This window comes from Chenopodium quinoa, unplaced genomic scaffold (genome assembly GCF_001683475.1).
Source record: "Chenopodium quinoa cultivar QQ74 unplaced genomic scaffold, ASM168347v1, whole genome shotgun sequence".
Taxonomy (NCBI): domain Eukaryota; kingdom Viridiplantae; phylum Streptophyta; class Magnoliopsida; order Caryophyllales; family Amaranthaceae; genus Chenopodium; species Chenopodium quinoa.
In genome coordinates this window covers 1,011,049-1,143,552 of record NW_018743373.1, presented here as the reverse complement: position 1 = coordinate 1,143,552, position 132,504 = coordinate 1,011,049, and the positions used below count along the sequence as shown (strand labels likewise).

At 35.4% G+C, this 132,504-nt stretch overlaps 8 protein-coding genes, 1 long non-coding RNA gene and 1 other non-coding gene across 10 annotated transcripts; 4 read left to right on the top strand and 6 right to left on the bottom strand.

Annotated features, from left to right (window-relative positions):
* The first annotated feature begins 11,289 nt into the window (after positions 1-11,289).
* LOC110738125 (nucleobase-ascorbate transporter 12-like) lies at positions 11,290-22,382 on the top strand. Its single transcript, XM_021918490.1, has 10 exons — positions 11,290-11,848; positions 12,102-12,199; positions 12,312-12,482; positions 14,043-14,143; positions 18,321-18,456; positions 18,576-18,626; positions 18,957-19,244; positions 19,810-20,044; positions 20,360-20,646; positions 21,702-22,382. Exons 1-10 carry the CDS (start codon positions 11,290-11,292, stop codon positions 21,921-21,923), a joined length of 2,148 nt encoding a protein of 715 aa, XP_021774182.1. The 3' UTR covers positions 21,924-22,382.
* A 34,904-nt stretch (positions 22,383-57,286) lies between these two features.
* On the top strand, positions 57,287-61,363 carry LOC110738124. The gene is made up of 6 exons (XM_021918489.1): positions 57,287-59,643; positions 59,714-60,222; positions 60,312-60,489; positions 60,558-60,689; positions 60,767-61,180; positions 61,278-61,363. Exons 1-5 carry the CDS (start codon positions 59,200-59,202, stop codon positions 60,923-60,925), a joined length of 1,422 nt encoding a protein of 473 aa, XP_021774181.1. The 5' UTR covers positions 57,287-59,199; the 3' UTR covers positions 60,926-61,180; positions 61,278-61,363.
* Positions 61,364-62,341: 978 nt separating this feature from the next.
* On the bottom strand, positions 62,342-64,819 carry LOC110738168 (protein FAR1-RELATED SEQUENCE 5-like). Its single transcript, XM_021918542.1, has 4 exons — positions 63,867-64,819; positions 63,205-63,472; positions 62,941-63,084; positions 62,342-62,545 (listed from the first exon to the last, which is right to left on the bottom strand). The coding sequence occupies exons 1-4, from the start codon at positions 64,817-64,819 to the stop codon at positions 62,342-62,344; spliced, it is 1,569 nt and encodes a 522-aa protein (XP_021774234.1).
* A 16,187-nt stretch (positions 64,820-81,006) lies between these two features.
* LOC110738122 lies at positions 81,007-85,250 on the top strand. Its single transcript, XR_002514563.1, has 3 exons — positions 81,007-81,130; positions 81,322-81,376; positions 84,898-85,250. It is a non-coding gene; the product is annotated as an uncharacterized LOC110738122 (long non-coding RNA).
* Positions 85,251-88,350: 3,100 nt separating this feature from the next.
* Positions 88,351-91,514, top strand: LOC110738121 (arogenate dehydratase/prephenate dehydratase 6, chloroplastic-like). The gene is made up of 2 exons (XM_021918487.1): positions 88,351-89,420; positions 90,631-91,514. Exons 1-2 carry the CDS (start codon positions 88,536-88,538, stop codon positions 91,066-91,068), a joined length of 1,323 nt encoding a protein of 440 aa, XP_021774179.1. The 5' UTR covers positions 88,351-88,535; the 3' UTR covers positions 91,069-91,514.
* Positions 91,515-95,513: 3,999 nt separating this feature from the next.
* TRNAL-AAG lies at positions 95,514-95,594 on the bottom strand. Its single transcript has one exon. It is a non-coding gene; the product is annotated as a tRNA-Leu (tRNA).
* Positions 95,595-104,693: 9,099 nt separating this feature from the next.
* Positions 104,694-107,042, bottom strand: LOC110738087. The gene is made up of 2 exons (XM_021918458.1): positions 106,282-107,042; positions 104,694-105,546 (listed from the first exon to the last, which is right to left on the bottom strand). The coding sequence occupies exons 1-2, from the start codon at positions 106,846-106,848 to the stop codon at positions 104,902-104,904; spliced, it is 1,212 nt and encodes a 403-aa protein (XP_021774150.1). The 5' UTR covers positions 106,849-107,042; the 3' UTR covers positions 104,694-104,901.
* Positions 107,043-118,425: 11,383 nt separating this feature from the next.
* Positions 118,426-120,104, bottom strand: LOC110738120. Its single transcript, XM_021918486.1, has 2 exons — positions 119,344-120,104; positions 118,426-119,082 (listed from the first exon to the last, which is right to left on the bottom strand). The coding sequence occupies exons 1-2, from the start codon at positions 119,908-119,910 to the stop codon at positions 118,453-118,455; spliced, it is 1,197 nt and encodes a 398-aa protein (XP_021774178.1). The 5' UTR covers positions 119,911-120,104; the 3' UTR covers positions 118,426-118,452.
* Positions 120,105-128,662: 8,558 nt separating this feature from the next.
* LOC110738167 lies at positions 128,663-129,552 on the bottom strand. The gene is made up of 2 exons (XM_021918541.1): positions 129,256-129,552; positions 128,663-128,869 (listed from the first exon to the last, which is right to left on the bottom strand). Exons 1-2 carry the CDS (start codon positions 129,550-129,552, stop codon positions 128,663-128,665), a joined length of 504 nt encoding a protein of 167 aa, XP_021774233.1.
* Positions 129,553-131,532: 1,980 nt separating this feature from the next.
* LOC110738166 lies at positions 131,533-132,042 on the bottom strand. Its single transcript, XM_021918540.1, has one exon. The coding sequence runs from the start codon at positions 132,040-132,042 to the stop codon at positions 131,533-131,535; it is 510 nt and encodes a 169-aa protein (XP_021774232.1).
* Between the last annotated feature and the right edge of the window lie 462 nt (positions 132,043-132,504).

Sequence of the window (132,504 nt, the reverse complement as noted above, 5' to 3'; positions counted from 1 at the left end):
AGGTACTACGCAGCGGAAATAACATTAATCATATTCAATCAAGTACCAATCCCAAGAATCACATGCATAACACACAAGACACATAATCATACCTTTGACGCGTGAATTCCACGAAGCTATTCGACAGGCAAATCAGGGAGAGAATAGAGCCCCAAGCGTTGCTCCTCTACTTAGTCCACGAGATTCGAACGAGCCGTCCACCAATACTAGATTGGTCTAGTGATTGAGGAAAACCGCGATCACCACCTTTATGGACAACCGACCACCGCACGAACCACCACCACCACGAGACACCACTGGTGTCAATGAGGAGGAGAGAGCCGTGAGAGAGAGGACTATGAGAGGGGTTGAGTTTCGTGTTTGCTAATTAGGGTTTGATCACACTGATCAGTTAATTCCATTTATCCTTGCAAACCTAGGCACCTAGTCTATTTATAATCTCATTATAATTAGACTAGGGCACGAAGCCCAAAACTCCTTCTAATCCTCTACATGGCCGGCCACCTAGAGTGATGAGGCCCATGATGGGCCTCGTCCTCTAATGCTCGATTTAGCCCCTTTGTGTGACCTTATAGATCCGTCTAATTGGGCTTTGGGCTATTTTATTAGTTCAAAGATTGTTAGTACCTCTAGCTATGGAAAAACGACGACCTAAATGTACGAACTTAATTATCTCCATAATTTGATCCAATTATATATCTAGTAATTGCACACGACGAAGACATAACTCCTTCAGTTTGGGCTCTTTGGTCGGTGGTGGTGGAGTTATGGTGGTGGTGGACTCACGTGAAACAGACTAACACAAAACCTTCTATTTAAAATTTCCACCACTTTTACACATGACGTCATCATGGGACCTACATTTGCGTTTTCTCTCTCTTTCCCTCTCTCTTCCCTCGATTTCCCCTTCTTTCTATTTCATCTCTTAAATTTGATTTCAATTACACAAATTTCGCAAATTAGGTTATAATTTCTACAAATGTAACCTTCAATGAATTGAATTGATTATTGTAATTAGGGTTTGGGTAATCAATTTGGGGGTTTTGCTAAAATCGAAAAAATAGGGTTTGTGAAATGAAAATTAGAGTTTATATCAGGTATGAATTGCATGATTTGTAGCTTATATTGTTCCAGCAGCAGCAAAATAACCCCAATTGCATGATTTAATTGTGTTTTTGTCCCAATTACTTGTTTAATTGTCCAATTTTCATTTCATAAACCTGAATTTTTCAATTTTAGCAAAACCCCCAAATTGATTACCCAAACCCTAATTACACTATTCAATTCAATTCGAAATAGGTAAGATTGCAGAAATGTAAACCTGATTTGAGTAATTGAAATCGAATTTCAAAGAAGAATTCGAAAAAGGGGAGGAAGGCAAGAAAACAGGAGAATTTGAGGGAGGAGAGAGGGAAAACGCGAAACTGGGCCCCATGATGACGTCATTCGTCAAACTGGTGGGAGTTTAAAAACTTTTGGTAAAAACTAGGTGGTAATATTATAATAAAAATATAAAAAAAATAATAAATAAATAAAAAAAAACCTTGAGGTGGTAATTTCAATTTTGCCTACTATACATGGTGGTAATTATCAAATTTTCCTATTTTAAATAAAAATATCGGTTCGGTCCAAGACTGGTTTTTATAGGGTTTTGAATCGGATTGGACCAAAGACTGGGAAAATAAATTTCTAGACCCAAAGACCATTCGGTCCGGTCCGGTCCGAATCGATTTGTGAACACCCCTAATGACCATGTTTGTTTATAGAGTAAGACATTGTTCTCTTCACCTAATTTACAATACATATTACGCAGTACATGATATCGAATAAAAATTGCAGCTCAATATAAATAAGTTAAATTCAACAAAATAAGTTTTAATTAGGTTAAATACTTAAGTTTAATATAATTTTTTCAATCCAGTAAAAATAATTTCATTTCAACAAAAATATAAGGTGAGGAGAACATGGTTTCTTGTTCATACATATCAATAACCTCATTTATTAAAAAATTAAACTTTATTTTGTGCATAAAAAATTCCTAATTCATTATACAAATAATATCGATCAATTTATAAAAAATTGATCTCATTTGTCTATTTAAGTAACTTCTTTTATTTTGTTTTAACTATCTATAACTAATACTAAAATAGCAATCGTTGACATTACCCTATCTTAACATCACCCTATCTTAAAAATAGACACATGTCATGCTATTATTAAAAATCTATAACTAATACTAAAAAAAGCAACCGCTGACATCATTATATCCTAAAAATAGACACATGTCATGCTGTTATTAAAATTTTTCTCTCCAAAGCTATAAATAAATGATGTCATCATTTTATGATTTTTATCTTTTTAATTGAAATTCTAATCAGCTAGATTATTATTAATATCGATTTTCGGAAAAAAATCTATTTCCTCTAACAATAATATATTAAAATTTTCTTCCACATGGACCTCAGGTACCCCCTTTAGGCTTTCATTATTCAATTTTTCTATGAGCTTAAATTTTTTTTTTTTATAATTTTTGATGTATTATTTGTTTTGGGTTTTTTTTTTTTTTTTTTTGAATTTTGGTATTAAAAAATAAACAAATTTAGAAAATTTTATCTGTTCAAATCAATCTAGTTATTTATAAGAGAATAACTTTACCTTTTTTTTTTAACAAGACTGCCCTAGTAATAGATTTTTTTTTTTTAATTGAAGTAACCCCCATATATTTACAATTAAGTTACCCTCATTTGATCATCCACCATAGTTTCCATTACTTGATTACTTGCTTAATATATGTGAAGTAATTAGGCTATCATTATTCTAGCTTCTAATTCTAAATCTATAAATTTTGTTAACTCTTTAAAATCAAATAAAAAAATGAAGAAGAACAACAATAACTATTCCAAGTAGCTTCAAATAACTTTCACCAATATTTTTGCTTTGGGAATTTGATATATCTTGTGTAATAATAATTGAGTTGGCCTAGGTTACTAGTTCAAGTTGTTACTCAAATGGCAATATGGTAAATATTTGTCTTGAAAGTTGTGAATAATAATATTCTAAAATGTTAACGTTTTTTTAACGGAATAATAATATTTGTCTCATGCGGCACAATAAATCAAAAGTTGTGTTGCACTATTACTAATTGAATTTGAATTGTAGCTCACAATAAATCAATAGTTGCAATTGCAATTGCTTACCAACACACTTATTCGCCGGTTTGCAAGAGCAAGACCAATCATTGACTGAATATCCCCGCTTCTTTAATGGACACGGTAGTTCACAATTTGAAGAGTATCGCTTCTCAATAGTGGAGTTGAATTCATCGTCGTTAATTGAATAAAAACGCTCTGCTGAAATCAACATCGAAGTCATTTGCCGTCATGCTCAGCCGAAATCAACATCGGAGCCGAAATTAACATCGGAGTTCACCGAGGAAACTAACTTCGCACGCTAACAGTCTTTTCCAAGACGTTTCACACTGTATAAGTTGAGAAAAACATGACATCCAAATTTTGCCCTTACTTTTCAGCGAAAATGGACAAGCGTACCCTTTGAGTTACAAGTATTAGTTACTCAAATTGAGTAACTTGAATTTACTCATTTATAATTCTTGTTGGGAACCACTTCATTGATGAGATATGCAAATCCATCAAAACATCTATGATGAACTTTATATCAAGCTTTTTATCCTTGAAGCCATCTATAAGACCATCTCCAATGGTGACAGTCAAGTTTGAGTATTGAAATACAAAATGAGCTATTTTTTTACCTCCTATGGTGATACCATACTCACTTTTCAATTTAGCAACTCATGTAAATAAGCTAAAATACGGTCCCTGAACGATGGCATTAGTTGCATATTTGGTCCTTCATCTTTCAAATGAGGCAAATTGGTCCCTCTACCACTCTTACCTCACCATTTCTAGTGGAGGAACTTTTGAGTCAACAAAGTTTGGGGATGTGTGCTGCCACTAAGCAAAAGTTAAGGGACTTATCCTAGTTAGCATTTGTTTAGGGATAATAAATCATTTTTTTTTGTCAGCTACTAATATTTATTATTTATTGTGTACAAACTTTGATTAAAATGAAAGAAAACATACCCAAATTTTTTGATTTTTTTAAAAAATTAAATGACTTTTTTAAAAAATATGTCTTAAAGAATTAAAGAAGAAAATTAAATATGACTTAAAAAATTAAATACTTCGACTTTCTTTCAAAAAAAATTAAATACTTTGAATTAAAGAAATAAAAAAAAGGAAAAATAAAGAAAGTAGGGAATAGGAAAAAAAATTAAAAAAGGGTCAGCCCTCTTTTCTTCTTTTTTGGTTTAGCTGCTCTAATGGGAGGAAACAATCCCCTACTTTGCACCTCATTAACGATCATCAGCAATCACCATCTTTTAATTCCAGCCTTTGATTTATTTTGTGATTTAATCTTGGCCTCCTAATTTTATTAATTCTATACAAGCTCATGGCGCAATAAGTTCGGTCGAACTGGAGGTTTGGGTTGCATGGGTTATTAATGACGATGGTGACTGGCGGAGATGGGGTTGTATGTTTGTGGCACGTTGTTGGTGAAGTGGGGTGAGAAAAGGTGGAAAATCCTATAGTTTCTTTTTCGAAAATTCTGTAATTTTATTAATGCAAATCATAACCAAAATATTAATGTTGATGAAAAAAAATTAATGTCAGTTAAAAGATTCCTTTTTAAATAAAAACTGACAAAAAAAAATGAATCATGGTTCCTAAACTTTCGCTAACTAGGATAGGTCCCTAAACTTTTTTTATAAAATATTATTGTCACATGGGCACTTTGGTCCTTAAATTTTGGTGACTCATCTTTTTTCCACCGGAAAAATAAGTTATGGGTGATTGAGGGACCAATTTGCTTCGGTTGAAAGATGAGGGACCAAAATGCTACAAATACTAAAGTTGAGGGATCGTATTTTAGCTTAACTCGCAACTCGTGTGAAGTCTAATTTTTCAATGGTGAAATTCTCTAATATATACAAATGTTACTTTCAATTTATGATCCACCAAATCCATTTATTTTTTAATATCAAATATTGCAAGATTAAAAAATAATAAAAAAAAGTAAAACTTAAATAAATTACAAAATATATTAGAATATTGACAAGAGACTCACACTTTTTGTCAAATGTCAAATGAGACTCAAAGTTGAGTATCTAAACTTAACAACTTTCTTTTGGAGTTGCTAAGTTTAGATACCAACTTATTGATATACATTGCAAAAAAATACTCTCTCTCCTAAAAATACTCACTTGAGTCTCACCATTGGAGAGGGTTTAAAATAGAGAGTCAACCTCCTTCAGACAACAGTATGTACTTTCTTAAGGATAAAGAAAATAAAATTTAAAAGTCCTTTATACTTTGTTTGGATAGAAGGAAAATTAAATAAGAGAAGAGAAAAGGAGGAGGAAAAAATTTCTTGTTTGGGTAAAGGTTATGGGGGGTAAGGAACGGAAGGAAGGGGAATGAGGGATCGCTGAGGAGGTTCGAGGTTAAAGTGGAGCTCACCTTTCCCTTTCCCCTTCCCCTTCCTGTTTCTCTTCTCTACCCGTCCTCGTCTTTCCCTTCCCTTTATTTCCTTCCTTCTTTGTTCGTTATCCAAAAAAAAAACATTTTTAAGATAAACTAATATGTTAAAGAAAGAAAAATACTATCTCGATACTTTTATAATGTCATTCTACTCATTTATTATACACACGTGACTAAAAAAGAGTGAATAAATGAATATGAGTGGGTGTAGAATAGAGTAGGAGAGATAAGTGTAAGAAAAAGGTGAATAAAATGAAAATAGTATGATAATTGATATTATGTGGAGTTGAAATGGTAAGATGGTAAAAGGGGTATGCCAAATAGAATAATAAAGCAAAGAGAGCAAAACATAATAGATCAACCAAAAATAAAAATAAAAAATTGAATGGAACCAAAAAGAACATAGGGAGTGCATGAAAGAAATGGAAAGGAAAAAAAAAAAGAAGATAGAACTAGATTAAACAAAATAAAAGAAGTATTAATAAAATATCATATTGTTTTCAAAAAAAAAAAAAACATATCATATTAATGCTAAAATTTACTGTCTTGCAAAGTATAATAATACATTAATATGTAGGACAATGGCCCTTTATTTATTGTAGCACTAGATCTAAATGTGCATGCTAAAACCAATAGAAAATAAAGCATAGGTGATAATCATCTCTACAAAAAACGCATATTCAGCTTTCAGGTAGACATCAATCTGCTCAAATTTGATTCCAAGACATCCCATAGTTCGAATTCTTCAAGGCTCAAACTTTCCCACGAGAAATCCTTCGTCACAGCCAATAACAATCCTAACACATTGAACCCAAAATTATGATTAGTAATTTGATATATATATACATATATATATATATATATACATATATATATATATATATATATATATATATATATATATATATATATATATATATATAGTTATAGAAATTGAAGTTTTTCAAATAAAGGATAAGCTTGATGGTCTTACTGGCTGGAAATGTTGTCATATTTAAGTATCCACACTCGTCCAAGACTCTGATCAAGGGTCTTCTCCAGCCTAAATTTACAGGAATTTGATTATATCATTAAGAGCAATATACAAAAATGAAATTGTGTGAATTATAGGTAGGGGTGGTAAAACCTACAGTTTTGTAAAATATGGATGGTTATTTTTAATTTCAACAAAAATGGGTGGTTATTTCAACACATGTTACATTTTAAGGTGGTAATTTACAAAAAAATCCTAAATTTAATGGATTTCTTTAGATAAGTATTCATATTACAAATTTTTATTTATTTATTTATTTATTACACCATTCACATAAGAGATGCATTGTTATCATCTCTTTTGGTCAATACATACTTTAAAAAAAAAAGTCTAATTTTTACTATCTCCGTTACATACTATGTGCAACGATTAGACATTTTTCCTCTCCACTTTATGTCAAATCATTGCAAATAATATGTAACGGAAGTAGTATTAAAAATGATACTACTTCAGTTATAAATAATACAGTCAAAATTGATATCAATCTTACCCTAAATATAAATAATTAAATACTGGTACTCGGCATTGAAAAAAATTACTACGTATAAAATGCCAGTAATTACTACGTATAAAATTTTATAATTATGAGAAGGTATTGTGTGAATTTGGTTTCATTGATACATTACTGCGCATTATATTCATGCACTTAGTGTTTTTCAACCTTTCCATACTTTGTTAACGTAGCAAGTCTTCAATGACAAAGACAATCCACCATTTCTACTACAAAGTAGACCTCTCTCCTCTCACAAGTCACAAGTAATGAAACTATCAATTGTGATTCTCGGCAAACAGATCGGCGGCAAGTTATAATCCGAGTGCTCTGAATCTGCTACTCATTTGATCACTACCTCCGTTTTATATTACTTAAAATAAATGAATATTTTATATCTCATAAATAATAATACTCATTTGTTGGGAGTAAATGAAGGTAGTATTTGAATGACAACTTGTGTCTAAATCGGTTATCTATATCAGACAATGCTAAATTAAAGATTAAAAATTAAAAGAAATATTTTTTAGAAAAAAAACCTTTTAAAGCAACTTATTTGTCAAATAAAGACTTATATTTTTTATTAGCTAGTTAAAACCCGATTGTATTCCTTTTTTTTTAAAAGACAACCAAACTTCATTTTCTGACGCTGACTTGCCTCTTCCCAATGTGAAAATAGTATAGTGCACCCGGGTGCACCATGCGCATGGTGCACCCGGAAAGAACATTAGACATATTTTAAAGAACATGGGTAAAAAAAAAAGAACATGCTAGTGTTTGAAAAAGAACATGCATACTAGTGTTTGAAAAAGAACATGTTTGTGTTTGACAAAGATTGACAAAGAACATACTTATACTCCGTATTGATAATATGTTCGCATATACTTATGTTCTTTAACATATGTTGATTAAACATGTTTTTTGGGTCTCAATAATGCAATATATGTTCTTTTAATTTTGGATGGTATGTTCTTTGAATTTGGCTTTTTTCTTTTTTTTTTTTTTTTTTGAAAGATGGCTCAGCTCGTATGTTTTTTAAGGTAATGAGTTCTTTAACTTATGTTCTTTTAACATATGTTATTTTGAATTTTGAAAAAGAAACCTTGTATTTTTTTTTAGTTGAAAATAATTTTAGAGAGAGAAAAACAAAATTATTATGTAAAGTTGAATTTTTGGAGAGAGAGAAAACTATTTTTGGGGAAATGAAATTTTTGGTAAAGAGTTTTTCGTTAATGTGTAATTTTTCATGAAATTTTAATAAAGTTTTTATCATGTTCTTTTTGTAATGTCTTTATGTTCTTTAACCGGGTGCACCATGTACATGGTGCACCCGGGTGCACCAACCATACATTATTCCCAATGTTTACCCCCATGTACAACAGTACAAGTCCCATTTTTTTTTTTATTACTATACCCACTCCCTTTATTCTAATTTCCCTCTTTTTCTCTCTCACTAGACCAATAAAGATAAAAATTAGTAAAAAAAACTTATGTAGGAGACTCTAAAGTATGAGTGGTTTTGAGATGTAAAGTAGTAATAAACTTACCCTAAATTCATAATACTCCCTCCCTTTTTTACTCTATAATATTTAATTTACATCACTTTAATTGATTGGCATATTTGTTCAAAGATAACTTTGACCATTAATATCTTTACTTGTTTATTATTAATAAAATTATTAAAAAATAAATAAATTATGAAAATAGACGTTGTAATTATCTAATGATATATTACACATTACAAAGTAATATTTAATCATTTTATAAAATTAAAAATTTAAATCAAACAAAGCATGTAAATAGTGAATAAGTAAAAAAGTGATGCAAATATTTAAAAAAGGAGGAAAATATTTTGTAATACTTTGGTGTTATAGGCCTTGTTTGATAATTATCTAGTAACATTGATATAGTTGTTTATATTAACTAGTTCAACTAGCTTATTATATTAATTGGTTTGATTAGGTAGATGTGTAAAAGTATTTGGTAAATAACTACTTCGTATGAAATATTAATTATTACTGTAGCTATTTTAGTGTATGTAATACAAAGTAATAATTTAAAAATTAAATGTTCAATAAGCTAATTATCAATCTAAAATAGCTCTAGTTGTGAACCTTTTTTTTAAAAAATAAAATAAAATTATACTTATTATGTTTTTTTAAATGCAACATTTCTCATTATAACCAAAGAGTTTGTTATGTACAGCCGGGGTTATTTGTCCATTCAACCAACAAATGAGTAAAAATATTATTTATTCATTTGTTAATTAAAAATGACTCTGGGTGTACGTATATAACAATTTCTATTACTAGTATAACCCTATGATATTGACTTTTCCAAGCTGTGCCGCCTCCTTTTAAATGCAACATTTCTCATTACAACTTAAATTAACAAGTGTTATACATATATATAAAAAAAATGTAAAGTCAAAGTATTGCATTTAAAATAGAACTAGAATTTGTTATATAAACCTGGTTTATTTTCTCACAACAAATGAGCAAATAACCCCATTTATACGGTACACTTGGTTTACATAATACTGTAACACAAAGTATTGGGTGCGGCAAGCCGCACCCAACATTTCGTCAATCGGAAGAGATGACGATGACGATAAAGACGACAATGACGATGATGGTGGATCTCCTTCTCCTTCCGTAGGCGACGATGACGATGACAATGACGACATCAATGGCGAAGGAGAGAAGCGAGGTCATTCATGGTGGAAGAGAGAGAGAGTGTTTAATTTTGATTTTTTTTCGAAAAATGCCCAAAAACCGAATTGGGGCTTTCTTATGTGTTTAATTATTGAAATTGATTGTCCCATATGATTGTGTGTTAAATTGTGAGCATTTTGATAACATATGCATGTATTTTAGTTGAGAAATGAGCAAGTTATGTTATACCTCATCCAACAAATAGAGGACATCATTCAGGTAGTAGAAATATCATCCAACCAATAAATGATATCATATAGCTAATAAAGAATATCATTCAGTAACTAGAGGATATCATCCAGTCATCTAGTCGGATATCATCCAATTAGTAGAGGATATTATCTAACTAATATAGTATATCATCTAGCCAATAGAGGATGTCAAAAAGTCGCATTTTGTCAGTTTGGGCTGACACAATACCTACTGATTACTCTAATATAATGTATGGTTCCTAGAGGCGTTGGTACCTTGCATCGTACAACTGTTTCGCGAAAAGAACATATTACACACATGTAAAGAACATAATGTTGTGATGAAAATAACATACTATTAAAAAGTAATGAACACATATCTAAAGTAAAAAGAACATGTTTATATTAAAAAGAGTAAAAAGAACATATGTTCATGTTCGTTAATTGTCATTGTAATGTACTTATTTGTGATATAATGTTAATTACTTATTGTGAAATGTTCTTTGATTTTTTTTTTAAATTATGGTGAATATACATAAATCATGTTCATTACATAATATTTTCATGTTCTTTATAAATATTAGGGATGTTTTTTAGATGTATAAAAAAACATAAAATTGGATGTTCTTTACAAAACAGTTATATGTTCTTTACAAAACAGCTTTATGTTCTTTAAAAAACTGCTACATGTTATTTTCGTGTTTTTTGCCTGTACCTTAAAATTTTCCACTCTAATAGGCTCTTAGAGAGAAGAAGTACGCATATAGCTAATAAACGTTTTATTTTTATTTTTTAAGAATATTTGTTTATAGCATTTTGTTAAATACAAAAATTTACTCAATTAATTTGAACTTTAATCCAATAATCCCCCCTCAAAATCTTAGAAAGCAAGACAAAAACAATAAACAGTATGGATAAATTGCAGACCACTGCATGCATCATATCCATATCTTCTTCTTCCTTATGACATCATCACCTTCATTGTATCAATAAAAAATCAAAATTATTTACTCTATAATTTCGAAATTAAAGAAAAATAAAAACAATTTGAATGATACTACTAGTGTAGTACTTGCTTACAGTACTTTCTTCTACTAGAAGAGTGAGAAAAGAGGAGAGAGAAAATTTAAAAACCGCGTTTCTTTCCATTTTTTGTCACTTCTGCTGCTACTGCTCTTCTTGCATTTCTTGGATCTCATAGAAATTTCAGATCTATCCATTTTTTGATTTTATTTTTGATTTTATTACTTGGGTATTTTGTAATGGATTCATAGCTTTCGATTTGACCCGGAAATATACAAAAATGGCGAGTTCTGACCCGAATAAGAAGCCCAAACCCGGACCATGGCCGCCGGTGCCGGAATCCAAGCCAATGCCGCCGACTTCATGGGCTAAGAAAACTGGGTTTCGGCCCAAGTTTTCCGGTGAGACTAATGCTAGTGATTCTGGCCCAATTGGGTCTGCCCCCAAATCACGGGCCTCAGATTCTGCTGTTGATCTTGAGTTGGGCCGGGCCAGGCCCTTACCGACGGCAAATGGGCCGCCGGCTGTTCCTGCAGCAGCTACTCCGGCGGTTGTTCCGGCAGTTTCTCCGGCGGCAGGTGGGGAGAAGGAGGTGGCCGTGAAGAGGAGGAGGGATTCTGACGGTGGGAGTGGTGGGGGTGCGGCAAAGGGACCGACACCGATGGCGAATGGGAACGGGAATTGGCCGGGACCGGGGCAGCTGGTCGAAGGCGGTTCCCGAAGGGGGCAGGGGAGGAGTGAGGAGGGTGTAGAGGCAGTGGCTCACATTGTGGAGGATGATGGGTTTGTTGGGAGGCAATCTCATATGAAGTATGAACTTAGGGATGCTCCTGGTCTTGGTGAGTTTATTATATCAATGATGTTTTTCTTAGAATTTTGTTTATGTTTTGTTTAATTGAAATATTATGTAAGCAATGTGGTATGTTTGAATTTAATTATACAATGTGGCAATATAATTGGTTTATGGAAAGTTGGGATCTTTATGCAGTAATCATGATGAGGTTGAATTTGTTAGTGGATATGTATTGAAAAGTTTTGATCTTTGTTTATGTGTTGATAGGAAGTTACTTTTTGGTTGGTTGAATTTTGCAGTACCCATTGGTTTTTATGGTCTTCAACATTATATTTCGATTTTGGGCTCAATAATTCTGATACCTCTCGTGATAGTACCGGCAATGGGCGGATCTTATGTAAGCATAACACTGAAGCTCTAATAACCTGTTGCTTATGTTGTGTAAGTACAAATTCAGACATAAGTTTTGATGTTTACTGTGTTGTTCTAATGTGATTTAGTGAATGTAGGAGGATACAGCCAACGTAGTGTCTACGGTTCTCTTCATGACGGGGGTTACAACGCTATTGCATTCGTTCTTTGGAACTAGGTTGCCTTTGATTCAAGGGCCTTCATTTGTTTATCTGGCTCCAACACTGGCAATAATTAATTCCACGGAGTTTCAAAAGCTGCATGGAAATGTATGTAACCTTGGCATATTCTAAATGTTTTCTCTGAGAATCATCTTTTTCTTGTGCTACTTTTGTTTTTCCCACTATTGCTTTATAGAGTTGGTCCGACTATCTTTGGAGATTTTAAACATTACTTCGTAAGTGGTTTGAGAATGATCTAGATGCTTCCTGGTACGAGTAATTATAATACTGGTTTAGCTGTTCATGCAACCTTATTCCTACCCCAGAATTATTTGGGCCATCAAAATCCTGTCAACAGTTTATATATCTATCTAACTCTTAAGTTCCAACAATTGGAGAGAAAACCATGAAAGGTTTTTTTAAAAAAATTTCGTCTTTGTGATCTCCATAAAATATGTGCTAGCCCCTAAGTCCTGCCTGCAGTAGCCTGAATCCTTTGAGGGTTTGTATCCTGGAACAAACAAGTTTTTTGGTGGGGAAAGCTCTTGAGAGAGAAGAAGAGGGGGGGGGGGATCTTCTGGGGGAAAAGTATTAATAATTTTATACTCCATAGTACATTTTTGTCTACTTTAGACTGTATTAAGCAAAGTGATCTAACAATAGTCGTAGCATAATGTAACCAAAGACACTCCTAGACATTCTTTCCTTGCAAAATTTAAAGGTCTCGAGGTGGGATCTTCTGGAAAAAAACTTAATTAAAATCTTGTAGTACATTGGTATCTACTTCAGTGCATATTAAGCAAAGTGATCCAAATATAGTAGTAGCATACATGCAACAAAAGACACTCCTAGACAGTTCTTTACTTGCACAATTTAAAGTTATGCACTAGTTTCTAGAACAGTTTAATCTGGATTCTCTATGTGGCTTTGAACTGAGGGAGGATCTAGATGCATGTGGTCTGTCCCTGCAAACAATTGTTTTTTTTTTTTTTTTTTTTTTTGTTTTGTTTTGTGTGTGTGTGTGTGTGTGTGTTTTTCCCCCTTCCCTGACCTTACATGGAGAGGCAATCGGGTTGGCTCATTCATCCACATAAATGAAGGGGCAGAAAATCAAAGCTGTTCACTTTTAGAATTGCTGTACAATCTTGTATACTGATACTTTTAAGTTTTTTATGATGTTTCATTGAGACATCTTGAGCATCTACCTTAGGAAGGTTCCTTACCATCTTGGTCTTAGAAAATTCTGATGCATCCATTGACATTGCTTAAAGCTTTAAACCTGTGTCTCCACACATCTTTGAGTTGGGCTCTTGCATGGCCCCGAATTGTCCAACTTGTTTCCTAAAGATAGTTGAATACCTAACTTCTCTGGATGTGTATCACCCCTTTGAACTACTGTACATCTTTGTCTGTCTTATTCCTGTTCTTCATTACTAATCTAGACTCTAGTTTATAAGCAGGAGGTTATTTGTTATATGGTTGATTTGAGGTTTGGTTTGGTTTGCTTTGCTTGTAAATTTATTTTTATGGGGTATATGTTACTGATAGTCTTCTATGAATAACTTCATATATAGACTGATACAGTGATACTAGACAAGCAACCCTAGCTTATGTCCATTATATCTTAAGTGTCTTTCAAGTTTGTTCATATATTTGTAACCACTGCAGAACTTCAAGCATATAATGAAGGAGATTCAAGGGGCCATCATTATAGCCTCAGCATTTCAGACATTCTTAGGCTACAGTGGATTGATGTCTTTGTTAGTCAGGTATGATATCTGTGACTATGCATATTTTTTGCAGGTTGAATCCTTTGATGTGTGAAGTAGTTTTGTGGAGCACTAGTGGATAATGATTGTTTGAAAGATATAATAGATTTTGTTTCCTTGTGCCACTTCAATGTTAAAGAGTTTAGGATTTCTTACCAATAAGTTCTTGGTCTAGTTATTTAGACAATTAGAATCAGGTATTGGAATATTAGGCTCCAACTGTATACTCTCTTTGTTTCTAAATAATGGACACACTTCTCTCTTTTGGGTATTTATTATTCCTTATTTAGACATGATCCGCCATCATCAAAATGTTTTAATCTCACCTACCATGGCTCGCGTACTTTTCCCACTCTCACATGTCCCGTCTTCTTCATATAGAATGATTCCACTTACTTAACACCTCACTTTATGGTCCCCACTCAACATTTTTTTAAACTTTGTGCTCAACTGAGCGTGTGAATTATTCCGAAACAAAGTAGTACATAAATTGCATTGGACTTGTGCTTCTCGTGAACATAAAAGGTGCAGTTGTCTTGCGTAGCCCTCTTCATCTAATACTTTTTCTGGCCATTGTGACATTTATTTTGAGTGCATGATATAAGGGTCAGGTTGTGGGGAGGGTGGCTTAGGTGTGGAGATTGGGAAATGTAATGTTGAGACCCCAGTACCCCACTATACTTTGTTTAGCTAGTTGCTCATGATGGTTTATTTGGTGTCCACTTGGCTTGCTGAGACTTAGAGGTGGGGGTACAAGACTGCAAGGTGCAACTCTGGGGTGAGCGTGTGTGTTTTTTTTTTTTTTTTTTTTTTTTTTTTTTTTTTTTTTTTTTTGTTTTTTTGGGGGGGGGGGGGTGGGGCATAGGTGTGGAGATTGGGGAATGTAATTTTGAGAACCCAGCACCCCACTTACTTTGTTAAGCTAGTTGCTCATGATGGTTTCTTTAGTGGGTGCAACTCTTCAATTATAATACTATTTTCCTATCCAATATCGAGTCTCTTTAGATCATCCCTTTCATTTAATGGACCGGTGGTGTATTTATAGTTTTGGCTTTGCATATGTTGCCCCATTTGCTGAACCAAGCTTACAAGAGCAGAAGTTTCTTAGATTTTTGACCTGTGTCCAATCATCATGCGTAAATTGTGTTGGGGATGGAGCAACATATAAACACAATATCTGGAAGAATAGTAAAATACGGAATGATGAAACAACACATAAGATTTTTACGTGGAAAACCCCTCCTCAACAAGGAGACTAACTACGATCCTGTTCTCCAAGGAAGAAAATAACTTCACTAGCAATAATTTTGGGTGTACAATGACCACCGCCACTATTTTAATATTGGATAAAATGTATTTTTAGGATAGCCTACGCTAACCCTCAACAATAGTACTTGTACTAATCCTAAAAGATGTGAGAATATACTCTAGATTGTAGCTTATTTACAAGAGGCCTATTTGAAATCAGGAGGATTGTTGCATTATATAGCTGTTGGGATTAAGAAGCCACCTTGCAACAATGAATTCAGGGTTTTCCTTTTTGTTTCTTCCTCTTCCCCATTTTGTTTTTTAAGGATGAAATTGCGACTTCGTATTTTTAGTAAAATGGCTCAATATACTGTTTTTTGCTCCATGTTGTGGTGAAATAGCTGGTTATTGTGTATGCGATAAGGGACAAGAAGAAACAATCCCACTTTTATTGCAAGGGTGAGGCTGTTTATATTATACCCTCTTTTACTTCACTCAAGGCTGGAGTCATTTAGAGGCATTAGGGATTTTGGTGTAATGCTGATGTCCTTAACAATTTGTTGGTTTGTGAAGAAGACTACTTGCAAATATTTAGAATTTGGTATTGGCACTCTTTGATGAGCTAATAGTCTACATTAAGGTAGGTCTACTCTTATTTAAACCTTTCTTCTAAACAACTATTGCTACTTTGTGTGTGTGTGTGTGTGTGTTGGGGGGGGGGGGGATCTTGTCTAACTGGCTTAGGGGAAGTGGGTGGCATAAAACATAAATGCTAATATCATAGCAATAGTTGCGCTGTTGCGGGTGTTATGATGTGCTTTGTGGCTGGTCAAAGTATTTTGATATTGGATCTGTGCGGTGTGCTCTCGTCTATGGGCGACGAAGGTGCAAGCCAAGGGTTTGAATGGCTTGTGGCACTGAGCAACACAAGTAAGATAGGCGTATGAGGGACACTCTTGTCTATTAGAAACAAGAGTAGCGACAAAGGTCGATTGAGGCTTGGGATGGCTGAGGGAGTTGATGTGGGCACAAGCGGATCCGATTACAAGTTGTATTTGTTCGGAGGGTTGGGGGTGGTGCTGCTTTGATATTTGTGAAGCACTAGCATGAAGAGTATAAAACAACACGCAAGATTAAGTGTAATTGGTAGGAGCCTTGAATTTCATTAATCACTTGCTACTTAAGGAGCTTTAATTTGCATTTACAATATTCCCTCAGTGAACGTTGGGCTGATATTAACACAATAATTCTATCTAGAGCCTAGATTACTTATAGAAAAGTCCTAGAAATCATTACATAAGCTAAATACAAGCAAAATGAAGGAGAATACATAAAGAAGAGAGGTGGATTCTAACACCATGGCAAAGTGGTTGAACTAATTTTACAAGATGTGTAAATATTCTCCAGATTGTAGCTTATTTACATTTTTATAACCTAATCTTGTTATAATGTCTTGCAAATTAGAAGATTCTTAACATTTATAATAAGATTTTGATACTGTAGTATGATTCAATGTTCAGAAATTAATAGTCAAATTTTGATTTCAGAAAACATTGGTGCCATTTTTGAGATGAAGGTTCTATATTTTTCATCTAAGTTTAAGTAATTTAAAGAAACACATTTAGTTATTTTCAGCTAGTTTGATTTTATTTTTGATTCGTTATATTTTTGCATCAATTTAGGGTCTTAGCCTTTGGGTTTGCCAAAATTGCCATTATTTGTAAGATTTGAGAGATTTCTTAATTGTAACATGAACGGATGGTTGTCTGCTCCGTATGAAGAATTTTTGGGAAGTTACTTTACCTGAGCCTGGGGTTAGACAATTTTGCCATGATGGGAATGGAATTGCTATAAGTTCTCGAGTCTTTTATGACTAGACCTCCCTAATGCTGTTTAGTTCTTCAATTTCTTCTGAAAGGATAATTCATGTTAGAGCATCTTTAACAAATTCCACCTAGTTTCTTTCCTAACCAATAAATGTTGGAGCGTTGATGAAGCATGTCTTTCATAGAACAATAAGCATAGTTTCCTTTTTCTGCCCTTATTATACCTAGGTCCAGTAAATGACGTCCCTTTTTTTCCCTCTATATAACCTATTGAAAGCGGTTATAATTACTCTACCGCTTCTCCTTGATCCTCTCTTCTGAATTTCTTGCAACACCCCTTTTTGTGCTGCAGTGTATAACTTTCTTATTGTCTAAGCCTCCTCTTACGCATCTAAATCTGTGGGTCAATCTCTACTATCTCTGACCACCTCCAAATTCTTTTTTTTAGTCCTACATCCACCTAAGTTTATCATCGCTCCATCTCCAAACTTGATCCTCTTTCATTAGCTTATTCATTGGTCCAGGACAATATATTCGTCTGTGACCCCTCTAATATACCAGATACTGAAAGGAAGCATATAATCACAAAGTGTGCTACTCTGAGTCAGTGAGTCACCTCCCTTTAACGTGTGCTATATATCTGGATGTGTTTCCATTTACTTGATCTGTAGCAAGTGACTTCCATACTACGCTGCTTGTGCTATACTCTTGTGCTTACGTACGTATGTGCATTGGTTTTTTCATATGAGGACTAACTTTTGTCATCTTCGGGGGTTTGTCAAAGCCAAGTAGGAGGCTGCTTGAAATTGAACGTAGCCTCTGTTGTCAAGATTTGTAAATTTCTTCTTCTATGATTCTGGGAACTATTTATGGTTCTTTGTGTGTCTATATGTCTAAACAGAGTTATCTTAATGAGTTGATAGTCTCGTTGGATGTAGGGCTGTAGGCTACATAGGATATTATCACGTTAATATCCACTGCAGATTTATTCGCTCACTATTCACTATCTGGTTTGACTTGTTTTTGCTTTGCCATTTTTCTATATGTTTGTTGCAACGTCATATCCTATTGACAATCTTGTCTATTTTCATTTCCACTCCTAGGGTTATCAATCCAGTGGTTGTTGCTCCAACTATTGCTGCTGTAGGACTTTCTTTTTATAGTTATGGTTTCCCACAAGTTGGTACCTGCCTAGAGATTGGTGCTGTGCAGATATTGCTTGTGATTATCTTCTCTCTTGTAAGAATTGCTCACTAGCTGCTCAGCTTGTGATATTTTATGCTTAGTTTTGTTAAAGCTGTTTCTTTTACATTATGGCTTACTGTAACACTGATATCGTTCACCATTTTTCCTTGCAGTACCTAAGAAAAATATCTATTCTTGGTCATCGTGTATTTCTTATATATGCGGTATGTCTTGCTTCTTTGCTATACTATCACTACAGTATCTTTTCTGTTTGTACCATAATTTTTTTTACTGCACTTTTGGTTCTTCCTTTAAATATTGGTTGTAGACTTGTATATCTGTAAAGGATGGTTAAGATCATTCTGCTAAGTGCTAACTGTTAGATTGGAAGTTTTAGAAAATTATAAGACAATGCCACGTAACAAATGAAATTGGTTTGTCATGCCAAAAGCCAAAAACAGTTAATTGTGTGTGTGTGTGTATTGTACTTGGTGTGTAGTTTGCATTTCCGTGTTACTGCAAGTTTGATCTCATACCAAGTTGTTGCCTGCCAGGTACCCTTGGCTCTGGCAATCACATGGGCTGCCGCATTTCTTCTAACTGCAGCAGGGGCATACAGCTACAAAGGCTGTGATCCAAATGTACCTACATCTAATATTATATCTGAGCACTGTAAAAAGCATGTTATGAGAATGAAACAATGCCGAGTAGATACTTCTCATGCACTAAGAATGGCGCCGTGGTTTAGATTTCCCTATCCTTTGCAATGGGGTACTCCTGTATTCAGCTGGAAAATGGCCCTTGTTATGTGCTTTGTCTCCATAATTGCGTCAGTGGATTCTGTAAGTTCTCTCTGTTGATTAACTTGATTTATGGTTTAAGATTCTTATAATGCTATTATAACTTCAATGTTCTGTAGCTTGGTGTTCATACTTCCTAGTATCACAAACTTTCTGTTTATGGAGCCTCTCATTCTTTTTTTGTTCGTGTTCTCCCTTCTGCAATCAAACATCAGTTTCAGTTGTATATATATTGTCATTCTGTCAGCTAACACACATTGTCTGCCAGTGTTGATTTTGACGTCATAGCAGTAGGTTCTGTACAATCTTGTACTCAGGTTGAAATTCATCATTATCTTCTTGGCTAACATGTATTAGATAAGTAATTGTAATTGTCACTCCTTGTGAAGACTCCTAACATATTTATCATACAATTACTGATAATTAGCCCTCTATGGCTCTATGCAATTCTATGTTTTTTAATAAGCTAAAGCATTTTACATGTACCCAAATTTTCTGTAAAGGTTCTGGATTTGCTCTTATCCTTGAAATTTAACATCGCATAACTAAGCAAGGACATTAAGTTTGGTAATTCTAATTTTTATTCACTTTTCTTTTAATTTCTTAGGTTGGTTCGTACCATGCGTCATCCTTATTGGTGGCCTCCAGACCTCCAACACGAGGTGTTCTTAGTCGAGGGATTGGTCTGGAAGGCTTTTGCAGTGTTTTAGCTGGTCTTTGGGGTACAGGGACTGGATCCACAACACTCACTGAAAATGTGCACACTATTGCCGTGACTAAAATGGGAAGCCGGAGAGCAGTTGAGTTAGGTGCATGTATTTTGATCGTCTTATCTCTTATAGGTGAGTCCTGTTCTTAGCTACAAGCTGTTTGGAAAACTGTGCATGATTATTAAGTATGAAAGAGTCTAAAGAACCTTCTTTAACGACATTGCATAGCTGTTGTACTTGCATTATGCTCATCATGAGATCACTCTGGAGCATAGCATAATGTTCATTGAGAAGAATAATTGAAAATGATGTGACTTGAAAAATTATTGTTGCTCATGCATTTCATCATGCTGTCACATTTCTTAACCCTTAATTAACCTACTAAGTCTGGATCACTAACAGTCGTGCATTACCTACCATATTGAATTTCTGTTGCCATGCCCACAGGTAAAGTTGGAGGGTTTATAGCATCAATACCTCAAGTCATGGTTGCTGCTCTCCTATGCTTCATGTGGGGGATGCTTACTGCACTAGGTTTATCAAATCTGCGGTACAGTGAGGCTGGAAGTTCCAGAAACATTATCATTGTTGGACTCTCCCTGTTTTTCTCACTCTCCATACCAGCTTACTTCCAGCAATATGGCATCTCTCCAAAGTCTAATGTGTCCGTGCATAGTTATTTTCTTCCTTACACTGTTGCCTCTCATGGACCTGTCAATACCAAATTTGGAGGGGTAAGCATCTCCTTTGCATCGAAGTTGTGCTGTATGCTCCTTTGCTTGCCTGTGAATTCTGTGCATTCCAATGTATGGCCTGTTGGTAATAGGTTTGATAAGGATCATCAAACAAAAATCTCTTTTATTTAACTGAGTTTTCAATCACAAATCACTTAATGTGAAAGTTAATTAAAACCACTCCTAAGTCTCATTTGCATCCAAATAACAACTGCTCACCAATTTCTTTGATTTGAATTTAGTGGTTAGTATTTGACTGCAAAATGGGTTTGATTTAATGTTGGTTATTTAAAATGGTAATTACACAAGGGTAGTCATTTTCTACTGTTCTGAATGTGTAGCATCAGCATCGAGTGGTGGTTGTTTGAATTCGAATTTTTGTATAGATTTGTGCAGTTTAACTGTTTAAGGTCATGATTTATAATTAGGGGAATGGAGTTTTTTTTTTTTTTTTTGGTAATTTTGCATTTTGATGTGTATGTATACGTCTTAGATGGGGCATCTGTGCTGTCAATTATTAGTTCGTATCTTTCCTTTGCTCACAACTTTTGTAGATGTTAACTGGTGGATAGTTTTAAAATGTAAGGAAAACAAATTTTTGCTAATGCAAAAACATTATCTTTAGCTTTCTTATAGGAAATGGCGATATTACTCTATCTAGATACAAAATTGTCTGGTCGGTAAGGGCCCTTTGTTTTTGAGATGCCCTGCTTCCCTATATCTTTTCTGGTTTTCCTCCTCCCCCCACTTCCATGATCCTAGCTCGCTAAGGCTGGATTGGAAGATTAGTGAAGGGTCAGGTCCTGAAGTTCATTTATCTTACCTAACCCTAAATAACACTTCGTAAAACATACACAAACTAGATTACTATTTCCTCTTGCAGAATAAATTATTAGCAAAAGAGACCGCTCTAGTGAGTGGTTTCATATTATGTGTCCCTTCAGAGGTGATTATTGTTTTACTAATGTTACTTATAATCTTACTATACGCTTGGAATTCATTAGACTTGGCATTAGAGACTTATGGTCAATTTTTGACGTGGCATCTTTGTGCAGCTTAACTATGTTCTGAATACATTGCTATCATTCCACATGGTGATTGCATTCCTTGTGGCTGTAATCTTGGACAATACCGTACCAGGCAGTCGACAAGAACGTGGTGTATACGTCTGGTCAGAAGCTGAGGCTGCCAGGAGGGAACCTGCAGTCACCAAAGACTATGGTTTGCCATTTAGAGTTGGTCGGCTTTTCAAGTGGGTCAAATGGGTTGGTCTTTAAAGAGGTTGTACTTGGATCATTTCCAAATTTACTTGTCAAAAGCCATTGAATAGAATCGATTGGAGATAACTGGTCAAAAGACAGAAAAAGGGATAGCTTGCTGCTCGAGATTCAAATTAATGCCCCATTTTGGTCTATACAATGAAGCAGCATTCCTGGAAAACTGACTTTTCTGGCTTAGAGTCACGAAAAAGGTGAGTTATGTACATCGTAGGAGGCTATCTGCTTACCATGTAATAGTAAATTATAAGTACAAGGATTTTGTATGTATGTAGGCTTTTTTACTTTCTTATGAGCAATTATTCAAATGATGCACACTTCATGGTTGGGTGTTCCCATTGGTTTTCTTGGCCATTCCTTTGTTGTAACCCGGGTTTTGCATCTGCTATTATGGTGTTGTACTCTGTTTTCTGTTCATTTTTCAAATATAAGTAAATATGTATCAGATCCTGAGTATTAGTATTGTTTTTGCCAATGATTCAGTTCAAGGGTTGGCTTCTTGTTTAGATAAAAGTTCAAGTTTGATGATAACTAATTTTCGAGTTGTTTTCAGGTTAAGCTATTTAAGGATTTTCTATGACTTCAGCTAACTCATGTAATAATGCAATCTATTACCTTATACTCAACACTCTCAAGTTGGAGCGTGAAGATTTACAACTTTAAACTTGTTTAGCAAAAACTCGAATTGCTTCCCTAAAGCCTTGGTAAATGTGTCAGCAACTAGAAGGTACAACAACATGTCCGTTTGTGATTAGAGGTGTCAAAAGCACACCCGACCCTACCCGATCCGAAAAATATCCGATTTAGATTTAGACTCGTGTGGACATAACAACTTAATATGACTCAACTTTAAAAATTGATCTGACCCGGCCCGACTATATCAGACTCGATCCGATCATCCGAATTGACACCCCTATTTGTGACATCTTTCTCTAATAAAATTACAATTCGCTTCAATGTGTTTAGTTCTCTCATACAAATAAGACTGGATTTCGATCTATGCATAGTGCAAATTGACTGCTTCAATGAACTCCCATTCCCTTCTCATGCTTCACACCTAAGTCACCAAGCAATTGTTTCAACCATTTTATTTTAAAGGTGATAGTTTTATGGAAAAAATCATAAAGAAATGATAGTACCCTAGTTTGCTTAGCTTAATCAAACAGGAAATCTATATTTGAGGATCAATCGTAAAACTAGATCAGAGTTGTGAGCTTTGCCAACTAACAATTTTATCCTAAAATTCTATCCAAATTTGATTAAAAGTAGAATTCTAAACTAATTTTTTATCCTAAAAAGTTTATCTAAAATTAATAATACGTGGCGCGACACTTTGGCGAAAAGTTGGAACGCCAAGTATCGCTGTCGTGGCCTGTCTAAAAGTTTAGCTTTATATATTAGTTACTAGTTTTGTGCTCGTGCGATGCCCGGGTTGTTTATTGAATTTTAAGATAAATTTATAATCTATATATCAAATTTAAATATATCATTGATACAAAACGATTTGTTATCTAGTAGGCATGTAATGACTAATAATAATGTTGATGTAAATGTTCGATTTAATACATTAAGAAAATAAAAAAATTAGCAAAAAAATACATAAAATAAAATAAATGTTCAAAACCCGTTGGGTTGACCCAAATCCAAAACTTTGGGCAAGGGTTGAACATTTCTTGACTCGTAACCTAAAGTGATCCAACCGAGATGACTCATGACCAGACCCTAATTGACAGGTCTACATAGTGATAAAATTCTATTAGATTGTGAAGTATATTATTTTAATTGATTAGTATGTATTATAAAGGTATGTTTTACACTTTTTTTTGAATAGGTATCTTTTACACTTTAAACTACTTCCTTCGCTCCAAAAAATATTATGATATAAAAAATAAATTTATTTGATAATTTTCTAATAATTTTTGTAAATAAAATTATAATTCAATTGGTACATCTGAAACATTGGTATTTTATCGAAAATAAAACTCTAAACTAACAATTTTACCTTAAAATTTATCCAAATAGAATTCTAAACTAATTTTTTTTTATATAATAATGTCTATTTAAATATATCCAATGTGGCATGACACTTGGCGAAAAATTGGAACGCCAAGTGTCGCTGCCTCGTGACCTGGCTAAAAGTTTAGCTTTATATATTAGTTATATGATATGATATGATTAGATTAGATTATACAGAATTTTATCAATGTCTGCAAAGATAAAATTTTATCTTAGAAGACATCTGATAAAATTCTGTATAATATTTATGTGCATCACACAAACGATCACTTAATAATTAATGTTTTAGGATTAAAATGTTTAATCTTACATACGATAACCATTATTATATTTTGTCGATAATCTACATTCTACAAGTAAAACCTAAGTAACACATTTGTTAGGGGAAAATACAAGTTAATCTGCCTGATAAACAAATTTTTGTTAATCTGATGGCATTTTTGTAAATATATTGAAAAAATAGGGTCATTTATTCAGTACTTTTGGAGAGTTGTGTTTGCCTTTTGCTTTTACTGTTTGGTGAGGAAATTACACATGTATCCCTCAAGTAGTACATGAAAAGACGCAAAAACGCCTTCACTGATACTTAAAAAGACAATTATACCCCCAGATAAATTAACTGGGTATCCCTCATTTGTTAGAGGGAACATCATTATTAATAAGAAGATGTAATGCTCAATTAGAGTTGAACACAGGCTGGGCTATACAAACATTATTAAAAAAAAGTTGAACCAAGTCAAGCAAAGAAAGGGAGCATCTAAAAAAAAAAAACTGAAAGATGTTATGAAATATTTGTGGATATCCATTATCCTCCTTTATATCATCCGGAACAATCTAGATCTAAGGTTTATATTCTTATCCAATCAAACCCTAATATATTGTATGTATATATACGCCTTATCATATGGAATAATATTCACAGATTAATTCTCTTTCAATCTCTCATCTTTCCCAATAATATTCACAGATTAATTCTCTTTCAATCTCTCATCTTTCCCCTTATTTTACAACACGTTATCAGCACCAACCCTAACCGACTGAGCAATACCATTTCCTATCAATCCATATGAATATCCCGTTAGATTATGATGTGGAAGCTAGTACACAGAGGAACTACCATTGAAATTCTAACATCAATCTTGATACATTTTAAAAAAACATGTGCGTATCAATCTTGATCAAACAAGCATAAAAGCATGCATCAAAAGGTATATTTACGCTTATTATTATTAAAATTCATTTTTAAAAACATGTGTGTGACAATAATGTTTGGTTTTTCCGCAAACTATTGAATTTTTCAAAACTATGTGTCCTTGACTCCTTGTACCAAGAGTCTTTTACGTTTGATCTCAACTTTTTCCAGGCTAATCATTTTATTGACTATGGTATTTGGATGAATTAAATTACTATTACTGGGTATTAATTTATTTTAGATAAGCAGATTGTTTGTTATGGGATCCCTTACATTTCCAAGCCTATAAAAAAAAATTAAAAATAAAAAAAAAAGATCAATTTCATGTTTAATTTCATTAAAATGAGTTTAGTTATTTTTTGTTTTGGGGGCTTGTTTACTTTATTCACCCAATATTATGTCGGCATGATGCTTTGCACATCTTCTTGTTTTCATTTTAACTTAATGATAATTTTTACGATAATTTTGCCGATTTCATTTGAACGATTAAAGCACTATGTATTACGAGATTATTTCCTCAACTCGCTCCATCTAGGTGGATACATTGTTTCCTTGGTTTGATTGACTTTAAAAAATAATCCTAATTTTATCTTGGTTGAGTTTACTTGCTTTTTAGTGTTTACTCCTTATTTTGTTTTATATAAGGTATACTAATGAATTATGCCATTTGTTAAGATATATTTTGTAAATAAGATATCCCTTATAAGTGTATAATTGGTTACTGAAATTGTAGCCTAGAATAGCTTGGTCTAGTTGTATATATAGTTACTTTATTTGTAGCTAAATATTAGGGGCTTTTGTTAAGTCTTGTATACAACTGTATATATTGCTAAGTTATTGAAAGCCATGATAATCCTCTCGAATAATATTTCTATTATGGTATCACACATGATTAGACTTATGGCATGATTTCGTTATGTGTATGTGTTAGGTTTACTATTAATAATTTGTGATTATAGATTAATCATGATAGTATTTGTTTAACAATTTTTTTTTTTTTTTTTGAGAAAAATCATTTATTTTTGTTAATTAGATCTGAAAGAAATTTATTTTAATATGTATGTATGGTTAGGGGTGAGCAAAGACCCAGGGTACCCGGTACCGGACCCGGAATCGGTTAGGATCCGCCGGGTCCGGACCCGGAACTGGTCCCACCGGTTCCGGGACCGGGTCCAAAATGTCGGACCCGGTTGTAACCGGTTCCGGGACCGGGTCCTAAAATTTTGGACCCGGTACCCACCGGGTACCCGGTTTAAACCAATTCCAGTTCCGGGTACCCGGTCTCGGATCCAGACAATCCGGGTACCCGGAACCGGTACTGATTTAGTTATAAAAAATTAATTTTTTTTTTTTAAAAAACCCAACAATCCACAGTCCAATACAACATTAGGCCCATTTCATCCAATTCATTTCTGCTAGGGTTTCTGTCAGCCACTAAGCCTCCTCATTTCATTGAATTCATTTTTGCTAGGGTTTTGTTCTTCTTTGTTCATTCTTGATCTTCTCTGTTCTCCTCTGAAAATCTCATCTTGTCTTTTATTCTCCTCAAAATCTCATCCTCTCTTTCGTTCTCATCAATTCACTGATTCTCGGTCTTCTCCAGTACCGAACGACTGTCTCTTTCGTAAGTATTTTTCTCACTTTGTTTGCTTTTTGTTTCATCTTGCATATGTAGATCTCTGGTACTGTTTTTTGCTTCTTGCATTTTCTTTGGAGATAGTTAGTGTGTACTATGTATTTGTGTAATGCCTAATTGAAGAATCAACTCCCTGATATTGCATATAATCACTCTCACTTTGTTTATTTTAATGTACTAATTTACTCTCGTGCAGTGTTTGACCCAATTTGAAATTAAATTCGAGCAAATAAGTCTCAACAAAATTATGTTTGATAATTTATTTTATAGTGTATCAATTAATATACTCTCTACACTTTAGCTTTGTTCCGTATATTGTTTGATTTAACTATGACTCTCGTTAAAGGAAGGAAATATGAGCAATTTCTAGATCCTAATTAGCATCCTCTGGGGTGGAGTTTGCGTACACACAAACAACATATAAGAACTTTTAATAATTACTCAAATTTACATAAGAATTTAGTTTTGAAAAGTCAATAAAAACCACAAACATTCTAATGCAGGACGAGCATTATAGCCTTGAGGACCTTGAACATTTATATGAACATGAGAGTGATTAACTGATTATAGCATTATGAAGTGATTTTTAATTTGATATAGTATGATGCAGCAACTTGCTAACTATAGTCCAAAAGATTATAGCTTTAAACTCACAGTATGTAGAAGTGTCTGATTTGCATTCATACTCATTACTGAATATTCTATCTCACTAAGTCACTATGTCTCAAAAGCTGATTTGGTTAGATTTATGTATGGTAACTTGGTAATTGATATTAGATATTAGATGTGGTGCAATTTGTAACAAAAAACAAGAAAATCTAAACTATATCAGACATATTTTTCATAGATTGTAAGATTTGTAACTATGTAGTTTATATTTTTTTTTGTTAAAATTTCAATTCAGAGATTTTAATGTTTCTGTCTTATTAAAGTTTAATTTGTTCCTATTTCAGAACTATGAGCAATACCGACAATTCGTCAGTCCCTATGGATGATGAAAGTGAGGTTGGAAACGAGAATGCAACAACCAAATCAACCAAGGTTGGTGACAAGAGGAAGCCTGAATACTGGAACCATTTTTGGGATTTTAGAGATCCAGTAACCAAAAAAGTTGTTCAAGTCAAATGCAAATATTGTGAGAAAATGCTAACAGGTAATACTAATAATGGAACTTCTTCATTAAAGAAACACCTTGATGCATGTTCAAAATACCCTCCAAATGTAGACAAAAAGCAAAAACTCATTTCTGTTTACAAGTCTCCTGAATCTGATGCTACTATAGTCTCTAATTGGAAATTTGATGAAACTTCTTGTAGACTTGGTTTGGCAAGAATGTTTATTGTTGATGAACAACCATTTTCTATTGTTGAGCGTGAAGGTTTTAGGTATTTTTGTAGTGTTGATGTACCTCAATTTCATATACCTTCACGTTTTACAGTTGCAAGAGATGTGAAGAATATATTTGTTTGTGAAAGTGGAAAATTAAAGAAATTAATTGGGTGTTTGAAATCGAGAGTGTCACTAACAACTGATTGTTGGACCTCCATTCAAAATTTTAATTATCTTTGTTTGACTGCTCATTTTATTGATGATAATTGGAAGTTGCATAAAAGAATTTTAAATTTTCAATTAATGGATAGTCATAAAGGTAAGGAAATTGGAAAAGTTGTGGAGGCATGTATTCTTAAATGGGAGATTGAGGATCGATTGTTTTCTTTAACTGTTGATAATGCTAGTTCAAATGATGTGGCGGTCGGATATTTGAAAACACATTTTCATGACAAACTTGTTTTGGAGGGTTCATTTTTTCATATGAGATGTGCTTGTCATGTTCTAAATTTGATTGTGAAAGATGGTTTATCTAGTGTGAAGTCTTCGATTGCTCGAATTCGTGCTGCTGTTAGATATGTGAGGGGTTCACCTTCTAGAGCTAAATTGTTTGCACACTCTTCTATGTTGGTTAAAGTTTCTTGTAAAGGTTCAGTTTGTCTTGATGTGGCAACTAGATGGAATTCTACCTTTCTCATGCTTGAAACCGCATTGAAATTTGAAAAAGCTTTTAATAGGTTTGCGGAAGATGATCCTGATTTTAGTAGGGAACTCAAGGATGGAGTACCTACAAAAGAAGATTGGGTAAATGCTAAAGTGTTGTCTTTGTGTTTGAAATTATTTTATGAGTCTACAAGGAAAATGTCGTGTAGTTTATATGTTACTACAAACTTGTATTTTCACGAGGTTTTGGAGGTGTTAAGTTGTTTGATAGAATGGGAAAACTCTTCAAATATGGATATTCGTATTATGGGTAGACAAATGAGGGAAAAGTTTGATAAGTATTATGGGGATCTCGGTAAAACTAATATCATGATGTTAGTTGCGGTTGTTTTAGATCCTCGATATAAGCTTAGGTTTTTGAAGTATTCTTTTAAAAAACTTTATCCTAACGACTTTGCCAAAGTCGATGTTATTTGTGACAATTTGTATGACAATGTTCAGAAGTTATTTAACCATTATGATGCTATTATTGCTTCTTCCTCTTCCAAGAATGATCGTAATATTAATGTTGCCAATGTGGATAATGGTTCTGAAAACTTGAGCTCTTCAAATAGTGAGCAAATGAAAAAGTTTTATGATGATTTTGATGAGGAAGAAAGTGATTTTATTGTTGAAAAAAGTGAATTGGATTATTATCTTGAAGAAGCTCGGGAGAGAAGGGTTGAAGGGGAAATGTTGATATTTTGGGTTGGTGGAAAGAAAAAAAGTGACAAATACAAAGTATTGTCAACATTGGCTAAGGACATTTTGGCTATACCAATTTCTACGGTTTCTAGTGAATCCGCATTTAGTACATCGGGTCGCATACTTGATCATTTTGTAGTAGTTTGGGGCCAAATATGGTGGAAGCTTTAGTTTGTACTCAAGATTGGTTAAGGGCGTCAAATGTATGCATTGATATTGAGCGCTTCCTTGAGGATGTTGAAAAATATGAAGAAGGTAATACACTAATACTTCTATAATTTTGTATATTTATCTATTTTATTTCTCTAAGTTTATTACTTATATTGTTTACTGTTTTTTTTAGAATTGGATGGTAGTGACACTGGCATCACACAAGTTAATGAATTTGTTGGAAATAATTGATGTGACAAAGGTTTGTATAATTGTATTCTTAATTATATTGTATGTTGATGGTGTGCTCAGCTGCTGCCTGTTGCTGCCCTTCCTTTCTTCCCTTTTTTTGTCTGAACTTTTATTTAAGTAGTTGTTTTGGTTATGTTTGGCTGTTTGGACTTTGCAGCATTGTTGAAGTTTGTTGTACTGATATTTTAGGTTGTTGAATTGGTACTTTTTGGCTTATTAGTTTGTAATATTTGTATTTTGAAATATTTGTATTTTGCTAGCCTCCAAAACTAATTTAGGGATATTATTATGTTAATATAACTAGCCTGCAAAATTCCATTATATATAATAATATATTATATAACAATTATAAAGAAAAAAACAGTATTTTACTACTTTGAATAATACCGGGTACACGGTTTTGGAACCGGTTCCTACCGGGTCCGGGACCAGTTCCAAAAAATTTGGATCCGGTATTGACCGGTTCCGGGACCAGTTCCAATTCTTGGGAACCGGTTATAACCGGTCCCGGATCCGGGTATTACAAATATGACCGGGTACCCGGTCTTGCTCACCCCTATGTATGGTTTCCTATTAACAAGGGAAGACAAATAGTGTACTACTAGTAATTTGCAAGACTATACTCTATAATTGCATATTCATCTCCACTTCTGAGCTAGGCGGTTTTAGATGCATGGTAGTGAGGGGGTTCGGTGGTGGGTGAGTTGGTTCGGTGGTGAGGGGTTCGGTGGTGGGTGAAGGGGTTTGGTGGTGAGGGGGAGATAAGAAGGAGATGGCAGGGGAATTGGCATTGGACTGTTGGAGAAGGAGACACCATTGAAGGAAGCAGGAAGTTTTGGAGGAGAGAAAAGAGAGGAAAATGATAATGAGAAGCAAGAGGAAAATCTTTAATATTTTTTGCCATTTTGTGATACAGAGTAGTTGTTGGCTAATGTCTTTAAAATCTTGACTGATATGAATGTGCCCATGATTTTAATTATATTGTATATTTTAATTATATTAACCAACAAAGGACGCATATCAGCCATTAAAATGAGCATATTTGCCAATTGATGTATGATATCAGTCGACATTAATAAAAACGTATCAACCAACAAAAAGAATATATTAGCCAACAAAAAATACATATCAGCCAACAAGACGAATATGTCAACTAGCAAGAGAAACTTATCAGCCAACAGAAGGAACATATCAGCCAACAAAGGAAGCATACCAGCCAACAAAAGGATGAAAATAACAAACAAAAGCAACAAGTAAGCCAACAAAATAAACATATCAGCCAAAAAAATGAAACTTATAAGCCACACAATTAAAATAAACATATCAGCCAACAAAATAAATATATCAGTCAACTAAAGAAACATTTAAACCAAATGATGTCTGATATTAGCCAACAAAAAGAAAAAAAAATATATCAGCTAGTAAAAGGAATATATTAGCCAACCCCCAAAAACATACCAGCCAACAAAAATTAAATGAAATATGTAACACCCCGTATTTTCTAACCACTAATTTATGTACATTAAAATCTATTAAAACTAATTTCTCATTTAAATCCCAATTTTGAAAGTGAAATCTTTATTTAATTATTAAAATCGTTATTTTGATTTAAGGTCATTATAAATTTTTGGAACCTTAATTATAATATTTTGATAAAGCAATTGAAATTATTATTTAAAAAGGTTTATACTTGAGTTTTAATCATTTCAACTATATTTAACATGTCTGAATTGATATTAGCTTTAAAGGGTGATTCCTTAAGCTTAAGCGTCAATTCAGTAAGTGTTTCTAAATTATATGTAATTTCAATATTTAACTTATCACAATTGATACGGGTCATCATCGGTGATTCCTTGACTGAAGTGTCAATTTGATAGGTATAAAATAATTCTATGAATTTAAAGACGTTTTACGTTCAATAGTATCAATATCGATGTATAAAGTGGTATTGGGTGATTCCGTCAACTTGATTATCAAATTGATATTGTTTACAAACTATTCTTTAATTTATATTTATAAAACTCATTATAATGTCCTTTTATTAATAAGGTCATTATAAATGAATAATATTATTGGTTTCGCATATCGCCTCTTTATATTGTTTTTCAGTAAAATATGAACTTTATATATATTTTGTTTCGTGATTTAAATTATTGTTTTCATTATTATTATTGTAATTACTATTTGAATTATTTTTTAGGTATCAATAATATAATCTATATTTTTTTTAAAACATACTTTCAAAATCGCCTCTCGTTACATCTCTTTCCTAGTCTAGTTCGGGCCAACTAGACTTTGTTTATTAGTCGGGTTTCGCCTTAACACTTTCGTGACTAAGTAGATTAAGATAGTATTGTTTATTAGCTTTCTTAAACCCATTCTTAAGCCTAAAGTAATCACTCAATCAAGCCCAAAAGAAGAGCCTTGAACCGACGTATTATGAGGCTTGTTTGTGAGCTTCATTTGAACCCATTATAGGCTGATTTACACAGCAGCTTTGAGGGATTAGTGGCTGATCATTTTACCCTAAGTAACCTCCTCTAATCAATGGTAATAACACCTAATTATGGCTGCCCAACTAATCCTCCTTGCTTTATTACGTGTACATTATATGCTAGCTTCATCAGTTTTTCTTCACCAAAAAAACGCTTCATATACTCTCCTCTCTCTTCATCTTTTTCGTGAGGTTTAAAGGCAAATAAAGGGGAAAATCTAAGCCTAATTTGCTGCTTAATCAAACTCCAATTCGTGGCCAAATTTCCCCCTCTTTCAAAGTGTCAAAACTGAAGAACTTTGAGGGCTCCAAGAGGGCTGCTTGGGTGGGTGTTTGTGCGTGTTGTTGCTGCTGTTTGTGCTTGGTAGTGTTGTCCTTTTCTTCTTGTTTTGGTGTCTTATACATCAAGGTAACTAGCCTTTCTTCTCTTAGATTAGAAATGCTAGGTTTTAGGGTTGAATTGATAGGTAGAAATCATGTTAGGGTTAGATTGATTTGTTGATTTTCGTACTTGATATGTATGTCAGAATTTCATGTACAATTAAGGAGATTTTGGGTGTTTGAATCATATTTTTCATGCTTGAATTATCTTACAATCAATCCTTAATAGGTGTATGATATTTTTTTTATGATTATATTATGTTTTGTGATGATTTTTGGGGTACTTAAAACTGATTATGTAATCTGATTATATGCGTATAAGTCTGCAGTTTCTGTGGTGGTTATTGTTTAGGGTAAAATAATCCCAAATGCGTGGTCCAATCCTGTAGTGACACGTGGACCAGTCAAAGGGCAACACGTGTCCCTACAGGAAGATGACACGTGTCGGATGCCCTAAAAAGCACCTGAAATCAGCAAGAGAAAGGGCCCTTATTACATCAGGGCCCAAATCCCGAGGAAAGTCATTGAAAGCCGCAAAGCGGCGCCCCCATACGACACGTGGCATTCTCTGATTACGCAACCAATCATGTCACGGAATTTTAGGGTACAAACCCTAAAAGGGCACACACTCCTACCCCTATAAATACCCCAATCATTTATGATGGGAGGGGTGGATGCTGACATAACCTAAAAAAGAGCATTAAAGAGCTCCAACTTCTCTCTACTTTCTCTCTCTAAACTTTCCGTTTCTCGATCTCTAACTTGATCGTCAGAGGCGAATATTCCGGTAAAGGAATATTCGTTGTTTTGCAGGTGTCCGTGTCTCATTGCCCGGAGAGCGTGACCAGTATCCGAGGAGATCCCAAAAATACCCGAAACATTTGGCGCCATCTATGGGGATACTCGTCCGTTATGGCAATAGATGGTCAGACACCTAATCCCGGCCCTTGCCCAGGCGAGGACGACCATGTAGAGGATATAATCCCTACAATCCTTACCAGCGATCCGCTAATCGCCTCATTTCAAGAGGCCGATGACCCTCCCGTTACTGCAGACTCTCTGAAGGCCGCGCTCAACAAACTCCGGAAGGAGTTTGAGAGCAACAGAGCCTCTACCTCTAGGCAGCCACCCAGGAGGGAGGGGGATAGGGCTCCAAAGAAAGCGCTAAACAAAGCGACTAATGCAACGGACGCTGGGAACACCCCATTTCGTAGGCCGACTAGAAGGTCCCCAAGGGTACCACGGACAAATTTTTCTGATCTGTTGGCGAAAACCCAGTCGGCTGGGGGGAGGAGTAGGCAACCTCGAAGAGAAGAGCCTGAGCCGTCTAGACGGTGGAAGGACACAAGGGATTACCTTCGGCATAAGTAGTGGGAACGTGCCGCTTACTCGGACACGACCTCAACCCCAACAATGCCGGATGATTTCTCAAATTATTCTTTCTCCCAGCATACCAACACAGCTATCTCCAGCAGAAGTCAAGCTGTCCGCACTCCAACTCCTATTCCAGTTCAATCACTTCAATATTAACCTCCCCAGGGTTTCAATGGCTTGATGCAGCCGAGTCCCCAAGTCTTCAGACAATATGGGCCATACGGACAGACGTACGGTCAGACTCCCTACCTGGCTGGACCGTCCGCGCAGCCACAGCCAATTGACTGGCAGATGCGACTGCTGACCCTTGGGGATAAGCCGCCTCCATTTTCGCAAGATATCTTAACATCACCTCAACAAAAAAAAGTCAAGAGCGTACTCTTGGGTGCCTATGATGGTACGGGAAACCCCGAGGAGCATATCACTTCGTATAGGAATTTGATGTACTTGCAAAGTGTAGATGATGCTTCATGGTGCAAATGCTTCCCGGCCACCTTAAAAGGAGTGGCGCAGGATTGTTTCAATAGCCTTCCGGCCGGGTGAATTAATTGTTTTACCACCCTCAGTTTGCTGTTTGTAGGGAATTTCTCTTACAACATTCCACCAAGAAAAACAAGTCTCAACTTGGCAACAATTGTGCAAGGAAAAAAATGAAGGACTACGCTCGTATGTCCAAAGATTTAAATAAGAAAAGACCCAAAATTCATAATCTTCCGGACGAAATGGCATACTCTGAATTTCTCCGGGGATTAAGGCATAATGGTTTTAAGTTTGATTTGGTAAGAAAAAAGATTCGGTCATACGCAGGTGTTTTACAGGAAGCCGAAGCTTACATTGAGGCGGCGGACTTTTGTTCGCTCACAAAATCAGAAGCGCCGGCCAAGGGGGCTGAGAAGCAACCCTCTCAGCAAGACTCGGCCGACCGAAAGAAAAAAAAGACTCGGCCAGCAGCAGAAATCCAAGAAGGCCAAGATGTACGAGCCCCAATATGAGTTCAACGAGGACTGTTACTCCATCCTGATGGAAATCAAAGACAAGTTTGAGTTTGAAAAGCCCCAACCGCTGAGAGGCCCGGCTCTGTACAGGAACAAGAACAAGTACTGTCATTACCATAAGGATGTGCAACATGACACAAACGATTGCATCAATTTGAAGAGATTGTTGGACAAGCTAGCCGAGAAGGGCATGCTGAACTCTTATGTGATGAAGTCCAAGTTCACCTACACACGGACAGATAACTTATCCGAGAAGAAACAGAAAAATGATAAGAACAAAGACAAGGAAGATGATGGGAATAGCACTGATTCAGGATTTGTGGCCTTGATATCAGGAGGTTTCGCCTCAAGCGGCCCAACCATGAAAGGGATCAGGCAGGACGCCTGGAACTTGGGAAAGGTAATGCTAACGGATGCCGTAAAGGCCGAACCCTTTCCTGAAGTAACCATCAGTGAGGCTGACCAGGGGGAGGTCAAAGCCCTGCACAATGATCCTATGGTATTCATTATGAAAATAGCCAACTTGAAGGTCGGACGAATATTGATAGATACGGGTAGCTCGGTCGACATCATCAGCTTGGCCGCCCCAAAGAATCTTAGCTTCCCAGAGGATTCTCTTCAAGACATCACTCACCCGTTGGTAGGATTTGGGGGGGAATGTTATCCACCCAGTTGGGCGGATAGACCTACCCGTTCGCTTTGGGAAAAAAGGGGAAGGAAGAGATATGGATGTCCGCTTCCTGGTGGTAAAAGAGCTGACTGGATATAACGTCATACTCGGCCGTCCCACGCTGAATACAACTAAGGCAGTTATTGTACCTCATCTAATGCTGCTAAAGTTCGAGAGGACGGACGAAAAAATTGGAACGATCCAAGGAAGTCAGAAAATGGCTAAGGAATGTAATCAGTTGGCCGTTAAGCCTACCGCACGCGGACCAAAATCGTCCGAGCCAAAAGAAAAAGGAACCTCACTCCCTGCATACCAGGACGGCCGAAAGCGCAAGGCGGCCAAGATAGAGCAAGCATAACAGCTAATGATTGTCGGCCGACCAGAAGAGTTAAGGCCCCAGCCGGCCGGCAGTCACCAAGATATAGTGCTTGACCCCGATCAACCAGGTCGGACGGTTAGTGTAGGCACTATTGCTTTGGGTATGCTTGGGGATGAGTTAGTTCAGCTGCTGAGAAAATTCAAAGATGTATTTGCATTCGAAGTTGGTGAGATGCCAAGAATAAGTCCTGACCTGGCCGTGCATAAGCTGGCCGTGAATCCATTGGTATAACCTGTCAGATAGAATAAGAGAAATCATGGAGAGGAAAGGAATCATGCGGCCGCGGCCGAGGTGAAGAAGCTGCTGGACACCGATTTCATTCGGCAATGTTATTACCCAGACTGGGTAGCTAATGTAGTTCTCGTGAAAAATCCGAATGGAACTTGGAGAATGTGTGTGGATTACACAGATCTGAACAAGGCATGCCCTAAGGATAGCTTTCCCTTGCCCAAAATTGACCGCCTGGTTGATTCGACGGCCGGGCATGCCCTGATGAGTTTCATGGACGCATACTCCGGATTCCATCAAATTCCCCTATGGGAAGAAGATCAAGAGAAAACAACGTTCGTAACTGAGCAGGGGTTGTACTGTTACAAAGTTATGCCATTCGGCCTCAAGAATGCCCCTACTACCTTTCAGCGACTAATTAATACATTCTTTAGAGATCATCTCGGCCGGAATATGGAGGCGTACATCGAAGACATGATTGTCAAGCCGAAAGAGCCGGCCGATCATCTGAAGGATCTGCGAGAAACTTTTACCGAGCTCAGGCGGCATAAGATGATGTTAAATCCAAAGAAATATGTCTTTAGTGTTGAGTCCGGTAAATTTCTCGGATTTTTTATTGATCAACGTGGAATTGAGGCCAACCCTGAAAAAATTCAAGTCGTCCTGGACATGAAGTCACCAAGGACGATCAGGGAAGTGCAAAGGCTGACCGGCAGTTTAGCAGCACTTGGTAGATTTCTGTCAAAGTCAGGGGATAAGTGCCGTTATTTCTTTCAAACTATCAAGTAGAAAGCCATGTTCGAGTGGACAGAAGAGGTCGAGGAAGCCTTCGTACAGCTAAAAAGCCATCTGCATACATTGCCTCGGCTCGTCAGTCCACTCAAGAATGAGAAGTTATTCATCTATCTCGCATTTCCGAACACTCTCTAAGTGTCGTCTTGCTTGCTGAAAGCGATGGCCACCAGATCCCAGTCTATTTTATCAGTCATGTACTTCACAACGCCGAGCTTAAGTACCCCCCTGTTGAAAAATTTGGACTAGCATTGTATATGGCATCAAAGAAGCTGCGGCCGTACTTCTTAGCACATTCAATTGTGGTCTACACAGACCAACCTCTGAAGAAGCCATTTACAACCTTAGAGGCTAGTGGCCGTATGTAGGGGTGAAAGTTCGATTTTCGGTTTGGTTTTTTGCCCAAATCGAAACCGAACCACCATAATTCGGTTTCTTGATTTTGCAAGCCACATCGCACCACTTTAGCTTTGAAACCGAACCAAACCAAACCGCCTGAATTTTGGTTTTCTTAAAAAAAAAGGAACCGCACCGAATTTTCATATCAAACATCATAAAAATCAAATTTTGCAAAAAAATCCAAACCAAAACACACCAATTAAAACCGAACCAAACAAAACCAAACCAAACCCATTTATATAAACATAATTAAACAAATTTTAACCCAGATCCGCAAACATTCCTAGACAAAATTACTATAATATCGAATTGCTATAATTTTGAAAAATTTAAGATAAAACCCTAATTTCATTGAACTAAAAATTGGAATAAAAATCACCAAAATATCATAAAAAATTGGACAAAAATTAGTAGAAAAAAAAACACAAACCAAATTAAAAGAAAGAAAAAGAGGACAAACCTCACATTCCACCGAAAAAACGTCGAATTTGGGTTTTTAATGGTCAAATTCGACCATGAAAACTCTAGATCTAGAGTTTTCATAGTCGAATTTGACATGAAAAACCTTTAGTTGATGGTGTTCGAAATCAAAACCTTTAATTTAGTTGATGGTGTTCGTTAATGGTGAAGCGAATTCGAATTTTATTAATCAAAACCTCGATATTTTCGTTAATGGTGGCGAGGAGAGACAAGAAAAACGAAAAGAAAAGAGGAGAATGAGACAATGAAAGCGAAGAAGAGGAGAGAGAATGGGTAATTGGGCGGAATCCGGGAAAGAGGAGAAGAGGAAAGGAGAGAGAAAGGGTGGAAAGAGAGAGAGGGAGGCTGAGAGTGATTAGGGTTTCTTTTTTAGCTTTATATACCTAGGGAACTTTAGTTTTGGGCCAGGGGTTATGTACGGTTGGGCCTCTAATTCGGTTTGGTTCGTTTTGTTCGGTTTTTCATTTTCCTAAACCGAAAACCAAATTTCATTTTTTTTGACACCGAAACCGAACCACCTTCCCAAAAAACCGAACCACATTCCTTATTCGGTTCGGTTTTTCAGTTCGGTTTGGTTTTACACCGAATTTATTTCACCCTTAGCCGTATGCTTAAATAAGCCTTGTAGTTGAGAGGCTTTGACATTACGTTCAAGCCAAGAAAAGCAATCAAGGGGCAAGCCTTTGCGGACTTTTTGGCTGAGGTGACTCGGCCAGATCTTCAGCCGGCCGAAGACCAGAACTGGAAAGTGTTCGTGGATGGTAGTGCAACAGCTACCGGGTGTGGCGTTGGTATCATATGTCAGTCTCCTGAAGGAGATAGGTTTGAATATGCAATGAGATTTCAGTTCCAAGCGTCAAACAATGAAGCTGAGTATGAAGCCTTGTTGGCCGGCCTTAGAATGTGTAAGGCGGCTGGGGTAACCAAAGTTGAAGTTTGCTCGGACTCTCTGCTAATAGTCAGCCAAGTCAATGGTGGCTTTGAAGCAAGGGAGCAGGCCATGATGAAATACATGCAGATGGTTAAGGAAGAGGCCGAGGGCCTAGAATATTTTTTTTTACGACAATTTCCTCGTTCAGAAAATTATCAAGCGGACGCGCTCTCCAAGTTAGCTTCCTTGGCATCATGTGACACCCCTAGATCAGTATTTTAGGAAGTAAAAGAGAGGAGGATTATTGATGCCGGGCCTGTTCAAATCATAGATAGAAGTTCAACCTGGATGGACAGAATTATTTCCTACTTAAGGGATGAAATTCTTCCGGACGATCCTAAAGAGAGTTGGATGATGAAGAGGAGAGCGGTCTGGTTCAAGATGAAGAATGGGGAGTTATTCAAGAAGGCTTTTGTGAAGCCCTATCATAAGTGTATCACCCTAGAGAGGGGGTATGATGTGTTGGATAACCTCCATCAGGGGCATTGTGGTTCCCATATTGGAGGACGAGCCTTGGTAGAAAAAGCCACCCATTTGGGGTACTACTGGCCGAGCCTGAAGTCGGACGCCATGAAAATGGTGAAAAAATGTGACAAGTGCCAGAAGTTTGCAACCTTAATCCATCGGCCGCCTAACAGCTTATCGGCCATAAGTAGTCCCATCCCCTTTGAAAAATGGGGTATGGACATTCTAGGGTCGTATACTCCAGCGTCCAGCCAAAGACGTTATGTGCTAGTGGTCGTGGATTATTTCACCAAATGGGTCAAAGCTGAGGCCGTCCGGGGTATTAAGTGGACGGATGTGTCAGCCTTCATATGGAAGAGTATAATAACTCGTTACGGAGTACCTCAGTCAATGGCATTCGACAATGGACCTCAGTTTGAAACGCGCCAGCTCAAGGAATGGTTAGGAGACCAGGGCATAACTCATTGTTTTGCTTCAGTCGGCTGACCACAAGATAACGGCCAAGTTGAGGCGTACAACAAGTTGATCTCAAATGGAATCAAGCGTAAGCTTGAAAAAGCGGGCGGCCTATGGGCCGATGAGTTGGTTAAAGTATTATGGTCCATACGGACAACAACAAAAAGCTCCACGGGAGAGACTCCATTCTTTTTGGTCTATGGGGCTGAAGTAGTTCTCCCGATTGAGATGTACGAGCCTACTCTGTGGGTAATGTTGTATGATGAGTCGGCCAATTGGGAGGCTATGAAGACTGCCCTGGACTTTCTTCCTGAGGCTAGGGGCAATGCGGCGCTTAGACACGAAATTTATCGTTTAAGGATGACAAGGGAATATAATCGCTGAGTGTCTAAGCGTCCGCTGAAGATAGGTGATCTTGTGCTCAGAAAAATGGAAGTTGTTGGCCGAGCCAATGAGGATGGAAAATTGACCCCAAATTGGAAAGGGTCGTACCGAATCAGGGAAGAAGTTAGAGATGGCACATACCGTCTTGAAGCCATAGATGGCTTCCAGATTCCACGAACGTGGAATATTGACAATCTGAAAAAATATTATGTTTAAGTCTTTTCTTAGTACTAAGCCAAAAAGTTGTATATACAGCTAGGTCTATTGACCGAGCAATGTAATTAGAGTCGTACTGCCACAACAGTGTAATTTTGACAAATTAATGAAAAGTCAAACATTGCTATCCTATTTCGCTATTTTACTTATGCTTATTTGCACTTTCATGGTTAGAGCTAAAACGCCGAGTGAAACCTGTAACTAAGTTGCTTGCAACAGAGCAACCCGGCCTATAAAGGCTATACAAGATTGCTAAAGTGAGCAAGGTTACGAGATTGCCTGCAACACAGTAACCCGGTCGCTAGGGCAGTAAAAAAAAACTGACTTAACTTTAATTCACGGGTATACGTCTGTCCCTCATTTAGACGGACGGTAAAGGTAAGGTATCCCAAGTTACCCCAATTGGGGAAAGGGCATACCTAGGCATTCTAGCCCAGCCAAACTTAGATATTTTAAGTTGAGATAATACTTAAAATTTCTTGAGTATGTCCGAGCGATAGTTTCAACGGACGACTCACATAAAGCCAATTAAATGGCCGAATAATCTGTTGATTCGGCGTATCGCCTAGCCCAAGGGCAATCATCACTATGATTTGATTAACTTGCTAAGTAGTCATACCCTTTAAAGCATAAATACTACCAAGTCAATCAAACTAATCAGAATATGGACTAGGCGAACGCCGAATAAAGGGGCATACCCCTAGGTTCGTACGAAAGAAATAAAATATGAAAAATTGCAAGAATTTTCTAAGTATGAAACAGCTATAAACACCACTCAAAAGGCGGCAATCAACATTAATTAAAAATCCGCTCAAAAAAGGCGGCATTTAAATCAAATCAAAAATTGTTTAACAAGGGCAGAAAAATGAAAAGTTGATATAATGGGGCGTCCTGGGCTCTAAGCAGCTAGGTCTTGGCCTTGGGCAAGCTCTTCGGAGGCAGGAAGGGACGCATCATCGGCAGACGTTTCTTTGCTCTCCTCCTCGCCTTTAGCGCTGTCCGCCACTTCTTCATTCTCCTCATCTTCTGAGGTAGTTGGCGTGATGTCCAGCTCAGGAGAAGGCTGTCCAGCCTTCTTAGCCTCCTTCTTGAGGCAGACGAAGTTGAGGCGTTTGGTGAAGCGTTCAATGCTGCCTCGCCCTCGTCCACCATAAGCTCGAACGCCTCGAAGTAGTTGCTCTTCAACCTGTCCTCAGCATTCTGCTCCATGCGTACGACTTTGTTTGCGCTAGGGGGCCAAGGTGCTTCCAGCCGTTAGGTTAAGTCCTCAACGAACTTCTTTAAAGTTTTCACCTCGGCCCGAAGAGCGTCCACTTCATCCAAGGCCTCCTTCAAGTGCTTTTGGGCTAAGGCCACCTCGCTCTTATGCTTTTCGGAGGCCTCGAACCCTTCCTTCCAGCGCTGGCCGTCCAGGACAGCCTGATCCCTTTCTTGTCTCATGGCGTCCCTGGCCACGGACTCTTGTTCAAGGGCCTGGCCTAGTTTCACCAAATCTTTAGCTTGCCGCGCTGCCTTGTCGGACAGCGCGTTGATCTGGGTCTCAAAGTACCGGCGCTGGACGACCGTTTCCCCAGTAATGGCATCCTGGGTCTCTTGAATATTATCCCAGGCATGCTTCAGCTTCTCGTTTTCCTTATCCTTCCATTCAAGGAAGACGGTCAGCCGTAGGAAGAGCTGCGTACAAGAGAAAACAAGTTAGCAAAATGAGAATGAAAAATTAACTAAGTCTGAAAGTAAAAAAAAAAATTAAATAAAAATAAATAAATAAAAAACTACCTCATGAATTCCCCGCAGCTTGTCTCGCTGATCAGCGGGGACGGCCCTGGCCATGGCTTCCCTCACGGCCTTTCTGTCCGCGCCAGTAAGAGACTGGCCAGGCAGCTTCATATTCAACTCCTCTGTATTATTTGCACGCGGGCGCAAAGAGTTTAGTTTTAGCTTAAGTAGACTTAAAAGGAAAGAGTGCAAAGTTGTTTAAACTGACTGTCTAAGAAGCTCGGAGCAGTAAGAGGATTGAAGGTGTATGAAGGAAGCGGTGCAGGCTCGTCACCTTCCTCACCCGTGCGGCAGGCTCGTCGCTGGCCGACTGAGAGGCCTCAAGCTAATCAGATTTTTGGACTCTTTGAATGAGCGGAGTCACTTCTGGCCCGGTCGGTATTGTCGGGGTCGACTTACCCTTGTCATCCGATTTCTCGGATTTATCATGGACCGGTGTGGCAGCCGGATCCACGGACTTAGAGGCCCCGCTATCACCCAGCCAGGGTTGTTCTCCTTTGGACTGCTTGGAAACAGTCCGCGACGTAGTCTTTGCCGCAGTGGTGGAAGTGGTCTTAGATGCGACCGTCTTCCTTTGTTTGGACGCCTTTCCGTCCTTGTCAGTTTTTGCAGCAGGGGACGACTGATTTCGTTTGGCCCTGGGGGTTGGAGTTGATAGATGAAAAGATCATGTAAAAGTTAGTAAAATATAAGCAGAGTAAAACATCAGCGTCCGTGTGGAGCTGGGAAGTAGGTCCCTTCTATCATGCCAACACGGATGCAAAATTACATCCGTGGGAATTCAGAAAGAAGGGCTTTCTCAACATTCCAACATGGACGAAAAGATACATCCGCGTGATGTCAGGAAGTATGTTCCTCCCAACACTCTAACACGGACGAAAAGGAGATATGAAGGAGGAAAGAGATGCTTTTACCTCCTTAGTTTGCTCGTACAACTTTCGACGAGCTTTGTAGCGAGCTAAGTCGATGTCCAACATGTTCACCTCCCCTTTTGTTCTGAATCTAACATCTTGAACGCCTCAGCTGTAAAAGAAAAAGAAGAGAAGTGTTAGAAAATTTTTTAACTCCAAAAAACTATGTACATACGAAAACTATATATGTCCAAGCGTCCACCTTGGGGCAAGTTCTTGTACAGGCCGTAGGCCGACATGAACGTAGGGTCCTGAAGCCAACTGGATAGAAGGACCCAGTTACTCGGAACGCGCTCAGTTTTGCCGTCCTTCTTCACCCTCTTGACTTAAAAGTATTCAAGTTGATGCTCTTGACTGGGGTGAACGGGTGGCTTATCAGGCTTGAGATCCCCGCGTCCAAGCTGAATCGGCTCGGCGTTAAACTGATTCATCCGCAAGTTGAACTCAACATCCTTAGTTTTGATGCGGTAGAATCGGTGCTTCCAATCACGCCATTTGGAGACGCGGTCAACTACCACCATGTAGTCTCTGTTGGAGCTCAGAATGAGCAAGCCGTCCGTGTCTGCGTCCAGCTTGGTCAACGAGTGCATCTCACAGAAGATCGCAAAGTCCAACTTGAAGCCTTTGTAGATGCACATCACCAAATACCCAAATATGTTCAACCAGCTGTTCGGCATCAGCAAGAAGAGAGCGATGTCATACTCGTCCAAAATAGTGCAGACGAAAGGGTGGATAGGGAAGCGCAGCCCAACGTCCAAGGTTGCCCTATAAACGCTGAAGGCCCTTTGGCACGGACTCTCTTCCTCCCAGGCGGCCACAGCATGTGACTTCCTTGGAGGTTGGATCTCAAATCCCTCCCCAAGGTGGAGGAATGCCTTGTATGTTTTGAACTTGTCATTTAGGTAGCCCAAGGTCGTGCTACCCACCGTACAGGCGTACAGATCTTTGAAGTTATCAATGTTGGCGATGACCTCCTCGACCGTCGCCTAACCCTCGGCCACCTTCTCAACTTCTTCCTCTCCCTCTTGGTTAGGAGCACTCCCTAACTCAGAGGACATCACTCTGTCCATATCTGCTGCCTCGGCCGAGCTGCGGCCCCTAGAGCTATAGCCGCCTCTGGTTGAGGGAAAGACCTCAGGGATTAAGGGGCTCTTGCCCTTGTCTTTAGAAGTGGCCGTCTGATTTCCAGAAGAAGGGGCACCACGAGGAGGCAGGTTGGACGGTTCATTAATCGTAATCCTAGTCCTTGGTCTGTCTGACCTGCTATATCGGAGATAGAGTTGAGAAGGAGTTGGGACGGACGGATCTACGTCCGCCCGAGAAGAGAAAGGAGGTCCTTCACGAGGTAGCAAATTGGCCTCATCCATGACCGAGTTGGCATATTGGGGGAACATTAGTTCCGGAGTTCACCCTGACGTTCCCACCACAATAGAAACGCCTTGAGTTCTTTGGTGCTCCTCGAAGGAATAAGTGACCTCCACGGCCGAATAATGAGTTCCTGTGGAGGCGGTTGTCCGGGTAGTAGACCCGGTCTCGATATCGGTATTATTTGGGTCATAAGGGACCCTAGGATTCACCAGACTGCCGTCTGGATTTCTGGCCCCGTGACAATCATGCGTCTGCATGGTTCTTGCCATGTTCGACTGCAGGGACAGAGAAGAATAGGTGGAGGTGAGTTGGTACGCACTAGAAATGGACCCACTCCATGAAGGAGACAACTCGTCTCCGTCCACTCTAGACTCCTCAGTCCCAGGCGAACGACCGGCCTCATGAGGAGAAACGGACGAAGCCGAGTGTTGAGCTAGATTTTTTTTTTTTTTTAAAAAAAAGTGATGAAAAGAAAAATAAAATACAAGGAAAAGAAAGCAGGCGGCCTACCTCTATACGTGTTGAAAACTTGATAAATTCTTGAAGGTCTTGAAAGATTGATTGGAAAACTCAAAAAATGTCCGAAAAACTAAAACTACACGGTGGAGCTCTTGAAGATTCAAGGGAAATCACTTTCTCTCTCTAGAAATGCTCTGACTTCTCTCTGAATTCTCAAGAATGTAAAGTTCCAAAATGAAGTCAAACCCCTCATATTTATAGGCAAAATTTATGGGTTAAAATGGTAAATCCATCTTTCCCGCCCAGGAATTTAAACGGATACTTTTTGAAAAAATTAACCTAGAATTCAAAAGGTTGTTACAGGGGATCCGTCAATTTGGATGAAAAAAGAGACAGACGACTAACAGCGCGTCCAAATAGACGGCTGAGTTAACGGGATTAAAGTTTCCATCTCAAAAGGAATATTGTCCTCACCTTTCCCCAAAAGCCTAGGTGGCAAGACCTGGCCGCCTAATTTCTGGACCTTATCAGTCTTGAAAAATTCTATGCGGACAAGACACGAATTTCGGTCTAAAAAGCGTCCGCCTCTTCAATTGGCGGACATGATCTGTCCACCCCTACACACAAGCTCAAAATCTCCCCATACTCGGACGCATTAAGACGAGTAGAGGATCAGAGGAGGCAGCCTGTAAGCGTACGATCCACCCCCTCCGAGGGGCAAATGTTTAGGGTAAAATAACCCCAAATGCGTGGTCCAATCCCGTAGTGACACGTGGCCCAGTCAAAGGGCAACACGTGTCCCTATAGAAAGATGACACGTGTCAGATGCCGTAAAAAGCACCTGAAATCAGCAAGAGAAAGGGCCCTTATTACATCAGGGCCCAAATCCCGAGGAAAGTCATTGAGAGCCGCAAAGCGGCGCCCCCATACAACACGTGGCATTCTCTGATTGCACAGCCAATCATGTCACGGAATTTTAGGGTACAAACCTTAAAGGGGCACACACTCCCACCCCTATAAATACTTCAATCATTTATGATGGGAGAGGTGGATGCTAACATAACCTAAAAAAGAGCATTAAAGAGCTCCAACTTCTCTCTACTTTCTCTATGAACTTTCCGCTTTCCCGATCTCTAACTTGATCGCCGGAGGCGAATATTCCGGTAAAGGAATATTCGTTGTTTTGCAGGTGTCCGTGTCTCATTGCCTGAAGAGCGTGACCAGTATCCGAGGAGATCACAAAAATACCCGAAATAGTTATTGGTCATGAATGAGTCATGAATTCAATGATTTTAATTCATATTATTGTAGAGGATTGTTTTACGATCGATTTGATAAATTATAAGTAAAATTCGGAGGTGTTTAAGGCCACCAAACAATTGAAGTTGTGAGCCAATGTAGTGCTGCTAGTGCTGTTTTGGACGTGTGAGTAGCAGTATTTTAGGGCATTATAAACTCTTGTTATTGAGGTTAATTGAATATATATCTTCTAGATTATCATGTTAGGATTATTATAAGTTTATACCTTAGTGAAATTCCATGTTTTTAGGCAATTCTACCTTTTATACGAGCATGTGTTTTGACTCATTAATCTGTCATGGCAGCTTGTGTATCTTGTGTCCTTGAGCCTTAGATTAATTATCTTGATTGATTTTTCTTGCCTAATTTAATTTAGTATCATGTTAGGATATTCCCCAATTAATTTGGCATGATTCTAAGAAAGAGTGATTTGTTTTAATGGCGTATAACAAAGTACAGGATTTGCTGCGATCTACTGTGAAAGGAGTGTGATTAGAGAGTTTTCAAGATATGTTTTGCCAAATTTCTAAGCCTAAATTCATGATTAACATGACCTATTGTGTTTTTAGAGTGTGCACTAAAGTGGGCTAAGCATAGATTCATGTTTAAGGTGGGTTTTTAGGTGATTTGGTATGATTGGTACTGCTGTATATTAGTGTAGGGGATGCTGTAAATATGATTTTATTTTGGCATGTTCTCTCTTGAATTTTAAGTCCAAAATTGTGTTATATGATGCCTAATGCGTATATGTATATGCCCTAATTTTTATTTCGTATTTGAAGCATGTTTGGTTGGGTTTTTATGATGATTATTGGACTTGTATGTTGCTGTCCTGTTATGGTTGTTTTATGAAATGATAGTTTGGATTTTTGGTTTAATTAAATGATTTTATGTAATTTTTATTGTAAGTATTATATATTTATTTGAAATTATATTTTAAATAGGTGATGAGTGTTTTTTGGGTATTATAAACCCCTAAAGTGAACTATTTCGATGCGTGTTTGAATATGTGGGGGTTGTAATTGTATTATCGACGTCATAATGCTTTAGAGAAGGATAAAATTGTCTTTAGCATCACTTTGCCAAGAGTAGTGAATGCACTTAATTGTTGAATTTCGATAATTAATTATATTCCCAAACTCAGACGATACCTTTTGTGATTTATTATGTTGAAGTGTGTTTTGAATTGAAGTTTCAATTGAATTTAAGAAATATGATTTTCTCATGCTGTTTGAATTGAGTGTAAGACCATGTTTGGCTTCTCTGTAGATTTCTGAGTTGGGAGTTGGCCAATCTTAGACACGGTCTCTGCGAGATGACCGGGGGTTCGTCTTGACAAACCTTAGGAAGTGGATTGCGAGGCCACTAGCGTTCCCTCCATGCCAGTTCTACTGTTTTGAAGGTTTTGAGTTTGAAATATTTATACTATTAAATTATTACTTATTTGAAGTTTATATATTATGATTGAAATTGAGTGATTTAATGTCGATATTCCTATTTTAAGTTTATTTGAAATATTTTATTGTTTTTATGGTTTGATGATTTTAAGTGATTTCATTTGAGTTTTCAAGTTGTTTGTGGTTGTGGTTTCTTTCTGTTTATTTAAGTCTAAAATCTTCTATTTTTGATGTGAGGGAAAACTGCTAGTTGCTCCCCACTGATTGTGGAACGTTGTTATAATTTGCAGGTTTTATTTGTTTATTTGATCTCTGTGACGATGGGTTGGGGATTGAGAGTTTAGAACCTAACTTTTAGGCTTTTATGCCTTTTGTTGTTAGCTGATTGTTTAAGTACTTTGAATTTGGTTTGGTTTGATATTTGTTTGGCCGATAAGGGTTGTTCTGCCCTTGGCTTTTGAATGTAATTTATTTGTGTATGTTTAAGTTCGTTTGTTATTTTCTTTTGCTCACTTAGTTTGCGCTTAGCTTAAAAAACTTAATTTGGATGTGTGAAGGGTTAAATGTGACCTTTAGACCTAGGTGAAGTTTGAATTTTCTAATCGAAGTTAAGTAGCCTCCCGTTCAGGCATAATTTCGCTAACGCTTCCAGTTCTAAAAGAACGGGGTGTTACAAAACATATCAGCCAACACATGAAACATATCAGCCAACTAAAAAAACATAAAAGCCAAATGGTATCTGATATCAGCCAACAAAAGGGAAAAAAAACATATCAGCTAACAAAAGGAATATATTAGCCAACCCCAAAAACCATATCAGCCAACAAATGAAACATATCAGCCAACAGGTAAAATATATCAGCCAACACATGAAACATATCTGCCAACAGGTAAAATATATCAGCCAAGCCTCCCTGCATCCGTACGTCCACGCGCAATACCTTCTCAATATAAATAGTGAATTGAACCCCTTATAAATTCAAAGTCTTGTTTGGTAAATGTGAATGAGACTATCTATACCAACGTATAATTCCGTGTAAATTGCATAATACAAAAAAATAACCATTGAAATCTAAAGCTTAACTGTTGGTAAGATTAGCAATATTTGGAGAAAAAGAAGTGAAAGTATATAAAAATATCTAGAGGTTGTTAGGCTTCTCTATTCATGAAAAGGACAATAAAAAATTTATGTCTATAATTCTATTTAATTATTAAAAAAATTAAAATAATAGAGGTGGAAAATGAGTACTTTTTTCTTAAGTTGGAGAGTAGTTGGAATGCGAATGGTACCAATGATCATTCTTAATGAATAGGGTAATTGTACATGTTATTTCATTGATGTTGATGGTTTAGGTTCTAGTATTAGTCTTTTCAAAGATTTTTCTCATATAGTTCTAGGAAATGTTAGTATATATAATCAATAACTGAGAAGGAAAATATTAGCCATTTTTCCAAATATTGGTCATTTTCCTATCATGTTAAAATGAAAGGAGAAATTGTTTGGTTGCTTAGCAGGTAATGCGTTTGAAGTTTACCTGAAATTATGCTTTTTCTATGAAATTTCCAGATTTGGTACTTATGAGGGCGAGTGTACTGTGAACTTAATAATGACTAAGAGTCCATGGCTTGTTTGCTATGCGGTAATTAACAACAATTTCAATAAGTGGTAACGTTTTGACTTTTACGGTTGCTAATATAATATATAGTTTTAACCTTTGTACGTAACTCTAAAAGCCTGATCTATTTACTTTATTTTCACTTATTTTAGGTCTAATAAATTCAATTAAGTTCAGGAAAAGTAAGTTATGATAAGGATTGTACAAATTCAAATAACAACTTAAATAATTTTAATAAGGTCTAATAAGTTTAGTTAAATTCAGGTACAAGTTCAGATATAAGAGTGTGTTTTATTCACCTAATTTTCACTTATCTGAACTTATTAAAACTTATTTTAATTGTAATTTAAACTTGATAGCCCGGCCTTATCAGAACTTGTTTTTGCTAAACTGAACTTATTTTTTTCTAAACTAAACTTATCTGAACTTATTAAACCCGAAATAAGTGAAAATATGGTGAATAGAATAGGCCCTAAGTTCAAATAAGTAACAATTAGGTGAATAGAACTGATAAGTGTTTCACTTGTCCACTTATCATGGAATTTTTACCCGATTTTGTAGTCCATTTCCCCCACTTTAATCCCTTTCTAACTCCTTTTGTACATATATTGTAGCTTTTGGGATTCCCGTCCCCTTTTAAGCGCATGTTAGTGTTTTTATATGCAACGAGAAATGCAAGGACGTACGTGCACCAAGCAAGGAGTAGGCGTGCACCAAGCAAGGAGCGGGCACTCCTAATTCTGGAATCACAATCTGCTCCCTTGCATATCAAGGAGCATGCGTACACTACAAAAGGAGGGGGCGCTCCTCCATGAGCTCCAACAAACTGCCCCGGAATGTAGCACCAAGAGCGGGCGTGCATGAAAAGCAGGATTGGGCGTTCCAGTCTTAGGAGTGAGCGCTCCTACTACTCTGAGATCCAATTTTTGACGAATTTTACAATGTAATTCTAAGGGGTATAAATACCACCCTTGGCTTCATTTGTAGAAATCTTCTACCCCTAAGTTTTCTTAAGCCCTTACCTCTTAGTTGCACTCTAAACTCTCTTTAATAAGCTTAGTTTCTCTAAAACTCAATCAGTGTAGTTAATCAATTGAATTTGGTGTTCTTAATTTCAACAATTCCTCTCAACTTATAAGCATCTTAAGTAATATCTTTCATCTATGTCCCTTATTTTTCGTTTTCATTTACTTTGAAGTGCTAATTTCTCTCTTAGCCTTGCTTAATTGTTGTTGCGTGTTCAATACACCTTGTTCTTACCACTTCTCTCAACTTGTTAGATTAATGTTGAATTTAATTATTGTTGTTAGGATGTTGAATATCATGATTAGTGAGTAATTTCTTAGCTAGAGGTTGGGTAAAGACCCAACCAAGTCCTGGATTGATTAATATTTGTGCTTGCATGTTCATTTTGGGTTGATGATTGATTGTTAAATGATTGGTTAATTGCATATGTAATTGGATGGCCACTTATTACTCATGTGTTCACTTCTATGCTTACATTGAAAGATGAGGTCTAGTTGTGACCCTTTTCTTGTATGATTATGCTAATTTCCTCTTGATTATAGTTCCTTGTTTTGATGATGTAGTAGTCTTAGTCACGATAATTAGGTGAGAAATCCCCAAGTACTTGTCCTTAATGCTTTCTCAAACTGATCGAAAGACCACTACTAGAAAAAAGCCGATTTTCGACGGAAAAATTCTGTCGAAAAACCCGTTTCCGACGAAGTTTCCGTCGGAACCAGTTGTCGGGAAATTGTAAGTAGGAAAAATAACCTTTTCCGACGGAAATTCCTTTTTGACGGAATTATGCGCCCGTCGGAAATTCCAACGGAATTATGCATATGTCGGAATTCAAATAATTTGTCTGAAATTTATCGGAATATATGTATTTTTTGACGGAATATTCCGTCATAACTTAAATTTCTGACGAAATTTAAATCCGTCAGAATATATATTTTTAAATTTCTCATGCTCCTCCAAAACATCATGCCACTCATTCCTCTCTTTAAAAAACAAAATTAAACCCTCTTTTCTATGATTATGCTAATTTCCTCTTGATTATAGTTCCTTGTTTGGATGATGTAGTAGTCTTTGTCGTGATAATTAGGTGAGAAATCTCCAAGTACTTGTCCTTAATGCTTTCTCGAGCCGATTGAATGGCGAAAAACCCGAGTTAATAGTCTACTTTCTTTCTTTGAGACTTGGTTGACCTATCTTATTAGTTGAGTTTGGTTTAGAAATGCTTAGTGTTGTGGCTTCGAAAGAATACAATGTTGTGTGTCCTTTCTATACTATCACCCAATTTATGTTCATGTTTACCTATTGTATTGATATATTGATTTGGTTGGTGTCGATTCCCATTCCCCCTAGTGTTTGTCTCCATAGTAGATAATTAATCAAAACCCTTACAATAGTTTCGTATTCTTGGTGTACTAATACTCATTTCCCGTGGATACAATTCTTTACTTACCCTAGACTTGTCTTAGGTTAGTTAAGGTAGAAATAGTGTTTGGTTGTAGGGTGTTCGTCCAACGACCGATTTACTCTTTATCAGGAACACACCCTAAAGATATATACTCGTATAAACTTTTGACGATGATTGCGAAAAATATAAATTGAGACTCATTCAATAAGATCCCACAACTAAATTTGTAGATCAACAAAGGTCATTAGATATGAGAATATAATTTTTTTTTGACAAAAGAGAATACTAGTATAAATTAAACCGTGCACAATTTCAAATGTTGCAATTTCATTTTTTTTTTTTCATTTCATTAATATTCTACATTCTTTCCTTTATTCATTCATTAATCATGTTGCTTTAATTATCTAACCCCTCAAATTAAATGAAAAAGATCTAATTTAAAATTCGTCCAAAACAAAGTTCGTTGCGAGTCCCCATCCCATACACTGTTGGAACATTTACATGATGAATGTATTTATGGGTTTCACTATTTTATATTTCGAGTTGTTAATAAATTAAACGATACATTATTTGTACAATTAAATGTACAAATAAATCAAGAAAAAAAAACGGGACAAAAAGGCCGAGACATGCACTGGTCTACGTGATCATGTTCAACTGCTTAAACTATTGCAAATTGGCAAGGCATATTCTTCTGAATGTTCATGCTAGGAATGCATTGTTGTTTAATGTTGTACCTTATGTAGTTTACTCTTTAATAAGAAGTATATTACGAGTAGAAAATATTTACGGAGTATAAAAGTACTTGCACGAAATTAAGGACCTTGGACCTCGGTATATATCTTTTGAACTGAAAAACATGCATATTGGAAATGCGTCACTTAAATAACTCTATTTTCTATGAATAATGACACGTTCATTTGTGAAATATGACTAAATAGGCAGAAATACATAATGTTAGAGAGTTGCTATAGTAATCACAAAAACAAAAGTTGTACTTGTTAAATTGGCCTTGTTTGAACAACAACAACAACAAAAAAAAAAAGAAAAAAAAAGAGTTGATCTTATGTGTTTATCAATAGCCTTACCATGTAACCTTATCGTTCTAGTCATGTGTCAAAAAAACATATGCGGACACTGTACCCCTAGCAGACTGTTTCTAACAATCACCCACCTCTTAATTTGAACATTATTGTACTCTCTTCGTCGCATTTGGTGATTTTATACGGTTAATAAGAATATTAAAATATAGTGGAAAACAATGATTATAGGGGTGTTAATCGGGCGAGTTGATCACGAGTTAAGGGGTGCTCGACTCGACTCGGTAATCTTTTTCATGTGCTCAACTCATGCTCGTTAAAGTAACTCACGATTTGCTCGTTAAAGTTTTGGCCCTTCTAAAATTCTAGACCTTTAGTGTTTTTGTTCACTTTATATAGTTTTCTTTTATTTCTTTTATTTATTATTAAAGATTTACTCATTTTTTTATATAATATAAATGAACTCTTTTTTTAAGTGTATGTCAAATTTGTTCATGGTTTGTTTGTAAATTCTATATTAATAAAATACATTGTCGAGTTGCTCACGAGTTTATCGAGTCGAGTTGGAGCTTGCTCAACTCGTGCTCGTTAACATCTAGAGTCGAGTTGAGTTAACTCAAGCTGAGTTTTGACTGAGTCGAGTCTGAGTTACTCACGAGCTGCTCAACTCGATTAGCACCCCTAAATGATTAGATCGATGTCACATATATTAAGTATCAAAACATTAACTAAAAAATAAATATCTTTGGAAATAAGAATAACTGTATTGGGAGTATGTAAATAATTTGAAAAATGGGGATAGTTGCATGGACATATGTATGTATGTATGAGGAAATTAAATTGTGTAAGAAAATAATTATTTTCATCTAAGAAAAATTGAAATGTAATAACTATTAAAAGCGTAAACGCATAAAATGACAAATGTAACCCTCTTGTAGGATGTATGTATGCCATGGAAGAAGTAGCAATCGCTTAATTATTACAGGCAAGTATCACAAAGAACTAATTAGGGCACTCAACCCATGTACATATATGTGGTATTGTGGTAAAACAAGTTTAGCTAGACACATGCTATTCAAATGTGGACCATACAAAAATGCTCAATATTTTTGGGGTAATATATAGAATTATAGAGAGTATTTAAAATAAAAACCTTTACATCATAGAGCACAAAACACTCTCAAAATGGCTTATCAAAGTCTTCTCTGTTCTTTCAATCTTGCAAGATATATTATTAATTTATTATGATTTACTTCCTTTGTTTCTATTTAGTTGACACATTCAATTTAGGCACACATATTAAGGAGAGGAGAGAGAGTGAGAGAGAATGATAAAGCAAGTGGGGTACACTTAAAAAGCAAGGTATAAAACTTACCCAAAAAGAAAATGTGTCAATTAAAAAAAAAAACTTTCTAAAAAAAATACGTGTCAACTAATAAAAAACGGAGATAAGTATATATCACTATCCCCATCATTGAACCTAACTCTCCTTAGATAACAAGAGTAAGGGCCCGTTCTCTTCCGTTGAAATTCAGTTCAGTTCAGTTCAGTTCAGCTCTTAATTTATGTCTAATGATATTGCTAATGATATAAAGTCAAATTTCATTCTTTTAAGCTCTTATTACAACGACAACAGCAACAACAACAACAACAACAACAACAACAACAACAACAACAACAACAACAACAATAATAATAATAATAATAATAATAATAATAATATTAAAAATATAATAATAATAATAATAACAATAATAATAATAATAATAATAATAATCTATAAATAATAATAATAATAATAATAATAACAATAATAATTGAAATAATAATACTAATAATAATAATCAATAAATAATAATAATAATAATCAATAAATTAATAATAATAACAACAATAATAATACTAATAATAATAATCAATAAATAATAATAATAATAATAATAATAATAATAATCATCAATAATTAATAATAATAATAATAATAATAATAATAATAAATATTCTTTTTAAAAATTTGTTTAAATGGGTTAGATACATGTAAGTGTTTTGTGTTCTTTTGTCATAATACTATTTTATTTTTAAATTAAATAGTATGTGTGTTTAAAATGTTTAGAGGTTTCAAGTTTTTAATATATTTTCCATACATATTATAATTATATAGTATATTTTTCGAAAATATTTTAATATGTACATTTGTATATACACATATGTATAGTAATAAATAATCAATAAATAATCAAAGATTACTAATCCGTAGTTAAAAATCACTAATTAATAAGTTCAGTTCAGTTCAGTTCAGTTCAATTCAGTTCAGCTGAGTTCAGTCAATCGGAACAGGCCCTAACCAATGAAATAAAGAGTATGCCACAACAAAACTAATGTAGGAGGAAGTAAAATTGGACGGTTGTGAGACAAATGCAAATGTCTCACAATAATTAAAATAACATAAAAGTAAAAAGAAGAGAGAGATAGGAAGAGTGAAAAAGGTGGTGTGGGCCCCACTAAAACTTTTCAGAAATGGTTTCACGTGTAAAAACGATTAAAAAAAAATTAGGACCATATCTACTGAGAGTATACTTTGTACCACAGAGGATTTTTACATGTACCACTAAAACTGCATTGAGTACCACTGGGAGTGTATTTTGTACCACTGAACTGTAATGGCATTATTTGACAGCCTAATTAGACATTTGAGCCTTTTTTTAAAATACCACTAAAATTATATTTTGTACCACTGAGATTGTATTTTGTACCACTGAATCTATAATGGCAAAATTTAAATCCCGCATAAAATGACCAATTTACCCCTGCGAGACACTTCTAAATCTCTCTCAACCCTCCGTTTATATAACCTCCTAGTATTTCAATTTGAAATACCATCGGAATAACAATGAATTTTCTTGATCTATAATTCATCCAATTGGAACAAGCTAAAAAAAAAGCTAAGACCATTGTTATAACTTCTCGAATAATTTTTTTCCTATACATTAATCAAATTAGATATTAATAAAGATAAAAAGTACGTGGTTTTATAGTTTCCATGTATATGGATACTTATACACTAACATATTAAATGAGATTAGATCTCATATTCGATGACATCCACATCACTCTTGTCATATTGTAGTTCTCTTTTCCTTTCTTCCATATATACTTCCCCCGTTTCTTTATAATAGCAGCACTTCTCTAAAACGAAAATGTCACCATATATAGTTGTAATACACTATATATTAAAAAAATGTTTTTATGGTGAAAATTATATTATTACCTTTATTTAAAACTTATGTCCCTTTTGATTATACTTCTAATAACCTTTTAACCCCATTATAAGTGTATTATGTCATGCAAGCTCGACCACTTTTCTTGAATAACGTGATAAAGTGTGTTAGAAGTATTAGCTAGGAGAGGCAAGGGTTCTGCCGTCATATGTTTGTATGTTATAGTTAGACCATTGTTTCATAATCATCACTACCAAAACAATTGTTTATCATTCTAATTAACCCATCAATTACCAACATCAATATCACATCATCATGCATATACTATCACCATCCCCACTATTTGGACATTTCTTTATGTTCAAACCTAACGAAGGTTGTGTTTGGTAGGGTAAGAAAAATTGTTAATTTGATGTAATATTAATGGTAGGCCCTTAAATAATTAGCTAGACAGCAATTCAGCAAATAAGAGAGCTACTTTGATATCAACTTTTTAATGACAATATTTGGTAGCAATATATATATAGGAATGATTCACATTTGAATAATCATGCTAAAGGAAATAATAATAAAACACTAAATTAGCTTCTTGCATTTCTTTGTTGTGATGTAATCAATTTTAGGGTGGTAGTTTATAATTGTATAAATTCAACCATTTTTATTTTGGCTTGTCATGGAATGTGACAAAGGTTTACACTTACTGGTCTATCATAATCCTCCTCCTTTATTCAGGATTGGGACTGACAACGGAAAATTCACTGCAGAATTATTTTCAAACATTAATATTTAATATATTTGCTTTAATTATCAATACTTTAAAATCATAAAAATTCGAAATTTTGAACATATACATTAAGAAAAGGTATCTTTATCACATACAAGTATATGACTCTTTGTTCTTGTTCAAAAAAAAAAAGGGTATTTGACTCTTTGTTTCTGTATATAATAAATCTTTAAAAGTGATAATTATAAACAATATTTAAACATTGGAAAATTAAATAGAAGAATTACCACCAAGTAATAATAATGGAAAGTCATTCATTAATTGATCGAGGACACAAATATACTCCATTACTCACTTCATCCAATGTCTAGTTGTCTACTCACAGTTTGGTCATTGCTGATTGGCTCTTACCTAATCAAGGCACTAAACCACAATTATGGTTACCATTTTTTCTATAATTTGTTACAAGACAAACTTTTAATAAAACCGGGTTTTCACTAATTTACTGAAAATCACAACAATGAAGTGCAAATTGGGCTGCCCAATTTGGGCTCACACGTGTAAATGTAAAAAGAATAAAAAAATTTCTTATTTTCTCTTTCATCTTCATTTTGTTTCTCTTTCCTGTTTCTCTTTCTCTGATTTTTTTCTCTCTCCTCTACTTCTCTTCTTCTCTTGCTTTTGGCGATATTCTCAATTGGTACTTGAATTTCTCTCTTTTCGATCTTTAATTTCTTCACTTTGAAGTTGATTGTTGCTAATTTCAGGTTTGTTTACTCAATTTTATTTCATTTTATTCAATTTTGAAGTGTTTCGATTTTTAGGGTTTCGTTGTTTTGGATTTTTGTAGTTTTTGCAATGGTGAAGAAGAAGGTTTCTAGTGATGATAATGTTGCTCTAGGTTAGTGTTTGTTCTCATTTTCGCAATTTTTTTTTATACAATTTGTGCTATGTTTGTTTAGTTGTGCGTTTTAATCACTTGCTTTTGCTTAGATTAGGTTTGTTTTGAGAATTGCCTGCTAGGTGTTTGTAAAAATGTCCAAATGAAAAATTGCATGTTCATAGTAGTACAATTGATGAATGCATTTTGTGTATGAATTTTAGGTTTTTTGCTACTATTTTCGTTTACGGTTTGATATAAATTAAATGATGCATTTGATTTTAGTGTGGCAAACATGGTGGATATGTTTATCTTTTTGTGTTGCCTGTATATATTTGGTACAATCTTACATCTTAACCAAATGAAGCTGCCATTCTCTACCATTCTTGTCAAATTTTGTCAAAATTTCTGTTGTGATGTTTTTTTTTAAATTAATTGGTAGGATCTATCAAAGGTTTTCGTTATAGTAGAGCTCAGAAAGCAGTAAATAAAATGAATGCAGGAGGAAAAAAGATGTTGAAAGGTGAAGGAAGTACATCCAAGGGAAATAAAAGGAAGAGGCATGAAAAAGAGGATGACGAGTAAGATTTTATGTTTTAGAATGTTGTATATTTGCTATACTTTTGTGAATGGAATTGTGACTTTTGTAAGAGTATAGGTAACTTTGATTAATAGGACTGTTTTTATGTGATTTTTGTGTCAATATATTAAGTGTTACTTTTGTGAGTATATCTTTCACTTTTGTATGTATCAATGTCACTTTTGTGAGTGCAAGTATCATTTTGTGAAAATTTTGATAGTAATCACTTTTTTTAGTATTATATCCATTTAATGAGTGTCATGACTCTCATGAGTATCATTTTTTGTGATTATGATTGTCACTTTTGTGAGAATAAGTATAAAAATTTGTATAAATGTTCATAATTCATGTTTAATTTTATATGATAATTAAAATTTCAGTATATAAGTATGTTATTATCATTTTTGAATGGTAAGCATCTTTTTTTTTGTTTTTTCAGGCCTGATAGGAAAATTACATGTCATTGTAGACCTTCTTCATTAGTTAAGATTATAAGTGGGCTTTCTCCGACTCAAAAAAAACATGTAGAAGAGGTTGGATTTGGTGGTTTGTTGTCTTTACGTGTGGAGAGTATGGTTGGAGGTATACTTCCTTGGCTTGTTGAGAGTTTTAATGGATATACTTGTAGGTTTTGTGTAGCTGATGGTAAGGAGTTTGTTGTGACTAAGGATGATGTGTGTGATGTTTTTGGTTTGCCTAAGGTAGAAGGTCGTGAGGTTCCTGAAATGAAGGGTAGTTACAAAGGTCAATCTCAAGATGATAGTACATTGAAAAATAAATGGAGAGCTTCTTTTGATGTTGGTGTTAAGGAGTTGATACCTTTGGCTAGATTAGAAACTAGGATCAAGGAGTTGGTGGATGGAGGTGATGAATTTAAGAGGTTATTTGTTATGCATGCTCTTAGTAGTATGCTTGTTCCTACCGCTAATAGGACTGTTAATTTTAGGTTAGTTAATGCTGTGGATGATGTTGATCAGATTAAATCTTGATTGGTGTTTATTTGTTTTGAGAAAGTTGATGAATTCTATTGTTAGTTACAAAAATTCTGAGGCTAAAGATAGTATTAGTGGATGTTTGTTGTTGCTTAAGATTATGTATTTTCATCGTTTGAATTTCCAAGGTGTAATAGAGAACTCCACTATTCCTCTTATCCAACACTGGACAGATAAAAAAGTGAGAAACAGGGTGTCCTTGGAGTTGAAGGCTGCTGGATTTGGTCAGGGGGTTTTGAATGAATTGACTTATCCAGTTTCTGCTAAGCGTGTTGATTCGAATGTTAACAACTTAAGTAAGGGTGAAGTTGGTGCGGTTCCTATTGATGATGATAGAAGATGTGTGACTTTCGATTTTCCTGAAGGAGTATTAACTGATTCTGAGATCAAAAGTGTTGCAACTGATGTATGTTTCTTTTTTTTTTTTTTAATAAAACATTTTTTCTATTCTGATACAATTGTTTGTTAATGTGTAGGATTTGCATGAGGCGTTTCTTTTTATGAAAAGGAACATGGAGTTGTTTTCATATGTGAATTCCAATTGTTTTAGTACTTTGAAACGGTTGGTGCATAGTCGTTTTGTTGAACATTCTGTTTCTTTGGATGCTGATTCTATTGAGTTGTCTCAAACACAACAACTTTTGTCTAACCTGTATTATCATAAGCTTATTGATGACTTAATTTATGAGTTTATAAAAATGAAGTCAGTGGATGAGTTATTTAAAGTTGATGCAAGTACTTCATCAAAGTCTACCCTACAAGATGGTGGAGATGGTGGTGGTGGAGATGGTGGTGGCAGAGGTGGTTCAGTCATGAGAACGAATAAAAGTTTGTGTTCTTTGGACTGTGGTGAAATTGATGGTCAGAGTGTAGTGTTTGTTACGCCATTTATGAAAAGTAATTCTCGTGCTTTTAGTGAAAAATTACCTCGATTATATTTAGAAGCTCTTGATTATTGTCTGGTGGAACACTTATTTAATAATAAGTAAGTTCTTTTTTAATTGTCATATTTTTTGAAACTTTTTTTTCTTTTTCTTTTTGTTTTGATATTAATAATATTGTTTGACCTTGGAGTGAGAATCTTGTTACTTATGGATTGCATTTTCTCATTCCAAGAGAGGATATGGTGTCTTTGGTGCATCCTAATTTGGTTCGTTGGTCAGTAGTTGATTGCTACTGCATTTATCTAAATGAATCGTGTTTTTATGATACTTGTGGTCCTCAAAGATTCTTTTTTGGTGCGAGGCAAAGTGTAAGCAACTTTCTGTTTTGAGTTATTTGTTTTCTTACTCTTTTCATTTATTTATTTTTTCCTTTTAGTTTGCTTTTTTGCATGTATCAGAGGGGAACGAAGATAGTTCTGCTAGTTCTGTTGACTCGGATTTGCACAAAATTTGGGATGAATGGGTTACATATGAAAATTCTGGTTGTGATGTTATTGGTGCAGACTTGGTATATATCTTAATTTTTTATATATATTAACTATTTGATGGTTGTGCTTTATGCTTACTTTTGTTCTATTTTTTCAGGTTTATTTTCCTATTCTTGTTGATGAACATTATGTGCTGTTTGTGATTGATCATGGCAATGAATTGGTTCATTATGTTGATAATATCATTTGGAGTGATAAGATGATTACATATTTTCAAAATTTGACTTTTTATCTGGTATGTTATTGTCTGTTTTAAAGTATGTTTCTATTTTAATCTTATTTTTTTGTTGTTTTTAATATTCTGTTTTTTTTTCAGTGTTCTGAATTTGGTGATTTTCTTGCACGAAGAAATCATCCAAAGAGTGAAAAAGTCCCTTTTTACAAGTTCAAAATTGTTGATTTAGTGTGGCGGAAGAGTAAGGTTGATAATAATGAATGTGGTGTGTATATGATGTGCCATATAGAGCATTTTGTTGGTGATACATCGGTTTCTGTAGATGAACTTAGAAAAGTGAGTGATCTTGAAACTGATCTGAATTAATTCATTTGTTATTGTTTATGCTAATGTTTTATACATATTAATGCGCCTTTTATTTTCTTGTTGTGAGGCTGCTGGGAGGAAATTTTTACGTGCTAAGATTTGTGCGAAAGTCGTGTTGTCTGACATGAACGAATCAAGATCTGAAGTCTTAGCAGAAGTTGAAAAATTTAATGAGAAGAAGAGTGATCTTGCATATGTTGCTGAAATTGAAGGAAGGAGGAAGGCTGCAGCAGCGGAGAAGAAAAGGAAGAAATCTGAAACTGTTCCTCCTGCTGTTGACACTGCTCCGAAAGAAAAACGGACTACAAAGGCTACACGGAAGTACACTCCTTCTAAATTTTAGCTAATTTTGGAAGTTGTTATTAGTTAACTACTTTTGGAAGTTGTAATTAGTTAAGTACTTTTGGAAGTTGAAACTAGTAATAAATATTGACACTTAAACTAGTGTTAATATTTTCAAAATGTTTGTACAAATTTTATTTTATATATGTATATATATGATTAAATATTGGTAATCTATTGTTCTTATTTTTATTTATTTATATTTCTGATTATAATTTTATAAGTGTATCATATATCATCATACAGAAATATTGTTGATTTAAATGAAAAATTGAAGTTTATCATATATATTACCATTTTATTCATTTTAAAAACGGACACTTTTGTGATTATTATTGTCACTTTTGTGAATATAAATATCACTTTTGTGAGTGACATATTTCTTTAGTGAGTATGCAATACTTTTGTGAGTAAAAAGTATCACTTTTGTGAGCAGATGCATCACTTTTGTGAGTATTATTGTTACTTTTGCGAGTATTAGTGTTACTTTTCTGTAAATGCATCACTTTTGTAAGTGTTAGTGTCACTTTTGTTAGTAAATTCATCACTTTTGCCAGTATATGCATCACTTTTGCGAGTATATGCATTACTTTTTTAAGTATCAGTGTAATATTATATAAATGTTTATAATTCATGAGCAATTCCATATCAAAATTCAAAATTCTGTATGAAAGTCAATAGTAGCATTAAACAAAAATAAACTCACTACAAAAAAGTTTGCAATTGTGTTTCATCCAAACTCACTACAAAAAAGTTTGCAGTTGTGTTTCATCCAAACTCACTACAAGTTCAAAAAAGTCGCACAGTAGGTGTCTTCGATCCAAACTCTGAATTTGGATCTGGTAATGCTTTTTGCTTTGATTTCTTCCCTTTTTCAAGTGCTCCTTTTGCTCTCTTGCTTCTTCCCTTTGTTACAACTCTCTTAGGGTCTAATATAGTGGGTATGGTTGTACTTGTTGATGAAGAAGCAGTATTATTGTTACTCTGAGCACTCTATGCCACATTAGAATTGTCATCACTTGCAGCAACCTCCTCTGTAAAAGCATCATCCGCAAGTAAGTCTTCCACCATTTTCATACAACTTTTGAAGTTTTCCTCCATGAATGCTCTTGCCTTTTCATTTTCTTGACTCTTTAAGATTAAGTTATAATATTTTCTCATCATTGTATGTCTCCATGGTGTATATGGGAGTTTTGGATCCTTTTTTCCATTTTATTCCATACTTTAGACTTTGCAAGCTTTGTCCATCTTTTGCTAATGTACTTCTCTGGAATTCTTGTAATAGAATGTAGATGTAAAATTCTGAGGCAGTGATAGCATAGCCATCCAGAAGCTTCGAAATTCTTGCAAGTGCACCATATAGTTTGGCTCTCATGTATGTAACTTACCTGTTGGGAAGACCATGGCTTTTCTTCTAGAGATACTTCATAAAGAATAATGTTTTCTTCAGTTCTCCCTAGAATTTGTACTATAGTCGCCATTGAGTAGCCAAATTCCTCTTCAAAGTCTCTAAACAAAGACAATGGGTAAACCTGTACATTAGAGCAATAACTTACTACCAGTCATGTTCCTTTGCATGTATCATTTTTATATTTGCTTATATTGTTTGTTTTTAGTTCTTAGATATATGTAATAAAGGAATATAGAAGTACCTGTGCAACATGCTTTAGCATTCCAGATAGTGGCAATGAAGTAAAGGCTATTGATTTGCTGTAGATAAACTCATTATACTTCTCATCACTTCTCCATCTTTTTATGGTTCTTACAAAGATGCCATAGAATTCTGTCAGTGTTGTTGATTTATTAGCTCTGAATCCTACTGCATGGTTCGTACTTTCACTTCTTTGTGATGAAAGAATTCCTGCCGAGAAGAAATCTTTACTGAGTGCTGGACACCACTTTTCCTTTAGATTGTACACCCTTTGGTACCATGCATGATTAACCAAAATCAAATTTTTGTATCATTTCTTTCCATCTTTCTTCAATTTTTTTTTTGTCACACATCCCTTCAAACATTTGTTGAATATTTTTTTGAACTCATTATCCCTTTTAAGGGCTCCAAATCGTGTTATTTCATTTTGTTCTAAGTGCCATATGCATAGCCTATGCCTTGTGTCTGGAAATACCTGCATTCAGAATGTGATATGTCACTAAACTTGAACACTTATTCTCACAACAGTGATATTTTTACCCACAAAAGTAACATTTATACTCACATAAGTGATACTTATATTCATAAAAGTTATGAACACAAAAATGACTTAAAATGAGATTGGAATCAGTGAATATGATATTGAAATAGAAAAAGTAGTACCTGCTCAATTGCAATAGCCATAGCCTAGTCTTGGTCAGTGAATATGGAGGTTGGAACTCCATAGATTTTTTAAAGGTTTCAAGAAACCACACAAACGACTCTGTTTTTTCATTGCCTACGAATGCACATGCAAACATACAATTTTTCCAATGGTTATCTATTCCAACAAAAGGAGCACATATAAGGTTATACCGATTTGTTCTGTATGTTGTATCAAATACAAGAACATCTCCGTATATTTTGTAATCCTCTAACATCATTGCATATCTCCAAAAAATGTTGGAAATTCTACCTTCTTTGTCGAATTTCACTCTAAAATAGAAGTTAGGATCTTCTTTTTGTTCTTCGATCAGAATGTTCACTAATGTCTGAGCATCTCCAGCCTCTATTTGTTCCATTCTTAGTCTTGAGTAGAAATTGAGGTGATCTACAACACTATGCCCCAAGTTTTCTTCTCCATTAGCTTCTGTACACATGTAATTATATGTGTCCATTGTTGAAAGTCCAGCAGACTTCATTGTTTTAATTGCTTCTGCCTTTTCTATTGTTACTTCTCTCTCAGATCGATGCAAATAATGCCACTGCTTTCTTGTTAGTTCATGATTATGCTGTAACACATGTGACACCACCTTAAATTTTTCATCATCATTCATTTTTGCTCTTAGGCTTGCCTTACAGTTAGTTCTTGTAATGGAGACTTGTCGTGGTTTTCTTTGTTTTAAATCCTTGTTATCTTCATCAACCATTAGAACCATATTTGTCTTCTTTGCAGCAGTATGTCTTTTTCCTTCCGCAGAACACACATAGAATTTCTCTGTGACTATACGTGTGTGTAAGCGATACCTTATTGTATGCTTTCTTATTGAAAATCCCACTGTAGAAGCATGTAGACTGTACAAGTCATAAATTTCTTGATAAGTGTCTCTTTCCACTCTAAACAATGATCCTTCCATATCTAAACCAGTGGTATCTGTTGGTTTTGGATTTGTATATGTGCATTAGTAGAATAAGAGATATTTAGCATTTTCTAGTAACAATTGTAACCAAAATCACAATTACAGCATGAACAAAATCACAAGCAAGTACCTAGAGGCATGAGAACATGGGAGCATAGTGTTATATATATATAGGTTATCCACTTAAGCATATGCATAAAGAATAAGTTATTTAGTACAGGGGTATATAATACAAGTAACTTCTGTATTAATAAAGGTAACATTTGTAATGATATTAGTAACTTTTGTACCAAGAGACATGCATAAATGCTTTTATAAAAAAACATATAGTCAATGTAACTTTTGTCATAATATATGTAACTTTTGCCATAATATATGTCACATTTATAGAATTTTACCTTCGTCTTCATCTACTGGCTGTCCTTCTTCATCTAATGTGTTCGGAATAACTTGATCTTCATCTTCTAATGTATTTGAAACACCTTGATTTTCAATATCTGCATTAATTATTGAAAATTAAATCAAAAATTTAAGCAAAAACAAACAATAGGTTAGTATTTGTTTAGATTATTACCTTGTATTTGAATTTCTGGAACTTTTGAGTTTTGAATGTTATCATCATTAAACTGATTGAGATCATCAATGAAATTCTCTGCTTCACCTTCTCTGAATGTTTGATTGAGGTCGAAACTCCATGTTTTCTCTGGATGTTGCGTTAATGGTGGTTGATTTTCTCTTTGTAATTGCAGAAATTCGCGCATTAGGTTTTCGTAATTGGACGATTTGGAGGTTTCCGGCATTGTTGATCGAAAATTGTAGATTTCCCTCTCCTCCATGGTTGCTTGGTGAAGGAGCTTTGAATCTGGAAAATTGGAGTTTTCTCTCTCCTCCATTGTTGCTTGCTGAAGGAGATGTTCGTTATTTTGGAAAAAGGAAAAAAATAAAAAATAAAAAATAAAAACACTGTTCACATGTGCGAAAATCCGTTGTTCAGTATTTTCCAGCACACCGGTTGTATGTAAAACTTTTTGTTGTTACAAAGTATAAGAGTATTTTCCTTTTTTTTTCTTCCAAAAAATAACTAAACAGTAAACATATATTTGTAACTTGTAATAAGTACCCAGTCCAATATTTTCACCATCTGATCTTATTTAAACTTCAACTCACAAAAATGTAAAAGAAAAAGTTCGTTCATGTTATGAGTGAGCTCCGGTACCGTAAATCCTTGAGGGTTGGTAAAGGTTTACCGTCCAATTAAACTCCTGCACAGTCAACACAAATCAGCTATCCCGGGGATTTATCCGGGGATAACCGCTCCGATGCTAAAGTTAGCAATTTGATGAGAAGAATAAATGAGAAGGTAAGAAACTATTGAGAGAGAGAGAGAGAGAGATTCTACCTTATAATAAAAATATGCTTGGCTATTTATAGGATGATAACCAAGTTGGTGCCACCTATCAGTATAGATGGCAGACTGGCCTTGTAGACAGCAGGTGCCTACGTGGCATGAAGCAGCTTTCCACTTGGTCGAGAAAAAGGCCGACATGGGTGTTAAGGCGACATGCTATTTAATTAACAAATGATTAGCTGCATACTGTAACCTAGAGACTGATCCTTAACGGTGTTGGCACTATCTTGTACAGTTCAGTTGTTCTACATGACTGTAATTGTCTTTGGAACTCAGGAAAAGTTCAAATAAAAAGGTCCATTAAGTTATACTTGTATATGTAAATATGTAATTGTTAATATGAAAATCATACAAATATATTATGATTTTACTTGCATTTTTTTTTTCTTTTGACAAAATATATAATCACTCAATTACTCCATCCGTGTAATCACATAAATTTATTACCTCGCAAATTTCTTATGTAAAATAATAATTGCCAATTTCTTAACTGAAGTGTGTCAATTAATTTATTTATCTATGAATTATTATGATCTATATGAATGTAAATTACCCTCATGCGTGACATGCAATGTAAAGGTTAAAAAAATTACCTATACACAAAAGAATCATATTATTAGTGGAGTGTACATATATCAACATAATCCCACTTATGTCTCGCCTCCAAAATGTCATGTGCCTTATATAGTTGGTTAGTTACATAACTTATACGAATTATATACTTGTATAGTCGTACTTATCAAATTATGAATATTGTTATGTCAAGCTAAAGGACAATGACAAGTAATTTCTCCATTTCAGGCCCTATTCTTTTTTATTTCAATTTTTAATGTTTTAATCTTAGTTTCACTTAATTAAATCATGTAGTTTTAGAAGTATTACGCACAAATAATTCTCTTGTTGGTTTTTGGAGTGTTTCTTAGAGCAATTTTCATAAAAATTGCTCCCCTACTATATATTTTTTTAACATAAAAAGTAGCATGGATTACTTGGGCAAAGCCCTTAACATTACATCCTAATGTCCAAGGATTTGATCAAATCCAAAATACAAATCATGGACTAGTATGACATAATAATACCACAAAAATATAGAAATTGTTTTAACATATTATAAGTACTTGGGAATAAAAAGCAACTCCATAAAAAGCTAAGGCTGAGGAGGTAAAGCCGCACGATCCATTTCATATGCAGCTAGGACACTAGTTGGGACAGTGTAATACGGAACATGACCTCTGTGCATCCTCATAGCTAGCTGACTCATATAGTGAGCTGCAGAATTCCTCTCCCTAGGAATATGACTAAGGATAACGTCATATCCTTGTTCCTTAGGGACCTGCGAATATCAATTATGACAGCTCCCAGTTCATGATGCATATTCTTAGACTCCTTGTTGAATAATGATCTAATAGCTTCAGCATCTGTTTCCACTTCAAGGTACCGCACTGGGAAAGATCGAGCAAAGTTAAGACCCTCTCTCAAAGCATAAAGTTCAGCCCGTAGAGCAAATTTGGCAAAATAACAATCTCCTTTCTCAATCCTGAAAACACCACCACCTCCTGATCCTTCTTCTTCTGCATGCTTCTAAGCCCCATTTGTGTTGAGCTTGAGAAATCCTGCTTTCGGTGGTATTCATGAAATTGACCTGTCAAAAAGGGGACCTACTGCACAAAACAATTTCTCCTTCCCTTTACCCTGTAACACAAAGGTATTGATTTGATAATCAATTATGAACCTGTTAAACACAGAGTTACAGTTGTAATTCTCATTGTTAAAGGTGACACCATTCCTTAACTTCCAAATTTGCCACATTGCCATCAAGAAAATACTTTTCCCTTTAGGAGTCGGATCGGAGTGAAGTTGAATTTCAACCAAGTATTCCAAGTGATAGATATTATATTTAGGATAATATTTGTCACAAGTATAGGATATTTTTAATGTACATTTTGTATGTTTATCGTATCTAGGATTCCTTATCCTAGCGTTGTAAACTCTATATATTTGATCAATGGTACACACTCCAGATTGAGGAGTTTTCCCGAAACCCAACATGGTATCACAGCTTAGGTTTTAGATCTCAATTTTTTATTTTTCCAATTTATTGGTTTTTTTGTTTAATTGGGACCTTGCTCACCTCACGTTTTTCTGCAATTTTCCTACCTTTGTTCTCTGTTTTTCTCACAAGATTTCGGCCTCAAGTTTTATTCACCTTACTTGTTCTCTGCTACATTCCATCAGCTATGGCAAAGGATGATGAATCGTCCCCTCCGCCTCCATCCAATGAGTTTCATCCCGCACTCACCGTAACAAATATCAAGAATGCAATCCCCCTTATTCTAGACTATGAAAAAGTCCAATATGCAAATTGGGTGGAACTTTTTGAAAATCATATGGTGGCATATAATGTATTAGATCACATTGATCCCAAGACACCTCGTCCCTCCGATATTTCCGATGCCTTATGGAACCGGTTGGATGCCATTGTCAAACAATGGATATACGGCACCATCTCTTCGGACCTTCTTCAAACAATATTGACGAGAAAATCTACTGCTCGGCAGACTTGGGATCGTCTCGCGGACATCTTCCAAGACAACAAGAGCACGAGGGCAGTGTTTCTTGAAACCCAATTGAATGCACTCCACCTGGATTCATTCCCGAATGTCACCGCCTACTGCCAGCAACTTAAGAGCATAGCCGATCAGCTTTCGAATGTCGATCAACCAATTTCTGACCAAAAATTGGTGCTCCGTATGGTTGCCGGCCTAAATAAAACCGACTATGATACGGTTGCAACGATGATTGCACAGTCCGACCCTTTGCCTACCTTCAATAATGCTCGTTCACGCCTTCTCCTTGAAGAAACTCGGCGCAACAACGACACCAATCCTCCTCCTACGGCCTTTGTCGCACAACAAAAACAAAGCATCGCCTCCGACTAAGCTCAACAGCAGCAGCCGGCGACCGACGGTGGGCGCGGCGGCGGTGCAGGTCGCGGCCGAGGCGGCGGTAAGGGATGACGGGGGAAAGGACGGGGACAAGCCCGTGGAGGCCAAAGTCGAGGAGCCTAGCCGCAACATCAAACCTCGACTCTTGCTTCTCAACAGCAACCAACCGGCCCAAATGGCCAACAATTGGCCCAACAGCCCACTTGGATCCCTCAACAGTACGCCTGGCCTCAATGGGCTGTACCCCCTGCCCCTTTCCCAACTATGGGCCAGTTCCAGCAGAGGCCCAGTAACTCCAACCAGCAGGCCTACTACATTGGCGCCCCCTTGTATGGTCCGCCCATGTCACCTACGGAGCTTGGCAGTGCCTATTCCTCACCAGGGCTCTCTACACCGGATAACGGGTGGTATATGGATTCAGGAGCCACCTCTCACATGACTCACAATTCCGGTAATCTTCTCCCCATGTTTAATGTAAGCACTAATAATCATATTTTAGTTGGTAATGGTCATCGCATTCTAATAACTGGTTATGGGCATACTTCATTCCCGAACAAACTAACCCTTAAAAATGTCCTCCTCGTCCCTCAAATTATTATTAAACCTTATTTCAGTTCGTAAGTTTAACTCTAATAATTCGGTTTCCATTGAATTTAACCCTAATGGTTTTTCTGTGAAGGACCTTCGAACGGGGAGGGTAATCACCAGATGAAATAGTTCCGGAAATCTATATCCCATCACTACCAATCATCCAAGCACATGTCTTTCCACATCCCTCACCATAGTCACCTCTACCACTTGGCACGATCGCTTAGGACACCCGGGAGCACCTTCTTTAAGCTTTCTTAGGAGTAATAATTTTATAAATTGTAATAAGGATCTTACCTCCAATTTTTGAAATTCATGCCAATTAGGGAAACATGTTAGACTACCTTTTTATGATTCGAATAGTAATACTCATTGTGATTTTGACATTGTTTATGCTGATTTGTGGACATCTCCTATTCATAGTAGTAATGGTCACAAATATTATTTGGTTTTATTGGATGATTTAACTCATTATGTTTGGGCAATTCCTCTAGCTTCTAAATCTCAAGCTTATCATTCTTTCCTTACCTTTAGACAATATGTTTTAACTCAAATTGAACGACCCATCAAATCTTTTCAAAGTGATCATGGTCGGGAATTCGACAATGACCCGTTCAAACAATTTTGTCTAGATACCGGTATGGTTTTTAGATTCTCTTGCCCTCACACATCTTCCTAAAATGGTAAGGCTGAACGCATGATTTGGACCATCAACAATGTCAAGCGCACTCTTCTATTCCATGCCTCATTACCCCCTCAATTTTGGCTATGCCTTAGAGACCGCCACATATTTATTAAATATTTTGCCAACCTAGTCTTTAAACAACTTGACTCCGGCTCAGGCTCTCTTTCGCACCAATCCTTCATATGATCATCTTTGGGTTTTGAGGTGTCTTTGTAACACCCCAATAATTCTCCCTTTTCCAAACCACTTACTTTAAAAAAAAATAGAGGAGAACCATTGGCATGTTACCGCCACGTGTTAAAACGTTAAGGCTTAATCAAAGTATTGCAGCAGAAATCCAACTTAAATATTAAAATATATAATTTAGAAACCCAATAAGTCTAAGCTTACAAATTGGAACCATAAAGGCCCTTATTTAAAACCAAACCAATAATAAAAGTCCCAAAACATAATTAAAGTAGTAAGACATAAATAAGTTCAACACAAAGAACGAATACTCTCAATCACACCAATCCCTTGACAATGCGTATGTCAAATCCCCGAACTTCACATCATCAAGCTAATCTGTGCAATACTGCTCCCCAATAATACAAGTGTAATAATTGGATCATCACAGGGTCATTGAAAGGCGAAGGTCATGACCAAAAGAAAACATACAAAAGCACGCAATCAGCAAAGCTGAGTACATACAAGCTACAACGTACAAACCTAGCATGCTCAACTAATTAAAGTAAATAAACATACAACTTGAATTCATTAATCAAGACTCCACACTTAAACAATCCAATCGACTCAACATACTTGCTAATCAATCCCAAACACTTGACTCTTTATATTTAATTTAATTAATTTAGTTTGGAGTAAGAAATAGACGAGGTTGTCCAATCCATCAAATCATTTTGGTCCCAAATGACCATTTAAAATAAAAGTTTAGCGCGATGCAAGAATGGGCGCGACTCCATTCTCACAAAGTTAGTCTAGGATCCCATCTAACTTTCATTATAAATTAAAAATGTAAATACCAAAAGAAAAGAGGACATGTTGATCAAACAAGCCTCGGAAAGCCACGGGCTACCACCGTGTACCCCAACCCATAATTGTCAATACTCTAGAAGTGCACGCTTTCCAGAGTTTTATTGCTCATCCATGTTTCACTTTACGTGATTACAATTTTAATTAATAGCCGACTCAATCAAATAGACCATACATAAAAATCATACATCAATTTACTTTTAATCTTATTTAGGACAATGGTGATCACATCACAAATTGACCTTTAATTCCATTAAACTTCCAAATTATCCAAATTGTTGAACATAGTCAACCCACCTAGCCATTTCGGTTTAATCCACTTTTACTCAACATACTAACAAGTCATGCTCGAGTAATAAATAAAATTATAATAACCTTGTGGAATAATTAATAAATTCATTCCACTTAAACCATTCAATTCCAATCCTTTAATAATCCAAATGTGGTTAAGAAACCAATCCAATAAAAATATGCTTGTATCAACGTTCCATACAAACAATTAATCCAATATAATTCAACATGCTTGCATCCATAATCCCATACAAACATAACCAATTCACCAAAACATGTCTCATAAACATAAGCACATGAATTAATTAAATGTATAACCAAACAATTTTCATCCAAGTGTTCTCTAATCATGAAACTAAGTTCTTTTCTTTGGTACCTAAACATGATACTACTTACAACGAAGTAGACATGTACGTACCTCGTATAAACAATCCTTTGTGCCACTTTTAATCACTTAAAAGTCTCCTAAGAAATAATCACTTCCTAGAAAACAAGCAACAACAATAAATTAATACTTAACCAAATTTCCAGCAATATAAATTAGATTAAAAGTTCTTAAAACTTCCTTAAAAACATGTTTTTATGCTTAATTAATCAATAGAAATCCAATAGGAACAAAAGCCCCAATTTAATTAGTCATAAGAACCCTAAAATCCCAATTTGATTAAATTAAAACCCTAGGTTTATAAATTATAAAATCTGAAAATTATAACAACCATTATAATCTGAAATTATTAGTTTAAAACATCAAAAACAAGATTTTGATACTAAAAATATAAACTTTATACTATAAAATCAAAACCCAAAACTAATTAATCAACATTAAGCATAAATGAAATAAAACAAAGGAGAGAGAGAGAGAGAGGGCGGCAGCCACGGTGGTGGCTGGGCTGGTGGGTCACCGGCGGCGGGTGCCAGTGTGGCAGCGGCGGCAGGCGGCAATAACACTTGGGGGCGGCAGTGAGGTATTTCTCACGTGAAGGAGGAAGGAAAGAAAGAAAAAGAAAAGAAAGAAAAAGGAAAAAGAAGGGGAAAAAATAAAAGAAAAGAAAAATAAAGGGAAAATAAGAGAAATAAAATAAAGAGAAGAGAGTTTACTAACCTTTTTGTGTGGGGAAAAATTTGGGGATGTATGGGGTATTTATAGGAGAGAGAGTGGTGTAGGGTAAATTGTAAGATTGGGCCTCATAAAATTAATGGGCCAATCAAGTATGTAAAGTGAGATTGGCTTTGATTGTTTGGACATAAATATAGAATGAATGTATGTATAAAAATTTGTACCAAAATAATTTTCGACCCAAAATTAAAAATTGAAACTTTTGAAATTAAATTCCGAAAAAATACAAATAAATATTATAAATAATATAATTTCATTTATAATATATTTTAAAAATATGGGGGGTTACAGTCTTTGTTTCCCAAATTTGACTGCCACTACTCCTCACAAGTTAGCTCCCAAATCCACTCCGTGTGTTTTTCTTGGGTATCCCTCTAATCACCGTGGCTATAAGTGTCTTGATTTATCTACCAATAAAATTATTCTTTCTAGACATGTTGTGTTTGATGAGTCAACTTTTCCTTACAAAAATTTGGCACAATTTAAGCTTTCGGACTATGATTTCTTAGGAATTGATGAAAAATCCGCTTTGCTCACTCACTCCTTCCTTCGACATCACCTAACTCTCCAAAGTCCAAACACTCAAATGCAACAAGCCCAACCCAGAAGCCCAGCCATTTTACCAAACCCCAACACACACCAGGTCGGGCCCATTCACGCTGACTTACCAGCGGGCCGCACACCAGCCTGCTCCCCCTCACATCAGACCACCCCGCAGCCCACCTGCGGGTCTTCACCTGCTGCCATGCCCTCCCCGCAACCCCCTCCCTCGCCATACAGCCCCGCCACACCTCTCTACTCACCGCCACCTCTGCGTGGCGTACCCCCTTTGCAACCCACTAGACCACCTCCACCATCTCCCCGTATTACTCGTAGTCAACGGGGCATTTTCAAGCCTAACCCGAAATATTTCAACCTTACCGTTCAACACTCGGGTCCCCATCACCTAAAATCACCCCTTCCAAAATCTATAAACAAGCTTTAAATGACCAAAATTGGAATGCGGCGATGAATGATGAATATAGTGCTTTAATAAAAACAAGGACATGGGAATTGGTGCCTAGGCCTATGTGGGTGAACATTGTTAATTGTATGTGGCTATTTAAACATAAATACAAGTCTAACGGTGACCTTGAAAGGCACAAAGCTCGTCTTGTATGTGATGGCAGGTCGCAGGAAATTGGTGTGGATTGTGATGAGACGTTTAGTCCGGTAGTTAAACCTGCCACTATTCGGACTGTTCTCAGCTTAGCTCTGGCTAAAAAGTGGTCGATACATCAACTAGATGTCAAAAATGCCTTTTTACATGGTGATTTGCAGGAAACAGTTTACATGCATCAACCTCCGGGTTTTGTTGATCGGAGGGCTCCCTCTCATGTTTGTCGGCTCAGCAAGGCTCTTTATGGTTTGAAACAAGCTCCCAGAGCTTGGTACCAACGCTTTGCAAATTTTCTTATTAAATTGGGGTTTGTCATTACTAAAAGTGACACTTCTCTTTTTACTTTCCGGCAGGGAGATGATATGGCATATTTACTCTTATATGTTGATGATATTATTTTAGCTACCTCATCTGACAGGTTGCGCACATGGATCATCTCTCAGTTGCAAACTGAGTTTCCCATGTCTGATTTGGGGCCTCTAAGTTATTTTTTGGGTATTACAGTAACCTAAAAACCTTCTTATATGCTGCTTTCACAGGAAAAGTATGCACATGAGATTTTAGAGCGTGCAGGGATGGCGTCTTGTAAGCTTGCCGCTACTCTAGTTGACACTAAGTCCAAACTTAGTGCAGATGCAGGGCCACCTTTTCGGGATCCTACTTTGTATCGCAGTTTAGCAGGTGCTCTTCAGTACCTAACTTTTACCAGGCCAGATATTTCCTATGCGGTACAACAGGTGTGTCTTTTTATGCATGATCCCCGGAAACCTCATTATGAGGTATTGAAACGCATTTTTGTTATGTTCAGGGTACCATTGATCACGGTCTACATTTATATCCTACTGTTTCACATCAACTGATTACTTACACTGACGCTGACTGGAGAGGTTGTCCCGACACCCGACTTTCTATATCGGGCTACTGTTGTTTCCTTGGGGACAAACTCGTATCCTGGTCATCTAAGCGTCAACATACATTATGTAAGTCGAGTGCAGAAGCAGAATATCGAGGCGTCGCAAATGTTGTCTCTGAGGCGTGTTGGCTCCGTAATCTTGTACTAGAGTTACATTGTCCTCTACTGCAGGCTACTATCGTTTATTGTGATAATGTCAGTGTTATCTACCTTTCCGGCAACTCCGTACAGCACCAACGCACCAAACATGTGGAGATGGATATTCACTTTGTTCGAGAAAAGGTTGAATTAGGACAAGTTCGGGTTCTCCATGTTCCTACTAGATATCAGTTCGCAGACATTTTCACTAAAGGCCTACCGCGGAAATTATTTCTGGAATTTCGATCCAGTCTTAGCGTACGACCTCCTCTCGCAACGACTGCGGGGGTGTGATAGATATTATATTTAGGATAATATTTGTCACAAGTATAGGATATATTTAATGTATATTTTGTATGTTTATCGTATCTAGGATTCCTTATCCTAGCGTTGTAAACTCTATATACTTGATCAATGGTACACACTCCAGATTGAGGAGTTTTCCCAAAATCCAACACCAAGAACTGTTTATGAAAATACTGTAGTTAAAAAATGGAGGTGGCTTTAACTTCTGGAAAATCATTTTCCATTGGATGATGGAAGAATAACAATCTCTGAAAAGATGGATAAAAGATTCTGAAGAATCATGGCATCTCATACAAATGTGGTGGTGACGTGGTGTGGGTATGGTGAAGGGATTCGATGCGCATCCCGTTTGCAGTGGTGTGGTGGTGACGTGGTGTATTTATGGCAGAGGCAATAGGGTTGTGGTGGTTTTATGGAGGGGCTGGTGGTGTGTGGTCGTGGTACTAATAAAAATCATATATTGTACTAATAAAAATATATTAAAAATTTGATTATTGGAATTAGAATCAATCATAATTAATTATGTATCTGATTAACCTATCATACATGTTACCATCCATAGCTAACAAGTTACAAACTAATTTGAGCGGATTTAGTGCAAGTTGGGATTATATCTAGTTAATCCAAAGTATGGATTATTTTGAGCGGAACAAAGTTGGGATTATTTCCATCAATTTTTCCAAACCAATTATACAAAATAATCTTAGTTAAGAATTTTATCCCACTTACAGCCTTATTTCATTAAACTATTGATTAGAATTAACTATCGTTAGATTTATTTTCAAAAAAATTAACCACCACCAACCATTTACCCACAACACCACCTCCACCACCACCTTCGCCGAAACCCTAAATCTACCACCTCACCTCATCCGAAACACCGGCACCACGACAACGGGCTAGGTCGTTAGAGGAGAGAGAAGGAGTGAGGTGCTCAGTGTTCGAGTTTGGGTCTGAGAGAGAGAGAGAGAGAGAGGCAGGGTCATGGGTTACGGTTAGAGGAGGATCGGAGCAATTGTCAGGTTGAGTTTAGATCTAGGCGTTGGAGAGGTCAGAGGAGAGACAGAAGGAGGTTCGTGGGTTGTGGTGGGAGGAGTATTGGTATGGGTCGGTCAAGGTCTTGGTCTGGTGGTGGTGTGGTTCTTGGTCTGGTGGGGGGGTGTCAGGTTGAGGTTAGGAAGAAGGTAGATGTGGTGATGGTGGTGGTGGTGGTGAAGAGGAGAGAAAGGGAGGGTCTTTGACGGGTTGGGGGATCTGGCTATTGGGCAGTGGTCGAGGTGGAGTAGCATCACCGGAAAGGGAGATGGTGGTGGGGTTGGTGGAGGTGAGGGTGGCTTGTTTGGTGGTAGGTTTAATTTTTTAGTTTTTTTTTTTTAAATAATAATTAATCTAACCATAGTTAGTTTTAATTAAATATTTAATTTTTATGTTGGTGAACCTTAATTAACTGATTTAATAAAATAAGGTTATAAATGGGATAAAATTCTTAAATAAGGTCATTTTGTATAATTGATTTTTAAGAGGGTCGCCATGTGTGCGTAGCAGAAGTTAGGGGTCATCCTTGAGAATTTTTTTTTTATAATTAAATTAACAAGTATGCGTTATATTTTCTAAATTTACTACTACTATTTTTCCCATTAAAAATGAAGAATTTATAATTTTTTTTCCAAATGGTATATAATTTAAATTAATGTATAGTATCATTTGTATGAATCTGGTGTACAGTAATTTACTGTATATCGGGGGTCACTTTTATCAAATAATTTAGGGTTATTTTTACAATTTTTTGGGTAACGTTTATCAATAAAACATAAATACTTTCTAATTTATGTCAGTGTAACTTTTATTCATATTAGGGTAACTTTTGCTCATTTAAGGTAACTTTATAAAGGTTGTACAATATGTTATTGTACATCCGATTTATTTAAAATTTTGTATTATGTTTTTATGTTTTCTTGATTTTTTAAGAGAATTTGTTGCAAAAATAATACTTCATATTTAAATTACTACTCCGTAGTAGTTTTACGTCCTTTAATAATTACTAGGTTTCTGTAAGCCAATGTCTACAAAAGATTTAAAAAATCTCATGTCAAAAATAAAATATTAACATTTCATGTAATTAAATATTAATGATTTGAAATATTTACAATAATTCCACATATAAGTACAAAATTAGAATATATTTTGACATGTGACAAAAAAGTTCATGTTATTAATTATTGAGAAGGAATTGCATGGTTGTACAAAATTTTTTTATTTATTTTTCTGACAAGAAATTTAAAAAAAATTAAATAAGGATTTATATGGAACCCATGACTCTTAATCAGCGCAATTCAATTGCATGGCATTCAATAAAGTCAAGTCAAGTTCTTTTCACATATTTTTTTGCTTGTACTACCTCCAAATAATTCCACTAATCAATACAGAGTATTCAATACCAATTTCAATTGAATCCAATTCACTGTGTTTTTTGTTTAATCATCCTATTTTGTATAAAGTGTTACATTTTTGCCAAATAGAATAAATTCTATCAATTAAACTTATATAACTAATCATGTACAAAGTATTTAAAGAGAGAACTTCATGATTCGGACATAGACACATCACTTTGACTCCCATCTTCAAGTATAACTTGTATCAGCAACAAAAGTTTATAATAATAATCGCCTAGACCTAGAGTGTTTCAGTTGCCTAATACAAATTCTAGCTAGTGATTATTTATATTTATACATCGCCTTATTAAACTCATGCCGCGAAAATAATTCTATTTTGGCATGAGTTTAATATGGTGATATTGGTCAACAATTACTAGTAATTATTGTTGACTAATTCTTGAGTGATCGAAGAAGTTGGATTGAAAAAAACTAAGCAAGTTCGCACTAGTTAACTAAAGCCACAATCGGCCAACATATATAATATTGGCGGGCGACCTAAAGTACATGACTCTCAAGAGTCAAATTAATGTAGCTCTTGAGTCTTGACCCTAAATATTTAAACTTTACACTATTATACCAACTAAATATATACTTCTTCCGTTTTCTTATACTTGCAACAGTTTGACTTTTACACTATTTATGTACTCTACTTTGACTAGTTTTGACGATTTATAGCTAAGAAAAAATATAGTCATGTGGGATCTTGTTAGATTCGTCTCTATTTATACTATTTTAATATCTAACATTTATAATTTTTACATATTGATAATTAAAGATATAAACGATTGAAATAATACATCGACAAGCGTGAAAAGAGAAGTGTTGCATGTAAATAAAAACAGAAGAAGTATAACTTTTCATATACTTTCAAATTAGTAGGGCCATTTTGTTTACGCAGGCGCTACTCACCCACTCGAATATCAATATAATAATTTTAATTTCATGCATCATAACATTAACTCCACTAGATGCTAGGTCCACAACACCACGTTTATATTCATACTGAAATTAAATAACAATAATAATAATAATACTTCTTAAAAAAATGTGAGTAATAATAATAATAATAATAATAATAATAATAATACAATTAACTACTCTGTACCACTTTCCTTAAATTATTACTACTTTGCTAAAATATATATGATCTTTAATCTCTACAACTTAGCATTCTCTATTGTTCTATAATACTCCAAATTGTTTAATTTGATATTAAAATTATTGGACTTTTATGGTTTGGTTATTATTGGGTATGAAACATTTTACATTTCTATGGTAAGAATAGTAAAAAAGACATTAGGAGATGGAGGATAATTGTACTTTTTATGTCTTTGAAATAACATATAATAGAATTATTATACAATTATTGTAAATTATGTAGCACGTACATATGACAATAGTAATCCAGTCTACTATTTGGTTTTGCTCTACAATACGTAAATGTGTCGAATTTCTCAGTAGATCAGTTGACCAGAGAATGAACATATATCGATAATGATGCAATTGATCTGCCATGTGGTTGACCACCACACCATGCACCGTTTACGTTGATGACTAATAATTACTTTATTTTTTTTTATGCAAATGAACAATAATTTGTCACCTTAAATGAGTTGTTTTTTTTATGCCTTTGTTATTTTAATACTACCTCCAATTTTTTTTAATTATAACTTTGAAGTATTATTTGTGAGATATAAAATATTTCAAAGTTGCAACCTAAAAAAAATCAGAGGTAGTATTAGATTTTGTCATGGTGAAAAACAATAACTTATGGAATAAAAAATGTTGTGGGCCTATCACAAGCCCTCCTAATAAGTAAATGACCATGTAAATGGAGAGCATAAAACAAGTTGTTGATGAAATGTGACATATTGATTATTGGACCATTAAAGAAGTTAAACTGTGCTGAATTGAACCATCAAAGTTGAGTATATTACCTCTGTTTTATATTATTTGTAACGATTTGACATAAAGTACAGAGAAAAAATGTCTAATCGTTGCAAATAATATGAAACGGAGGTAGTATATAATTTGGGAGTAGTTTTATGTGCTACAATGTTGTAATTGGGAGGTGGGAATAGAGAAAGGGTGGTGCATACGATTAAAAAGAAAAGCCAATGAAAGGAGAGGATAAACCTACGTTTAATAATGCCACTCATGCATACTCAAATTATGTACAATAATTTTGCGTGCCTTGTGGACTTTTTGCTCCAAAATTTAGGAACATACGTAAATTTCTTAATAGAAGCATTAATAATGTTAAAAGCTTGTACGTAATAATGTATTGAAAACTAGATAGTTATATCAAGCCATGATTCAATTAGAGGTTAGTTCCAAATTTTTCTAGCTAGTCGTATAGCAATTAAGGAATAAGTGGTCCGTCGTCTTTATTAGGTGCACACAATTGACAAAAAAAAAACGCATTTGTTAGGAGGATTGATATTTCTTTTATTTAAGAAGGTATCACAAATTAAACTCCTGCTAGGCTATTATTTGAAAAATTATCAGAGAAAAATTTATAGCTTTTGGAGAAGTTGTTGCTTTGGAGGGATATTAATTATCTAGACCCAACAATTATATTTTGGGTATTAATATATGTAGCCCTGAGGGCTATGTAATTAACTAATTAATGTTAATTTTTCTTCAATCTTTCCATTTTAAGCTTCTTATACATAGCCATTTTAAGCTTCTTATACAATGTTTATCATTTTCCTTATATTTTTAAGGCGATGCTAGGCCATGAGCTAGCTAGTCGGGTAGCATATTTGTTTGTATGTGATAAAATATCACTACTACATTTTTGATCAAATGCAACGGCTAAAATTAGGCTAATGCAACGGCTACATTGATTACCGTTGCATTAGCATGGTCTAATACATCAGCTGGTTAATAGTAGAGCCTAACACAACGGTTGTGAGTTTGTCGTTGCAATAGAGCGGTCTAACGCCACGGCCATTAGGATTATACCCTTTTTATTACTGTTCCTTTTTTCTTTTCAGGTTCTTCACAAAAAAATAGAAAACCCAGAATTGCTCTCTGCCTCTCTCTCTCCTCAAAATCTTAGAACAATCTGATAACCTCCTTCACTCCTTGTTCGCTGCTCCACCGCTACCGTCGCCGCCGGCTGGCTTCTTCCAATCTTTCGTTCTTCGCTGCCTTACACCTTAGTCCTCACCGGCCTCCTGTAGTCCAGTAGATCGACCGTCGCCCATGACCCGTCGTGCCTCATTGCCTCACAGGATCTCGGCCGTCGTTGCTGCCACAACGTCGGCCGTCTTCGATGCATCAATGGTATGTCTTTATGTCTTATACTCTTAATTAATTAATTTAGTATATCTTGCTCTTATAATCGAAATCCCCAATTTGAAATTTTGATGTTAACCCTATTTTTCAGATTCTAATGTTTCAATTGTAATAATAAACAAGGTCAATTGCTTATTATTCGATTTTAATCCCCAATTTTAATCTTCGATTTTTTGTAGTCTTCTTCTCCTTTCAACCTTTTATCTCTTTCCTCCTAATCTTCACAAAAATCAGGTACCTAATTCTTCCTTATTATTCTCTATTTTGATTTTTTCATGTAATTTTTTTTTTCTTTAAATTTTGATTGTTATATGCAGTGGTTTTTGTTAATTGTATAACTAATTTATAATAATTTTGTTGTCTTGATTGTTATTTGTTAATTTTAATATTCATCAGAATTTTTTGATGAAAGTTGCAGTTTCTGGTATTTTTCGTGATTTACTGTCGAGTTTTGAGTCTATTTGATCAGCTCGTTGTCCTATAGCTTGCGAATTCTATGGGATTATAATGATATAAGTATCTGGATGTCAACACTATACTTATTGGTGGTGCATACCTTAAGTATTTACAGAATCTGTTTCTATGTTCTTTTGTTTGTTTACATTATTTCACAGAAACTCTGAAACAATAGGGATTGATAAATGTTGTAACTGTAAAGGATAATGATATCATCAATATCATTATCCCTTAATTTACTCCTTGATTTACACATAGGTTGATTGTCAAAGATTTCCCTAACTATTGTCTAATAATGTACCTAGACATGTACTCTAATGTATTTAGTCGTAGTCTAATGCTTACATACTTATCTACTATAAATAATCTTGTATACTCTTCAATATAATTAAGATTTCCAATATTCTCTTTCTCATAATTCTATCAATAACTTGGTTTTATGTCCAATGTATTAGTGACTACTGTCCAATAAACTCAATACATTCTTAATTTATTGAGCTTCTTACTTGTCACGTAACTGAGAAATTTTTCTACAAACAAGTGCAAATGAATGTGGTCAATATACTCATACTTAGGGTACCAGCCTCAATATTGACTATTCTGCTGTCTAGCAGCTAGAAGACCAGAGCACCAACATGTAATACTCAGGTAAAGCGGGGTAAAAAACCGAGGACAACCTACAAGAAATGATCTAATGAAACTTACACTAACTAATAGCTACACCTACTCCTAACAACAATATTACTTGAGAAATTCCAAGATATCCCACAATTCCACAAAAAGCTATTGTGGAACAGGGAAAAAAAAACGGCTTTGATTAATTAAGGATGAATTATAAGTATATCCTTTTAAGTTTATTGTTTATTGTTAATAAATTCCTTCTCTCAAGTTTTGTAAATGGATGGAGGGGATTACATTAACAGGTAGATGTAGATTATAGTATAAACTTTAATCAGTTTCAAGTTTTTTCTTTATTCTAATTATCTTTAAACTCTTCTGATCTTTTCTATTTTATAACTGCTACCACTATGAATTTGTTTGCCTACTTTGTCTCCAAGTAGCTTAGAAAAGCTTAATTGCAACATGATAATAAGTTTATAAACTAAGTGACGTTGCATTGTTTACTCCAAACTCATGTCGAGCTATTTATGGTTAACGTCTTTTTATTTATTTAACCAAGGAGTATCTCATTATCTAAATAAGATATAAAAAAAATTACAATTATTCATCTCTTGAAGCTTGGTATGCCCATGGGGTTGCTGAAGTCATTTTGAGTAAGAGGGGAAGGGAGGGAGGTGATTCCCTCATTTGCCTAAAAATTTGTTAGCTTTGATTTGATTCGCACGGTCTAATGTCGATTTTTATTCATTTATGCATGATTTTGTGAATTAATTTGAGTGATAGGTGGTATTGTAATTGACTATGATTTGAGCTAATTTGAATTGGTAGATTGGTTTTGGGAAATTGGGTTTAAAAGTTTATGGTGTAAATCTAGAATGTGATTATAAATTTTTGTTGTAGCCTCCATTGTTATTGTTGTAGTTGTTATTATTGATATCTAGCCTTTAATATTGATATTGTTGTGGGTGTTGTTGTCTCTGCTGCCTACTGTTATGTAAATTGTAAATTATAAATTTTAATAGCCGGAGAGCCACTGAAATTCTTTAGTCAAAAATTATGACATACTTATGCGTCTGTCTTTCTAATGGCCTATTTCTTGTTCTATAGATGATTTACTTTCAGGTCAAATCTAGGATGCTTAAAAATATATGGCCTTTCAATTGAATGCCTTTTATTTTACTACGAATTGTAATTACTTTGTAAATTTTTAATTTTAAGGTGCCCCTTTGTAGGCTACGATGCTTGCATCTGATTTCGGCTAGTTCTTTGTCACATTTCTTTCTAGACCACTTATTTGAGGTAATGCTCTTTCGCAAACATTGTTGTGAATAACTGCATCTTGTAGACTTATAGTACGAAGTGATAAAAGTTAAAAAATAAAGCTAATACTTGGGTAGCAGAACATTGTTTAGTGGTCCGATGCAATTTATATTAGAATTGTTTCCTCTACCGGGTTCTTGTTTGAAGATTTTTCCTGCTGTCAGCGTTGTGTATCATGAGAAAGTTGTGAATATTGAATCTGTTGGCCTTTTGGGTTACTTTAAAAAAAATGTAGTGGAAGACACATGGTTTGTAAAATCTGTTTTCCATTCTATTTAAATAATTATAGTTGATCAGGCCATTCTTGATTCTTGCTACTAATTTTCTTTATGAGTTTGTTTAGAGATATTGGAGTATTGTTAATGTTCGTATTGGATATGAGTTCACAGGGTATGATAATACGAAGATAAAGCTTGACAAAGACAATTTATCACTTTGAAGTACTTTGCTTGGTTTTGTATAATTTTGTTGCATGTATAGTAGTTATCCTACTCAATTCTGATTAAGGTTTTTTTTTTTTTTTTTTTTTTGGTTTATTCTCCTGTTTTATTATCTATATATAAAAAGAGCATTAGGATCTTTGATTTTGTATACATGGCTAACTTTAATTTCAATTGATTTTGGCAAGCTTAAATTGACAAATGTACATAATGAAGCTTGGAAACAGTGACAAGATATATAAACAATAAAAAACAATCTCAGATCGATGTCAAAATGTGACTTCTTTAAGCTTTTGTGCTACTGCAATGTTGGGATGTTTATGTTGGTTGTTATATTGCTTTTAACTATAGGACATCTAGTGCTCTAAATTTGTCTTTATTTTGATCCAAACACCCAATTTTGTTGGTAAAAAATGGTTACAGGGACAGTAGACTTAGTTGTTGTTCTTCTGAAGATATTGCATTCTTGAAAGTCTGTAAAATAGGGGAAATTGATGTGATAGGGAGGGGGGCTGTTTTTACTCGTTGTATGGATAGCTGGGTGCCCTGGTTTATTGTTTTTTAGATGTGTTTGGTGTGTGCCCTCCTTATTTGGCTTATGGTTGCTGTTGGTTGCCGCTTCTGATTTGGTTTTAGTGTTGGATCTGATAGTGGCAGATCAGTAGCTCTGGTTCAGGGTTCTACTTGCTTGCAACCTGTTTTGTGCCTGTTGTGTTTTTGTTTGGTTTTGGGTTGGCTGCTGCCTATATTGGATTCAGGGTGCTGCTGTTGTGGCCTACGGTCTAACATGAGTATTATTGTATAGTTGAATTCTCCGTGCGTTTTGAACTTTTCTCATGTTGATTGTGGCCTTGATCTAGTGTAATTTATAATTTAGTTCTATTATATTTCTATTACTTTATTCTATTTTACGTGTAGGTGCATGGGGAGCTAAATGGAGCTGAAGCATAGTAACTAGCTAGTCATTTAACAAATGGTGCATATATGTTGGCGACTCTTACTCAAGCTCAACTTTGTGAAGATTTGGAAATTCCGGCTTATATATATGTTGAAAATTTGTATTTTGGAGGATTAAATTAATTATATAACTTTTATTTATTATTAGTAGGGTGTCATACAAAAAACAAGCAACTAATATTTTATAATGTACGTATTTAGCATTATAATTATTTTATATAAATTTAATGATATTTTGTTTCTTAGTATATTTAGATTTGTACCGACTATTTATACATATATTATATTACCGTACAATTCAAAAAAAAAAAAAACAAAAAAAAAGGTCAAATGATCAATCCGTTGCAGTAGATATGTACTATATATCATTTGTATTAATCAGCTTCAGCCGTTGCAATAGGTGTCAATTTCATCACAATTTGTAGTAAGTAATCTATTGCAACGGATAATTTATACCGTGGCATTAGGTGTAGAGCTATCGCAACGGATTATAGCTGCCGTGGTATTAGGTGTTGTATACCGTTGCAATAGACCTACTGCAACGCCAGCAAATGCCACGGTACATGGCCGTTGCATTAGGCCTAATGCCACGGAATTTGACGCCTAATGCAACGGATTTAGGGGTTGCAATAGGTCAAAAATGTAGTAGTGTATATAACATAGTCTTGGGCTTCAACCATCAGCTTAATGTATCACCAATTGTGGTTACATGAACGGATTTGAAAATTGTTATATACACTCGGATACAGAATGTAAAAGACACCAATAAGGTTTTTTTTTTTTGCTCATCAATACACACTGCACCTCTCTCTCTCTCTCTCATGTGTGTGTGTGTGTGTGTATATATATATATATATATATATATATATATATATATATATATATATATGAAAATCATCAAAGAAATTTATTTGGAAATCCTTAAATTGAAGAAGTTTTAGCGTGCACTTTTGAGTGATCCAATCATCCAAGTGCTTGTACAGAAAAATGTATACCCTTGCTATTTACAATATTTCATATATGCATGATGCAATCGAAGTATTCTCTTTGCTTAATTTTCTTGCAAATTAAATATTGGAGTCTTTAGGCTTTGGATTGCTTAAAATATGTTAAGTAATGTAAGTATTTTGTTGCAAACAAGATTCACCCATACACATTTTGGTTTGTGACATAATTTTCCAATTATAATAACTAATAAGGCAAAATTAAGAGGCATGTTCCTTGTAATAAGTCCAAGATCAAGACCTACAATATTTTGGAGTAAAAATTAGGGCAAAGCAATAATAGGGAAGTCACTACTTTTATCCTAGTATTGTCTACGGAAAAAAAATTAATGTTTCCTGTCAAAAAAAAATAAAATAAAAAATTCAATGCTTCAAATCAATCTTTGAAGTGATGCTAGAGGGAAGAAGCAAGGATCGATGGACATATCTAGGACAATAAGGCTTCCAAGTTACTTTGAATTAGTATGTGTCATTCGGATTAATATAATAAGAAATCATATTTTCATTGTGTAATACTCTTCATTCATTTGTTTTGTGTAGCTAGATTGAACAATATTTTTGTAGTCTTCTTTTTTTTTTTTTTTTTTTTTTTTTTTTTTTTTTTTTTTGAGGAAGGAATAACATGTATCTCAAGGTAACAACCTAAACAAGGCTACTCTCATGTTGAAGCGACTAGCAAGATTAATACATCTAATGTTTGTAATTTTCTTCAAAAAAAAAAAAAAAAAAGAAAGAAGATTTTTGAAAATTAAGTAGTTGTCTAGATATTTTGTAAAATTCCTAAGGTAAGACTTTTAATTTGTTAATTACATGAAGAATACAAACTATTTTGAACACATACATAAGACAAGGATCACGGGTAAAAATTTGAAACCTACTTCAAATTGAAACCTAATTTTTGCGACTTTAATAGAGAATTTTTTTTATCAAAATACCCATGCAAAGAATAATGAACGATATTTATATTAGTATTAATTAATAGAATTTAGTAGTCCTTAACCCTTATTAGAGCTTATGCTTCTTGAATTAATTGATATGATATGAAATTATCTAAACGTAGTTTTCTTGAAATAAAGGGGAAATTAAGGTGAACCATAATTCTATAAATGCCTTTACTTGATGGGTAAAAAATTTGGAAAAAAAAAAACAATGATTACAATAGTATCGTATTGATAGATGAGACATTTGTATGGACAACATAACAACACTGAATTTTGTTCATTTGCGACCTATATTCAAACTTGTTTAATTAAATTCGAGTTAGACAAGTTTTACACAGTTACATGAGAGAAAATTCTCCTAAAACGTGACATAACATTCTCAATACCCAAACTTAAGATATCTATAAATTAGTTGAAATAATATCTTACCGTTGATTCCAATCAAATTTTAGTTATGCCCTCTATCCCACATAGTTGTGCCCGTATTTCTTTTTAATAGTTATCCCAAAAAATTGTGCTCATTTGTAAATGTTTCGCTTTTGTCATATAATTTTGGACAATTACACCCTTATCTGTAAATTATAATGTCATGCATGTCCTCTCTTTTTCCATAAAGACCCAGGTCATAATTATTAGAGGCGATGTGTTATTTTTGGCTAAACTCTTTTCATATTGGTAAAAAAAAAAGTACTCGCATTTCCTTATTCATCAATGATGAAAAAATACTTTTTTCGCCCACTTTTATTGTAATATATATACTTTGGCTTTTATACTTGTCAATGTATAATTTTATACATCTCAAGTTATATAAGTAAAGAATTATAAAAGTACACAATTACGAATGTATAAATTGAGACGAATTTGACAAGATTTCACATGGCTATATTTTGATCAACATATATATTTAACAAAGAACGGAACCTCCCATGCATAAATCAACTAGATCATTTTTAGCAAACAAGACACCTTGAGTGAGGGGGAGAAGGTAAGGAAATCCCCACCCTCCCAGTCGACATTATTCACGTTATTGAAGAATGATCCCGGTTTTTTTTTTTTGAAGGAAGAAGGTCCCGGTCTTATAAATTCCTACTATATATAAACTCTGTAATGCTCCGTATATTTGTAAAATTTACTTTTTCTAGTACAAGTCCTTGTATTTACTTTTGTTCAATTACCAAATTTACCACATTGCCACACAGATATTTTTTGCTCATAATCTAGGTAGATGCACAGAATCTACCATACTTTTTGTTTATTTTACTTTGGGAAAAAAGTTGGTCCTACTTGAGGAAAATTTCCTACAAGGCAGAAATAATACAAGTATTTTTTTTATTTTAAAAAAAAAAATAGAGGGTGGTAGGTGTGAGATTGACCGAACCACCACATTACACGCACACATTCACCAATCCACCCTCTTTTTTCTCTCTCCTCTTTTATATATAAACCCCTTCCCTTCTTCCTTTACCCTCAGCTTGCAGTTCCTTTTTTACAGAACTTCAAGCTTTTTTTTATAAACAATTATAAAAAAAAATATTCATTATACGAAATATAAACTGCACATTACATTATCTTTACATTTTTAGTATTTTTAGCACTGTTATTATTCTCATTTTCATTACAACAAAATCGAAATCAAACAAAAAAATCGGCGAAAATGCAGGCGCTATCTCCGTCACCAACCACCACCGGTACACCAAACCCACTCCGAACTCGTCAACCCACCACCACAACAACCCGACTCAGTTTCCACCCGAGTCAACTCACTATCCGATGCTCCGCCTTCGGTCGAAACGGCGCCGTTTCCGGCACACGTGCCGACTGGCAAAGCTCATGTGCAATACTCGCTTCTAAAGTCCTCTCCTCCCAACAAACTCCGGCCGCCGGAGACGGCGGCGCCGGCGAAAAACCCGACGAAATCACCACCGTGAACGGCCACAAAACCCTAAATCTCCTCCCAATTGTCTCAACCGCCGCCGCAACAGCCGCCGCAACAACCACCAACAACCTCCCGAAACCACTTTCTCTCTCCACCGACTTCTCCCCTGCTCCAATGCACGGCTCCACTCTTCGCGTCGCTTACCAAGGCGTTCCCGGCGCGTACTCCGAAGCCGCCGCCGGAAAAGCCTACCCTGGTTGCGAGGCCATCCCTTGCGATCAATTCGAGGTCGCGTTTCAAGCGGTCGAGCTTTGGATCGCCGATCGTGCTGTTCTTCCGGTGGAGAACTCTCTCGGTGGTTCGATTCATCGGAATTACGATCTTTTGCTCCGGCATCGGTTGCATATTGTTGGCGAGGTTCAGCTTCCAGTGCACCATTGCTTGTTGGCGTTGCCTGGGGTTCGGAAGGAGTATCTCACGCGCGTTATTTCGCACCCTCAAGCGCTTGCTCAGTGTGAACATACGTTGACCAAGTTAGGGTTGAATGTTACTAGAGAAGCTGTTGATGATACTGCTGGTGCTGCTGAGTATGTTGCTACCCAGAGTTTGAGGGATACTGCCGCTATCGCCTCCGCACGCGCTGCCGATCTTTACGGCTTGCAGGTATTGTCGCGTTACCCCTATCTTTCCGTTGTTTTATTAGTTGACACGTTTTGACTTTAAACATGATTCATTTAATTATATTTTAATGAAAATGGAGTAAGTTGTTGAATAATTGAGTGCCTAATGTTGAATAATTGAAATTATGAATGTAAATGTTAGCTTGTTAGCGTAGTGAAAGGACTATCATTATCAAATAATAAGAATTTAGGTAGGAGTATGATGTTTTAAACAAGATTATTATTGATTAATTGTCAAAGGTTAATAGCATGTTGTTATGATTAATTTACTTAGGGAATTAAAATGAAATTAGTCATGTGTGGTAAGGGAGCCAACTACCATAGAATTTTGTACTTGTGGGTGAAGGTGAACCATGTGTTTTGCTTTTGTTCTATTATTGCCTTAATTGTAACACATGAACTTGTTCTTTTCACTTACTCCGTACGAAAAAGGAAAAAAAAATTATAATCATTGAAGTTTGCTATGATTATTAAGTTTAGATTAGTTCAAATAAGAATCAATAAAAACTTACTCTGTACTTAATAGAACAAAAAATTGATAAGCAATTCTAGATGTTTTTGTTTAATAAATAGAATGATTTAATACAGAATTACGTGTGATTTTGTCATCAATTCCAAACTTTAAGACGTTTTGGAAAATTTACGACCTTTGGGTAATTTGGTTAATGCTCGTGCACCACTCTAGCACGTTTACTAGTTAAAATAGACTTTATTTTGATTAGAGGTAAAAAAGAATTTTAGGGAACACCTTTCGTCATCTACGTTGTATTATAATTGACCAACCATACTGTTAGACTATGTCTCCAACTACTTAGTCTACTATGTACAAGTTTTATTTATTCATATTTATGCAAATTGGCAATCATTTTCGTAAAAGAAAAAAATTAGTTGTTGAAAAATTGACACTAATTTTTCTATATTTAACAAGTAGACTTGCCCCCACGTATTTTGGCATCTAATTGATTAAATTCAAAATAGAAATAAAAATTAAAAGAATTCCTCAATGAATAATAGTTCGATTAATAGTAGTGGATGCATTTTAGCCATGACAGATAGACAGATACCGATTGCGCATGTTACCTTTCTTACCAAACGCTCCAAAAAAAATACAAATTAAATTTGGTTGATCAGAATTGACCTACTAAAATTATTTATTAATCATGTTATTAATTTAATTTTGTCACATGATACAGATATTGGCTGATGGTATACAAGATGACTCTGGAAATGTGACCCGGTTTGTTATGTTAGCCCGGGAGCCGATTATTCCCCGAACCGACCGGCCTTTTAAAACAAGTATTGTGTTTGCAACCCATGACAACGGGGAGGGTAAGGGAACCTCATCCTTATTCAAGGTTCTTTCGGCGTTTGCCTTTAGGAACATTAGCCTAACAAAGATTGAGAGCCGGCCCCACCGCCACCGGCCTATTAGGCTCGTGGACGATGCCAATGTGGGGACGGCTAAGCATTTTGAGTACATGTTCTACGTTGACTTCGAGGCGTCTATGGCCGAGCCAAGAGCTCAAAATGCCCTAGCTGAGGTTCAGGAATTCACTTCATTCTTAAGGGTTTTGGGGAGTTATCCTATGGATATGTCACCGTGGTCGCCGTCGCGTTCGGATGATCAATAATGATTATGGTAATATAAACAATAATTAGTGCTTTTGTGTTCATAATCTTTCTTCATCCGCCACAAGATGGGAGAGGATGAAAGAATTATGTAAGAAGAGAGAAACGAAAACTGTTTATTTTGTTTAATTTTGTCCTTGAAAACAGGATTATTTTATTTATTTAGATATAAATAGATTATTTAGAATTGTTTATATTTTTAATTTCTTGGAATTATTTTAATTCCTTGGTGAAAAGGATGGAGTAGTGGTGGACCAGTTGATGATGGTGGAAATGGTTGGTGAGACTAAGAAATGTACATTTAGAAGATGGTGATTGTGATCACGATGTACCACGTTCTTTTTTAAATATGTTTTTTTTTTTTTTTCACTTTTCTTTTTTGAAATTATATAAGTATGTAAATATATTTTTGATTTATGACCCACAAAATCTCATATTCTCATTTCAATTTCAATGCATCTATAACTTGCTTTTTCTAAGAAGAAATGATCAAGTAATTTTACGCATGTATGTTTGCCTTTTCTACCAATATTGTCCCTCAATTTATGTGAATTACTTCAATTTATGTGAAATGATTCATTAGAAATGGTATCATTATAAGTTTATAACTTATTGATGAGATTCGACTGGTATTTCTTCTCTAACTAAAATGTGATCCGGGTTTGGGATCTTGATTGACGGTCTCACTCCAACTAACTTATGGTTAACCAATTAGAAGTAGACCCTCAATTAGTAAAATGTCACCCGATTACAAATTATGAATCACACACGAGATACACACAATACTTATCAAGTTAATGTAAGAAAATCTTGCCTAATAACTATGTTAGTTAAGGCGGATTCCTTACGGCGTAAGTGCGTTTGTCTGAAAAGTATAGATGACTATATTAATAACTTGCTATTGTGGTGAAGAGTCGACTATAATAAGGTCATGTCTAGTTCATCTAATTAGAAATGAATTTTTCTAATTTAATGTATGATTTTTTTTGGTTCTTATAATCACATTTAGTTTTGTTATTGGATATTTAGATTTAATTTTGAATCTTTGATCATATATGTACATTGACAAACTATTAAAATAAGATTTTCACTGTAATTGTATTTTGTATTAATGTGTACTTTCTACTGTGAAATTTTTTTCATAATTTTTCTAATCACAGAATTACAGGCATTACAGCTGATCATTTATTGTCAAGAGGAAAATATCAGCACAATGCTTGCGGATATACGCTAGCATATACCGTATAGCGGTATAGGTACGTGCCAAAATTTTAACAAATTAATAAATTATCTTGGTATTGGGATTTACTTGAGTGAACACCATAATCTATGGGTCTATTTGGCACTTTCATAAGTATAATAACAATGGTCAAAGAATATTAAAGATTAGATGAATATATATTCTTTGTTTTAGATATTTTGTTAGCCTTAAAGAACTGAAAGCAAGATTAATCAAGATTCAAGACTTGTCATGACATCATCAGCGTTTAGCAATGTAGTAATGAAGTTTCTTTCAAAAAAAAATGTAGTAATGAAGTTAGCTTTTAGAATGAAAATGCTAAAATTATTAGATTTTGCCAAAATTTAAATGTTACTTCAACAACTTATGTGTTTTGACGAACAAGGCCTACGACCCGTTTTTTTTAACAACGCTAATTTGATCGTTGATTTTATATTCGACTCCTATTATAAGGGAGATACTTATAGAATACTGAAGTGTGGATTAATTTACAATAATCAAATGATTATGGTTTAGTTATATTGTTAGAAATAACCTACATTTGAGTTGGGATGTTGTCTAACATTGAAAACTTAGGAGACCTTAGGGGGCCTTTAGTTTGCAGAGTGGTATGAGTTTGGAATTGGGAATGAGGTTAAGGTGATATCAGGTTGAAACTTGATACTCCGTATCTAATAGCATGTGTTTGGTTCAATTTTGGAATGGTATCTCATCCCCTTAATACCATGTATTTGATATCAAAGGAAATTAAATGAGCCAAACTCACCTCCCCCAAAGATTTCTAAACCCCATACCTCATGGATTTAGGCCTTGTTTGGCAAATGGCTGATGGCTGGTTCACTTGGCTTGTTTGACCAGTTGGAATGTTTGGTTGTTTATAATGACTTTTGAAATTGGCTGTTTAAGCTGACTGTTTATAAAAGTATTCGGTAACTTAATTGTTGGTTGTTTATTACGAGTAGATAATTTGTGGGCCAACAAGCAAAAAGCCAACAAAAAAAACTGCTCAAACAGTTTTTTCATTTTGGCTTAAAAGCCAGTTTTTTCGCTAACTAAAAAGCCAATTACCAAATACATTTTTTGGCTGCTTGACCACATAAAAAAGCCAAAAGCTAACCAAAAGGCCATCAAAAAGCCATTTACCAACATGGCCTTAAGGTATGGGTTTAAAATTCAGACTTTTGACAACCAAACATATGGTATGGGTTTTAGTCAACCTAAACCCATACCTCATACCTATACTCCGCAAACCAAACGCCCCTTAAGTAACATACAATGATACAAGGTTACATTAATTTTAGATATAAGCCCGACTTACCGAGCTTGAACATGTTTATTACCTCACTCAACTTAATCTTCTATTAACTTATACTAAAAGCGAATAAGCAATGATACCTATCATTAACTTGAGAAAAAAATTTCCAGCCTTTTTGCTTTTTTTTTTTTTGGCAAAATCTTTAAGTAAATTATTTATACCTTATGATATTTTATTTCTAGTGTTGACAATCATATTCCATATATACTCTAATAAAATATTTCTGTATATCATTTATATACTTTATATTTTGTACCATTTTTGTCAAAATTATTTAACAACCGTGCATTCCACTGAATTTTAACCTAGTGTATAAATAAAAGTTTAATGTTACCTAAGTTTGCCCCATATATAGATTAAGTAAGGGGTTCCTAAAGTGATCTAATTTGTTTTCTGAGGATCGGATGAAGTAAACGTGGCTAGTTTAAATCATTACTACAAGTCTCCAACATAAAAAATATTTAGTGCCAAAAACTTTCATTTAAAATATTGTCACATACATCATTCTCAACACTTTCACACTCACCCAAAGATACTAAGTTAGGGAAACACAAAATTTCTCTGATAGCAACATACAGAGGAAATCTTTTGTAGGAAATGTTATTAGCTGTGGTTTTAGAATTAGACGAAAAAAAAAAAACAAAAAAAACGAAATAAGGCCCCGTTTGGTTTAATGTAAAACATTTTCAATGGAAAATTAGTTTTCATGGAAAACATATTTTCAAGGAAAAACACAATTGCAAATTAGTTTTCTATTGTTTGGTTGCCTACAAGAAAAGTCCAAGAAAAATAAAAAATAAGAGTGGAAATGTAGGGATGAATGAGAGGGAAGTAAAAAAAGAGGTAAGGAGGAGAGAGGAAAATGTGGCTTCCCTTGTTTTTGGAAGGAAAATGTTTTCCATCATTAAAGATGAAATTTTCCACCCTTGAAAAATTGTTTTCCACTCCTTAACAAACCAAACAAAGGAAAATGGGAAAAAAATGGAAAATTCATTTTCCATGAAAACCTTTTACATCAAACCAAACAGGGCCTAAGGGTGTAAATGAGTCCAGCCAAGACTACTCCAACAAAAATATCTTGTGACGACTATATTGTCAATTATTCCCACATCGTATGTAACTTGATTTGCCCTTAAATTCTTCACTTTGACGAAATGACCTACCAATACTTACCACTAATTAATTCCCAACCAATTTTGTAAACTAATACACATGTTCAAAATTTTCAACATCAATGTATTCTTTTGGACTGGTTAATTATATTTTTATTATATAGCTTAGTATGGTTGGCAAGAAGCTTAAGCAAGTCTCCTTGCATTGTTACATAATTAATGTTTTATTCATAACTCATTTTTGAATGTATTAAAATATTGGCCAATTTGTTAACCTTTCTTCCACATATATTATTTTTTTTTTTTTGTTATTTTTTAAAGGTTTTTAATATATGAATGGTATATTGGTATGATTCAATTTCAATGTGAATGACATGTCAAACAAGTCGTGTGGAGAAATACCATATTAACCATACATCCAACTACTTGGCTTTTGGATTGTAGTATGTAATCTCATCTGATATGACTTATAAATGCAATATAAATAATATGATGCATGAATATTTTCTTGATACATATGACTACTCCATCTGGTTTTAAATACTAGTTCTATTTCTTCATGCGTAGGGTTTTAGGAGAAATTGGAGAAAGTAATTAAATATGGAGGTAATGGGATAGGTGGAAGAATAAAAAATTGTAAAAAGCAAAAGTAGTGAAGAGAATTGGAGAAGAGAAAATATGAAAAATGGAGCAAATATTTAAAAACGGATGGAGTATATGTTATACGAGTATGGCTTAAAGTGAGTTGTGACATAATCCTTCATAAAAATAAAAGATAAATGTTGAGAGTGGGATTTGAACCCACGCCCTTTCGGACCAGAACCTTAATCTGGCGCCTTAGACCAACTCGGCCATCTCAACAAGCTGATACAATTTGCAAAATTAAATCTTAAAACCTCTATATCTATCACCCATTGCAAAATTGCAATTAATATTAGACTTGAAACGTATTACAGTACTACGTATTACTCTAATGAAAAGTTAAGATTGAAGACTAAAGAGGAGATTAATTAGTGTAGATACATTTAATTGTAGATTTGAATCATGTGATACTAGTATTACCTTCTATAACCGGTTACTAAATTAAAAAAGTTTGTCAACCAATTTCCACTTCTCTTAAAAAAAAAAAAAAGGGATTTTCATTTAATAAATGGAGAGAGGGTTATTTTGCAAAGCAAAGTTTATCAACTAGTTTTGTGTCCCATGTTCGGGTTATTTATTATTGAATTTTAAGATAAATTTTCATCTAAATATCATATTTTAAATTGTATCATTGACACAAAATTATTAATTAGAAATTGACGTGTTTTTGTGACGATTTAAACTATGTAGTAAGCATGTAATGACTAATAATAATATTGATTAAAATGTTCGATTAAATACATAAAAAAATAGCAAATTAAGAATGAAATATTAAAATTTCTAAAATTAGCAAAAAATAAATAAAAAAATTATTCTGAGCCTGTTGGGTTAGCTCGAACCCACAACTTTGGGCTAAGATTGAATATTTTTTTACCCATAACCTGAAATGACTATATTCAAAATGACTCATTACCCGACTCAGTTGATATGTCCACACTCAATATTAAAATTATATCATATTGCGAAGTATATTAGTTTAATTGATTAGAATATATTATAAATGGATATTGTACATCATTTTGAACTATTTTCTTTGCTCCTAAAAATATTATGATATAAAAAATAAATTTAAATGATATAATTATTAAGAGTATTAATTTTATACTTTTTTGAATAAAATTATAATTTAATATTTATGAAATATTCGTATTTTATTGAAAATAAATCTCTAAACTAACAACTTTATCCTAAATTTGTATCCAAATTTGTTTGAATGTAGAATTCTAAACTGATTTTTTTTATCCTTCGAAGCCTATATAAACCTATCCAACGAGGAGCGACACTTGGCGAAAAACTAAAATGCCAAGTGTCGCTGTCTCGTGACCTGGCTAAAAGTTTTGTTTTATATATTAGTTACTAGTACGTGTTGGAAATAAAGAAAGGAAATTCAAAGGGTCAGATATGGGCGCCCGATCGGGCGGGCATTGCTCAATCGGGCGCGAGAAGAGTCGTAAAATTCTGGAGTTCCGCCGCCCGATCGGGCAAGCTCCGCCCGATCGGGCGCCGAGCCCCGCCCGATCGGGCGCGAGAAGACGTCTGGAAAAAAAGAGTGTCCGCCCGATCGGACGCGTGTTTGTTCGTTGAACTCCAACGGATCCCTTGGATTCCTCTTCTAGTTTGATTTCTTGTAACCCCCCATTTAAGAGGTTTATTATGGTGTTTTAACCACCTTAAAAATTCTGATTTCATTCTTCTTGTTCAAGAATATTCTCTCTATGATCTTTTCATCTACCTCAATCTCTATTATAAATTAGAGAATAATTTTCTGATTTCATACACTTGAAAATACATTCAAACACAATAGCTTAAACACATCTCTCTTTGGGCATAAGATAATTGACTCCAACCTTCCACCCAAAAGTGCCTTTTTGTGGAAGAGGTGTGTTAACCTTAGGGAACGTGCTGGCGAATATAATTGAGCACCGTGGTTGCGCCGGAATTTCGTTTTCAAGTCAGTGATTTGCATCACGACACACCATTTGTTCCTTTGTTTTGTGAGATCAATTTTTCGATCTTACTTGTTATTTCTTTATACTATTACTATAGATTTCTTCTATATTTACAACAATTTGAAAACGAAATTATGTCTATTGGTAATAGTATTATGAAGTCTCTTCCCGACCTCTCGAAGTTGGAACCTCTCGATGGTAACAACTACAAGAGGTGGTCACAAAAGCTACTAATCTTTTTTGAACAAGTGGAAATAGATTATGTTTTGAATGAAGATGTCATTGAAGTTTTGGAGAAGGTGGAGGAAGCGGCCAAGATTGCAACGGATCCCATTCCGGCGGCCATCACCGATGCCTTGAAGAAGAAGGAGAAGGACAACAAGCTTGTTCGTGGACATCTCCTCAACCATATGAACAATACTTTGTTTGATTTGTTTGTCAATTTCAGGTCAAGCAAGGTTATTTGGGACGCTTTGGAGAAAAAATATGGAGTGGATGATGCCGGGAAAAAGAAGTACGGGATGGGCAAGTGGCTCAATTTCAAGATGGATGATGAGAAACCTATCATGTCTCAAGTCCATGAATATGAGAACATGGTGACTGAAATTCTTGGTGAAGGCATGAAGATGTGTGAGACCCTTCAAGCTAATGTTCTCTTGGAGAAATTCCCTCCCTCTTGGAATGACTACCGTAACTCTTTGAAGCACAAGAAGAAGGACATGACCCTCCAAGAGCTCATTAGTCACATGAGAACCGAGGAGGCTAATCGCCTTAAGGATAAGTTTGAGAATTTGTCTCTTAATTCTTCTAAAGATAATCTTGTTGAGTCTTCCTTGAATGTGTCTAAAAACAGGAACAATTCTAAGAAGAAGGGAAACAACAAGTCCAAAAATAATCTCACTCCAAACAACAAAATCCAAAAGTCAAAGGGTGCTTGCTATGTGTGCGGGATCGTTGGACACAAAGCATACCAATGCAACCGGAGGCATGGTGCAAAGAAATATGGCAATACCTCCCAAGCCAATGTGGTGGAAAAAGAAGAAATCATTGCGGCGGTGGTGGTAGAAGCCAACTTGGTGGAGAACAAAGTGGAGTGGATTTTGGACACCGGAGCATCTAGGCACTTTTGTGCAAATAAGGCCTTGATGACCGAGTTTGAAGATGTTACCGATGGTGATCATGTCTACATGGGCAATAGTAGCACCGCGGGAGTCCTTGGCAAAGGAAAGGTCCATCTCAAACTCACCTCCGGAAAAACTTTATTTTTAAATAATGTGTTGTATGTTCCTTCTCTTAGGAGAAATCTTGTTTCGGGAGCCCTTCTCAACAAAGCCGGCCTAAAACTTGTCTTTGAGGCCGACAAGATTGTAATGACTAAGAATGGAGACTTTGTTGGGAAAGGTTACCTCAATAATGGTTTGTTTGTTTTGAATGTTATGAATGAGAATGGAAGTACTTCTTTTGCTTATATTGTTGAGTCTTTGGATGTTTGGCACAACCGTTTGGGACACTTGAATTCCTCTTATTTGAAAAGGTTAAAGGACATGAATTTAATTAATTTTTCAATGGATGATAAACTTGAAAAATACCATATTTGTGTTGAGGCCAAACATACTAAGAAACCATTTAAGCAAGTGGTCTCAAGAAGTACCAAATTACTTGAATTGATTCACTCGGATTTAGCGGACTTTAAAAAATGCACTAGTAGGGGTGGTAAAAATTATTATATTACTTTTGTTGATGACTTTTCTCGTTATACCAAAGTTTATTTGCTTAAAACTAAAGATGAAGCCGAAAGTGCATTTTTAAAGTACAAAGCCGAAGTTGAAAATCAATTAGACCTTAAAATCAAAAGAGTTAGAACCGATAGAGGTGGTGAATATGGAAAAGATTCTTTAAAAGATTTTTGTGAATCCAATGGCATCATACATGAAACTAGTCCACCTTACACACCCCAATCAAATGGCATTGCCGAAAGGAAAAACAAATCTTTAAAAGAAACTATGAATGCCATGCTTCTTAGTTCCAGTTTATCCGATAACTTGTGGGGAGAAGCGGTTCTTTCCGCTTGTTATGTACTCAATAGAGTGCCCCATAAGAAATTGGATAAAACCCCCTATGAACTTTGGAAGGGATATAGTCCAAATTTTAGTATTTTAAAAGTATGGGGGTGTTTGGCTAAGGTGGCTTTACCGGACTTTAAAAAATCCACTGTCGGGTCTAAAACTTTTGATTGTGTGTTCATTGGATATGCTCATAATAGTGCAGCCTATAGGTTCATGTTATTAAGTGATATAACAATTTGTGAAGCTAGAGATGCGGTATTTTTTGAGCATATTTTTCCTATGAACAAATCTTTATCTTCTAATGTAGACATGCATGCTAGTAAGTCAAGTATGGATGTGCCTTTAGTTGATTCTATGCCTAGTTCTAATCTCCCTTCTTCCTCTACCAAAGTGGTAGTAGTTGAACCTAGGAGAAGTAAGAGACCTAGAGTAGAGTCTTCCTTTGGACCGGATTTCTTGACTTCCTTTCTTGTAGAAGACTTTGACGTGGATTCTTTAAGTGAGCATGTTGTGTCTTTGTTTCTTTTAGAAGAAGACCCTAAGACTTATTATGAGGCAATGAGGTCCATAGATGCTAGTTTTTGGAAAGAGGCCATTAAGAGTGAACTAGATTCTATCATGTCCAATCACACTTGGGATCTTTGTGACTTGCCTAAGGGTTCTAAGCCTATAAGTTGTAAGTGGATTTTCAAAAAGAAACTTAGACTGGATGGGACCATAGATAAGTTCAAGGCTAGACTTGTCATTAAAGGTTTCACCCAAAAAGAAGGTATAGATTTCTTTGACACCTATTCCCCCGTGACTAAGATAGCCACCATTAGAACCTTGGTAGCCCTTGCGGCAATTCATGAATTAGTGGTTCACCATATGGATGTCAAAACGACTTTTCTTAATGGAGACCTTGTACTTGTTATTTCTTTATACTATTACTATAGATTTCTTCTATATTTACAACAGTACGTGCATCGGGCGTTGCCCTGGATACCATTATAAATAGTGTACTTATTTGTGGGCATGTTTTGTATTATTATTGTTATTATATTTATAATAATAACTATATATATATATATATATATATATATATATATATATATATTCAAATGTTAGATAAAAAAATATTAATGATACATGACCATATTTATAATTATATTTACGTGGTTATTCAAATAGTAGTAACATTCTATTGTTAATTGGATATTCAAATTAATTATAATATGTTGTGTGTTGATATAAGTAAAATTCTATTGTCAATAAAAGATAGTTTTTTTTTTTACAAAAGAATTATAGATTATTCTATGTATACTTTTTTTTTCTTACACAAATTTACCCAATCTAATCTAATGTGGCATCTAATATAATTACAACAATATCTATTTGTCGCCTACGTGGCGTGTCACTTGGCAAAAAACTGAAATGCCAAGTGTTGTTGTCTCGTGGCCTGGCTGCGAGACTGGTTTTATTTATTACTGATATGATACTCCCTCCTTTTTTTTTCATCACTTTCTTTTTATGAGTGTTTTTTTTAAATGCATCACTTCTATATATATTTGGTGACTTTATACTATATTTTTTCATTTCTCTCTCTTACTTTAAACCCCAATCAACTTATTTTATCATTTCTCTCTTTTTCACGGTCTCCACTAAAATAATAAAAGTGTATATCCTTTCTCACATTCTTTCTCTTTCACGGTCCCCATCTTACTCTTACAATAATAATTTATTCACCAACTCACAATATTATATTACTACCTTAAAACTTTGAGCAATCCAAAGTGATGCAAATAAAAAAAAAAAAAACAGAGGGAGTATGATATAGTTTTGTGTCCGGATGATGCCCGGATTGTTCTAAACATTTTAGCTTGAATGTTATATACGATTATATAATCGATTTTGATAATATAAAGTATTTTTACCAAAATAAAATTAATTTTACTAATTCTCTAATAATTTTTTAAAAATAAATTAAATAACAATACATTTTTTATCAGGCTAGTCATACCATCTGGCAGAACAAAGTAACCCTTATAAAACTAACCAAGTAACCCCCTGTAATACTAACTGAGTAACCTCTAACAATCTAACTAATGCCTCGTTCATTTCACCTTATTTTTGCTGAATTGAAATTATTTTTACTGTTGAAATTATTTTTGCTGAATTTAAATTATTTTTACTAAACTGAAATTATTTTTGCTGAACTGAACTTATTTTTACTGAGTTGAAATTAATTTTACTGAAGTGAAATTATTTTTATTTAATATTATTTTTTTTAAAAGGTGAAGTGAACAGGACCTAATTAAGTAACCCTTATCTATATCACTTATCGAGTAACCACTATAATACTGACCAAGTAACCATATAGCCCTAACGAAGTAACTCTTGTAATAGTTGGTGACACGACTTGACTAGCTACGTATAAAAGTTTATAATTAAATATGTTATAAATGGATCTTATTTTAAACAACTTTTTAAACGAATTTGATGATGGAAATAGAATTGAGTTAGAGGATAGTTATTAAAAGTTATGATTATATTTTTTTTTTTTGAAGAAAAAAAGTTATGATTAATTTTTATATATATGAAATATTAGAATTCTATCTATAATAAAACTCTATACAACAATTTTATCTTTAAAAGTCTATCTAAAAATCACTTACTTAGCATCATATGTGTCGCAATAATACATATTTATCTCCTACGTGGCGCGACACTTGACGAAAAACTGGAATGTCAAGTGTCGATGTCTTGTGTCCTCACTGCGAGACTGATTTTATATGTTAGTAATGATATGATGTGATATGATATTATAAGTAGAGATTAATTTTTTTTTTGTAAATAATTTTTCTAATCATCCTTAATCATACACGTGCTACTTTCTTACCAAGATTAAATTGAAATCATGGTTTAGTAGGTAAAACTAATAAACTATATATAAATCTATGAATCATTATTTTACTAACAAAAATAGGGTTGGTAAGTAAAGCAATTAGAAAGTATGTACAAGTACTATACCCCCATTTTAGCTAACATCCAACTTGCATTACAACATGAGTGTGCGATGCATTTATGCATCTAATTGCAATAAAAGAATATATGGCCTACAATTTTGATTTTGAATAATTGTGTTGGAATTATATTACACCCTTACCTAACTCTTAGATGCTTCTAGTAATTAATTCGACTACGTATACCTCAATTTTTGTTTTCTGCTTAATTAATTTGTTTGTGTCTCTTTCGACATTAGGTGGCATAGTTTCTATACAATTTCTTAAGCCATGAATTGCTAAGTAGATCATTATTTAGGTGGTGCTTAGTGCACCTTGAAGATCTTCTTATTACAACCTCTGATTTTTGAAGATACGAAGACGAATCTAGGTTGGGTTTTGGATTTAGGTTGTTAGAAAAAGCTATCAGGTAGGTTGTGTCTTTAGGGTGGAGCCTTTAGTGTTAAGGAGGTAAAAAGATGTAATTATTTGTAAGGCATAAAATATGGAAAAGGTATCAGAAATTAGGAATATTAATGGTCTTTATTTGCGGGTTTCACCTACCTTTTCAAGTTTTAATTTCTTCCCCACTCGGCCACTCCTAGGGAACTTGTAACCATTTGATCTATTCATACCGTAATAGTTAGCCCCTTGATGGCATAATTCAAGTTTAAATAGGGAATAAACTTGAATTTAAACATTTGATAAACTGAGGATCATGCATTTCTTTCTAATTAAATTAAAGGCTTGTTCTAATTTACTAAATTGAGTTAAACTGAACTGAACTGAACTGAATATTTTATAAGAGAAAGAAATGAGAAACTGAATCGAAAATAAGCTGAAGAGAACCGACCCTAAGTAAGGTTTTTAGGGTGTTTGCGAAAACCTTTAGTTTGGCCCCACTCTTGGTTTTCTTTTGATCTTTAAAATACACTTTCTGGTAAGTGAATTCTGTATAAGCTCACTTTGTCAAACTGTTCAGAATAAGGCCTTTAGATAAAGCAACTCTGAGTAGGAAATTACCCGGGATTTGTTGATGTTTAGTCTATCGTGTTACTAATCTTATTTCACTTACACCCGCATCAGGAACATTTCATATGTAGTTGAAACACCGCATTCTACTCTATTTAGATTAAGTGATTAACTAAAGTAGGAGATGAACTTTACAAAAATTGTAAGAGAAGAACAATAAAACTCCAAGATTTTAATTCAGACATTTAATCAAGATAAATAAAAAACTTTTTTTTATCAAGAAATGACTCAAAGGTGATCAGTGGGCCATATATTGGGTTCAGTCCAGAACTGGCCCAAACTAAGCTACAAACTGGCCAGCCTTGAACTGCAGGTCCATGTTTATTATACATTTGTACCATTTGGTGTGCTCCAACTAACTATGCTATTAGTATTACATTTCCTACTGCCTAATGCCTATTTCATAACAAGGTCAAGGTTGTAAATGTATCAAAGTGACCAAAGTGGACGGAGTTTGTTATATACACCCGGGTGTATCGTACTACGATGAGCGTTTTGTTCTCATTTGATGATTGTTTTTTCATTTAATCATCAAATGAAGAATAAACACTAATCTTGGGTTACTTGGGTGTACGACACACTAGGGATGAGCATAACAGGGTACCCTGTAAAAATTCCAAGAACCGGGAACCGGAACCTGTTGCAATAGGTTCCTCAAAATGGGAACCGGAACCGGAACCTGTTGAACAGGTTCTTGGAAATTGGGAACCGGAACCGGAATTCCGATTCAGGGTACCCTGTATTATATTATACTCTCTAACTTTTTCGCGGATTTTTTTAATTAAAAACTGGTTGGTCACTAATTTATAATGTTTGCATCTTGAAAATAAGACAAACTAATAGTAGTTGTCTAACAAATTAATATATATATTTTTATAATTGTAATTTTGATATATATTATTTAAAAATTGAGTAAGAATTAGTGTATAATTTGAAATTAAGTGATACTTTTATCAAGTATAGGGTACTCTACAAGTTCCGATTCCAAAAAATTGAGTACCTGAACCGGAACCTGTTACAACAGGTTTTCCAGTTTGCTACCCGGAATCGGAACCTGCGGTTCCTAACAGGTTCCGGTTCCAATTTAGGGTACCCTGATTTTTTGCTCACCCCTACGGCACACTCGAGTGTATAACAAATTTTAATAGTGAACAGATATTATTGATATCCAATACGTCTAAAACACACATAAGTTGATGCTAGTGGTTTTTTTTTTTGGTTGAAACTTGTCATTGATTATTTTACACTTCATGTCTTCAACCATTTAAAAATATTCAAAATTTTCAGTAGTATTAATTCAGTTTTCTCTCCAGATTGTAGGAGCTGTGAGTAGCATTTGTATTCCGAAAAAATAATGGTATTGGTCAACAAATGAACCAGATCCATGTAGTTTATTTTTGCGAAACAAATGAACTAGAAACTTTGCAATTTAGGAAAATATAAAAAAAAATAGACCACTTATCTTACTCTTTAGAGTCTTTACCTTAATTAATATAATTCACCCAAACAATGTAGAACTAATCTCCAACAACAGCTTAATACTATTAGGAGCAAATTTGCGAGCAAAAAGATAACACATGTTAGTAAATTCGCCACCAATAGTACAATTATCCCTGAACCTCATTTCTTGAATCATTTTTGCTGAAATATTAGACCTTGATCCGAACATGGTAGGATGGCGGTTGCCTTTCCATTCAGTCCAAGTCAAGCTCCAATTCGAGTTGCGTTCTGGATGATTAAGCATAACCAAAATCTGAACATAATGTTCATCTTGATTCTGACAAGGCGAACTACAATGATCTCGAAAAACCGGGTAATATTTGGTGTCCGAAAGGATGTCTATGGATAAAACTCGGTCCATGACAACCCATTGAGCACCCTTCTGCCACTGCCATCTCTTGAGGGGTGGATCCATTTTGCCTCTCCATCTGTAAGGGCTCGACTTTTTGAAGTCAGGTTCGACTCCTACGAAGCTGAGGTTAGTGTTCTTGATCAGTAGGTAGTCGTAGACTGTTGTGAAGTTGTACAAGGGGATGCAGGCTTCTGAGAGGAGGATGAATTTTTCGTTTGAGTAGTCTAGGAGTGCTGATGCTAGTAATCGTCTTTCAGCATCGATCATTGATATGCTTGCCCACTCTACACTCTGTGCGCATTTATAATATTAGGATCCTTATAAGAAGAAGATAAAAGTATGTAATAATATTAATCAATAACCAATCATATTGTATATAAAGCACCATTTTAGAATATATATTTGATGAAGATGGCATAGGGCTGAGCAAAACTACCCGAAAACCCGAAAAATCGATCCGTAACCGTTCTGAAAATTAGGGTACCAAATCCGATAACCACAACGGTTCAAGTATCCGTTTCGATAATTTGTTATCGGGTATGGTTATTGGGTATCATTTTAAAATTAACGGTCATCCGATTCGTTCCGATAAACATTTTTTTTGCTTTTCTTCCCTACTTAAATCTATTTATTTTAAATCTAAACTCTTACTTTACTTTATAATTACTTTATAATATAAATGATTAGTAATATTATTAATAATTTAGTCAAAATTATATAACATTGTTGTTAATTAGTGGTAAATTATATCATAATAACTACATAATTAAGTTTAATTATCATTATCTTATAGGATACCCAATAACCGATCCAAAAATTCGGGTACCCAAAGCCCGGGTACCCGAACTTATCGGTTCCGGTTATGGATATCACTTTTAAAGATTTTGGTTATCGGGTACCCGAATCGCTTATACTTACGGTACGGGTACCCATCCCATGCTCACCCCTTAGATGCATTGCATGCATCAAATTAAATTAGTGTAACATTTGTATCGATTGATCATTGATATAAAAGAATTAACATACCTTGCTAGGAATCCTTCTACCATGGAAGACGGAATCCTTAGGCATAGGATCAGTGTAATTAGGATGAGTATGAATGTAAATAGAAAATCTATCTTCATGTCCTTTAAAGAACATCTCCCATAGAGGAGCTAAAGGCAGGGGACCTCTTGTCAAGAACAAGAACGCAAGCTTTGGAACACGTTGAAATGGGTACTCCGGTATCTGAGACACCAATGACCCCCTCCATAACAACTCTGCATCATCCTCTATATAATGCAGCAGTTTCTCCCCTGACTCCTCCTCCTCCTCTTCGCGTGGTGGAGGCGGGGATGGAGGGGGAGGGGGAGGCGGTGATGGTGGTGGTGGAGACGGCGATGGTGTAGATGCTAATGCCTGAGTTACATGTTGTGAGGATGTTGATGTTGTGCATGCTATTGCTAATAACTGACTCTGATTTGTAACATAATAAAAACTGAGGATGTAAAAACAGGATGTAATTCCAACAGACAAACCAACTACAAAAAAGACAAATTTAGACGCTGAACTTGCTGTTGTTTTTTGATGTTGTTGTTGATGATGATTTCCCATTTTTATTAATTCCCAAGTTGCATAATACAAGTAATTAAACAACCATAATATAAGTGAATAAATCGAAATGGAAGTAATTACATATATGTATTATAGAGAAATGATAGATATTGTTGTGATGAGATATGAACATTATTTATGTAATATGTTAATAAAGTCATGGATAGATTGCTCCGTAAAAGAAGTCGAATAAGAATTGTGATGCAATAAATCGTGAATAAGGGCTAAATTAATTAAAGAGTCGTAAGTATACCAGATCTTAAGCAACCTACACTTTATGTAAAAACAAGCTTTCCCAATAACATTATTTCAGTTAGAAGGCACATAATCAAAACAAGTCAACATATCATTAAAAAAAATAAATTATTATATTTTAGGGTAAGACTCATTAGTCGTTGGTAGAAAGCTTAATGAAAATTTCTAGACCGACTATCTTGAATGGGGTTTGATCCTTGTAGGGTATTAAATAACATTCACCTATCATTTCAAGTTTTCAACCAATTATTATTAATTTATTACGAGTTCCTAATAAAATCTAAGGTTTTTTTTTTTAAATAATTTTGATGGGAGTAATTAAACTTAGGAATTAAAGTAGATAACAATGACAATTGTATGTGTGTTAGGTACATGGGCACCTTCAGCCAATTTTTTTGTTGACTTTTTCCAAGTAAAATGCATGTTATATGAAAGTTGAGCAGAATGGAATTCAATGGAGGATCAAATGAAGTCTCATGCAGCATCAATAGTCCAACAGACTCTCTTGTGAGGAGATATGATAGATTATATTAATTAATATTTAACTTTAACCAAAAAATTTAACCAAATGATTAGACTCAAAAATATATTTTATACTCTAACAATTATATTATAATCTTTGGTACATACATCCTTTTAGCTAAACATTTAAATTTCAAATATTGTCACTTCTATATATGAGTAATAACCTTTTCACAAAAAGTTGACAATTGCGGAATACTTGTAATAGTTTTTGGAACACTTTACAATTATCAATACTACAACAAAGTAGTGCCTTAAGTCACTTTCCAATGACTAATTCCAAATATGCCTCCTTTCACCATGAGGGATTTTAAGTTATTGACTTGTCAATGCATTACTTTAATTATTAATATACTTAATTATACTTATATATATATTGATATTTGAAAAATAGATTTGGAAACGAATCTAACTATATCCCACATAACTATATTTTTAATCACAAATGATGGTCAAAGAAAATAAAATGTATAATGTAAAAAATCCTTATGGTACAATAAAAGAAAAACGAAGGACGTATAGTTTCTCGTATTATTATGATTGTGAGCAACAAAATTGACAACCAAACCTAAGTAAATTATCACCTCAAAAAGACAAATTTAACAGTGCATTAAGCTTTATAAGATTATTAGAATTTGTTATATATACCCGGGGGTACTGTACAAACCCACATTCCAACATTGAAGTTTTGGAAAAGAAGATGGGTGAAAAATGTTATAAAGTAACACAATATTATACTAGACATTGAGTATAGGCCTAATATTGGGACATGCTACTAAGTTCAAGTTGAACTCTAAACGAGCTTGAGACGAGCTCAAATTGACCACGAGTCGAGCTTTAATCGAGCTTCTTGCGAGTTCGAGTTTGAGCTTGACTATTGAACTAACGAGTCGAGTTCAAGCTTGAGTTTTCGAGCTCACGAGTTGTCGAGCTTGAGTTTTCAAGCTCGCGAGTTGTCGAGCTTGATTTTTCGAGCTCGTGAGTTGTTGAGCTTGAGTAAAGCCTAACGAGATCGAGTTGAGCTTAGTGATACTTAAGTTTGACTCGCATCATAATCAACCCTATTTGCATGTAAAAAATTAACTCAATTTAGGTGAAACTTTTAAATTGAGGTACTCTGGTACTTTTTTGGGTGTTACCTCAAATTAGAAGGTCAAAGTGACCCCAAAATCTTAATAGATCAATATTGGGGTACGAAAATTGATAACTTTTAGATACGAGGTGGTAATTTCTAATTTTTTTTTAACTTTAAGGGGTGGCTATTTAAAGTAAATAAAAAACGGTGATTAAATCAATTTTAAGTGATTTAAAGGGTGATTATATATAGATTTTTCGAAAAACATTACGAATTCTTATCACCGGCTTTGGAGAAGAAACTTAAAGCAAAAAGGACTAGTTTATAGTGTTATAGTGTCATACTACGTAGAAATTTTTTATTATTTTAATACTCAATTTATAGCCTCAACAAAGTGCCCCAAAACTTTTTTTCGGAAAAAAAAAACATAAGGAAAGTGCCCCACAACTTGAATAACTCACCCATATCAATTGGATCCCAATTCAATTATATCCACCAAAATAACCAAATACGACGTACTATATGTATCTCATATTCTCATTTAAGTGGAATTTGAATTTTCCAAACTCAACTTTATATCTTTCACAAGAGAGGCAGCGAGAACTCCTTCACGGCGGCGGCGAAGAGGCGGCGCAAGTTACCGGCGAGAGAGTACTCCCATGTCTCACCTAAACGTCCATGCCCACAGCCAACGGCGACGAAGGTGCAATCCTAGATCTAAATTTTAATTTTTGCAGTTTACTGAATAATTTTTTGATTGGTGTAAATTATTTTCTAAATATATGTTTGATTGAGTATGTTTTATATTTGATTAAGTAAGGTATTCAAGTGAATTATGATTATGTTTAAGCAAGTATGCCTGATTATTTTTGGTTGTCAAATTAAATGATGGAATTATTTTCAATTTTATGTATTCGAGTTATGGTTACATTGTAACTGTTAGGTATGTTCCTTTGTAAATAATGTTGTATGTTAAAATATCTTTATTTGATGTTGAATTGAGTTAAATTAACCAAAATTTGAATGTTAATAATTCAAAAGGAAATTAAATATTTGTACTCCTTAATTAAGAACATTTTAATGTACTTTGTTTCAATTTATCTATTAGGCATGACATGAATATTATTAGGTAGGAAATTGAATAAAGTTCGAAAATGAATTAGATTGAGTATATATTTGAATAAGAAGTTAATTAAGGGACTTTTCGGTTAAATTTCTTGGAATGGGTTGGAATGGATTCTGGTTTTATTTGTTTGGTTGGGCTATTTTAGTATGGAATCTCATACGTGGGGATTCTAACTCCACCATATTCTTTTGGAATCTCATACTCACCTTCTCCCAAGTATTCATAATCCATACTACCAGTCTACCACTCAAGGATGAGGATCTATTCCATGATTAAACCAAACAACTTTAGATTGGTATGAGATATAGAATCCATAGTACCTAAGTATTAGAATCCATACCATTTCATTCCAACTTAGTGAATTAAACGACCCCTTAAATGTTTTATTTTATATTGTTATCAATAACCACCGCCATTGAAACGCTATTATATTGACTATGGTGATGACGATGACTATGACACTGCGTTATAGAGGGTTGACTGCATCCATTAGGAGGGTGAGAGAGGCAGAGAGACTCCGAGCTGCCTCAGATGTGGCTCAATTTGACTTAGGTAGTGGTACTCATAATGTATAAAAAAGCTCAATGCGCGCTGAAGCGACAAGGGCTATGTAGCGCCTAGGAGCACGTAAGGCGCGCCTCAATGTCCCTCTTTGAAGTGAGGAGCACTATATAAACAGTTAAAAAATTTGGCAGAAAATTGCTTCATGTGCGCCTCTGGTGCGCCTTATTAAAAATGCCTTACCTAGGCCTAAAAAAGTGCTTACCCCCTATTGCCTTGTGCTTCATTTTCTCTGTTGAGTCCGGTGAGGATGCTGATGAGACTGAGGGTTTCCATGGGGAGTACGAGTTGAGTGAGCTTTTGTTTTATGGTTCTCAATGTTTTAATTGGAAAGGGGCTGCCTGAATCTCTAAATGACACCTTTCTTGTTCTTATTTTGAAAGTTGATGCTCCTTAAACTGCTAGGGAATTTAAGCCCATCTCCTTATGCAATGTTTCACGCAAGATGATTACCAAAGTTAGAGTGCAAAGAAAGATTGTTCTCCCTAGATTAATCTCTCAAGCTTAGACCCATACCAGACCATACAATTTCCTGATGATTAGGATTTGCTCCGTGTTGGCATCAACTTTTACACTATTACCCCTGGAAAGACCTTGTTGGGATACGAACTAAACAAGGCACACCTCGTAGTGATGCATATGGCCACACAACAAAAGAATACTTCCCCTAGTCCTTGTTACACTTTCCTCTTAGCAATTGTGGCAACTTGAGAATACGAGAACGAGATGGTAAGTGGTGGTGGAGATTGGTGCATAAGGTTCGCCTTTTAGACTTGCCTTTTGCAGTACCATTATGTAGATCCTCTCAACTTGTTGGCATTCCACCCATACGACGGAGATGTGCTTTTCTTGCAAACACACAAATTTTACAGTGACTTCTTTTTGGAAAGACCGCTTCTAGTCTACTGCACCGGGAGGTAGCGCGAAATCGTCTTTTAGGTCAGTGGTTCTCCACGACATGGCTACTGTCAGTTTGGTTCACGCATCAAGAGATAAGTAATTTCTGTTTTATTTGTATAACAATTGTTAGAAATTCTTGATGAAAAAACAAGAAAAGAGAGGTAACGAACCTAGACACTTAGTTGAGCGAACCTAGACACCTTTGTGTTTGTAACGTATCCAGTCACCTGGTTTGAACGAACCTAGACACCTTTGTGCTTGTGACGTATCTAGTCATTTGGCTAAATGAACCTAGACACATTCATATGGCTACCATGAGTTGTTTTTCCCTAAAATACCATTACTCTAATCAGTCATCACTACAACAACAATTCCAATCTTCTCTCTTCTAAAACATGCTAAACACTATTCTTCAGTTTCTAGGCAAGTATTCTGAATTCTAGTCGGGTTTGTGAGTGCACATAAACTCCGGTGCTGTGCTTATCGTGGAGGGCAACCGCTTCTAGTCTACTGCACCGGGAGGTAGTGCAGAATCGTTTTTTAGGTTAGTGGTTCTCCACGACACGGCTACTGTCAGTTTGGTTCACGCATTAAGAGATAAGTAATTTCTGTTTTATTAGTATAACAATCTAAAAGACAATTCCGCGCGCCACTGACCTAAAAAACGATTCCGCGCTACCTCCCGATGCAGTAGACTAGAAGCTGTCGCCCTCCAGGATAAGCACGACGCCGAATTTTATGTGCACTCACAAACCCGACTGGAATTCAGAATACTTGCTCAGAAACTCAAGAATATTGTTTAGCATTTTTGAGAAGAGAGAAGATTGGAATTGTTGTTGGAGTGATGACTGATGAGAGCAATGGTATTTATAGGGAAAAACAACTTATGGTAACCATATGAATGTGCCTAGGTTCATTCAGCCAAATGACTAGATACGTCACAAATACCAAGGTGTCCAGGTTCATTCAACCAAGTGACCTGATACGTTACAAACACAAAGGTGTCTAGGTTTGTTTAACCAAGTGACTAGGTTCGTTCAACCAAGTGTCTTGGTTCGTTGCCTCTTTTTTTTTTTCAACAAGAATTTCCAACAATTGTTATACTAATAAAACATAAATTACTTATCTCTTGATGTGTGAACCGAACTGACATTAGCCGTGTCGTGGAGAACCACTAACCTAAAAGACGATTCCTCGTTACCACCTGTTGCACTAGACTAGAAGCGGTCTTTCCAAATTACTTATCTCTTGATGCGTGAACTAAACTGACAGTAGCCTTACGTGTCGTGGAGAACCACTAACCTAAAAGACGATTTTGCGCTACCTCGCGATGCAGTAGACTAGAAGCGGTCGCCCTCCGGAATAAACACGGCGCCGGAGTTTATGTGCACTTTCAAACCCGACTGGAATTTAGAATATTTGCCCTATAACTCAAGAATAGTGTTTAGCATTTTTTAGAAGAGAGAAGATTGGAATTGTTGTTGTAGTGATGACTGATGAGAGCAATGGTATTTATAAGGAAAAACAACTCATGGTAACCATACGAATGTGTCTAGGTTCATTCAGCCAAATGACTAGATACGTCACAAACACAAAGGTGTCTAGGTTCGTTCAACCAAGTGACTGGATACGTTACAAAAACAAAGGTGTCTAGGTTCGTTCAACCAAGTGACTGGATACGTTATAAACACAAAGGTGTTTAGGTTCGTTCAACCAAGTGTCTAGGTTCGTTACCTCTCTTTTCTTGTTTTTTCATCAAGAATTTCTAACAATTGTTATACTAATAAAACAGAAATTACTTATCTCTTGATGCGTGAGCCAAACTGACAGTAGCCGTGTCGTGGAGAACCACATACCTAAAAGAGGATTCCGCGCTACCTCTCGGTGGTGCAGTAGACTAGAAGCGGTCTTTTCAACAATCCCCCACATATTCGAAGATGAGGAAAAAGAAAAGAATGGATAATGATTTCTGGGCAAAACAAAACAATTGCATAAGTGTCAATGTCTCGCGACTTGAATTAACACATAGTGGACATCAAGCTATGATCCCTCACCTACCAAGTGACTTTCGTCTTGAACTCAATAGGGAGTTAGGAACCCGTCACTTTGAGCCACACAATTAAACATGTATAATATTCTGAAATTCCACGAATAAAGATGACGCCTTATGCTGCCATACGTCTAGCCTAGATTCTCATACCTCTAGAGTATAAGCCCGCGAAATACTCATAGGAAGCGGCCATACTTCCACACCTAAGTAGGCGAATCCCATCAAGTGTGAGCTATAACACACCTCCAAATATATGGATATGGGTTCATTAAGAGTCGTATGCTCAAGCTCCTTCTCATTTGTAGCTAAGCACAAAACAAACATCTAGAGATGGACAAATCAAATAAAAACTGTGCTTTCGAATTATTACATAATGTTTCCCTTTGAACTCATAGTGAGTAGGAGCTCATTACTTCACAATTCATACAACGGGCTTTAGTCTCATCTCTTCCGATGTTTCCAAAACTAGTTTTCTCATAGGCCTTTAGTTAACGGATCCGCAATGTTCTTTTCGGACTTAACATAGTCTAGTGATATCACCCCTTCAGACAACAAATTTCTAACGACTTTATGCCTCAGACGATGTGCCTCTTCTTCCTATTATAGGCATGGTTGTGTGCAACAACAATCGCAGCTTGCGAATCAAATTGAAGTGCAACTGAAGGAGCTGGCTTCCCCCGTGGAATATCTGCAAGCATGTTCCTCAACCATTCTGCCTTATGACATGCCAATTCAAGAGCAATAAACTCAGATTCCATAGTAGACCTAACAGTACAAGATTGCTTATAAGATTTCCAGGATACGACTCCACCCCCAAGGGTGACGACATAGCCACTAGTGGAGTTAACGTCATCATTATCGGATACCCAATTGGCATCACAAAAACCCTCCAAAACTCCAGGATATTTAGAGTAGTGCAATCCACAAACCATAGTACCCTTAAGGTACCTAAGCAACCTCCTTAGAGAAATCCAATGATCACTGCTTGGCTTTTATGTGTACCTGCTCAACCTAGTAACAGAATAAGCAATGTTAGGTCTAATGTAGTTCATAAGAAACATAACACTACCAATAATTCTAGTATACTCAGACTGATTAACTGGATCACCATTATTTTTCTTTAGGAGGAAACTTGGATCATATGGAGTCGTGACTGGATCGACATTAAATGAGTCAAACTTTTTAAGAAGTTTTGCAACATAGTGTGACTGATAAAGACAGATGCCATTTGGAGTCCTTTTGATTTTGACTCCTAAAATCACATCTGCCTCACCCATGTCTTTCATTTCAAAATTCAAACTCAAAAACTGTTTTGTCTCATTTATTCGATCCAAGTCAGTCCCAAAAATCAACATATCATCCACATAAAGACAAATAATTACACAACCATGATTATCATGCTTAAAATAAACATAAGAGTCACCTTCATTAAAATGAAAACCATTACCAGTCATAGTCTTATCAAACTTGTCATGGCATTGCTTTGGAGCTTGCTTAAGCCCATACAATGACTTGACTAACTTACAAACCTTGTTCTCTTGGCCCGGAACAACTAATCCTTCAGGTTGGACCATGTAAATCTCCTCATCCAAGTCACCATTCAGAAATGCAGTTTTGACATCCATTTGGTGAACAATAAGATAAAAAAATGCAAGCAAGAGCAATTAAAGTCCTAATAGTTACAATTTTAGTGATAGGGGAGTAAGTATCAAAATAATCAATGCCAAACTTTTGAGTAAAACCTCTTACCACTATCCTTGCCTTATACTTGTCTATGGATCCATTTCCGAAAAATCCATTTACAAGTAATAACCTCGTGGAAGTTCAACCAATTTCCAAGTTTTATTATTGAGAATTGATTATAATTCACTATTAATTGCTTCTTTCTAAAAAACAGCATCAACTGACCTCATTGCCTCATCAAAAGTTCTTGGATCATCTTTCAAAACAAAAATATGCACAAAATCATCATCAATTAAAGAAGATTCATAAGTAGGAAGTAATAAAATCAGGACCAAAACTGTTTTCCTTTCGTGCCCTTTTGCCTCTCCTTGGCTCCAAAACAAAATCATCATTAGTAATAGGAGCATTAGCAATTGGTAAATCAATAGAACTACAAGTATGTAATTCACTATCATTAGAAGGAGACATTTTCCAAGGAAAAATATTCTCAAAGAACTCAGCATCTCTTGCCTCAATGATATGGCCACCTACATAAGAGTTGTTAGTACCTTTAACAAAGAAACGATAAGCTGCACTTTGATAAGCATAGCCAATAAAAATAGTATCAACAATTTTAGGACTAATTTTATCCCTCTTAAAACTAGGTATGCCTACGTTTGCTAGGCACCCCCACACTTTCAAGTATTTCTGGTTTGGCGCTCGACCCTTCCATATTTCGTATGGAGTCTTGTCTAAGCTTCTTGTAAGGTACCCTGTTCAAAACATGACAAGCAAAAAGAATAGCCTCCCCCCACATGTTATTAGGAAGCCCAGAACTAACAAGCATAGAATTTATCATATTGTTTAAAGTTCTATTTTTTCTTTCAGCTATACTATTTTGTTCGGATGAATATGGAGCCGTCGTCTCATGTACAATGCCAAGTTGCTCACAAAATGCCTTAAGAGCGTCAGGGTTGTACTCACCACCCTTGTCACTCCTAACCCTCTTAATCTTTTTATCCAGTTGGTTTTCTACCTCAGCTTTATATATGAGGAACATTTCCTCAGCTTCGTCCTTAGACCCGAGAAGATAAACCATGCAAAAACGTGAACAATCATCAACAAAAGTAATGTAATACTTTTTACCCCCTCTACTTTCATGATTGTTAAAATCACCCAAGTCACTATGAACAAGTTTTAGTACTTCAGTATGTCTATCTACTGATTTAAATGGCTTCTTTGTAAATTTGATTTTAACACAAATTTGACATTTCGAAAAATCAGTGTTAGAAAAATTTGGAATCAAATTTAAGTGTTTAAGCCTTTTAATAGAATCAATATCAACGTGACCTAATCTAGCATGTCACAAAAGCATTCTTATTCATAGCGTCAACTTTAACATCAAGAGTGAAAAACCCCCCATTACGAAAGCCTTTTCCCAGAAATTCCCCATTGTGAGTAAGAACTAGTCTATCTGAATCAAAGAAGAGCTTCAGTCCAGCTTTCATGAGCAAACTGCCAGAAATTAAATTCGTGCGCATTTTTGGAACATGTAAAACATTAGTGAGGGTAAGCAATTTTCCAGAAGTGAGAGTGAGAACGATCTTCCCTTTGCCTTGGATTGAAGCAGAAGTTGAGTTGCCCATAAAGACATTTTCACCTTCAACCTTGTCATAGGTAGTGAACATGTCCTTGTTGGCGCAGATGTACCTGGTGACTCCAGTATCAACAATCCACTCAGCAGCTTTACCTATAAAGTTAGCTTCTAAAACAACAACAACAATAACGTCAGAATCCTCACTAAGATTTGCTTGAGTTTCTGGGCAAGTATTCTGAATTCCAGTCGGGTTTGTGAGTGCACATAAACTCCGGCACCGTGATTATCCTGGAGGACGACCGCTTCTAGTCTACTGCACCGGGAGGTAGCGCAGAATCGTCTTTTAGATCAGTGGTTCTCCACGATACGGCTACTGTCAGTTTGTTCACGCATCAAGAGATAAGTAATTTCTGTTTTATTAGTATAACAATTGTTGGAAATTCTTGATGAAAAAACAAAAAAAGAGAGGTAACGAAGCTAGACACTTGGTTGAACGACTATGGCTTCCAAATTCCTTATTCCTGATATGTCTAAACTAGAACCTCTTGATGGCAAGAATTATAAACGTTGGGCTATTAGGATGCGTTTTTTTGGAGCAGATTGATGTTGCATATGTTCTTGATGATATTGTTGAACCTGTTGATAAAATTGATTTGCATGAAACTGATATTAAGTTTTCTAAAGATTATAGAATCTGTAAGGGCATGTTGTTGCATTATATGTCGAATAATTTGTTGGATATATTTATGAGTTTTTATCATGCTAAGGATATTTGGGATGTTTTAGAGAAAAAATATGGGACTGATGATGCTGGTACTAAACGTTATTATGTTAGTAATTAAGTGGTTGAGTTTTCAAGTTGTTGATAATAAGCCTATTATTGATCAGATTCATGCTTATGAGAGTGTGTGCATTAATATGGCTGCCGAAGGTCTGTCTATTTGTGATACTAGCCTTGTTATTAATCTGATTGTGAAACTCCCTCCCTTTTGGAAGGATTTTCGTAACCAATTGATGCACAAAAAGAAAGACCTATGAGGAGCTTGTAGGACACCTCAAAATTGAGGAGGAAAACCGTATCAAAGACAAAGGCCCTTCTGTTTTTCCTTCCTCTTCTTCTGCCAAAGCCAACCTTGTTGAACCCAAGTCAATCAACCAGTCCAAAGCCAAAAACAGTTACCTTAAGCCTAATGGGAAGGTTCATAAGTACAAGTTTAAGGGTACCTGTTATGAGTGTGGTCTGCCTGGTCACAAGGCTAAGGATTGTAGGGTCAAGAAGAAGAATGGGCAAAGTCGAACACTTCTATGATTATCAAACGTATGCCTGCTGCTTATGAGGAACCTGGCCAGCTTATTAAAGCTCTTATGCCTCTGCTACACCCTACTCACCTCACCTCCTCCACTTCAACTAGCACCACTAGTTCACATACAGTCTCACACAACGTATGTGTGTGTGTGTGTGAGAGAGAGAGAGAGAAAGTCTATGCTCTCTCTATTATTTTCTTGTGATCTCAGTATTAACACTTTTGAATATTTTCTGATTCCATTGGTTATTAATTACATGTGCAACTTAATTGCTATTTGTATTAGATAACCTACTGCCTATTTCATAAAAGGTCAAGGTTGTAAATTTATCAAAGTGATCAAAGTGGACAGGTATTATATTTGAATTTATCTTGTAAATATTAAATATTACTTTTAACATCTCCGTGCATGTAAAACTTGTACATTGACCATTTTTTGGTTGAAACTTTTTTTTTTTTTTTTTTTTTGCGAAACAAATGAACTACAACTTTGCAATGTAGGAAGCAATATTAAAGATAGATCACTTGCTCTATCTTTATCTTGATTAATATTCACCCAAACAATGTAGAACTAATTTCCAACAATTGCTTAATACTATTAGGAGCAAATTTGCGAGCAAAAATATAACACATGTTGGTAAATTGGCCACCAATAGTACAATTATCCCTGAACCTCATATGTTGAATCAAATCTGCTGAAATATTAGACCTTGGTCCGAACATGGTAGGATGGCGGTTACCCTTCCATTCAGTCCAAGTCAAGCTCCAATTCGAGTTGCGCTCTGGATGATAACGCATAACCAAAATCTGAACATAATGTTCATCTTGGAAACTACCATGATCTCGAAACACCGAGTAATATTCATTGTCCGAAAGGATGTCTATGGATAAAACTCGGTCCATGACAACCCATTGAGGACCCTTGTACCACTGCCATCTCTTGAGGGGTGGGTCCATCTTGCCCCGCCATCTGTAAATGCTGGACTTTTCGAAGACAGGTACGATTCCTACGAAGCTCAGATTGTTCTTGATCAGTAGGTAGTCGTAGATTGTTCGGAAGTTGTACAAGGGGATGCAGGCTTCCGAGAGTAGGATGAATTTTTCGTTTGAGTGGTCTAGCATTGCTGAGGCTAGTAATCGTCTTTCAGCATCGATCATTGATATGGTTCCCCACACTACAATCTGCACTTTTAATCATTAGGAATTTAGGATTGCATATAAGAAGCTAAAGTAGCAAGTAATATTAATCAATAACCCAATCATTAAGTTATAATCTCCTAATGTCGCAACTTTGGGATATTATTTGTGAAATATAAAATATTCCAAAATTGCGAGTAATTTGGACCGGAGGTACTATTTGATGATGCATTGTAAACATCAAATATGATAAATGATCAAATTAAATCAGTGTACGTATCGTTTGGTGTAAAGGAACTTACGTACCTTGCTAGGAATCCTTCTACCATGGAAGACAGAATCCTTAGGCATAGGATCAGTGTAATTAGGATGAGTATGGATGTAAATAGAAAATTTGTCTTCATGTCCTTTAAAGAACAGCTCCCATAGAGGAGCTAAAGGCAGGGGACCTCTTGTCAAGAACAAGAAGGCAAGCTTTGGAACACGTTGAAATGGGTACTCCTGTATCTGAGGCACCATTGATGCCCGCCATAACAACTCTGCATCATCCTCTATATTATGCAGTAGTTTCTCCCCTGATTCCTCTTCGCGTAGTGGAGGCAGGAATGGAGGGGGAGGGGGAGGCGGTGATGGTGGTGTTGGAGGCGGTGATGAGGGTGTCAATGGTGTAGATGCTAACACCGCCTGAGTTACATGTGAGGATATGGATGTTGTGCATGCTGTTGCTAACAACTGATTTTGATTTGTAACATAATAAAAACTGAGGATGTAAAAACAGGATGTAATTCCAACTGACAAACCAACTACAAAGAAGATAAATTTGGACACTGAACTTGATGTTGTTTTTTGATGTTGTTGTTGATGATTTCCCATTTTTATTACATCCCAAGTTCAGAACACAAGTAATTAAACAACCTTATGAATGAATGAATTAATCGAAACGGAAGTTATTACTTAATCTAAGGAACAAAAGGGAAAAAAAAGTTGAGAAATTCTTCAACAAACACTAAAAAGCATGAGTAGAAATGTGAAGAGATAAGAACATGTAACATGTTTATATAGTCATGGATTGCTCCGTAAAAGAAGTGAAAAAAGACTTGTAATGCAATAAATCGTGAATAAGGCCAAATTTGTTGAAGAGTTTCAAGGATACCGGCCAGATCTTAAGCAACCTACACTTTATGTGAAACAAGTAAGCTAGTCAACTCCAATTCTCCTAACATATATTATTTCAGTTAGTAGGCAACAAGGCACATAATCACAAGAAGTCAATATGTTATTAAACTTAATATAATATGTATTAAGGGTATGACTCGTTAGTCGTTATGATTAGTGGAAAGCTTAATGAGAAGCTCTATCCCAACTATCTTCAATGGGGTTTGATTTGTAAATGGATGATGTTAGTATGGGTAGTATTAAATAACGTTCACTTACCATTTCAATCAGAGAGCGGGGGATAGCTCAAGTAGTTAGAGCTTTCCTCTTGATTCCAAGAAATCTTGAGATCAATTCTATTCACTGGTTTTTGTGGCTCTCTAAACACCATAAAAACTTATCATTTTAATCAATTATTATTACGATGTTAATACAGGTCGTAATAAAACTTAAGATTTTTTTTATTTTTATTATTATTTTTTATAAATGGAGTAATAAAAATTAAGAATTAAGGTACACACCACCAAAATTTGTATGTACATCAAGGTGGTGTTTGTAATTCAAAACTTGGCTTTAGCCATTTAATATAAATACTATCTTTCTCTTTGTGTTAAAAAAAATAATAAATAAAAAAATAACAATGACAATTGTATGTGTTTGGTCCATGGGCACCTTGAGCCAATTTTTTGTTGACTTTTTCCTAGCAATGCGTTGTGAAATTTTATATGATATGATAGTTAGAGCGGAATTGAGGATCAAATGAAGTCAAAGTCTTCAACTTGGAGAGGAAGCCATTTATTGACTTTATGAATCATGGCTTACACAATATTCTAGTCTTTGGTACTCCCTTTATGTTTATATAATACAAGTGGTGGTTTCAAAAAAAAAAAAATTAAATAAAAATTACTAGTGGCGGTTTCAAAAAAATAAATACTACCTCCGGTCCAAATTACTCGTAACTTTGGGGTATTATTTGTGAGATATAAAATATTCCAAAGTTGCGAGTAATTTGGACCGGAGGTAGTAATACAAGTGGTACACTTTGATTGGGACGTAGATTTAGGCAATTTAATTAAATTAAATAAATTAGATTTAGGCAATTTAATTGACTTAAATAAATTAAGAGGTAAAGGTAGTTCGAATTTTATAATATTGCGAAAGAAAGATTGTGGGGTTATTAGTTTATTGAAAAGTAATGAACGTGAGTGGGGGAAAACAGTAGTGGATTTAGGTGAAGATCATGAGAGGAGAAAGATATACTCCGTGATATTATAATGTAATTTTTGTATGCCAAAAAAAAGAAAAAAGATAAAAGAAAAAGTGTAACACGTACTTATTAAAACACAACCGTAATAATTAATGTGTAATACTTATTAAGATATAGAGGGGGTATGTCCTTTTAGCTAATGTATGTTTAAATTTCAAATATTGTCACTTCTATAATGAGTAATAAATCTTTTCACAAAAAGTTCACAATTAGGGGCTACCTGGAATGGGTGTAATGGGAGGGGAAAAATTACATGAGTAATAATTCTGAATTTTTTTAAAGTTTGGATCTAGGGTAATTAATCAGTGGGGTAATCTATTTCCCTAAAAATGGGGTTAATAATTACCCACCTCCCCCCTAGCATAAAAATTTTCCCTGTAACAATTCCTCTTCTATACTGCATCTTCTGTTCCTCCTTCACCTTCATATCCCTCTACCCAATTGAAGTTGTTGCCGCCATTATAGCCGCCTGGTGGAAGCTACTTGCCGCCATAGCTCATCAATTCTGGTGAATTACGAACAAGTATCTTGAATTGGACCCACTGGTTGAAAAGATAGTTGAACAAATGGTTAGGGCTTTTGATCCTTCAAGTGAGATGATGCTCGTGGTGGTCTCAAGTTTATCAACGATATGGTGGTTGCTGCTGATTGCCATGAATTGGTGGTCTTTACCCTAGGATTGTTGCCAAACCTCAGAAAATGAATTATTACTCTCTAAATCAATGCTCAAGTAGAATCTCACCCGTTAGATATTACCCCCTTCATTATTTCTAGAATTCCAGGCATGCCCTTAGGTATACTTGTACTAGTTTTTGGAACACTTTATGATTAATAATACGAAATAGTTCCTTTAGTCACTTTCCAATCATTTATTCCGAATATGAGAATCGAAGTGAAGTTTTATGTATGATATAATTTTCCAATCCGTATTAATATGATTTGGTAATTCATATCCATTAGTATTTAAGTTAGTATTATATGTTGATAATTGTTTCCCATCTTAGGTTATTTTAAATTTGTATACAGGGGGAGCTCATTGAGCGATTGCTCAAGGACCCCTTTTGTAGGGCTCACATATTTTTTTTAACACCTTTATTATTATTATTATTATTATTATTATTATTATTATATTATTATTATTATTATTATTATTTTTACAAAAAAAAAAAAAAAAAAAAAAAAACTGGTAATAAATTTATGTATAGTAAACTTGTAGAGTTGTAGTTTTAATCACAAGTAAGTTTCCAACATATTTATATTCCATAGTGTCTTTAAGCGAATGGCGAGTGAGAGCGAGCGAGAGAAGATCCTATCGAGCGAAGCAAATGACCTCCTTCAAAGGTCGAATAAAAAATTCAAAAGAGATCAATCGAAGAGAGAGGAGATTCAGGAAACAAATAGAATGGAAATTTCGGAAGAAATTACTATGGAAGACTTATCGATGGTGCCTGATACTATGGTGGGCCGTCGTCGAGCCTACCAAAGATAAAAGTCTTATCTTGGTCTCACTAGCTAGTAGCAAGAGTAAGAAAGGGTCGAACCCAAGGAGGCGTTGAATCAACCACCGAGATACTACCGTTTAAATAAGCTAAATGAAGTCAATATTGGGTTGATTTTGTGTAACATGAACTAATTCAAATCAACTAAGACTAAGGGGTGATTAACAATATTTAGAGGATTCTAGGTTGGGGATATACCACTCAACTTCATCACAAATCACAAATATCATGTAGCAAACAATGGTGAATTAAGGGGATTAAGTATTAAAGCATAATCAGGATGACAGAAACATTCCCTTGACTGGAAATTCCTATTCTCATGGCATTTCAAGTCAATTAAGCACAAGAGAGCTAACTCAAGTTCATCTCTCGATCCTTCGTTGAGAAAGCTTGCATAATAGTTCTAGCAATGGTCATATACAAGAACTAAGCAATTAAACCACTTAAGCTCAATAATTAACACCCAATAATTACCAAATTAACACATGCAACAAGCAATTACTGACTACATTGAAGGTTTTACCCAAACCCTAGAAAATTATACTACTCACAAACCATTGAGATTAAAGCAATTAAGGTTTTCAAGCTACTCATGAACAACATTCAAACTAAAGATTAAGCTAATTAACAATCTAAGCAAACAAGAATTAAGCAAGATAATTAACAAACAAAGCAATTAAAATGGAAGAGAAGAGTAAGAAAAGTTACTAGAAGCTTCAACTTTGAATAACAATGGTGGAACTTGTCTTCTACAATGATTGAGATTGAAATTTCAAAGCTAATAATTAAAATCTAACTAATGATTTGAGAATATTTGTGTTTCTAAGATTACAAACTAAGAAAAAGCTCTAAAAATTTGGATACCGTACAAAAGAGCTAAGGGGAGTATTTATATGACCCCCCCAAATAAAAAGGACGAAGAAAACAAGAGTCGGGCTTGTCTGCAGGTTAGCACGGATGTGCCAGGCTCGGCACGGACGTGCAGCTTAAGCAGCTCGTACGTGTCACCTATTGCACGGCCGTGCATAGCAAGTTAGAAGCTCAGATTTGGCCTGAGAAAGACGCACAGACGTGCAACCTTAAGCACGGCCGTGCTTGGAGTCATGCACGGACGTGATGCACTCTTGCACGTCCGTGCAGGCTCTGGCAGAAAGTTAGAGCTTGCTGGAACACCCCTGCACGGACGTGCAGGATGTGGCACGACCGTGCAGGGTCTCTTAGGCCCTATTCTTCACCTTTTCTTTGGTTTTGCTCCTTTGTCTCGGCTTTTAACCTCAGTCTATCATCCACATGTGCTCCAAAATGGTCGTCTTTGGACCTAAGAACTCAACAAAAACATTAACAACCCATGAAGCAAAGGACACACACAAAAATGCACGATAATAGAGTAAAAGTGAACCAAAACATCAATTTGTCAAGTAAACAAGGTTCAAAATCGCCCTAAAATCATATTGAATAACAAGTTATCAAATCGCCCCAAGCTAAGCTTTTGCTAGTCCTCGAGCAAAACAAATATGTCAAAACAAGAAGGAAGATTACTTGCTAATGATCAAAGCAAGGAGATGAATTAAAGAGGAAACACAAAAATACAAATCCACATGGTAATAACCATAGTCACTTTTAGCACAAGTGAAAAGCAGTTTTTATCTCGTGAGGGTTTCCATTGAGCTTAACCCACAACTCACAAAAATCACATCATCACTATCAAAGTAATCAACACACCAAAACCAATGTTTTTATTTCCCAAGTCGACTCATCGGGATATAAATCACAAGCAAGACAAATGAGCAACTTTCAAGAATTACTAATCATACAAATGTGCACATGAGTTGGGGGTAGAGAGGAGAACTAAGCAAGTTTGCAATAGGATACTTCTTTAGACCTTTACTAGTTCATTAGAGCACATCCAAATATTCCAAGTTGAACAAGTCTTCTTTCGGTTATAAAATCTCAAAATGCAAGTCCACCTCCAAAAATGCCACTCCCAAGCCCCATTAACTACACTCTAAGTCAATAATTACACAAAAAAAAATATCAAAATAGACAATGTGTGGGAGGCATCCACAAGTTGACCTCAAGATTAGAAAAAGTGAAAATTTTGAGAATTTTAGAGGAGTTTTTGTTCCCTTTTTCTTTTTTCTATATTTGTTTTTTTTTCTTTTTTTTTTAACATATATTACCCTCGTCTCTTTTAACTGCGAGTGGCTTTTGCTTTTATTCGAAACATGTGGCTTATCATGCCACTTATTACATAAGATACAAATAGAACCAATTCCCTAATAGAGGTTCATTTCGGGAAGGAAAGGGGGCACACCAAGGGCATAAGTGATCGCAAAATTATATCCTACTTTGGGCAAATTTGACAATATCCTATGCTAGATGTGCAATTGAGCATTCATCGGTTTTCATTTCATTTCATATACTCTAATGCAATCAAGATTAATGGACCTCTAAATGACCCCAACTCTTGCACACACCCTTCTAAAATAACTTTTACTCATCATTCAAGAGTCTAGCAAGCAAAACATATAAGCATTGTCATTTGAGTCTCATCCTTGTTTTTTTTTTTTTTTTTTTTTTTTTTTTTTTTTTTTTGTTACTAGTTACTAGAAAGCGAGAATAATTACAAAGTTAAGCTAAACAAAGCTAAGCATAAAAATAAAGCATAACTATACATCTAAATAAAGAGAGAGGAGAAGTATTCACAAGTTAAGAGATTTGAATCTAGGGTGTTGGATTTCAAAGGGAGCAATTTTGGATTTAAGGGATTTGGATTTTAGGGGAAAGGAACAAACAACATGCAAAATCAACACTATAAACACAAGAACATAAATAAACCAACACATGAGCCAATGACTCCCCCAAGCTATCATGAACATTGTCCTCAATGTTAAAACAATATAAGCACAAGAGGAGGGCAAAAGGAATACTAACTCATTGGCTCGGGCCGCCTTGGGAGCTTGAGCCCCCGGGGTACCACTGTCGATACATGTTTCGGAATTCACCCAATTCCGACCGAAGACCGTCGAACCTTGTCCTCATATTGTCGTAGGAGGACCTCATGTCTTCGTGAGACCTTCTCATAGTCTCAAATTCGGTTGACATGCGGGTGAAATCCGTATTCATTAGCTGAATCTGCTGCTCGAATGAAAGGGGTGGGTTGTCCTCACCCACACCTTGACCTTAGTACCCTTGTTTTTTCTCATGTTGCTATTAATAGAATTGTTGTTGTTGGAATTGTTGTTGTTGTTGTTGTTCTTCTTCTTCTTCTTCTTCTTCTTCTTCTTCTTCTTCTTCTTCTTCTTCTTATTCTTGCTGTTGTGGCTGTTGTTTCCCTTCTTCCTCTTCATCGGGAAGCCATGGGAGGTCCCTCTCAAAGACCTAGTTGCTCTCGTCGGTAATGAATGTCTTCTCTAGTCAGGATGGTAGGCATAAGGTCGCCCACTTGCATACCACAAGTATGGGTGTGCCCCTTCTGCGTCCACGACCCATCTCACGGTCCTCAACGATTGCATATCAAGCTGTGTCGGCCCTAGACAAACCTCCTCATCTGCAAAATCAAGATTAAGAGCAGCAGCAATAATAGTGATCATGCCACCTGTGGTGATGTTGTCGGACCCTGTGGCAACATCCTCTAGGTGGTCAACTAGCCAAAACCCTACATCCAAGGTTGTGATGCCCTCACTCAAGTGCCAAAGGAAGTAAAGCTCCCTTGTGGACACTACCCAAGAGCTATCCCCCCTAACAAAAGTCGTGTTTGTCGTAGTCCGCTGAGAAAGCCTAAAGCCAGGGTGGATAATAGTCGTGGCCTTATCAGTCCTAGGGTTGTACTCGAAAAGGCTTGTGATTTTTCTCCAAAATTCACCCGCATTGTAATTACGAGGGTAGCTATCCCTTGGACCTATGGTTCTGGTCGTGGGCCACCCAAAGACTTGATTTATCCTCCTTATTGTCAAGTTATGTAGGGAATTCATGAGTTGGAAGGTAATGCGGCGGGGGGTTTTGTTGGTGTCTCGTTGCACTTGGAGGGTAGAAAGGAACTCGAGGGTTAGTCTCTTGTAGGTCGGTGCATGCAATCCTAACCAAGACCCTAGGCCGGAGCCCTCAAACAACATCCTCACATCATCCCCTTACCCCTAATTCGTTGGCCACATCATCATTGTAAAATTTAGTCGACCTAATTCTCCTCAGCTCCTACTATTTCTAATAAAATTATTCAAAAAGGTCTGGTCATTAAAGATTATTCACATTGTATCCACTTGTGGTGGATCAACGAGGGGAGGATGAGAAGGGTTACGATACCTAGCATAGGTGTTTCTAGGTCGGTTTCTTCTAAACATACTCGGTCTTTATGCAATGCTATCAAACAAATCAAGACAAGATAATCGTCACACAACTACACAAAGAAACTAGGTCCACTTAGTTCACAAATCAAAGCTCAAACAAGGCCAACAAACACAACTCAATCAGGCCAAACTAGTGCACCAATGCAATTCACAACAATTTCAAGCTCTGAGTCCACCACCTAAACAAGGCAAGCAAATCACCAAACAACCAAGACAACCTCAATAATGCAATTCATAATAATTTCAACACTATTTTCACGCACTATTATCAAGCAAATCAACACAACAATTCACTTAAGCAAGCATGTTCTTCATTCACAAAAATCAATCCCTCAATTCTAAACTTACTTACAAAATTTCAATTCTCACAACATTTACCAAACCCCTTTAAATTCAGAAATTCTTGACAATTATCAACTATCATTAACTCACAACTAATTCAAACAAACTTTTCCAAGCAACTACATGCAAAAATTCAAGAATTTAAGCATAAAATTAGTGAAAGGAAGGAACAAATATACCAAACGTGATGTGGGTGTAAAACCCGCAAATGAACCTCCCTAAGCTTCCTTGTGCTTGCTTGAGCTTACTCCTTCAACCAATTTCTTGAATTTCAACCCACAAAGAAAACCCCCAATTTGTTTTTTTTTATGTTAGGGTTTGAGAAATTGGGTATTTTTTTGGGTTTAAATGTGGAAAAGGAGTAGTAGTTTGTGATTTAGAATGAAAAGGAGTGAAGATGTTGGAGAAATTTGTTGAATTTTGGTGTGATTTTGGGTGTTTGAGGGGAATTGAGTGAGTAATAAGGAGGAGGAAAGGAGTTTAGATAGAGAAAGAGGAGGAGGGTCGTGGAGTGAAAAAGGGATTTGTGAATTTTTTTTAGCTTTAAGCCGTGTTGCATACACGGATTTTTGAGGCTGCACGGACGTGCAGTCTCAGACAACAGCAAAAATGTTTCTGACTCAAGTGACACGTCTGTGCCAAACCTCAAAATTCAAAAATCAACTTTCTGCCTGCCTTGCACGGACGTGCGATGTTATGCACGTCTGTGCAGACCTGATGCTGTACGGAATTCACTTTATATATATATATATATATAATAAGGCATAATAATAATAATAATTAAATTATTATTATCACCATTATTATTATGATTATTATTATACCTACTACTTTACTTCCAAGGATGTTTTTCTTACTTCCTCTTCATCAATACCTACAAAAGATATTAAGAGAAAGGTTAGTAATAATAAAAATTATGGAAAGGATATAATAGTTTATGAGATAGGGGGTTGGGAAACTCAGGTTGCCATCCGGAAGCGCTCTTTTAACGTCACTAGCTTGACGGCATTGCGGGATCAACGAGAGTAAAGAACATCAAACTCATCAAGGTGAACAACCTTGGCTTCTTCATGCACAAAACCGTCAAAGTATGCCTTAAGCCTTTGGCCATTCACTTTGAACGGTTCACCATTATCATTTGATATTTCAATTGCACCATATGGAAACATCTTCTTAATGGAAAAAGGTCCACTCCATCTTGACTTAAGCTTACCCGGAAACAACTTCAACCGGGAATTGAATAGTAGGACCTTGTCACCTTCTTTAAATTTCCTTTTTCTAATATACTTGTCATGCTAAGCCTTGGTCTTTTCTTTGTAGATCTGTGCACTCCCATATGCATCCAACCTTAATTCTTCCAAGGCATGGATGTCAAGCAACCTCTTTTCACCGGCACTTTGAAGGTCGAAATTCAATGTTTTGATAGCTCAATGAGCACGATGCTCAAGTTCTACCGGCAAATGGCATGACTTCCCATAAACAAGATTGTATGGTGTGGTGCCAATGGGTGATTTGAATGCGGTGCGGTAGGCCCATAGAGTATCATCAAGTTTTGTAGATCAAAATCTTTCCTAGACTTATCCACCGTGTTCTCAAGAATCATTTTTACCTCCCGATTTGAAATTTCGGCTTGGCCACTTGTTTGTGGGTGGTAAGCCAAAGACACCTTGTGCTTCACACCATATCTCACAAGGAGAGCTTGAAAGGACCACTTTGCAAAATGTGAACCTCCATCACGAATAATGGTACGTGACACCCCGAACCTTGGGAAAATCACTCTTTTGAAGAGCTTGACCACCACTTTAGCATCATTAGTAGGAGATGCAACCGCTTCTACCCACTTTGACACATAATCAACGACCACAAGAATGAACTCATTCCCAAAAGAGTTTGGGAAAGGCCCCATAAAATCAATGTCCCATACATCGAAAATCTCTAGCTAAAGAATGTTGTTCAAAGGCATCTCACTTCTTCTTGAAATATTACCGGTTCTTTAACACTAGTCACAAGCTTTCACTACACCCCACACATCTTTGAACATTGTAGGCCAATAAAAACCACATTGTAAGATTTTCGCCAAAGTTTTGTTAGCACTAATATGCCCTCCACAAGGTGAGGAATGGCACATTGTGATAACATCTTCAATTTCATCATCCGGGACACATCTTCTAAAAAGTCCATCAACACCTTGTTTGACGAGCAAGGGGTCGTCCCAAAATTATTGACGAGCGAACATCATGTAGAAACTTCCTTTTTTGTTGATATGAGAGGTCGGGAGGAAGAATAGAGCAAGATAGATAGTTTGCAATGTCCACAAACCATGGTGTCGTTGCTTGAAGAATAGCAAATAGTTGATCATCTGGAAATGAATCATCAATTGGAAAGTTATTAAGATCACCTACAAAGATAGGCAACTGTGAAAGATGATCGGCCACAACATTTTCGGCACCTTTCTTGTCTTTAATCTCAATATCATAGTCTTGTAAGATCAAGACCCACCGCATCAATCTTGGCGTTTGGTTCCTTCTTGGACAAGAGTTACTTCAAGGCCGAATGGTCGGTGAAGACTATGACTTTATACCGCAACAAGTAGGACCTAAACTTCTCAATTTCATGAACAATGGCCAAAAACTCCTTTTCCGTGGTTGAGTAATTCCTTTGTACTTCATCAAATGTTTTGCTAGTTTAGTAGATGATATGGAGTTTATTATCCTTTCTTTGTCAAAGAACGGACCAATGGCAAAATCCGAAGCATCACACATGAGCTCAAAAGGAAGCTCCCATCTAGGGGGTTGAATGATGAGAGCCGAAATCAATACCTCCTTCAACCTATCAAATTCTAGAAAAAAAATCATTAGTAAACACAAAATAGGCATCCTTTACCAACAATTGAGTGAGTGGCTTTGCGATTTTTGAAAAATCCTTTATGAACTGGATGTAAAAACCCGCGTGTCCACGAAAGCTCCTTATCCTCTTCATATTTGTAGGGGGTGGGAGGCTCTCATCAATTACCTCAATTTTGGCACGATCTACTTAAATGCCCCTACTAGAAATCACATGACCAACTGACCAAGAACAATGCCCTTTTCCACCATGAAATGACATTTTTCCCAATTCAAGACTAAGTTCACCTCTTGACATCTTTTCAACACTTTAATCAAATTCGAAAGGCAAATGTCAAAAGATGAACCAAAAAAGAAAATTCATCCATGAATACTTCAATTGATGATTCAAGCATGTCGAAAAAACAGACATCATAAACCTTTGAAATGTGGAAGGTGCATTACAAAGTCCAAATGGCATCCTTCGATAAGCAAAGGTGCCAAAAGGACATATGAATGTAGTCTTTTCTTGGTTCTCGGGTTGGATTGGGATTTCGAAAAATCCTAAATATCCATCCAAGAAGCAATAATGACTATGTGATGCTAGTCTTTCCAATATTTTATCAATAAAGGGGAGTGGAAAATGATCTTTTCGGGTGGATTTATTCAATTTTCTATAATCAATGCACATCCTCCACCCGGTGACTGACCTTGTAGAAATGGTCTCACCCTTATCAATATTGATGATGGTCATGTCTCCTTTTTTAGGCACAACTTGAACCGGGCTAACCCACTTTCTATCAGAGATAGGGTAGATTATGCTCGCTTCAAGAAATTTTAAAACTTCTTTTTTCACAACTTCCTTCATGTTTGGATTGAGCCTTCTTTAGTTCTCAATCGAAGAAGTATGATCATCATCAAGTAAAATCTTATGCATGCAAATGGTGGGACTTATCCCACATTCAATGTTAACCTTCCTTCTTTCATATACATTACAACACCCGCGGTGTTCAAAAATGGTCTCCCCAAAATGAGGGGTACCCTTGTGTCTTCTTCCATTTCCATCACCATGAAATCACAAGTACAAATACTCTCCCAACTTGAATCAGTTGATCTTCAAGAATTTCCAAAGGTAGCCTAACCGTGCGGTCGGCCAATTGTAAGGACATTCTTGTTGGCTTCAAGTCTCCAACTTTCAAACTCTTTTCAATAGGATAGGGCATCAAGCTCACAATTTCCCCAAGATCACACAAAGCGTCCATAGCTTCCAAATCTCCAATATTCACCGGTATTGCATAACTACCGGGGTCACTAAGCTTTTGAAGAAGCTTGTTTCGAATGGTAGCACTCACCTCCTTAGGAAGGGAGATGGTTGCACTTTCCTCAAGCATACTCTTGTTGGATAGAAGATCCTTCAAAAAAATTTCATAGGTAGGCATTTGTGACTTAGCATGAAGAAAGGGGATATTCACTAGAAGTCCTCTCATGACTTCAAGAAAATATGAAAACTTCTCATTCAACTTCTTCTCTACAATCCTATTAGTAAATGGAATGGAAGGCTTGTATACTTTCATGGGGGCTTTTCTATTCTTTCCTTATCTCCCTCATTTTTCTTTTGTGACTCCTTTCTCTCAACATCAAATATTTCATTTTCAAACTCATCCTCACTTCTCACCATAACTCTCTCATCTCTCTTTTGTGGCTCCTCTTCACTCATAACCGGCCCTTCATAACCTCTCCCCAATCTCAAAATAATGGCTTTGGCTTGCTCCTTTGGGTTCACAACCGTTGAGCCTTGGAAGTGACCACTAGGATTAGAGGATGAACTTCCAACTTGTTGCCCAATTTGAGCCAATTGATTCTCAATTATATTGTTGTGCGCTTAGGTTTGTTGGATGTTTGCCAACATATCCGCATTGTTTCTTACTTTTTGTGTCATAAAAGTCTCAAGAACGGATTCAAGGCTAGTCTTTTGAGGAGGTGGAGGAGGAGGAGCGGGTTGGTTATATTGTTGTCTTTGTTGGTTTTGGTCCCTT

Coding starts and splice junctions, on each gene's coding strand:
- LOC110738125 (XM_021918490.1), top strand. CDS start 11,290: ATGGCGAGTTCTGACCCGAATAAGAAGCCCAAACCCGGACCATGGCCG. Junction 18,457..18,575: donor TTGTGATTATCTTCTCTCTT/GTAAGAATTGCT, acceptor TTTTCCTTGCAG/TACCTAAGAAAAATATCTAT. Junction 20,045..20,359: donor GATCGTCTTATCTCTTATAG/GTGAGTCCTGTT, acceptor CCATGCCCACAG/GTAAAGTTGGAGGGTTTATA.
- LOC110738124 (XM_021918489.1), top strand. CDS start 59,200: ATGCTGTGGATGATGTTGATCAGATTAAATCTTGATTGGTGTTTATTT. Junction 60,490..60,557: donor TTTTTGGTGCGAGGCAAAGT/GTAAGCAACTTT, acceptor TTTTCCTTTTAG/TTTGCTTTTTTGCATGTATC. Junction 60,690..60,766: donor ATGTTATTGGTGCAGACTTG/GTATATATCTTA, acceptor CTATTTTTTCAG/GTTTATTTTCCTATTCTTGT.
- LOC110738168 (XM_021918542.1), bottom strand. CDS start 64,819: ATGGAAGGATCATTGTTTAGAGTGGAAAGAGACACTTATCAAGAAATT. Junction 63,473..63,866: donor TGGCTATTGCAATTGAGCAG/GTACTACTTTTT, acceptor ATGGTACCAAAG/GGTGTACAATCTAAAGGAAA. Junction 62,546..62,940: donor AGCCATGGTCTTCCCAACAG/GTAAGTTACATA, acceptor AATGTGGCATAG/AGTGCTCAGAGTAACAATAA.
- LOC110738121 (XM_021918487.1), top strand. CDS start 88,536: ATGCAGGCGCTATCTCCGTCACCAACCACCACCGGTACACCAAACCCA. Junction 89,421..90,630: donor CCGATCTTTACGGCTTGCAG/GTATTGTCGCGT, acceptor CACATGATACAG/ATATTGGCTGATGGTATACA.
- LOC110738087 (XM_021918458.1), bottom strand. CDS start 106,848: ATGGGAAATCATCATCAACAACAACATCAAAAAACAACAGCAAGTTCA. Junction 105,547..106,281: donor GTAGAAGGATTCCTAGCAAG/GTATGTTAATTC, acceptor AAATGCGCACAG/AGTGTAGAGTGGGCAAGCAT.
- LOC110738120 (XM_021918486.1), bottom strand. CDS start 119,910: ATGGGAAATCATCAACAACAACATCAAAAAACAACATCAAGTTCAGTG. Junction 119,083..119,343: donor GTAGAAGGATTCCTAGCAAG/GTACGTAAGTTC, acceptor TTAAAAGTGCAG/ATTGTAGTGTGGGGAACCAT.
- LOC110738167 (XM_021918541.1), bottom strand. CDS start 129,552: ATGGGGCCTTTCCCAAACTCTTTTGGGAATGAGTTCATTCTTGTGGTC. Junction 128,870..129,255: donor CCGAAATTTCAAATCGGGAG/GTAAAAATGATT, acceptor TCCCGGTTGAAG/TTGTTTCCGGGTAAGCTTAA.
- LOC110738166 (XM_021918540.1), bottom strand. CDS start 132,042: ATGAAAGTATACAAGCCTTCCATTCCATTTACTAATAGGATTGTAGAG.